The sequence below is a fragment of the Eleutherodactylus coqui genome, chromosome 1 (assembly GCF_035609145.1).
Source record: "Eleutherodactylus coqui strain aEleCoq1 chromosome 1, aEleCoq1.hap1, whole genome shotgun sequence".
Lineage (NCBI taxonomy): Eukaryota > Metazoa > Chordata > Amphibia > Anura > Eleutherodactylidae > Eleutherodactylus > Eleutherodactylus coqui.
This window is the reverse complement of record NC_089837.1, coordinates 11,463,629-11,607,807: the sequence shown is the minus strand read 5'-3', so window position 1 is coordinate 11,607,807 and position 144,179 is coordinate 11,463,629. Positions and strand designations below refer to the sequence as shown.

Below are 144,179 nucleotides of genomic sequence, written 5' to 3'. Positions count from 1 at the left end.
TGCTGGTGTTGTGGGGGGTTTGCCTGGCTTGGGAATGGTGACGATGGTGGCCTGAAGTATTTCTTCATGCATAGTGCCTTGTTCCATCATCTCGTTAAATAACGAATTTAGGTGGGGAGTCAACATGTGAGCAAAATTTTTGTAATATTCATTTGAAAGACCGTCAGGTCCAGGGGATTTGTAATTTTTCAGGTCTTGTATGGCTTTGTGGATTTCTGCATCCGAGATTGGCTTGCTCAAGATATCTTCTTGGGCGTCTAGTGTGGGGAGAGTTATTCCATCCAAGAATTTGTTTATTAACTCCGGAGTGGGCTGAGAGGTGTTAGAGCTATCCTTGAGGTTATAAAGATTATTGTAATAGTCTTTAAATTGTTCAGCTATCTGCTGGGGGTGGGAAATTTTTATTTGGGGGGTGTTGTTGTTGGTGATGTATGGAATTTTTGTTTTCATTTGTTTTTTCTTCACAAGGTTGGCCATCAGTTTTGAGGTCTTATCCATGTAAGAATAAAAGTTTGCTTTGGAGTACATTAGACCCCTGTTATAATTTTCTAGGAGCTTTTTTTTAAATTCTCTTCTCAAGGAAGACAGTTCCAGCAGGTATATGTTTTGTGAAGATTTTTGATGGAGTGATTCCAGCTTTTTTATTTTTTCTAGTAAAAGATTTATCTTTTCTCGCTTATTTTTATTCTGTTGTATTTTGAGTTTTATTAGTACTCCTCTTATAACTGCCTTGTGGGCATTCCAGAGTGTGGCGTTACTTATTTCAGGGGTGAAGAAATATTCCTCTAGAGCTTTGTTAATAATTTTTTGGTTCTCGGGAATATTGTATAAGTTTGTGTCATTGCGCCAAATTTTTGTTAGGGTGCATGGTGCGCCCATATTCAGTTCTAAATGTATCGGCGCATGGTCCGACCAGGTGGAGACTCCAATCGTGGAGTTGTTGATTGATATGAGAGTCTCTCTATTCACCAAGAACATGTCTATCCTCGAATATGTTTTGTGTCTTGGGGAGAAAAAAGTGTATTCCTTTGAGGAGGAATTGAGACATCTAAACGTGTCATATAGCCCCTCTTTATGCAACCAAGGATGGAGGACCGACACACTCCTGGTGGGCGCTGTGGAGTCCATTTCTTTGTCCACTATTATATTAAAATCTCCACATAATATCAGTTTTCCCAAGAGGGTTTTTTTTAATCTTCTTGATTACTTTGTTCAAGAAGGAGATTTAGGATTTGTTAGGTGTATAAATGTTTACCAGAGTAATCGGTAAATTATTAATAGTACCTTGTAATATCAGATATCTGTCTTTGTCATCTGACATTTGTTTATTGAGAGAGAAGTGAAGATTATCCCTTAGAGCGATCAATACTCCTGCATGTTTTTGTGGGCATTTGAAAAGAAAACATGGGGGTATTGTTTATTTGAAAATTTAGGAGCAAAATGCGTTTCTTGCAAACATAAAATGTCTATGTTGGACGCTTTAGCGTCTTTCCAGACCATTGAACGCTTAAATGGGGAGTTTAATCCCCTAACGTTTTGGGAGCAGATTTTTATATGCATTATAAAAGTAAGTTATAAATGTATGTGTTTGGAATACTTTGGCAGCATAGTAAACATAGAAACTTAAACCAGAAGTACAGGCGGAAACAGTAATATGCCTGTTAACATTTAAAGATATACGGGTTGCATTGTTTATGCTATTCAGGAAAGCAGATTTAGGATATTCGTTTTTTACGTAATATAGCATTAAGATGAGTCCACTATGCAAGAAGCAACGGACCTGTAAAACACAAAAAAAATAAAACTTTGGATAATAGCAGGTATAATAACCTGAATCCTGTTGTGGGGGGGGGGGGGGGGGGGGGGAGTTCGACTTGCAGACCATCAGCCTGGTTTTGAAGGTCGACAAAGAATGTAACCAGCGACATATGAAGAAGAATACTTGGGGGTATTTATGATGTTCTCACGGAGGGGTGGTGGGAAGTGTGCGACGGTGGTAGGATTTAAAGGATCTTCAAGGCTTGCTTGTTTGTGGTTTTTCTGGGAGTAAAATATTCCATTTTGAGAGGATGTTGGCGCCGTCTTCTGGAGAGTTTAGAGCACCCCATTTGTAGGGGATTTTTGCAGCTCTTAGGGAAGAGGTGATTAAAGAAAAAGCCTTTCTTGCTTGTATTGTATTCTGTGATAGGTCGTGGAAAAGGTTGATGTTTGCAAATGGAGGTGGTAAGGTACCCTGTTTTCTTATAGCTGTCATCAGGGCATCTTTTATATGGAAAAAATGGAATTTAGCGATTACGTCACTTGGGACAGAATCTGGAAGAAAGTTCGGCTTTAGCAATCTGTGCGCTCTATCAATTGTGCAGTCCAATTCTGAGACCTCTGGGAGGATGCTTTTGATTAGTTTGGTAAGAAAGCTTTTTAGATCATGCTGTGGGACACTCTCTGGAATGCCTCTGAACTTAATGTTGCATCTCCTACTTCTGTCCTCCAGATCTGTGAGTTTTTTCTTTATGTCTTCTACTTCCTCCTCCAGGGAGTAGTGTGCATCTATTAACTTATTGTGGGATGCAGTTACTTCTCCCATTTTGGTTTCAATATGATCAGTCCTCTCTTCTAGGTCTTGTATAGAGGTGTTTAGGGTAGTTGACAGAGACTTAATGTCCTTTTGCAAGGATCCTCTTAAAGCTAGGATCATTTGCTTTATAAAATCCTCTGTAGCAGGCATATTGGATGATGGGGCACTTGTGATGAGGTCAGGCTCAAGTGTGGGGTCTTCTTGGAGTTGGTTAGTATATGGGGATAGTCGTGGACGTTGTTTTTCAGGACTTGATAAAGGGGTGGAGGGGGCAGATGATGGCTGGGAGCCCGTCGGCGTCATTTTTCGGCCATTTGGAATGGTACTGTCACTCTCCCCTGGGGAAACACTTACCCCACGTCTGGATGTGCTCCTCAGTGTCTCCTCCCCCTGTAGATCTTGGTCGGTGTTTTGGCTTCTGGCGCCGAGTGATTGAGAAGGAGAAACCTCTGCTCTCTCTTTGGGGCTTGCAGGCGAGGGGGAGCCATTTTTGTTCACTGGTCCCTGTCTCTTCGGGCCATGAGTGATAAAGAAGTCCGAGACTTTATTTAGTGGCGTTCTGGTGCTTCTTCTTTTAGTCATTTTTCTATAGAGGGTCTTTGGTTTGCTTTTGGGAGTTTTAGAGGAGAGCAGGGTCACCTTTAATCCCTGTGTAGGTTGGGCGCAGTCAGATCTTTGTGTTATGCGACTGTGTCGGTCTGCATTCAGGCCACTCCCCCTTCAAAGAAGCTCCTCATTAAATTAAATTTTGGTGTGCTTATGGCTGTGCTTAATCCGGTATATGGCCGATTATAGTTCATTTACTGTTAGGGGAACTCAATTTTCAAGCCCCAGTGCAGGGCAGTCACGGTCCCTGGGGGCCTTATCGCCGGCGCTCAGGCACTGCAGAGCTATTCTCTCTGTTATCAGTTCGCTGTGTAACATGGGCAGCGAGTTTTCCTGTGCCCAGCCGTCTAGTGTGATTGAACAGCTACTTTGAGCTTTATTGTTTCGGGAGACTCGGGGGGACAGCGCGCTATCTGGTGCTGTCACTATCACTATACTCCGCACATCGCGCTCAGCCGCAGCCACCGGAGTCCAAGATGGCACCTCGTTCCCGCGCTTCACCAGGCTTCTTGCTACATCGACTCACCGGGTGGCTTTGTGATGATAGCGCTGGGGCTCGTTCTGTCTCCTCCGTTATGGAGAATGTTCCCAAGGACGGGAAAGATCTCTGATGTGTCTCCAGATGCTTTTACCTCTCTGGGTTTCACTGGAAGACGGAGATCTCTGTTCTTTTCAGCTCTACTTCTCGGCATCCAGATTGCTCCCTTTCCACTGGAGGGCTCTTCAGCAGTAGATTGAGCAGGTTTACTGCACTGGGAATGCTTTTTAAAGTTGCTTTAAGGCCAGGTACGAGCAGAGCTCAAGGAGACACCTCTGCATCTAGGCTACGCCCCCGTTTATATTATTTTTTGACCGTGACTTCAGTTGTAGGTTATGAATAAAGATTTCCAGCGTTTCCAATGGTATCTTTAGAGGGATATTATGTGAATTTTGAATGGCTTTTTGTGTTAGATCTTTCCACGCCTCAAGCGAAGCTTTCATTGGGGGTGACATGGGTATAGACTTCAGGAATTTCATTAGAGAAGGTAGATAAGCACAGATGGTAGTAGCAATTAAAAGAGTTTTTAATGTTTTTTGTTTGTTAAGTTCCAATTCTATTGATGGCCAATTAAGTTTTGAGTTGTGTCGTGTCCAGGGAAATAAGTGGCTTAATAGAGTGGATTTATAGTAAGATTCTAAGCTGGGAAGGCCTAGACCACCTTGGTATCTATTGAGGGTTAGAATAGATAGTGCTATTCTGGGTCTTTTAGTTTGCCATATAAATTTAAATAATTATTTCTGAAAGCTAGTTAAGGTATGTTTTGGAATTGGCACAGGGAGTGTACGGAAATAATGGAGGATTTTTGGTAATATTATCATCTTGTATAAGGTGACTCTGCCTAGCCGCGACAGACGGTGAGATTGGAAGTTGTCAAGGTCTTTTTTAATATCTGCGAGGAGTTGGGGAAAGTTGGCTAGTATTAAGTCAGACGTAGGTAAGGGGAGGTTTATTCCTAAATAGGGAATGATATTTTTTTGCCAGTGGAATGGGAATTCTCTTTGTATGTCTTCCTTTAGTCTTTCTTTAAGGTGTATTCCAAGGATTTGGGATTTATTTGAGTTCAGTTTATAGTAGGATGTTTCCGTGAATTTTGACAAGATATTTTGGGTGGCTCTCAGTGAATGGAGAGGTTTTGTCAAAATAAGAAGGACGTCATCGGCAAATAAGCTGATTTTGTGTTGTCTATGCGCTGCTGGGATGCCATACATGTCAGTTCTTATTTTTTCAGCTAGGGGCTCCATTATTATTGTGAATAGTAGTGGTGAGAGCGGGCATTCCTGCCTAGTGCCATTTGTTTTGGGGAAAGAATTGGAAAGCATACCATCAACTAAGACTTTTGCCGAAGGATTAGTGTAGAGGGCTTTGATTGCTCTAAAAATATTGCCAGAGAATCCGAATTTACGAAGAGTGGCAAATGCATATTCCCAGTGCAGTCGGTCGAATGCTTTTTCAGCATCAAGCGTGACTGTTAGGGAAAAACTCCCATTAGTATGTCATCCGGCGTCCAAATTGTAATGAGTACTCATCATTGTTTAAGTAATACCGATCGGCAGGAAGAGAGACCGTACATATGCATTGCTCATGTACAAATTCATCTACTTCGAGTTTATTGGCGTTACAAGAGGTCTTTTTATAAGCATATCATATAATTAAAGTGACGTTGATTCTGAGCCAAACATTACATAGGTGTTTACATCATTCAATAGTCTGCCACATGTTTGATCAAATTCCATTTCATAATACCTAATATTTTCCATTCTTCAGCGGTTTTGCTATATTCTTATGAGAGACTAAACATTTAACATTTAGCATTTCATAATGATTCAGCATAACTATTTATTAGTGTGTGTTTACTTTTTATGACTTTATTTTGAGGTAAGTCTATTGCTTATACCTATCAATTTCTGTTACTTTATCTGTTATCAATCTCTCTCTCTTATAAATCTTATGACTAACTATGGCTATGGTTTTATTACTTGTTAGTTATTGCAATGTCTAAGGGTCATATCTATTAGTTGTGTACGTGACAGGGAAAATGAATATCTGAGACAGTAGGATTTAAAGGTAATATCACACAATAATGGGGTCCTAGATAATTTCCCCCACAGTGACCAACACCGCTGGGTTTTTGTCCCGTTCAAGTTTATATAGAAGATTTAAAATTCTTCTGGTTGCATCAGATGCTTGCCTACCTCTCGTGAATCCCACCTGGTCGGAATGTATTATATGTGGTAAAATGTCTAGGAGTCTTTGTGCTAGGGTCTTGGAATAGATCTTAATGTCGCAATTTAATAGGGAGATGGGTCTAAATTTGGAGGGGGTGTTAGGAGCTTTTTTTTTTTTTTCAAATCAAATTTTTATTAAGATTTTAACATATTATACCAAGGTATCACGATACAAACAAATATCAAAAGCCTATTGGACCAGAGAGTACAAGCGCCCATACCACGGGGGTCAAAAACATATGAAACTGTCTCTGGTTAACATGGCCTACACCATCTATTGCAATACAGAAAGCACAAAATTGTGTAACCTCTTATCAACTTCTTCTCCGTAATCTTCTTTACATTACACTTACACAAGGCTGAGAGGAATCAACTATAATATCAACATAAACTTAAGGAAGGGGCGAGGGGGGGAAGGGAAGGAAAAGGGGGAAGCCAGGGCAGGGAAGAGGGGAGAGGAGAGAAGGTAAATATGGTGAACCGACCGTCACGGTCCAGGGGAATAGGGACTACGTCTCAATCGTCCCACACTGCCTGAAGTCTCACCTCACGCCAGGGAGCCCATGTCAGAATGAACTTATCATAGGTATTGTTCGACCAGCTGTGTAACTCTTCTAGAGAGTATAGATTATCAATTCTCTCCCTCCATTGAGCCATCGTTGGTGCGGTATTTTGTAGCCAAAGACGGGGAATTAATGATTTGGCGGCGTCCAGTAGTAGGGCAATCAGCTTATTTCTTATGGGATGGAAGTGCTTGAATGGTCTCCAAAGGAAAACCAGGTCTGGGGAGATGGAGATATTTGGCGCAATTTTCTGTATGACTTCCAACTCCCTTCCAAAAGGGGACCACAACCGGGCAGGTCCACCAGATATGCAGGTATGAACTGTGAGGGATTAGAGTTTAGGGTCAGTAGCAGCGTGGGCATCCGCGGCCAGAGATAGTGACACCGGGCAACAAAAGGTCCTTTAGTCCAGGCTTCGCCTGGGTTTATTGCAGCATACAACACAAATAAACCAGGCCTTGACTTCAGGCCAGCATAAAATAATCACCTGCTCGTCTGAGCGCTTACTACACAGAGTCCGGCCTTGACTACTCACTTCAAAATGTCACATAGCCAGTCCGGTCCTCAGACCTGTGGAGGTCTCACCACACCCTCCTGGGTGTTGAGGTTAGGGGCGTCACCCTGTCAACCTTGCCTTTGGCTCTCTCAGCCCACACACTGGGCTAGCTGGGCTCCTTGCTCCACAGAGCCCTCTCTCTGGCTCTCAGCCAGACATCTCTTTCTCTAGGCCCTGTAGGCCCAGGCTTTATAAGGCCTGGTACCAGCCTCACCTGGTACATGGGAGTGGCTATCCCACCCTTCGCTTTGACCACTCCAGGAAAAGCCGGCCCGAACTATGCGGCTTGGAGCCACTTACAAAACTACAGCGTGTCAGTAACATAGCGTTACTGACACAGAAATGCTGGCTTCCTCCACTGAGCCCAGGCCGCTCGGTGGCACGTATCCACCCTCCAGCACTTTGTCAGTCACTGTCTCACATACCCTCCCCCTCTGTTCGAGCCCATGGGTTCGGACACTTAGCTGTCCTGAAATGCGTCCTTGACGAGGCCTGGGTGTTGGGCTTCGGTCCCATGCTCAAAGTCTCTCTATCTACAGTGGGCTCCACGATAAACTTTTGCAAAGTCAGAAAGAGGAAGAGCTCCATGCGAGCCAAGCCTTCTCCCATACACACACATTTGCCTTTCCTTCTTGGCCCTCCAGGGTCAAAGCTCCAAGCTCGGGGGTCTCTTTCTAGTTTAGGTACAGTCTTTTCACAATCCTCCTTGGAGCTAACACAGTCCTCCATTTCAGTGCGGGACGGCCTGTGGAGACTTTCTAACTGAGCCTCCAATTTGAAGGTCTCTTGTAGTGCAAGAACCTTGTCTCAGTATTCTTCCACTTCCTCTTGTAGCTCATGCTCCAGCATGGCCTTGCTATGGATTACAGTCTCCACTTCATTTTGCAGTTCACTGATGAGTTGGTCCTTGGAGCCAGCATCCCTGTGATAGGCTTCTATCACTTGGACAAACTGTTTCTTCACTCTCGGGGTTTGCTTTTTTACATCATTATTCTTTTGCTGCAGTTCTTCCAGGACTTCTGCGTCCACTTGTGAGACCTTCTGAGCCTCAGTAGTCTCCTTTTGTAAACATAAGTTGGCATTCTTTGCTACTTGTAACTCTTTTAGATTCTTTAACAAGATCACCTTTTTCCGTTTCTGTCTGAACGAGGTCTTAGACATCTTAGGTCTCTGAACCTTTCTTTCAGCCGCTTGGCTATCTGATTTGCAGCATTTCATCTTCATGCACAACTTCTCTGAGAACTGCTGAAGCTCTGCTTTGCCTGACACTACTTTCAGGGGGCGCTTCAGGGTTAGCGCTTCAGTCTCTTTCTTAATATTCTCCAGCAGGATCTCCATTTCTGCTACCGGTCGTTGGAACACACCTTTGGGCTTTTCCTGTATCCGGGTTCTCTTCTTAGCATCTGTCTTAGCGCTAATCCAGCCTTGCATTTCAGTGTGCACAAGCTTGTTACGCCTTTCTTTTGCAACTTTAGGAAACACTGACTTCTCCTCAGTAAGCCACTGTTCACACCTCTTTTGTTTCTTCTTCCAGTTCGATGCCATCTGACATTGGTAACCAAGCTCCACACTAATGTCTTCTACTTCCTGCTGAAGACTCACTGTAAACTTCTCAAGTTCATCATAGACATCAGTTTGAAGACAAAACAGCTGATTTAGCGCTTCCACTTCTAGGATTTCACTGTCTTGCTCTTCAACCGTGACCCAGCATGCAGGGTTCTCATACAGTTTCTCTTCCCTCTCTGACATCATTTTCAGGGTGTGCGTTAAAGTTAACACTTCGGTCTCTTTCATACAGACCCTTTCTTCAGCACGCTCATATTCAGTGACATATCTTGCCGACCTGATTTTCTCCTCTGTAAGCTGCTGTTCACATAGTTGCTGCGTCTTTCTTAGTTTGGACACAAGCTCCTTTTGGAGACCAAGCTTCATGGAAGCACCTTCTATCTCTTGCTGAAGACGTACTTTAACCTTCTCGAGCTTATCACAGGCAGCTGTCTTCTCTTCACACTGCTGCCTTGTAGTTTCTAATTCTCCTTGTGTTTCTCTTTTCTGCCGTGTGATCCGTTTCAGTTTGACGTATAAGGGGCTCATTCCCTGTAGTCTTGAGTGACTCTGTCAGTGCAGCCAACTGCTTTATTAGGAGTTGCCTTTCCTCCTGCTGCACCCGCATAGCCTCTCCATGGGCTTTAAGCTGCTGAGCCATGGCCTCCTGTTGTGCTTTCCGCTGCTTTAGTCCAGGCTTCGCCTGGGTTTATTGCAGCATACAACACAAATAAACCAGTCCTTGACTTCAGGCCAACATAAAATAATCACCTGCTCGTCTGAGCGCTTACTACACAGGGTCTGGCCCTGACTACTCACTTCAAAATGTCACATAGCCAGTCCGGTCCTCAGACCTGTGGAGGTCTCACCACACCCTCCTGGGTGTTGAGGTTAGGGGCGTCACCCTGTCAACCTCGCCTTTGGCTCTCTCAGCCCACACACTGGGCTAGCTGGGCTCCTTGCTCCACAGAGCCCTCTCTCTGGCTCTCAGCCAGACACTCTCTCTCTCTAGGCCCTGTAGGCCCAGGCTTTATAAGGCCTGGTACCAGCCTCACCTGGTACGTGGGAGTGGCCATCCCACCCTTCGCTTTGACCACTCCAGGAAAAGCCGGACCGAACTATGCGGCTGGGAGCCACTTACAAAACTACAACGTGTCAGTAACATAGCGTTACTGACACAGAAATGCTGGCTTCCTCCACCGAGCCCAGGCCGCTCGGTGGCACGTATCCACCCTCCAGCACTTTGTCAGTCACTGTCTCACAGAACCTACATCCCTTTTGCATCTCCAGCAGACTTCCTGGGAGGAGAGCTTATGTTGATCTAGCCATTGAGGGGTCCGATACCACCTAACTAATAGTTTATAGTGTGCCTCCTGGGCTAACACACAAGGTGAAAGACCAAAGGAGGTGTTCAAAATCGATTTGGTCTCCTCGGCTGTAAGTCGGATACCCAGCTCGCCCTCCCAGGAAGAGAGGAATGCTGGTTTATAAGGTTGGTGGGAGGAGATGAAGTTTTTGCGTACGAAGGAGATTTTTTTTGGGAAGGTTTATTTTCTGACCAAGCCCTCTCAAAAGATGTGAGAGGTCTAGTGGATTTATGCAATTTGAAGAACTCTTTGAAGATGCCAGTTACCTGGGCTGACTCTAGAAAGGAGAACTGCTCCGAGGGAAGTAGTTTTTGGAGGATCGAGGGAGGTGTGAGGTGGGCTAGCGACTGTATATTGGCTATTGCGTCCACCAAACCCAGCTCCTGCAGCCGCTTGCCCAATTTTTTTAATTTGCTTTGGGAGATTTGAGACCGGCCTGATGAGGAGTCTAAAGTGGGGTTAAAGGTGGCATTGAAATCCCCAGCCAGGATTACCTGGCCCTCTTTAAAGTGTTTCAAAATTTCCAGTTGTTTAAGCAACCAGGGTATCTGCTCTGTATTGGGTGCATAAATATTAGCAAGGGTCAATTTTGTGTTATTCAAGCTCCCCTTTATGAAAAGGACTCTACCCTCGTCGTCCCTAAACTACGCCTCCTCAACAAAATTGATCGTTTTATGGAATAAAATGGATACCCCTTTCGAGGCCGACGAGGGGTGAGTGCAATGGAACGCTTTGGGAAAGACCTTTCCCGGTAGGGAAAAGAATTTGTTTCCCTTAAAATGGGTTTCCTGGAGGGAGATAATTTTAGATTCATACCTCTTCAGAAGCAGCTCAAGATTATGTCGTTTCGCAGGCGAGTTAAGTCCCTTGACGTTAAAGGACGTCAGACGCAGTCCCCTCATGGTGGGGTTCCTGTGCTAAGCATGAGAATGGATAAACGTGAGAGAAAAGCACGATGGAGCAGAAAAGTTAGAGAAGGTCGCAGCCACTGACTTTCTCTCAGGCGCCTTTTAGAATTGGCAAGGAAGGGGTAGGTAAAGGGGGGAAGGTAAGGTTAGAGAGGAAGGGAAGGCTGGAAGGGGGGGGGGGAATGACAAACACAAGTCTAATTAGCAATGAAAAGCTAAACTTTAAATCAGCAGAGGATTCTGCTGGTAGGAAAAGTACTTATTTGTGTGCACCCGAAGGGGTCCGAGGAATCCCCTCACGGGTTCACCTGGTGGGCGGTCTACTGAGTTCCCACAGAGCCACAGACTCTGTCGGGAGGTCAGAGTGTAAGTCACGGCCTGGACAGTACAGGCACCCACCGTGTCTCACATATAAAGAAACAGGGCTATAAGCCCAAACTATGCAATTTACTAATAACGGCAAACATTCAATGAAACGTACAGTGTGATTGGCAATATTAATTAAAGTTCGGCAATAGACACACGGTTGAAAATAACATGTCACCAGACGCGGGTGGTCGTGCCGGCGTATGGAACGAGATCGAATCTTCAGGCTCCCTTAAGGAGCTCTCAGGATTCTTGAAACTAACGTTCTCCAAAATCACACCTTTTCGAGCTGCAAAAGGAAAAGGTTAAGATGGGAAGAAAGGCAAAAATAGATGCGGATGAAGATGAAAAACAGGCCCCAAAACAGGGCGGCAGCGTACTTTTCGGAGGCATTCTTTGGCGCAGGATTCCGGAATGCCTTTAAAGCGCAGCTTATTGCGCCTATTCCTATTTTCAAGGTCCTCTTGAAGTAGGAGAGCTTTATTTAGGTGGATGTGCTGTTCCTTTAAGGCTTGTTCCAACTGCATAGAGTGTGAGGAAATAGCAGCAGATGTGGACTCTAAATCTTCTACTCTGTGCCCCAGCTGCTTGAATTCATCTTTTATCTCTGCCAGGTCAGAGCTGATAGGATGCAGAGCTTGCGAGATTAAGTTCTTCATGAATCCTTTGGAAACGGATTCACTATCCTCTCCCTCTGAGAGCAGCTCCTGCTCCTCCGCATGGTTGAGTGTAGGAGCAAGCTCTCGTGCCGGCGCCATCTTCGACAGGGGCCGCAGGAAACGAGCAGATCGTTCTTTGAAGAAGCGCTGGACGTCTACTTGCGTTTTAGCCGGTCGGGGGGGTGTCCTGCAGGTCCGTGCCCTTTTCTTTAGTTGTCTTCCCCATCTTTTCCGTTGTTTACCGCTGCTGTGAGGCTCGGCGGGTGCCCGTTAGGAGGAGCGGAGTACTCAGGCAGCCATACCGCTTGGCGTCCAGGCTCGGGAGTTAGGAGCTTTGCCTGGTTTAGGGATAGTTACGATTGTTGCTTCCAAAGTTTCTTTGGGGAAAAAACCATCTGCAATTCCTTGGTTGAAAGCTTGGGACAAATGAGGTGCCAGTATAATGGAGAATATTCTATAATAGTCATTAGAGAACCCGTCAGGTCCAGGGGCTTTTTGAGTCTTTAAAGTGCTAATAGTTTTTGTGATCTCAGAGGGGAGTATCAGAGTTTAGAGACTTTAAGTGAGTTTGAGAAAGAGTTGGAAGGTTGATTTCTTTTAAGAAATTTTCTATGGAGTGGGTAGAGGGTTGTGGGGTGTTATCATCCTTCAGGTTGTAGAACTCTTCGTAGTATTGACGAAAAGAGTCAACGATTTGGGAGGGATGGGATAATTTTACTGATGGCTTTCTTGGGTGAAGAACATAGGGAATTTTGGATTTTTGTATCTGTTTTTTGGCAATTTTGGCCATCATGCGTGAGGGTTTGTTGTTGGAGGCGTAGAATGTTGCTCGTGAAAATATCATCTCTCTATCGTAATTATCCATTAAGTTAGTCCTTAATTTTTGCCTCAAATTAAATAGATCTTTATGAAGGGTCTCGGAGGGGTCTTTTAAGATCCTGAATTCTGTGGAGGCAATTTGGTCAATCAAACTGTTGATATTTCGGGTTTTCTCTTTTTTATGTTGTGCATTTATTTTAATAAGTACTCCCCTGATGAATGCCTTATGGGCGTTCCAGATGGTCAGAGGAGAGGTTTCAGGGATTTTGTTATTTTTAAAATATTTTTCCAGAGCGGACGAGATGATATTAGTATATTTGGGTAATTTTAAAAGAAAAACATTGTTTCTCCAGTTTTTTGGTTTTTGTGTCGTCTCTGTCAGAGAAATAGAGATCTCAACTGGCGCATGGTCAGGCCACGTAGTTTTACCGATTTGGGCTGATGTAATTTGAGACAGAGAGGATCTATTTACTAGAATTAGGTCTATTCTCGAAAAGGACCTGTATCTGGGAGAGTAAAAGGAGAATTCTTTTGAGGAGGCATTCAGGCATCTAAAAGAATCATATAGTGCTTCTTTGTGTAGCCAGGGTGAAAGGAAACAAGTCGATCTCAGGGGCCCTCTTGTGGAGTCTAGTATTTTGTCAGGCACCGCATTAAAGTCACCGCATATAATGAGGTCACCCACCTCGCATCTCCTGATCTTTTTGATGGTTTTGTTTAAGAAGCGTAGTTGACCTTTATTTGGGGCATACAGATTTATAACTGTAAAGGGCTTTTGGTTTATGTAGCCTGTTAGAATCAGATATCTACCTTTTGGGTCTGTTTCTTGATATATAATATCGAATTGTATTGAATCTTTAATTGCTATTAAAACACCAGCTGGCTTTTTAGGCGAGGAGGCAAGAAAAAATTTTGGAAAGTTTTTGTGAGCAAACTTTGGGGTGGCAGAGGCTGCGAAGTGGGTTTCCTGCACACATAAGATATCCGCCTTAGATTTCAAGGCTTCCTTCCAAAGTGAAGACCTTTTGTATGGTAAATTTAGCCCGTTGGTATTCAGAGATAGTATTTTGAACGTCATTTTAGTATCTCACTTAAGGTATATGAATATGTGGAATATTGTAGATAAAAGGGGAAATAAATTGGTAGAGCTTCGATAAAGCTATACAACAGAACAGATATCAGAACAAAAGTTTTCGTACCCAGTAGGTTCCTAATAGTTGGATTTCAAGCCAGGTGCGGAAGTAGGCTTAAACACTTAAAGCAAAGAAAATTTGAGTAATCTATTAACAATAAGTAAGAGAAACTAGGGGATTGACGGATTGTCAGTCCTGTTTCTTCTAGAAAAGGGGGGACAAAAAAGTTTGCCTGGGATGGAGCTTCCAGAGTCACCTAGAATAGGTGTTTAATTGAGATCCAACCCCGGAGTCGGTGTTCACTTCTGAGACCACTCATGTGGTTGTTTTCTTGGGGTTTTGGGGGCCCGTTAAGGGCGAGGAGTATCCGGCAAGTCAATTCCCCACATTTTTAAGAGATGAGCAGCATCTTCTGGTTTAAATAGGACGTGAGTGGTGTCATCTTTTCGGATCAGGATTTTAATAGGAAATCCCCATCTATAGGGGATGTTAGTTTGTCTCAAGGCTGTTGTTATTTCTGTAAATGTTTTCCTTTCAGACATAGTGGCCTGGGAGAGATCTGCGTACAGGCGTATGTCTGAGTAGGGAGATGGAAGTTGGTTCAATTTCCTGTGGCCGTACGCTGTGCGTGAAGTTGACGGGACACACAGAGCGGAGTAAAAAATTATGCAATTATTAGCCTGCACTTGCATGTTCACAGCGGTTTTGTAACGCACACTGCAGGCCGAAAAAGTTATACGCTAGGCTGCAAAAAGGCAAAGCTGGCTAATAGTGAGCCACTACAACTCCCAGCGGCCACGTAGTAAAATGCACACGGTCACTGGTAGCCCTAAGAAGGAGCTTTTTTGGGGTACTTGTTGACAGGATTCTACACTAGCACTGTCCATGCCTCACCAGTACTGCCCCTATACTCTGTATAATTGACTGCAGACTGAGAAGGCTATAGTCTGCACAGCCCAAGATGCAAAAAAAAAAAAGTACAAAACTGCTCCCAGCAGCCACAACAGTAATGCACACGGTCAGATGTAACCCTAATGAGAACCGTTGGGGCTCTTGTAGACAGGATTCTACACTACCACTGTCCCTGCCTCACCAGTACTGCCCCTATACTCTGTATAATTGACTGCATACTGAGAACGTTATAGCTGTAATAGCCTGCAGAGCCCGAGATGCAAAAAAAAAAAAATTGGTGCAAAACTGCTCCCAGCAGCCACAACAGTAATGCACACGGTCAGATGTGGCCCTAAGAAGGACCGTTTGGGGTTCTTGAAGACGCAAACAGTAGCCTAACACTCTCCCTATAGCAGGAACAGCACTCTCCATAATCTCTGCCAGCATGTGTGTGAGGTGAGCCACAGGCGGGACCGCTTTAAATACTCGGCGGTCACTTGATCTCACCAGCCACTCACTGCAGGGGGGTGGGATAGGGCTGGAACGTCACAGGAGGAAGTTGTAATGCCTTACCTGCATGTCTATTGGCCAGAAAATGGTGCAAAACATGCAGGGAAGGAAATGGAATTGACTCGAGTACCGCGTGGTGCTCGTCTTGAGTAACGAGCATCTCAAGTACCCTAATACTTGAGCGAGTATCAAGCTCGGACGAACTTCAAACACTTCTCTGATTATAGGGAGGTGTCAATGGTGGACAGAAGAATAGGTGAATCTAGAGGTTTTACCTCTAACCCTAAGCATTTGACCGATTAATGATGGATTAAGTTGACACTAGCTCCACAATCTAGAAAAACTGTGACCGGATCACTATCACCCCCAAGAAGGATCTCAGTGGGAAGAACCAGCCAGGGCAACATACAAGCAATCTGTGGACCTCAAGGGAACTTATTTCCCACCTCCACCTAATTTCTCCAGCTGAGAACAATTCAGAACAAAATGTCCAGTATGATTGCATTAGAAGCACTGCCCTCTAAACTGAAACTACTCCTCTCTCCTCATGTTGGCAACTAATGAACCCAGTTGCATGAGTTCCTCCCTATTAGCAGGCATGAAAGGTGAAGTAGAGGACAGCTCATGGCTTTCTCTAATCTGTCGACCAACTCTGATGGCCAAGAACACAGCATCATCTGAAAGGCATAGGATAAGCAACCAATAATTTAATTTTGTTGGACAGACCACAGCAAAATTGGCTTTGTAGAGCATGGTCATTCCATTGAGTTTTTGATACCCAATGGCAGAATTCCACTCTGAAATCCTCAATAGAAGATTCTCCCTGATGTAAAACCCAGAGTATTCTGTCTCCCAGCAATGCCATATCGGATTCATCATAGATTAAACCTAGAGCTAGGAAAAACTTATCTGCAGAAGACAAAGCTTCAGAGGAGTGAGGCATGGAAATGATGATGCCCACCTTTTTTATAACATCCCACAAAGAAACAGGACCCAACCTGAGGTAAAGCCTGAAAGAAACACATTCTTGTTTACAGCTAGAGAATCAGTCAGGTAACTCAACCCTAGGCTCCTTACCTGGAGCAACCAAAATCAGATTTTTCTGTCCAATCTCTGCCACTTCCCTTACTTTTGTCCTTAGCTTGTCTGCCAAAAGCTACATTGGATCAATACTAAGATATAGGCAAAGTGAAAACAAAACAAAAAATGTTCAATAAAAAAGTCCTGCGTTCCTGGGATGTTTGATGGTCATGCCAAACACAGTGTCAGAAAGAGGTAAAAAAATGGCACTTACTTTAGAGAAGGGGGGTATGAATATCAAAAGCCCCCTCCTAGAAGGGTCATCTCCAAGGATTTTAATGAAGGTCTAATCCTTACAGTTGGGAGTTGGTGTGGTAACAGGTACAGTAGTGGCAACTGGTAACACGTTTCGGTGCTCAGCAGCACCTTTCTCAAGCCAATAAATATTGAAAAAATCCACAAAAATACATGTTTTTAAAGTTCAGAAAGCTTACAATCCAATCATTGGCTACCTCTGTGCTCCAAAGCTCATTTGAGGGGTGGGGCTATGGGTGCAACCTCTACTGATGTGATCACAGCCAGCATGTCGGCTGCCACGCATTCCAGGGTGGTGGAATGCATGTTGCATTCCACAGTCGGGTAATGGAATACATGGCAGATAGTGTCTTAAAATATTCCGGCTACGGGAGGGGGAAAGAGACAAGAAGATTTGTGATAGGAGGAGCTGTAATTACAGCTGATAGAAAACTTGTATAAATTACTATTGCAGTTTCTATCTGAAAGGAATGTACGTAAATATAAAAAAAATAGATATAAAATGCAAGTTATAATCTTAATTACAAATGAGTGAGCATCACTCTTCTCATTGAAACTGCATTCTTGTCTGAGCAGGCTCGGGGGGGCGGCGAGCGTAAGCGGGGAGTGGTGGGGGGTAGTAGGGGAGATCAATCACTCTCTTTCCCTGCTAAGCAACCATTATGTCCAAAATAGGAAAAGGAAAGGGGTCCCAACACGATTATTCAATTTTAAGCGCAAAAGAATTAGCGTCCAAATTTTACGAACGTAATCTAATTCTCCCACTTCCCGATGTCATAGAAACTTGAAATTTAGTACGAGAATTGATTGTCTCCTACATAGGATAAGCTATGGGTCTGAACTCAATTATTCAATTCAAAGCGCAAAAGATTTAGCGTCCAAATTTTACGTACGGAATCTGATTCTCTCACTTTCCGATGTCATAGACACTTGAAATTTTGCACGAGCATTGATCATGTCATAAATAGAAAAAGTTAATGGGACCCAACTCGATAATTCAATTCTAAGCGCAAAAGAATTAGCATCCAAATTTTACGTACGTTATCTAATTCTCTAACTTCTTAATGTTATAGAAATTTGAAATTTGGCACGAGCATTGATTATGTCATAAATAGGAAAAGGTAATGGGTCCCAACTCGATTATTCAATTCTAAGCGTGAAAGAATTAGCGTCCAAATTTTACGTATGGAATCTAATTCTTTCACTTCCTGATGTAATTTTATATAAAGGAAATGTCTCATGGTTACCTCTACATGATGTTTCCTGGGTAACACAAAGAACAATGCATAGTGAACATATTCTTTTCCTCAGTATCTCTAAAGTAACCATGACTTCATAAGATTTTTCCGTGTGAAGACCAGATAAACACCAGTACCAAATTACTTTGGGCGAAGCCCGGTATACCAGCTAGTGGTTCATAAAATCTTTGATTATATTATTCCATTGTTTATTGAGTCATGTACGGAGCTGTTGGTAGTGCGACCTACATAGCGTAGTCCACAGGGCAATTCAAGCAAATAGATAACATAACATGTTCCGCAATTTAGTAGAGATTTTATGGAATGTTTTTCCAAAAAATCAATGAAACCTCTGTTCCTCCATGTGCTATGTTACAACACTTGCATCTGGGCAGGCCACATTTGAACGCTCCTTGTATAAGGCTCATGCCTAGGAAAGTACTATTCATGATAGCCTTTCTTCTGCTGTTCTCAGTAGAATTTCTATTATTCTTATTTTTATTTTTGTGGGGAAGATGGGGTATCAAATGTTTTATAGTTTATTTCTGCGGAAGGTGATCGACGGCTTTTCTGGTAGAACTTTCTGTAGGAGTAGCTCCTCCTTCAGAATATTCCAATGCTGGTTGAGGATTTTCCGTATTTCCACATGTTGCACGTTGTATTCTTTGGCAAATCTCGATTCCCATCTTCCTCTTTCTGTCTGAGAGGCGTCCGTGTATTATTGGTTCAGCGCTCTGTTGTAGACTGCTTCTACAAAAATTGTGGGGTACCTTTTCTCTTTAAATTTCTCTTCAGAATCGAAGATTGAGATATGAAGTATCTAGAGATGAGTGAGCACCAAAATGCTCGGGTGCTCGTTACTCGAGTCAAACTTCCTGCGATGCTCGAGGGTTCATTTCGAGTAACGAACCCCATTGAAGTCAATGGGCGACCCGAGCATTTTTGTATGGGACCTATGCTCCGCTAAGGTTTTCATTTGTGAATATCTGGGAAATTCAAAAAAGTGATGGGAACGACACAGAAACGGATAGGGCAGGCTAGGGGCTACATGTTGGGCTGCATCTCAAGTTCCCAGGTCCCACTATTAAGCCACAATAGCGGCAGGAGTGCCCCCCCCCCCAACAATTTTTACTTCTGAAAAACCCTCATTAGCAAGGCATACCTTAGCCAAGCACCACACTACCTCCAACAAAGCACAATCACTGCCTGCATGACACTCTGCTGCCACTTCTCCTGGGTAACATGCTGCCTAGCCGCCCATTTCAGTAATAGTAGCAGTCAAGACAGGCCCCAGTAACAATTCCAAAGCAGCAGTATAGGGGGAGCACAGTATTAGTTCCATTTCAGTTGTAGTAGCAGTCTAGACAGGCCCCAGTAACATATCACTAGCAGCAGTATAGGGGGAGCACAGTATTAGTTCCATTTCAGTAATAGTAGCAGTCAAGACAGGCCCCAGTAACAATTCCAAAGCAGCGGTATAGGGGGAGCACAGTATTAGTTCCATTTCAGTAGTAGTAGCAGTCTAGACAGCCCCAGTAACAATTCTGAAGCAGCAGTATAGGGGGAGCACAGTATTAGTTCCATTTCAGTAGTAGTTGCAGTCTAGACAGGCCCCAGTAACATATCACTAGCAGCAGTATAGGGGGAGCACAGTATTAGTTCTATTTCAGTAATAGTAGCAGTCAAGACAGGCCCCAGTAACAATTCCAAAGCAGCGGTATAGGGGGAGCACAGTATTAGTTCCATTTCATTAGTAGTAGCAGTCTAGACAGCCCCAGTAACAATTCCGAAGCAGCAGTATAGGGGGAGCACAGTATTAGTTCTATTTCAGTAGTAGTTGCAGTCTAGACAGCCCCAGTAACAATTCCGAAGCAGCAGTATAGGGGGAGCACAGTATTAGTTTCATTTCAGTAGGAGTTGCAGTCTAGATAGGCCCCAGTAACATATCACTAGCAGCAGTATAGGGGGAGCACAGTATTAGTTCCATTTCAGTAGTAGTAGCAATCAAGACAGGCCCCAGTAACATATCACTAGCAGCAGTATAGGGGGAGCACAGTATTAGTTCCATTTCAGTAGTAGTTGCAGTCTAGAGAGGCCCCAGTAGCATATCACTAGCAGCAGTATAGGGGGAGCACAGTATTAGTTCCATTTCAGTAGTAGTAGCAGTCTAGACAGCCCCAGTAACAATTCCGAAGCAGCAGTTTAGGGGGAGCACAGTATTAGTTCAATTTCAGTAGTAGTTGCAGTCTAAACAGGCCCCAGTGACATATCACTAGCAGCAGTATAGGGGGAGCACAGTATTAGTTCCATTTCAGTAGTAGTAGCAGTCTAGAGAGGCCCCAGTAACATATCACTAGCAGCAGTATAGGGGGAGCACAGTATTAGTTCCATTTCAGTAGTAACAGTCAAGACAGGCCCCAGTAACAATTCCCGTTGCAGCAGTTTAGGGAGATAACAGTCTCTTTCACATTTCAGTAGTTGCAGTATAGACAAGGCCCCAGTTACATTTATGTAGCAAAAGTGTAGGCCAACCCCACACACCTTGCTGTACCATGAGTGCAGGCGAAGCCCATAAAAATTACTAGGATTACACTGTAGGCGAGGGCCCCAAAAAATTAGTGTACCAACAGTACTAATGTACCTCAGAAAAATTGCCCATGCCCAACCAAGAGGGCAGGTGAAACCCATTAATCGCTTTGGTTATTGTGGCTTAATTTGTAACTAGGCCTGGAGGCAGCCCAGTTAAAATAAAAATTGGTTCAGGTGCAAGTTTCAATGCTTTAATGAGAATTGAAACGTATAAACATTGTTTACAAAAGTAATATGACTGAGCCTTGTGGGCCTAAGAAAAATTGCCCGTTCGGCGTGATTACGTGAGGTATCAGGAGGAGGAGCAGGAGGAGGAGGATGAATATAATACACAGATTGATGAAGCTAAAAGGTCCCCGTTTTTTATGGTGATAGAGAACGATGCTTCCATCTGCGGGTGCAGCCTACGTATTGTTTAGGTACCGCTGCTGTCCACTGGTGGAGAAGAGAAGTTTGGGGAAATCCAGGCTTTGTTTATCTTTATGAGTGTAAGCCAGTCGGCACTGTCAGTTGACAGGCGGGTACGCTTATCCATGATGATTCCCCCAGCCACAGTAAGCACCCTCTCTGACAAGATGCTAGCCACAGGGCAAGCAAGCACCTCCAGGGCATACAGCGCGAGTTCAGGCCACGTGTCCAGCTTCGACACCCAGTAGTTGTACTGAGCAGAGGCGTCACGGAGGATGGTCGTGCGATCGGCTACGTACTCCCTCACCATCCTTTTACAGTGCTCCCGCCGACTCAGCCTTGACTGGGGAGCGATTACACAGTCTTGCTGGGGAGCCATACAGCTGTCAAAGGCCTTGGAGAGGGTTCCCCTGCCTGTGCTGTACATGCTGCCTGATCTCCGCGCCTCCCCTGCAACCTGGCCCTCAGAACTGCGCCTTCTGCCACTAGCACTGTCGGATGGGAATTTTACCATCAGTTTGTCCACCAGGGTCCTGTGGTATAGCATCACTCTCGAACCCCTTTCCTCTTTGGGAATGAGAGTGGAAAGGTTCTCCTTATACCATGGGTCGAGCAGTGTGTACACGCAGTAATCCGTAGTGGCCAGAATGCGTGTAACGCGAGGGTCATGAGAAAGGCATCCTAACATGAAGTCAGCCACTAGGAAGATCACTTTCAGGATCCTCCTCCTCCTCCTCCTCAGGCCATACACGCTGAAAGGATGACAGGCAAGCAGCATGGGAACCCTCAGCAGTGGGCCCGACTGTCTCTTCCCCCTCCTTCTCATGCTCCTCCCCCTCCTCCTCCAAAACGCGCTGAGATATAGACATGAGGGTGCTCTGACTATCCAGCGACATACTGTCTCCCCCCTCCTCCGTTTCTGAGCGCAAAGCGTCTGCCATTATGCTTTGCAGGGAACTTCTCAAGAGGCAGAGCAGAGGAATTGTGACGCTAATGATTGCAGCATCGCCGCTCACCATCTGGGTAGACTCCTCAAAGTTTCCAAGGACCTGGCAGATGTCTGCCAACCAGGCCCACTCTTCTGTAAAGAATTGAGTAGGCTGACTCCGCCCATGTTGGAGTTGGTATTTCACTATAGCTCTACGTTGCTCATAGAGCCTGGCCAACATGTGGAGCGTAGAGTTCCACCATGTGGGCACGTCGCACAGCAGTCGGAGCACTGGCAGATTAAACCGATGTTGCAGGGTCTGTAGGGGTGGCAGCATCCGTGTTGGACTTGCAGAAATGTGCGCTGACCCGGGGTACATTTCCGAGCAGGTCTGAAAAGCGTGGGTAGCTTTTTCAGAAACCGCTGAACCACCAAATTAAAGACGTGGGCCAGGCATGGCACGTGCGTGGGGCTGCCGAGCCGCCACCAGGCTACGGCCGTTGTCACACACGACCATGCCCGGTTGGAGGCTCAGCGGCGAAAGCTAGTGGTCGGTCTGCTCTGTTAGACCCTGCAGCAGTTCGTGGGCCGTGTGCCTCTTCTCTCCTAAGCTGAGTAGTTTCAGCACGGCCTGCTGACGCTTGCCCACCGCTGTGCTGACACGCCGCGTGACACCGACTGCTTGCGACATGCTACTGCTGACACATCTTGATTGCGAGACAGAGGCTGCGTAGGAGGAGGAGGAGGGTGGTTTAGTGGAGGAAGCATACACCGCCGCAGATACCAGCACCGAGCTGGGGCCCGCAATTCTGAGGGTGGGTAGGACGTGAGCGGTCCCAGGCTCTGACTCGGTCCCAGCCTCCACTAAATTCACCCAATGTGCCGTCAGGGAGATATTGTGGCCCTGCCTGCCTGCGCTTGTCCACGTGTCCGTTGTAAAGTGGACCTTGCCAGTAACCGCGTTGGTGAGGGCGCGTACAATGCTGCGGGAGTCGTGGTCGTGCAGGGCTGGGACGGCACATCGGGAAAAGTAGTGGCGACTGGGAACCGAGTAGCGCGGGGACGCTGCCACCATCATGTTTTTGAAAGCCTCTGTTTCCACAAACCTATACGGCAGCATCTCCAGGCTGATCAATTTGGCTATGTGCACGTTTAACGCTTGAGTGTGCGGGTGCGTGGCGGCGTACTTGCGCTTGCGCTCAAACAGTTGCGCTAGCGACGGCTGGACACTGCGCTGAGAGACATTGCTGGATGGGGCCGAGGACAGCGGAGGTAAGCGTGTGGGTGCAGGCCAGGAGACGGTCGTGCCTGTGCCCTGAGAGGAGGTTGGATCTCAGTGGCAGGTTGGGGCACAGGGGGAGAGGCAGTGGTGCAAACCGGAGGCGGTGAACGGCCTTCATCCCACCTTGTGGGGTGCTTGGCCATCATATGCCTGCGCATGCTGGTGGTGGTGGCTCCCCAGCTGATCTTGGCGCGACAAACCTTGCACACCACAGTTTGTCAGTCGTCTGCACTCTCAGTGAAAAACTGCCACACCTTTGAGCACCTTGGCCTCTGCAGGGTGGCATGGCGCGAGGGGGCGCTTTGGGAAACAGTTGGTGGATTATTCGGTCTGGCCCTGCCTCTACCCCTGGCCACCGCAGTGCCTTTTCCAACCTGCCCTGCTGCTGCCCTTGCCTCCCCCTCTGAAGACCTGTCCTCAGTAGGCGTAGCAAACCAGGTGGGGTCAGTCACCTCATCGTCCAGCTGCTCTTCCTCCGAATCCTATGTGTGCTCCTCCCTCAGACTTACTGAAATTACTACTACCTGAGTGATAGACAACTGTGTCTCATCGTCCTCCTCACCCACTGAAAGCTTTTGAGACAGTTACCGGAAGTTCCCAGCCTCATCCCCCGGACCCCGGGAACTTTTCAAAGGTTGGGCATCGGTCACGACAAACTCCTCTGGTGGGAGAGGAACGATTGCTGCCCAATCTGGGCAGGGGCCCGAGAACAGTTCCTGGTAGTCTGACTGCTCCTCACAATGTGTCATTTTCATGGAGTGAGGAGGCTGGGAGGAAGGAGGAGCAGCAGCCAGAGGATTCAGAGTTGCAGCTGTGGACGGTGTAAAAGACTGGGTGGTCGATAGATTGCTGGATGCACTTTCTGCCATCCACGACAGGACCTGCTCACACTGCTCAGTTTCTAATAAAGGTCTACCGCGTGGACCCATTAATTGTGAGATGAATCTGGGGACGCCAGAAACTAGCCTCTCTCCTAATCCCGCAGCAGTCGGCTGCGTTACACCTGGACCAGGAGCTCGGCCTGTGCCCACACCCTGACTTGGGCCTCTGCGTCCTCGCCCGCGTCCACATCCACGTTCTCTAGGCCTACCCCTTCCCCTCAGCATGGTGTATTACGAGTAGAGCAGAAACAGAACGCTGTAATTAAATGTGCCGCTTATTGGCCTGTGGTTGGAGGCTGACTTCGCTTACGGAACGCACAGTAGAGCCAGGAAACAATTATGCGCAGGGCTGGGTATTAATACTACTATTATGACTACTAGTACCCCCAGCAGACACGCAGTAAACTGAAGACGGTCACAGGCAGCCCAAATATAGTATTTTTTTCCAATTTTTGGGAAAAAGCCCACTGCCTATATAGCCTGTATATGGATTTCCCTGTTGGAGGATGACTGTGGTTATTGAAAGCACAGTGCAGCCAGAAAAAATTATGCGCAAGGCTGGGTATTATTGAGCGACTCCTAGTACCCCCAGCAGACACGCAGTAAACTGAAGACGGTCACAGACAGCCCAATATAGTATTTTTTCCCAATTTTTGGGAAAAAGCCCACTGCTTATATAGCCTGTATATGGATTTCCCTGTTGGAGGATGACTGTGGTTATTGAAAGCACAGTGCAGCCAGAAAAAATTATGCGCAAGGCTGGGTATTAATGAGCGACTACTAGTACCCCCAGCAGACACGCAGTAAACTGAAGACGGTCACAGGCAGCCCAAATATATTATTTTTTTCTAATTTTTGGGGAAAAGCCCACTGCCTATATAGCCTGTATATGGATTTCCCTGTTGGAGGATGACTGTGGTTATTGAAAGCACAGTGCAGCCAGAAAAAATCATGCGCAAGGCTGCAGTAACACCTAGCTGGGTAATAAGTGAGCGACTACTACCCCCAGCAGACACTCAGTAAACTGAACACGGTCACAGGCAGCCCAAAGATTTTTTTTCCAATTTTTTTGAAAAAGCCCACTGCCTATATAGCCAGTATATCTCTTTTCCTGTACCACTGTCCCTGCCTCACCAGTGCTGCCCATATACTCAGTAAAATGACTGCAGACTGAGGACGCTATGGTCTGCACGCCCGATATACAAAAAAAAAAAAAAAAATTGGCAAAACTGCTAAAAGAAGCCTCAGCAGTACTGCACACGGTCAGATGTGGCCCTAAGTAGGACCGTTGGGGTTCTTGAAGATGAAGATAACAGCCTAACACTCTCTCTATAGCAGCTACAGCAAGACGGCACTTTCCCTAATGTCTCTCAGCATGCATCTGTGGCGAACTGCGGGCGGCCCCAGTTTATATACTCGGGTGGCACCTGATCTCCCCAGCCATTCACTGGAGGGGGGTGGCATAGGGCTGGAACTTCACAGGAGAAAGTTGTAATGCCTTCCCTGTGTTACTATTGGCCAGAAAACGGCGCAAAATTTTCTGGGAAGAAAATGAAAGTGACTCGAACACCGCGTGGTGCTCGTCTCAAGTAACGAGCATCTCGAGTACCCTAATACTCGAACGAGTATCAAGCTCGGACGAGTACGCTCGCTCATCTCTAGAAGTATCCTATTTCTGAGCAGTTTCTTCATATTCCGACAAACTGGCCATAAGGAGTGTTATTTTTCCAAACTTTTGCATGGCCACTCACAGAAGTGAGGTAACTATTTGTGTCGGTTTGTTTAAAATGGGTTCTGGTACTAATGTTGTCTCTTTTCATAAAAACTTCTACGTCTAAAAAAGATAGCTAAAGACTGACTAAAACCCCATGCAAATTCTAACCCCCAAGTATTAAAATGAAGTCTCCTAATGAAGTCAGTAAGGCCCACGCTGTCACCTTCCCATATTAAAAAAATGTCATCAATAAAACAAAGATAAAATGTAATATTAGATTCCATAATTCCCTCTTCAAAAGCCCCCATAAATAGGTTAACACAGACTGGCACACATTTTGTGCCCATAGCAGTGCCTTTCTTCTGTAAAAAATATTGATTTTTGTAAGTAAAATAATTATTATTTAAAATAAATTTTATTGCCTGTAAAATAAAATCTTGATGTTGATCTGGTTTTCTTCTGTCTCTGCTCTGCTTCCAACTTGACTAACTCCTCTTTCCTGCTCTTGGACCATAACCTCCTCTCTTTCTCTGTCAAGCTTCCTAGTATCTCCCCAGACCTTCCTACCTCCCGTAGACGCAAGAACTTTCAGGCCGTTTACACCAAAAATTTTGCAGAGTCTCTACAGTCTCCTTTGTTCCCTATCTCTCTTCTGTCCTGCCCCAGCCTAGCTGCTGCACACTACAGCACCACTCTCAAACATGCCTTGGATGAAGTGGTGCCCCCCGTAACCCAAGCCATCCGATATAGACCACAGCAACCCTGGCTCACGCCTCAAATGCATTTCATCTGGCGGTGCTCTGTGTGCTGAATGGCTGTGGAGGAAGTCTCAAAAGTCTGCAGACTTCTTCTACTTTAAATTCATACTGAGAACATACAACCTCACCCTCCATTGTGCCAAACAAGTCTACTTCACCTCTTTCATCTCCTCACTATCCCATAACACCTAAAAGACTCTTTGACACTTTCCACACCCTTCTCAGCCCAAAACTGAAGCCCCCAGTGATGGATCTCAGTGTTGAAGAGCTGTCTGCTTACTTCAAAAAGAAAATTGACAACATCCGTCAGGAAATAACCTCCCAATCTTAGACTAGCCATGACAAAGGCCCTATATTGGACCGAAACGTCGCATATTCATCATGGGAGAATAAAGAGTTCTTTATTTTCTATTACACCATGATGCTGCCATCCTTTATTGATCATAGTCATGAGTCTAGTCTCGTGAGTACTGGATCTAGCTCCTGTTCACTCTCTGTGCTTAGAACAACAACAGAGGAAGAAGTCTCGAGATTGCTTTCCTCCGCTTGCCCCACCACCTGCACTAGTGACCCTCTTCCCTCACAGTTCCTCTGGTCCCTCTGCCTGGTGGTCATCCCCCACATCACCACTATATTCAATCTTTCTCTGACCTCTAACATTTTCCCCTCCTCATTCAAACACGCTATCAAAACCCGCTGCTAAAGAAACCAACTCTTTACTCGACTGATGCTGCCAACTATCGACCCATCTCCAACCTCCCCTTCATCTCCAAACTACTAGAACGCCTGCTTTACTCTCACCCTATAGGATATCTCTCAGAAAACTCTCTTCTGGAACCTCTAAAGTCCGTCTTTCAACCCTATACTTGACAGAAACCGTGCTGACTAAAGTGTGAAATAATCTGCTGACTGTCAAATCAAGGGGTGACTACTCCCTATTGATCTTCCGTGACCTCTCTACAGCATTTGACACTGTTGACCACAGTATGCTTCATCAGTATGTTTTACTCCATTAGACTAAAGGACACTGCTCTCTCCTGGACCTCCTCCTATCTATCCGACTGCTCCTACAGCATCTGCTTTGCTGGCTCTACCTCCCCTCCTCTTCCACTTGCTGTTGGGGTCACCCAGGGCTCGGTCTTTGCCCCCCCCCCCTCTTCTCCAGCTACACAGCCCCCATTGGACAGACCATCAAGAAATTTTGGGTTTCACTACCATCTTTATGCGGATGATATCCAGCTATACACCTCCTCCAGTGACATCACAGTAACATTCCTCCAGAACGCCACCGACAGTCTGTCTGCTGTTTCTAACACTGTGTCCTCTCTCTACCTAGAACCTCGAAAAAAAATAACCTTCTCCTCTTTCCACCCTCTGCTAACCGACCTCATCCTAACATCCCAATCTCAGTATGCGGCACCACCATAACTCCCAGACAGCATGCCCACTGTCACCGTGGACACGCTAAAAACACTCACTGTTGCCCTCATCCACTCTCGGCTTGATTATTGCAACTTGCTGCTGATAGGCCTCGCCTGCTCCAGACTCTAATCCATCCTGAATGTGGTAGCCAGGCTCATCTTCCTTTCCAGACGCTACTCGGACACCTCTGCCCTGTGCCGGTCACTGCACTGGCTGTCTTTCAAATACAGAATACAATTTAAACTCACTCTCCTCATCCACAAAGCGCTCCACAGCACCGCCCTGCTCTACATTGCTTCTCTCATCTCAATTCACCACCCAGCCTGTGCCCTCCGCTCTACTAGCAAAATCAGACTAAGTGCCCCTCTAATTCAAACCTCTTATTCCTGCCTCCAAGATTTCTCCAGAACAGCACCTGTCCTCTGGAACGTGCTACCAAAAAATATTCGGGCAATCACTGACGCACTAAACTTCAGGCATGCTCTAAAAATGTACCTCTTCAGGGAGGCAGACAATATTCCCTTAACCAAAGCTCTCTTTATGCCACCTGATAACACTCTCCCTGTCCTACTGACTGCAGTTGCTGCCAGCCGTAATCAACCGGCACCTGCAGTCATACTGATTCCGCCACTATACGGCCTGACCATTGTCTGTGTGTATGGCATCCCTCACTCTCCACCTCGCCATACTGCACACATCTCCAGCCCCTTTACCTTATGTATCCCACACTATTACTAGTATGTAAGCTTGTTGGAGCAGGACCCTCACCCCTATTGCTTCCATCAATTGAATACTTCATGTAACCGTGGTCTTGTTTTATTTTCCCTGTCTTGTAAGCGCTGCGGAATATGTTGGTGCTATATAAATAAAGATTATTATTATTATTGAGAAATCTCTTGAGAAAAAAGTCCACAGCTGTGATATCTTTTTCATGGCTTATATTTGAATATAAAGCAGTTACATCTAAAGTACATAAGATGTAATTTTGTTGCCATTGAACGCTTTTAAGTGCTTCCAGAAAGTCCCTGCATCTTTAGTGTAAGCTGGTAAGGAGGTGACAATCCTTTGATGATCTATGTATTCTGACAATGCACATGTGGCCAGCCCCATCCCTGCTATGATCAGCCCTCCTGGTGATTTTACTGTTTTTATGAATTTTTGGCAGGAAATAAAAATATGGTGTTTCCAGTTATTTGATAAGTATATAACTTCATCTCTAGTGAGGCAATTTCTTTCCAAAGTGTCATCAGTCAGCGATTGTAGCTCCATGACCGTTTTATTGGTTAGGTTATAATTTAGAGGTTAAGATATAAGCAAAGGTATCCCACCAAGTAAGAATAGCCTGTTTAATATGTCGTTTCTAGACCTTACTCATGTAAATGCACACCAAACAATGGTAAACAATGCAGACTACCACAACACTGTTCCTAAATAACCTAACCCAAGGAAGGGACTTGCCTATCTGCAGGTAACCCGTCCTCAGAATAGTGAAGCTGACCGCGTACCTTGGCCATTAGTTCACCCAATACCACTTCCACTAGAGCCAGAAGATAGAGAAACACATACAAAACCTGTACCAGAGTATTCAGAAATAGAGCACTCCCAAAACCGTTACAACAGTGCTCATAATACTTTTGCCAATCTCTGACTGTCCTACCTTGTATCACATTTGGCAGTTGCTATCCGCTACATATGGGAAACACCCCACAAACTAGTAGTTCTTAAGATGCCCATTGTACAAAAATAAAAATATTTTTTAAAGACTGTTTTTGGTAAAATATGGTAATATCTGTTTCTAGGTATTCTCTTCATCTCCTAAGACATCTCCTGGTATTTATCTTTGCCATAGAAGAAATAAACAGAAGAGCTGACATCTTGCCTAATGTCACTCTGGGATACACAATCTATGACTCCTGTATATTAGAACATAAAGCTGTACAGAGTGCACTAAGTATATTGTCAGGGAGAGAAGAGGCCATCCCCAACTACAGCTGTGAGGAGAAGAGCAAAGTGGTGGCTTTTATTGGACACTTGACATCTTCCTCCAGTCTGTCCATAGCAGAGATAACTGGGCTCTATGGATATCCACAGGTAATATTGAAGGACTTGCCTTATTAAAATGACTTTTTTTGTAAAAATGTGTGTATCAGTGTACTCTATATTTTGAACTTTATCCTCACCAGTTCTAATGGACCAAGTTAAAGTAGCTTATATGGCCTTGTATCAGAGTGCAGAAAGATGTATGGTGGATCGACTCCCAATAAAGTGTAAGAAAAACCCTCATTTTAAGGACCTGAGAATCCCACAACTCACGCCGCCAGCTCTACAGACCACCAGAGAAGAAGAGAAACAAGTGGAATGGCAGACCATATCACTGAGCGGCTGTGATGAGTAGCGTCCTGCTTGCTGCCTGAGACTGCGGGCTTCTCTATAGCCAGTCCTGGCATCTGCACACTCTTGGTCTTGGGGAGGAGAGCCAGTGGCACCCTACACTGCCAGAGTAAAATCTGCAATCCCTCTATGGGACCCTGACATCCATAGGAGCTGCGCAATCAGAGTGGAGAAGAGGCAAGACGCTGCAGGGACTGCCATCTTTCCGCACCAGGGGAAGAGCAGATAATATTCAGCAAGAACCCTGGCAGAGGCCTATCAAGCTGTAGAGACTGCTTGCATTCCAGTGACAACTGTAACAATAGCAAAGGATCCACCACCTCACTCCAGATGAACATGGGCTATGACAAGTTCAACCAGATGACCAACTGGGCTGAACTCCACTCCAGCTCAGACCTGAACGGACTTAGGCACGTGAACAAATAATCTTTGGGGAAGTGCCCTTATAGGGCAATGGAGCATGGACACATGTGGCACTGGTAGGACAGGACCCATGTTGGGTTTGTCCATAATGTTAGGGACCTAAGGTCCACTTGTGCTCAGTTGCAATGTTTTTGGCTCAATATGTTATGGCTAAATTTTGCACCCCCCCCCCCTCCTTTTTTTATAGGCCTTCTGCAGCTACTTCTATCCCTCTCAAAGGGATTTTTGGCTGCACCAAGAATGGCATGTGGAATGCACTCTAGAGTAAGATACATGTTTATTGGAGACAGGGGATATTAACCCCTTCCCCAGTTACTAAGCATAAAGCCCTGTAAATGTTTATATACCTTAAAAACCAGTGCAAGTCTTTTCATGTTGTTTCCAATATAGATGACTGTCGAACACCCGCTATTGGGGAACAATTTCAGTCGTTCCTGGTTGGATCTTAAGATCCAATTCCTTGTTTTACAGTTTCAGATTTCAACAAGTCTGAACTGTAAGTTACTATTCTATCTTTCTTTAACTAGGTCATCAAGTCAGTCCAACATTACATAATTCTCCAAATTGCTATCATAAACTCTGCTTTAAAGGATGTCAGCTGGATGTCTATATCCTGTCCTTATAGTCCATATCCTTTTACATAACGTATAAGGGTTTTAATTCCCTTAGAAGAGAATCATAGAACCATAGAATGGTAGAGTTGGAAGGAACTTCCCCCTGCTCAGTGCAGGTTTCACTAAATCATCCCAGGGAGATATTTGTCCAGCTTTTGTTTGATCACTTCCATTGAAGGGTAACTCACCACCTCCTGTGGCAACCTGTTCCACTCACTGATCACCCTCACTGTCAGAAAGTTTTTATCTCATATCTAATCTGTGTCTCTTCCCTTTCAGTTTCATCCCATTGCTTTTAGCCTTTCTTTGTGCAAATGAGAATAGGGCTGATCCCTCTGCACTGCGACAGCCCTTCAGATATTTGTAGACAGCTAATAAGTCTCCTCTCAGCCTTCTTTTTTGCAAGCTAAACATTCCCAGATCTTTAAACCATTCCTCATAGGACATGATTTGCAGACCGCTCACATCTTGGTAACTCTTGTCTAAACTTGCTCCAGTTTGTCTATGTCTTTTTTTAAAATGTGTTGCCCAGAACTGGACACAGTAGTCCAGATGAGGTCTGACTAAGAAAGAGTAGAGGAGGCTATACTTCACACGATCTAGACTTAATACATCAGAATTGTGTTTGCCTTTTTGGCTGCTGCATCACATTGTTGACTCATGCTCAGTCTATGATCTATTAGTATACCCAAGTCTTTTTCACATGTGCTGATGCTTAGCCTAATTCCACCCATTCTGTATGTGTTTCCTTCATGTTTACTCGCCAGATATAGGACTTTTTGAATACTCTCTCTCTCTTCCCCAGTGTTAGCTATCCATCCTAGCTTTGTGTCATCTGCAAATTTGATCAGTTTCCCATGAATTCCCTCTTTCAGATCATTTATAAAAATGTTGAACAACACTAGACCTAGGACAGAGCCTTGTGGTACCCCACTTGATACATTCTTCCACTTGGATGTGCAGCCATTTATGACCACTCTTTGAGTATGATCACTCAGCCAGTTGCGAATCCACCTAACAGTTGCCTTGTCAATCATCACCGAAGGGACAAAAGGTTTCAATAAAGACTTATGGAAAACCCTGTGAACCCTCCATGTAGCTGGCAAACCCAGTTCATAGGCGAGAGGGTTCAAGGACGAGACCCTTAATTTAACATTTTTAGAAGACAGGTATACCTTCTGTCCCACCCTTTAAGGTTCAGATACTGACTGACTCCTCCCACTATGCAACTGCATACGAGCCCCTATTGCTTCCAAGTTTTTCTGTACCATTTTCCTTACTCTCTGCAGCGTATCCGTGGTGACGTCAGCTGCAGGACAGACAGATGGAGTAGGGATCGCTGTAAGGAAGCGAGGATGCTGACCGTATACACAAAAGAAAGGAGATACCCCAGTGGAAGAACAAGTACGGTGGTTTAGCGCAAAATTCGCCAACGGCAAGAACTCTGCCCACTGATGAGCCTTTTCGCTTGCAAACGACCAAAAATATTGCACTAAAACTTGGTTCTTCCACTCAGTCTGACCATTGGTTTGCGGGTGGAATGCTAACGAGAAGGAAAGCAATGTTCCCAGGTTTCTGCAGAAGTCTTGCCAAAACTGTGCCGCAAACTGAACACCCCCATGTAGGCGAATAATTTCTTTTACAAAAATCTTGGCAAATTCTATAGCTGAAGGTAGCTTCTTTAGCAGCAAAAAAATGTGCCATCTTAGAGAACTGGTCGACTACCACTAAGATAGTGGTGAACTTCTGGGATTCCGGTAGATCGGTGATAAAATCTACCGATAACTGCGACTACGGACGAGAAGGTAAAGGTAACGGTCTCAGAGGACCCTCCTGAGCACGCCGACTTTTATTGCATGCACAGACAGAGCATCCCTTGACAAATTTGCGGATCTCCTGAGACATGCCTGGCCACCAGAAGTATCTAGAACAAAGAGCTAGGGTCCCCTGAAACCCCAGATGGCCTGCAAAAACCGATGAATGATATTTTTCAATGACTAAGCTCTCTGGCACAAACCATCTGCCCTCTGGCTCCTCCAAGGAGCGTCCTGCTGACAGTTTTGTAGTTGAGGGACGAAGTTAGATTCTACAGCTGCCACCACCACCCCAGCTGCCAAGATATTCTCGGGAGTCATTGCTTGACGAGCTGTGAGTCTTTTAGCATAGGTGAGATGTACCAGATTCTTGTGATCGGTATATACGATAATGGGGTGTCTATCTCCCTCAAGATGGTGTCGCCATTCTTCTATAGCCCATTTGATCGCCAGTAACTCACGGTTACCCACATCGTAGTTGCATTCTGCTGAACTAAACTTCCGCAAAAAGAACGCAAATGGACTATACCCGGATCTCCCACTGACTTCCTGATACAATACAGTTCCTGCCCCCACCTCAGACACATCTATCTCAATGAAAAAGGGTCGTCGCGCATCCGGCTGTACTAGCACCGCGGCAGTAGTAAACGCTCTTTACAGATGACTAAAAGCCTCTAGGGCCGCAGGCGACCATTTTACCAAGTCGGCCCCCTTCCTAGTCAGATTGGTCAAGAGTTGAGTAATAACTGAGTAATTCTTAATGAATTTACGGTAAAAGTTTGTGAAACCCCAAAACTGCTGGAGAGCCTTAAAGGGGTTGTCCCGCGCCGAAACGGTTTTTTTTTTTCAATAGCCCCCCCGTTTGGCGCGAGACAAACCCGATGCATGTGTTGAAAAAAAAAACGGATAGTACTTACCCGAATCCCCGCGCTCCGGTGACTTCTTACTTACCTTGCGAAGATGGCCGCCGGGATCTTCACCCTCGGTGGACCGCAGGTCTTCTGTGCGGTCCATTGCTGATTCTAGCCTCCTGATTGGCTGGAATCGGCACACGTGACGGGGCGGAGCTACGAGGAGCAGCTCTCCAGCACGAACAGCCCCATTCAACACGGAGAAGACCGGACTGCGCAAGCGCGTTTAATCGGGCGATTAGACGCTGAAAATTAGACGGCACCATGGAGACGGGGACGCCAGCAACGGAACAGGTAAGTGAATAACTTCTGTATGGCTCATAATTAATGCACAATGTACATTACAAAGTGCATTAATATGGCCATACAGAAGTGTATACCCCAACTTTGTTTCGCGGGACAACCCCTTTAAGGTCGTCTGGTCTGACCCATTGGGAGATTGCTGCTACTTTATCAGACTCCATCCAAATCTCTGTGGGTGAGACCACATAACCCAGGAAAGATACTTAAGTACCAAATGTACATTTCTCCAACTTGACAAAGAGTTGATACTCGCACAAATGGGTCAGAACCAACCTCAGGTGCCGCACATGTGAATCCCAGTCTGAAGAATACACCAGAATGTCACCAAGATATATGACCAGAAATCCCCCCAGGAAGTCGTGGAAAACTGCATTCCTAAAACCCTGGAGCATAGCGGGGGCGTTACAGAGTACGAAGGGCATGACCAGACATTCAAAATGTCCTAACAGGATTTTGAACGCGGTCTTTCATTCATCTCCCTCTTAAATCTATATATATAAAATTGAATGTATGCGTGTATGTCTGTCTGTGTGTCTGTGTGTGTGTGTGTTTGTCCTTTATGCACTACTACACTATTCATCCGATCGCCATGAAACTTTGGGAAGTTGTTGAGTACACTCCTGGGAAGATTATAGGCATAGTACAACTATCCTACGATAAATGACGCGCGTGCGAGCGTCGTCGACAGTTACGACCCCCCCACGTAGATCGTTCGATTTCCATCACTGCCACTAATTCTCTCACTTCCCAATGTCGTAGAAACATGAAATTTGGCACGAGCATTGATTATGTCATAAATAGGAAAAGCTAATGGGTCCCAACTCGATTATTCAATTGTAAGCGCCAAAGAATTAGCGTCCAAATTTTACGTACGGAATCGAATTCTCTCGCTTCCCAATGTAATAGAAACGTGAAATTTGGCACGAGCATTGATTATGTCATAAATAGGAAAAGCTAGTGGTCCCAACTCGATTATTCAATTCTATGCGCCAAAGAATTAGCGTCCAAATTTTACGTACGGAATGTAATTTTCTCACATAGAAACTTGAAATTTGGCACGAGCATTGAATATGTCATAAATTGGAAAAGCTAATCGGTCCCAACTCGATTATTCAATTCTATGCGCAAAAGAATTAGCGTCCAAATTTTACGTACGGAATCGAATTCTCTCGCTTCCCAATGTAATAGAAACTCGAAATTTGACACGAGCATTGATTATGTCATAAATAGGAAAAGTTAATGGGAAGTTGTTGAGTACATTCATGGGAAGATTACTGGCATAGTACATTTATCCTACGATAGGTGGCGCGCGGCGAGCGTCGTCGACAGTTATGCCCCCACAGACAAAGATCGCTTGATTTCCATCTCAAGCACAAAAGCAAAAGGCATTACGAGCAACGGGATGCGTGTTCAACTACAAAATGATGCATCCGCCGAACGTGTCGCAAGACAATTCCTGGATATTGAGAATGCTGAGGTAATATGAAAGCTGTGCTGTGATTGGTTGCTATATATTATACCGCTGAGGTAAAATGAATGCTGCGCTGTGATTCGTTGCTATTTTTTATATTGCTGAGGCAGAATAAAAGTTGCGCTGTGATTGGTTGTTATTTCTCTAACTGCTGACGTAACATGAAAGCTGCACTGTGATTGGTTGTTATATTTTATACTGCTGAGGTAACATATAAGCTGCCCTGTAATTGGGTGTTATATATTATAAAGCTGAGGTAACATGAAAGCTGCGCTGTGATTGGTTGTTATATATTATACCACTGAGGTAACCTAAAAAAGCTGCGCTGTGATTGGTTGTTATCTAGATATATAAAAACGATTGTATGTCTGTCTGTCTTCGCAGCAACTCGCGACGGGTAAGCTAGTATATATATAAAATTGAATGTATGCGTGTCTGTCTGTGTGTTTGTCCTTTATGCGCTACTACACCATTCATCCGATCGCCATGAAACTTTGGGAAGTTGTTGAGTACACTCCTGGGAAGATTATAGGCATAGTACAAATATTCTATGATAAATGGCGCGTGCGCGAGCGTCGCCGACAGTTACGACCCCCCCACGTAGATCGTTCGATTTCCATCACTGCCACTAATTCTCTCACTTCCCGATGTTGTAGAAGCATGAAATTTGGCACGAGCATTGATTATGTCATAAATAGCAAAAGGTAATGGGTCACAACTCCATTATTCAATTCTAAGCGCCAAAGAATTAGCGTCCAAATTTTACGTACGGAATGTAATTTTCTCACATAGAAACTTGAAATTTGGCACAAGCATTGATTATGTCATAAATAGGAAAAGCTAATGGGCCCCAACTCGATTATTCAATTGTAAGCGCCAAAGAATTAGCGTCCAAATTTTACGTACGGAATGTAATTTTCTCGCTTCCCAATGTCATAGAAACTTGAAATTTGGCACGAGCATTGATTATGTCAAAAATAGGAAAAGCTAATGGGCCCCAACTCGATTATTCAATTCTATGCGCCAAAGAATTAGCGTCCAAATTTTACGTACGGAATCTAATTTTCTCACATAGAAACTTGAAATTTGGCACGGGCATTGAATATGTCATAAATAGGAAAAGCTAATGGATCCCAACTCGATTATTCAATTCTATGTGCCAAATAATTAGCGTCCAAATTTTACGTACGCAATGTAATTTTCTCACATAGAAACTTGAAATTTGGCACGGGCATTCAATATGTCATAAATAGGAAAAGCTAATGGGTCCCAAGTCGATTATTCAATTCTAAGCGCAAAACAATTAGCGTCCAAATTTTACGTACGGAATCTAATTCTCTCACTTCCTGATATATATAAATGAATGTATATCTGTCTGTCTGTCCTTTATGCATTACTACACCATTCATCCAATTGCCATGAGATTTTGGAAAGTTGCTGAGTACACTCCAGGGAAGATTATAGGCATAGTACAACTATCCTACGATAGGTGCCGCGCATGCGAGCATCGTCAACAGTTATGCCCCCCAGACAAAGATCGTTTGATTTCCATCTCAAGCTCAAAAGCAAAAGGCATTACGAGCGACAGGATGAGTGTTCAACTACAAAATGATGCATCCGCAGAACGTTTCGCAAGACAATTGCTGGATATTGAGAATGCTGAGGTAACATGAAAGCTGTGCTGTGATTGGTTGCTATTTCTTATACTGCTGAGGTTGCATGAAAGCTGTGCTGCGATTCGTTGTTATATATTATACCACTGAGGTAACATGAAAGCTGCGCTGTGATTGGTTGCTATTAGAGATGAGCGAACGTACTCGTTACGAGTACTTACTTACCAGAGTACCGCCATTTTCGAGTACTTCAGTACTCGCGCGCAAATATTCGGGGGGCACCGGGGGGCGGGGAGAGGCGTGGCGGTGCGGGGGGTAGCAGCGGGGAACAGGGGGGAGCCCTCTCTCTCTCCCTCTCCCCCCCACTCCCCACTGCTACCCCCCGTGCCGCCACGGCGGCCCCCAAATTTTTTCACCCGAGTACGGAAGTACTCAGAATTCGCGGTTTTCGGGCGAAAAAGGGGCGTGGCCGAGCACGTTTGCTCATCTCTAGTTGCTATATATAATACCGCAGAGGTAACATGAAAGCAGCGCTGTGATTGGTTGCTATTTTTTATATTGCTGAGGCAGAATATAAGTTGCGCTGTGATTGGTTGTTATTTCTCTTACTGCTGAGGTAACATGAAAGCTGCGCTGTGATTGGTTGTTATATTTTATACTGCTAAGGTAACATGAAAGCTGCGCTGTGATTGGTTGTTATATTTTATACCACTGAGGTAACATGAAAGCTGCGCTGTGATTGGTTGTTATCTAGATATATAAAAACAAATGAATGTATGTCTGTCTGTCTTCGCAGCAACGCGCGACGGGTAGGCTAGTGCAAAATAAATTGTAAGCCCCCATAAGTGCAGTTTGAAAAACCAGTGGGCCCCTACCACCTGATTCAACAAGTCCGGAATCAGGGGGAGGAGCACTGGTTCTTCACTGTGATTTTATTTAAAGCCCGATAATCCACAAAAAGCCTCAATGTCCCATCCTTCTTCTCTACAAAGAAGAGACCTGCCCCGGCAGGGGACCTGAATGGCCGGATATGTCGCTTGGCCGGAGACTCTGAGATATAGGACTTAAGGGCTTTGTACTCAAGCCCCGACAAATTGAAAATGGCTCCCTTAGGGATGGGACTGTCGGGAATCAGATCACTACTACAGTCCCACTCCCTATGGGGAGGCAAAGTCTCAGACAGTTTTTTTGAGAATAAGTCCTGAAAATCAGACAAATACTCTGGGACCAGCACGGTATCTGCTGAGCACATGGCTATAGTAGTTAAGTGATTATGGCAGGACAACCCCCAATGTGTCAATTCCCAGGTGGACCAATCAAATTGGGGGTTGTGCAGTGCCAACCAGGGCATACCAAGTACCACATCAACAGACATGTTTTCCATAACCAGGAAAGACAGATTCTCAGAATGAAGAGAACCCACACTGAACTGTAGAATGGGAGTCCTCCATTGGACAACACCTGCAGAGAGGGGGGTTGAATCAATACTGATGAAGCATATGGGGGGCTTCAGCATGGAAAATTCGGTCCTCAGAGGTCGGACAAAATTTAAATTAATCAGATTGACGTCAGCACCCGAATCAATAAAGGCTTGACCGGACCAAATAAAATTCCGGAAGCCAACTTGACAAGGCACCAACAACAGGGAATACCTGTGATCCTAGGCGATCCTCCTGACAATCGCCTAGGATCTGTAGTTTTTCCGCCGCTTCAAACTGATGTTGCCGTTGCTTCTGTGGACAGGTTGCCACCCGATGTTCGTCTTCTTCACAGCAGAGGCAAAGATGGTGAGTCATCGCCGTTCCCCGGGACTTAGCTGGTCCACTTCCATAGGTTCGGCCCCAGGAGTAGGCATGGGAGAAGTGGGAGCGGGTCTGCAGGATTCCCTAGTTTTACAGGCCTGACGTTCCTTTTCTCTAGATCTCAGTCTCCTGTCAGCCTTTACTGCCGATTCCATCGCCTCATTAAGTGTTGCGGGAGCAGGATGGGAAATAATTAGATCCTTGACAGCATCAGAAAAACCCAACAAAAACACATCTTTGAGGGCACCTTTGTTCCAGCAGGTTTCCCTGTCATACTGTCTAAACTTAGAGCAATAGTCTTCAGCACACTGCTGCCCCTGACGCAGAGCCATGAGGTGAGACACTGCTAACCCCGCCTGGTCCAGCTCATCAAAAATACTTTCTAGTTCCCGAAAAAATGAATCAACAGGCTGCAGGCAAGCCAAACTCTTAAGTAAGGAGTATGCCCATGTCTGGGCCGGACCCTGCAGTAGGGACATAATCAATCCCACCTTCTGGGACTCTGGCAGCAGGAACCTGCGTCAACACCCACTGCTCCTGGGCCACCATACGACTGGTCAGGTCTTGGATCATGCCCACTAGACCCTACAACTGACTAGCAAGGGCATTCATAGTCTCCACTGGATAGCAAACAAAAACCCATAGGGTAATTTTAAGGGCCAGTTATTATGTTACGGTATCCTACCCGATGATACGCCAGCCTGGGTTGCACTAGAACTTACCCGCAACCCCTGTCCCTGCCTACTTGCCTCCACTCCTGGCTAACCCCAGGTGGGCAACTGGGCGGTGGTCCCTGCTCTCACTAGGGACCGAGAGGGGGGACTGGTGTACCAAGATGGAACAGGGTACAATATCAACAGGAAGGGCAGATGAAGAAAACCAAAAGCAAATACACACAGACCGAGGCAGATGGGATAACCTGAATTGGGGTGACTTACTACAAATTTGCTAACAAATCAGATCATCTACTAGCATTCAGTCTCCGAAAAAGGGCTAAAACTAACAATGTCCTCAAAATTAACACTCCTCATGCTATTTCGGCGTCTAAGCCTGACCGGTTTACGACACCTTAGTTGAATACTACAACACACTATATAAGGCCCAAGAGGGTAGTGCATCTTCCCCAGTAAGCACATTTCTGGGAGCAGTGAAACTCCTCTCCTTATTAAATGCCCAGAGATAGTCCCTGAACGCAAATATATCTGAAGAAGAAATATTGAACACCATTAAAAACCTTAAGCTATGCAAGGCCCGTGGACCTGACAGTTTCACAGTCCTTTATTACAAATATATCTTAGTCCAACCATTGATAAAACTATTCCAAGAGACTCCACTGAATGAATTTCTGGACTCCGAGCTCACAGCAATCCCTAAAGAAAATAAAATTCACCTGTCCCCAAAAAGTTACAGACCTTATGCATTGCTGAACCTGGATTACAAGATGTTTAAGGCCATTCAAGCTACATGACTGAATCGCCTTCTCCCAGCCATGGTCAATAGGGGATCATGTAGGGTTTATACCTGTAAGACAAGCCCCAGACAACCCTATGTAAAGTGTTAAACATTGTGGACCATGTCTCTAGTATAACTACGAGATAACCTTGTTAGCGTTGGACCATGAAAAACCTTTTGAAACATTATTGTGGACATATTTATTTGGGGTTTAAAAAGCCATTAGAATCCAGGGGCCCTTCCTTTCTACACTCTTCACTAGAGATGAGTGAATGTACTCGTCCGAGCTTGATGTTCGCTCGATTATTAGGGTGGTCGAGACCTATGCGGTACTCGAGTCAATTCCATTTCCTTCCTTGCATGTTTTGCGCCATTATCTAGTCAATAGACATGCAGGGAAGGCATTACAACTTCCTCATGTGATGTTCCAGCCCTATCCCACTCCCCTGCAGTGAGTGGCTGGTGAGATCAAGTGACCAAGTATTTAAAGCGGGGTCGCCTCAGACACACACTGGCAGAGATTAGGGAGAGTGCTGTTCCTGCTGTTTCTGCTATAGGGAGAGTGTTAGGCTACTGTTAGCGTCTTCAAAAACCCCAACGGTTCTTCTTAGGGCCACATCTGACCGTGTGCATTACTGTTGTGGCTGCTGGGAGCAGTTTTGCACAATTTTTTTTTTCATCTTGGGATGTGCAGGTTATAGCATTCTCAGTCTGCAGTCAATTATACAGAGTATAGGGGCAGTACTGGTGAGGCAGGGACAGTGGTAGTGTAGAATCCTGTGAACAAGTACCCCAACAGTAGTTATTTACTGCAGTGTGCGTTACATAACCGCTGTCAGCCTCCAACTGCAGGCCAATAATTGCCTAATTTTTTACACTGCTCTGTGCATCCCGTCAACTTCACGCACAGCGTGCGGCGACAGCCGCTGATAGAGGGAAAGACATATACACGCTATCTAGGCTGTTTGCTTTTTGAAAAAAAAAAACCTTCTTAGGGCTACCTGTGACCGTGTGCATTTTACTGCGTGGCCGCTGGGAGTTGTAGTGTCTCACTATTAGCCAGCTAGGCCTTTTTGCGGCCTAGCGTATCATTTTTCGCTGACTGCAGTGTGCGTTACATAACCACTGTCAGCCTCCAACTGCACGCCAATAATTGCATAATTATTCAGATTGCTCTGTGTCTGCTCTATTCGTAATTCACCATGCTGAGGGGTATGCGTAGGCCTAGAGGACGTGGACGTGGACGCGGGCGAGGATGCGGAGGTCCAAGTGAGGGTGTGGGCACAGGCCGATTTCCTGGTCCAGGGGAATCACAGCCGGCTGATGCGGGATTAGGAGAGAGGCAAGTTTCTGGGGTCCCCAGCTTCATATCACAATTTTTGGGTCCACATGGAAGACCTTTATTACAAAATGAGCAGTGTGAGCAGGTCCTGTCATGGATGACAGAAAATGCATCCAGCAATGTATCGACCACCCTGTCTTCTACGCCGTCCACTGCTGCAATTCTGAATCCTCTCGATGCTGTTCCTCCTTCTTCCCAGCCTCCTCACTCCATGAAAATGACACATTCTGATGAGCAGACAGACTCCCAGGAACTGTTCTCGGGCCCCTCCGTGGATTGGGAAAGCATGGTTCCTCTCTCACCTGAGGAGTTTGTCGTGACCGATGCCCAGCCTTTGGAAAGTACCTGGGGTCCGGGTGATGAGGCTGGGGACTTCCGGCAACTGTCTCAAGAGCTTTTAGTGGGTGAGGAGGTCGATGATGATGAGACACAGTTGTCTATCTGTGAGGTAGTAGTAAGGGCAGTAAGTCTGAGGGAGGAGCGCACAGAGGATTCGGAGGAAGAGCCGCTGGACGATGAGGTGACTGACCCCACCTGGTTCACTAAGCCAACTGAGGAGAGGTCTTCAGAGGGGGAGGCAAGTGCAGCAGAAGGACAGGTTGGAAGAGGTAGATGGGTGGGCAGGGGTAGAGGCAGGGCTAGAGCGAAGAATCCCCCAACTGTTTCCCAAAGCACCCCCCCCTGGTGGTCCACACCCCAAATGATATCCAGAACATACGCATGCAAGTGCAACCCAAGCACTTATCTCTAGCCTATTAGATCCGGCTACAATGTGCTCTTTCCATGCCTCCCCCCCATATTTCTTCCCAATGTTGTAATACCTTGAACCCGGCTACTCTTCTTTTAATCAGGTATTCCGGTTCAAACGGGGGAGGGGAGGCATAGGTGATCTGAGTATGGCAGATCAGCTATTTTTTAAAATTGTTTGTACACACTGTTAATGATGCATATTTTGAGTTTTTTTTTTTTGTAGATGGTATCAGGGTAAGGATTGATGACTCCGAACCAGATATGCAGAAGTCACACAACAAGATGTCCTAAACGCAGAAGCTCTGCCTCCGCATGACTCAGGGCAAGAAGCGGAACCGAAGGCCCTCACTGAGGCATGTGGAGTGGTAGAAGGTAAGACGGCAACTCTTTACACTGACTCCTGGAATGCATTTGGCATAGCTCATGATTATGGCCCAATATGGAGGGCCAGACAGCTTGTTATCTCAGTAGGACAGCCAATTAAGAATGGTGCAGCGGTGCAGAGTCTCATGGAAACCCTACTACTACTACCTGGCAATGGAGAATTCACACCAATTTCTACAACGGAGAAGCGAGAGATGACACCCTCGCCGACAACACAGCAAAAGCAGCGGCCCTCAAGCCATGGAAGAAAGAAGAATAGATACTGACAGCATGAGTCAGTGATAAAAACTTTGGACTTTGATAAAAACTTTGGACTTTGATAAAAACTTTGGACTTTGATAAAGACTTTGGACTTTGATATGTCAAGGACTTTACAGTTACAAGTCAACGAGGAAGGAAAGCAGATGGGCTAAAAGACGGGAGCGACTGAACAGGACGGCGTATGGCGAACAATCAACAGAACTTGCCTACAGAGGTCCCTGTCCCCCATGATGGCCCAACTGGTACACAGAATCAAAAGCAGCGATGACGTCGACACTGAACAAGAATGGGTGACACCTAGGTTCTCTGCAGCTGCTGCATCATTTGTCCAGTTAGCATGATCTTTGCCATATGCGAGTCCGGACAGAAGTAAGGTGGCCATATAACACTTGCCTTGACCACTCTACCCATTTCAGAGATTGCCAATTTGACCAAATTCAGCTCACACCTGTTGGGGAGTATGAATATGTGCTTGTTGTTGCTCGAGTCTTTTTCAGATTGGAGGCCCACCCTGATACTAAGGTAGATGAGCAGATAACCACACAGAAGCTCATGAATGAGGTAATCTACAGATACAGGGTACCGGAAGTGAATGAGGTAAACGAAGGTACACACTTCACAGGTAAAATAATGTGACATCATGTCTAGAAAGTAATTGGACAGGGGAGTGTGCCTTAGTAAAGCCCTTATGCTCCCCCACATCCTGTCAGACAGCATTGAAGATAATGAGGTTACCCCCCATAGTTACTCTATCTTGATCCAACTCTGCTGTGTTCTGTAGTTATCCTGTCATGTTGGTCTACCCTTGTTTCTGCATAGGTACGACAGCTCCTTCCAGTCTTGTCACTAGGTAGTGTAGGGTTAGGGTAGGCGGCCTGGACGTGTTCACCATCAGGACTATCTCCAGGAGGGACATTGGTGTGGGTGAAGATCAGGGAGTCCCACGCCGTGCGTATCTGTGCACACTACTAGTATTGTAACAACACATTAGAGTGAGAAGAGAGGCTCCTGGTGATAGTTTTGACCTACACGTGTACGTTGACGTCATAAGACAGCCAAGGGGGGTACCTGACGAGTTTTTAAAAATTTTCCTGATTATTATGGTAAATAAAATGTTGACTGGATTAATTATGTTTATTATAATTAGAAGCGATTTATAAGTTATACTAGAGATGCCTTATAGGGACTAGTCGACCAATAGGACTTACCTCGACTATGACTTTTCAAAATAGAATGGCACTAGGTACGATTTTAGCAAAAAAAAAAGGGAGTGTCTGTAAGATGATAGGGTTGACTTGTATCTACATTCCAGACCAAACGTGACCCGCAGGTAAAGACGCAGTTGCTATTAAGAAGCTGACCGCACTAACTAAAAAGAGCTAACCTTAGTCTGTTTTCCTCAGTTAGGTACCTAACAGGAGAAGGGAAAAATATAGAAAAAATAAGTTTCAAAACATTGTGTATTTAGAACACTGTGATAGGTTTTCGCTAAGATTTTGCTTTATTTTATCTGCAGTGCACTCTGCTCATGCCATGCAACATACCGGTGTTACAACGCCCCTGGTCCTGTTACCTTGCTGCCTCTGGAAAAGGGAAGTGGGAATAATCACTTTGTAGCTCTTTCCTTCCAGACTAATATATATGATAATGCACTTACTAATGAGACAAAGATTCAGTCATGTTGATCAGTCATTAGATAGTCCTGATTTTGCACTCTTGTCGATGAATCAAGGTAGCGTCTACACAAGTTATGCAGTGTTTACCGGAAATAGTAAAAGCCGCACCTCTCCTAACCTAATGCCTCGAGATCCCAGGTGATAGCCTAGACCTCCACATGTACCAAAGACCCGATTGCCATGAACCCACAACCTTTGAATTAGAACCCACACCTAGGTATCAGAGGGGCATTTGCAGCCTAGGCGACAGTTGTGAAAGACCGCCACTCTACTGAGTTTTCAAAACGTTCTACACAAGAGTTTATCCTGATAAGGAAGTTATTAATTATATTTGTCACCTTTATAGTCATCCTAATTTCTGTTTGTCGTTGCATACAGTGTATTCCGACCCTGATGACTGCCTGGTCCACCTGTCTCACTATGATGTCCAACAAAAAGCCCACTATCAGCGCAAACGTCGTCATCATGGATCCAGAATGTGATGATGTTGAACCATCCTATACCCCCATGGCAGTAATAGGCCCAGTCGTCTACAACACAATGCGAGTCTAGGGTCAGCGGTGGGGGATTGGGGTGGAACGAAGCAGGGCGAGTTTAGTGAAACAGATAGTTTCAAGGGGGGTTTGTAGTGGAAACCCATATATCTATATTTTGGACTGTGGGCCTTTGGTAGTGGACATTTGTGAATTTAACATTCTGTATAACCAAATGTCATGTTTGCCTTCTGTTCTTACATTTACGCAATATGCAATACTTGCTCTTATGAAACTTCTGTTCTCAAAACGCTGACAAGATAATATATAGTATAAACACGTTACATTTTCCATCTGTTTTGCAACTTTGGAAGACAGTATAACTCAGACATGGACAACCGCAGTCTGAAACAGCTACCGCAGAAATTACCCAAGCAATTTTACTGGAAACGTATGCAAATAACATGGGAGGTCTATGCTATTACTAACTCATGATGTAACAGCCAATTATATCGAAGGAACCACACGTGGGCCTAAGACAACCCAGTCATTTCATCCACCACCTGATGGCCAATCACAGATGACCGGAGGATGGAAGAATTGCAAGATGCTTATCCAATAATTAAACAATACGTTGTATCTATGTAATCTTTTGACCTGCCCAGATGTTAAGCTCTTAAAAGAGGCTACACGCCCAACATTAAAGTTAGAATTGAGGAAGCTATACATGCTGAACCTGCGTCAGTGTGAAAACTTCTTATGCGCATATAATCAATTCAGATTTAATATGGAAGGGTGTAAACATTCCAAATTGAGTAAGCCGTGGTTCCACAAAGGAATTCCACGACAAAACAGTTTTCTACCAAGAGTATAGGCAAACGCCTGATAGATTTATTGACCTAGAGCATAGGCAGACCCCTGAAACATTTGTGTACTAACATTTTAGACAAACCCCTAAAACATTTGTGTATCAAGAGTGTAGGTGAACCCCCTGAAACATTTTTCTACCAAGAGTATAGGTAAACGCCTGATAGATTTGTTGACCAAGAGCATAGGTGACCCCCTGAAAAATTTGTGTACCAAGAGCATAGGCGGACCCCCTGAAACATTTTTCTACCAAGAGTACAGGTAAACGCCTGATAGATTTGTTGACCAAGAGTACAGATGAACTCCAGAAACATTTGCAAAGCAAGAGTATAGCTGACCCCATGAAACATTTGTGTACCAAGATTATAGACAAACCCCTAAAACATTTGTGTACCAAGAGCATAGGAGAACCCCCTGAAACGTTTTTCTACCAAGAGTATAGGCAAACGCCCGATAGATTTATTGACCTAGAGTACAGGCAACCCCCTGAAACATTTGTGTACTAAGATTTTAGACAAACCCCTAAAACATTTGTGTACCAAGAGCATAGGCGAACTCCCTGAAACATTTTTCTACCAAGAGTATAGGTAAACGCCTGATAGATTTGTTGACCAAGAGCATAGGCGACCCCCTGAAACATTTGTGTACCAAGAGTATAGGCGAAATCCTGAAACATTGTTTATCCAGAATGCAGGTGAAACCCTGAAATATTTGTGTACCAAGAGTATAGGCGAATCCCTGAAACATTTGTATGCCATGAGTATAGATGACCCCCTAAAACATTTGTGTACCAAGAGTACAGGCTATCCCCTGAAACATTTGTGTACCAAGAGTAAAGGCGAACCCCTGAAGCATTTCTGTACCAAGAGTACAGGCGATCCCGTGATAAATTTGTGTACCAAGAGTATAAATGAGACCCTGAAACATTTGTGTACCAAGAGAATAGGCGAACCCCTAAAACGTTTGTGCACCAAAAGTATAGTTGATTCCCTGAAACATTTCTGTACATAAAAAACAGGCGTCCCCCGAAGCATTTGTGTACCAAAAGTATAGGCGAACCCCTGAAACATTTGTGTACCAAGAGTATAGGCGAAATCCTGAAACATTGTTTATCCAGAATGCAGGTGAAACCCTGAAATATTTGTGTACCAAGACTATAGGCGAATCCCTGAAGCATTTCTGTACCAAGAGCACAGGTGATCCCGTGATAAATTTGTGTACCAAGAACATAAGTGAGCCCCTGAAACATTTGTGTACCAACAGTATAGGCGAAGCCCTAAAACATTTGTGCACCAAAAGTATAGTTGATTCCCTGAAAATTGTCTGTACATAAAGAACAGGCGTCCCCGAAGCATTTGTGTACCAAGAGCATAGGCGAAATCCTGAAACATTTGTGTACCAAGAGTAAAGGCGAACCCCTGAAACATTTGTGTACCAAGAGAATAGGTAAACTCCCGAAACATTTCTGTCCGAAGAGTATAGGCGAACCCCCTGAAACATTTTTCTAACAAGAGTATAGGCGACCTCTGAAACATTTCTGTACCAAGAGCATAGGCGAAATCCTGAAACATTTGTGTACCAAGAGTATAGGCGAACCCCTGAAACATTTCTGTACCAAGAGCATAGTCGAAATCCTGAAACATTTGTGTACCAAGAGTATAGGCGAACCCCTGAAACATTTGTGTACAAAGAGTATAAGCGAACCCCTGAAACATTTGCGTAATAGGAGTATATTCGATGCCCTGAAACATTTGTGTACCAAGAGTATAGATGACCCCCTGAAAGATTTGCTTACCAAAAGTTTAGGCGAACCCCTGAAACATTTGTTTACCAAGAGTATTGGCGACCCCCTGAAACATTTGTGTACCAAGAGTATAGGCAAACCCCTGAAACATTTGTGTACCAAGAGTATAGGCAAACCCCTGAAACGTTTGTATACCAAGAGTATAGGTGACCCCATGAAACATTTGTGTACCAAGATTATAGATAAACCCCTAAAACATTTGTGTACCAAGATTATAGACAAACCCCTAAAACATTTGTGTACCAAGAGCATAGGCGAACCCCCTGAAACATTTTTCTACCAAGAGTATAGGCAAACGCCTGATAGATTTATTGACCTAGAGCATAGGCAGCCCCCTTAAACATTTGTGTACTAACATTTTAGACAAACCCCTAAAACATTTGTGTATCAAGAGTGTAGGTGAACACCCTGAAACATTTTTCTACCAAGAGTATAGGTAAACGCCTGATAGATTTGTTGACCAAGAGCATAGGTGACCCCCTGAAAAATTTGTGTACCAAGAGCATAGGCGAACCCCCTGAAACATTTTTCTACCAAGAGTATAGGTAAACGCCTGATAGATTTGTTGACCAAGAGTACAGATGAACCCCTGAAACATTTGCATAGCAAGAGTATAGCTGACCCCATGAAACATTTGTGTACCAAGATTATAGACAAACCCCTAAAACATTTGTGTACCAAGAGCATAGGAGAACCCCCTGAAACGTTTTTCTACCAAGAGTATAGGCAAACGCCTGATAGATTTATTGACCTAGAGCATAGGCAACCCCCTGAAACATTTGTGTACTAAGATTTTAGACAAACCCCTAAAACATTTGTGTACCAAGAGCATAGGCGATATCCCTGAAACATTTTTCTACCAAGAGTATAGGTAAACGCCTGATAGATTTGTTGACCAAGAGCATAGGCGACCCCCTGAAACATTTGTGTACCAAGAGTATAGGCGAAATCCTGAAACATTGTTTATCCAGAATGCAGGTGAAACCCTGAAATATTTGTGTACCAAGAGTATAGGCGAATCCCTGAAACATTTGTATGCCATGAGTATAGATGACCCCCTAAAACATTTGTGTACCAAGAGTACAGGCTATCCCCTGAAACATTTGTGTACCAAGAGTAAAGGCGAACCCCTGAAGCATTTCTGTACCAAGAGTACAGGCGATCCCGTGATAAATTTGTGTACCGAGTATAAGTGAGACCCTGAAACATTTGTGTACCAAGAGAATAGGCGAACCCCTAAAACGTTTGTGCACCAAAAGTATAGTTGATTCCCTGAAACATTTCTGTACATAAAAAACAGGCGTCCCCCGAAGCATTTGTGTACCAAAAGTATAGGCGAACCCCTGAAACATTTGTGTACCAAGAGTATAGGCGACCTCTGAAACATTTCTGTACCAAGAGCATAGGCGAAATCCTGAAACATTTGTGTACCAAGAGTATAGGCGTACCCCTGAAACATTTCGGTACAAAGAGTATAAGCGAACCCCTGAAACATTTGTGTACCAAGAAAATAGGTGACTCCCTGAAACATTTGTGTCCAAAGAGTATAGGCGAACCCCCTGAAACATTTTTCTATCAAGAGTATAGGCAAACACCTCATAGATTTGTTGACCAAGAGAGTAGGCAACCCACTGAACCATTTGTGTACCAAGAGTATAAGTGAAACCCAGATAGATTTGTTGACCAAGAATATATGCGAACCCTTGAAACATTTGTGTACCAAGAGCAGAGGCAACCCCCTGAAACAGTTGTGTACCAAGAATTTAGGCGAACCCCTGAAACATTTCTGGACCAAGAGTATATGCGACCCCCTAAAACATTTCTATATCCAGAGTATAGGCGACCCCCTGAAACATTTGTGTACCAAGAGTGTAGGCAAACCCCTGAAACATTTGTGTACCAAGAGTTTAGGTAAACCCCTGAAACATTTCTGTACAAGGAGTATAGGCGAACCCCCTGAAACATTTGTATACCAAGAGTATAGGCAAACGCCTGATAGATTTGTTGACCAAGAGCATAAGCAACCCCCGAAAACATTTGTTTACTCAGATTATAGACAAACGCCTAAAACATTTGTGTACCAAGAGCATAGGCGAACCCCCTGAAACATTTTTCTACCCGGATTATAGGTAAACACCTGATAGATTTCTTGACGAAGAACATAGGCGACCCCATGAAACATTTGTGTACCAAGAGTATAGGTGATCCCCTGAAACATTTGTGTACCAAGAGTATAGGCAAAATCCTGAAACATTGTTTATCCAGAATGCAGGTGAAACCCTGAAATATTTGTGTACCAAGAGTATAAGCGAATCCCTGAATTATTTGTATGCCATGAGTATAGATGACCCCCTGAAACATTTGGGTTCAAAGAGCTTAGGCGAACTCCCTGAAACATTTTTCTACCAAGAGTATAGGTAAACACCTGATAGATTTGTTGACCAAGAGCATAGGCGACCCCCTGAAACATTTGTGTACCAAGAGTATAGGTGATCCCCTGAAACATTTGTGTACCAAGAGTATAGGCGAACCCCCTGAAACATTGTTTATCCAGAAAGCAGGTGAAACCCTGAAATATTTGTGTACCAAGACTATAGGCGAATCCCTGAAGCATTTCTGTACCAAGAGTACAGGCGATCCCGTGATAAATTTGTGTACCAAGAGTATAAGTGAGCCCCTGAAACATTTGTGTACCAAGAGTATAGGCGAACCCCTAAAACGTTTGTGCACCAAAAGTATAGTTGATTCCCTGAAAGATTTCTGTACATAAAGAACAGGCGTCCCCTGAAGCATTTCTGTACCAAAAGTATAGGCGAACCCCTGAAACATTTGTGTACCAAGAGCATAGGCGAAATCCTGAAACATTTGTGTACCAAGAGTATAGGCGAACTCCTGAAACATTTCTGTACAAAGAGTATAAGCGAACCTCTGAAACATTTGTGTACCAAGAGAATAGGTGACCCCCTGAAACATTTCTGTCCGAAGAGTATAGGCGAACCCCCTGAAACATTTTTCTAACAAGAGTATAGGCGACCTCTGAAACATTTCTGTACCAAAAGCATAGGCGAAATCCTGATACATTTGTGTACCAAGAGTATAGGCGAACCCCTGGAACATTTCTGTACAAAGAGTATATGCAAACCCCTGAAACATTTGTGTACCCAGAGAATAGGTGACCCCCTGAAACATTTGTGTCCGAAGAGTATAGGCGAACCCCCTGAAACATTTTTCTATCAAGAGTATAGGCAAACACCTCATAGATTTGTTGACCTAGAGTGTAGGCAACCCCCTGAACCATTTGTGTACCAAGAGTATAGGTGAAACCCAGATAGATTTGTTGACCAAGAGTATATGCGAACCCCTGAAACATTTGTGTACAAAGAGTATATGCGAACTCCTGAAACATTTGTGTAGTAAGAGTATAGGCAAACCCCTGAAACATTTGTGTACCAAGAGTTTAGGTAAACCCCTGAAACATTTCTATACCAAGAGTATGGGTGAACCCCCTGAAACATTTGTATACCAAGAGTATAGGCAAACGCCTGATAGATTTGTTGACCGAGAGCATAGGCAACCCCCTGAAACATTTGTTTACTAAGATTATAGACAAACGCCTAAAACATTTGTGTACCAAGAGCATAGGCGAACCCCCTGAAACATTTTTCTACAAAGAGTATAGGTAAATGCCTGATAGATTTGTTGACCAAGAGTATAGGCGACCCCCTGAAACATTTGTGTACCAAGAGTATAGCCGAATCCCTGAAACATTTGTTTGCCATGAGTATAGATGACCCATTGAAACATTTGTGTACCAAAAGAAGAGGCAACCTCTTAAAACATTTGTGTACCAAGAGTAAAGACGAACCCCTGAAACATTTGCGTACCAAGAGTATAAGCGAACCCCTGAAACATTTGTGTACCAAGAGTATAGGCGAACTCCTGAAACATTTGTGTAATAGGAGCATAGGCGAACCCCTGAAACATTTTTCTACTAAGAATATAGGTAAACGCCTGATAGATTTGTTGACCAAGAGCATAGGTGACCCCCTGAAATTCTTGTGTACCAAGAGTATAGGTGATCCCCTGAAACATTTGTGTACCAAGAGTATAGGCGAAATCCTGAACCATTGTTTATCCAGAATGCAGGTGAAACCCTGAAATATTTGTGTACCAAGAGTATAGGCGAATCCCTGAAACATTTGTATGCCATGAGTATAGATGACCCCCCAAAACATTTGTGTACCAAGAGTATAGGCGATCCCCTGAAACATTTGTGTACCAAGAGTAAAGGCGAACCCCTGAAGCATTTCTGTACCAAGAGTACAGGCGATCCCGTGATAAATTTGAGTACCAAGAGTATAAGTGAGCCCCTAAAACATTTGTGTACCAAGAGTATAGGCGAACCCCTAAAACGTTTGTGCACCAAAAGTATAGTTGATTCCCTGAAAGATTTCTGTACATAAAGAACAGGCATCCCCCGAAGCATTTGTGTACCAAAAGTATAGGCGAACCCCTGAAACATTTGTGTACCAAGAGCATAGGTGAAATCCTGAAACATTTGTGTACCAAGAGTATAGGCAAACGCCTCATAGATTTGTTGACCAAGAGTGTAGGCAACCCCCTGAACCATTTGTGTACCAAGAGTATAGGTGAAACCCAGATAGATTTGTTGACCAAGAGTATATGCGAACCCCTGAAACATTTGTGTACCAAGAGTATATGCGAACCCCTGAAACATTTGTGTACCAAGAGCAGAGGCAACCCCCTGAAACAGTTGTGTACCAAGAATTTAGGCGAACTCCTGAAACATTTCTGGACCAAGAGTATATGCGACCCCCTAAAAAATTGTCCAGACTATAGACGACCCCCTGAAACATTTGTGTACCAAGAGTATAGGCGAACTCCTGAAACATTTGTGTAATAGGAGTATATGCAAACCCCTGAAACATTTCTGTACCCAGAGCAGAGGCTACCCCCTGAAACAGTTGTGTACCAAGAATTTAGGTGAACCCCTGAAACATTTCTGGACAAAAAGTATATGCGACCCCCTGAAACATTTCTATGCCAAGAGTATAGGCGACCCCCTGAAACATTTGTGTACCAAGAGCTTAGGTAAACCTCTGAAACATTTCTGTACCAAGAGTATAGGTGACCCCCTGAAACATTTGTGTACCAAGATTATAGACAAACCCCTAAAACATTTGTGTACCAAGAGCATAGGCGAACCCCCTGAAACATTTTTCTACCAAGAGTATAGGCAAAAGTCTGATAGATTTGTTGACCAAGAGCATAGGCGACCCCCTGAAATTCTTGTGTACCAAAAGTATAGGTGATCCCCTGAAACATTTGTGTACCAAAAGTATAGGCGATATCCTGAAACATTGTTTATCCAGAATGCAGGTGAAACCCTGAATATTTGTGTACCAAAAGTATAGGCGAACCCCTGAAACATTTGTGTACTAAGAGTATTGGCGAACCTCTGAAACATTTGTGTACAAAGAGTATAGGCGAACCCCTGGAACATTTGTGTAATAGGAGTATATGTGAACCCCTGAAACATCTCTGTATCCAGAGCATAGTCAACCCCCTGAAACATTTGTGTACCAAGAGTTTAGGTAAACCCCTGAAACATTTCTGTACCAAGAGTATAGGTGACCCCCTGGAACATTTGTGTACCAAGAATATAGACAAACCCCTAAAACATTTGTGTACCAAGAGCAAAGGCGAACCCCCTGAAACATTTTTCTACCAAGAGTATAGGCAAAAGCCTGATAGATTTGTTGACCAAGAGCATAGGCAACCCCCTGAAACATTTGTGTACTAAGATTTTAGACAAATCCCTAAAACATTTGTGTACCAAGAGCATAGGCGGACCCCCTGAAACATTTGTGTACCAAGAGTATAGGCGAAATCCTGAAACATTGTTTATCCAGAATGCAGGCGAATCCCTGAAACATTTGTGTACCAAGTGTATAGGCAAACCACTGAAACATTTGTGTACCAAGAGTATAGGCGAACCCCTGGAACATTTGTGTAATATGAGTATATGTGAACCCCTGAAACATTTCTGTGTCCAGAGCATAGGCAACCCCCTGAAACATTTGTGTACCAAAAGTTTAGGTGAACCCCTGAAACATTTCTGTACCAAGAGTATAGTCGACCCCATGAAACATTTGTGTACCAAAAGTATAGGCGACCCCCTGAAACATTTGTGTACCAAGAGTATAGGCGAACCTCTGAAACATTTGTGTACCAAAAGTACAGGCGACCCCCTGAAACATTTGTGTACCAAGAGTATAGGTGAACCTCTGAAACATTTGTGTACCAAGTGTATAAGCAAACCACTAAAACATTTGTGTACCAAGAGTATAGGCGAACCCCTGGAACATTTGTGTAATAGGAGTATATGTGAACCCCTGAAACATTTCTATATCCATAGCATTTGTGTACCAAAAGTTTAGGTGAACCCCTGAAACATTTCTGTACCAAGAGTATAGTCGACCCCATGAAACATTTGTGTACCAAAAGTATAGGCGACCCCCTGAAACATTTGTGTACCAAGAGTATAGGCGAACCTCTGAAACATTTGTGTACCAAAAGTACAGACGACCCCCTGAAACATTTCTATATCCATAGCATTTGTGTACCAAAAGTTTAGGTGAACCCCTGAAACATTTCTGTACCAAGAGTATAGTCGACCCCATGAAACATTTGTGTACCAAGAGTATAGGCGACCCCCTGAAACATTTGTGTACCAAGAGTGTAGGCATACTCCAGTACACAACATCGCTTTCCCCACTAGGAGGATGACTTTCAGTTTCCTCTTTCCCTTTAGCCCATACACGCTGAACGGATGTGAAGGAAGTAGCACAGGTACCCTCTGCAGCGTGGGCAGCAGTCTCATCCCCCTCTCCCTCCTCCACCCTCTCCTCCTCCTTCAATACGCGTTGAAAAACAGACGTGAGGGTGGTCTGGCTATCAAGCTATTAAGCAACGTATTATCTTCTGTTCTATCCGCAAAGCGTCGTCCTTAATGCTTAGCAGCGACCTAATCAGCAGGGAAAGCAGCGGGATGGTTACGCTGATAATGGCCACATCACCGCTCATCATTTGTGTAGACTCTTTAAAGTTTCCTAAGACATCCATGTCCACTCCTTAGTGAAGAACTGTGGAGGCTGACTACCAGCCCAACGGCCATGTTGCAGCTGGTATTCTACAATGGCTCTACGCTACTCGTAAAGCCTGGCCAGCATTTGCAACGTAGAATTCCAGCATGTGGGCACGTCACAACATTCGGTGCACTGGCAGCTGGGAGCCATGTTGCAGTGTCCTAAGGGTGGCAGCATCTGTGGTGGACTTTCTGAAATTTGCGCACATGCGACTCACCTTGCTGAGCAGTTCAGACAAATGGGGTAGTTTTTAAGAAAGCGCTGAACTACTAGATTGGACACGTGGGCCAGGCATGGCACTTGTGTTAGTCTGCCAAGCTGCAGAGCCGCCACCAGGTTACTTCCATTGTCACACACGACCATGCCTGGTTGGAGATTCAGCGGCCAAAGCCACAGATCTGTCTGCTCCGTCAAACCCTGTAAGAGCTCTTGAGTGGTGTGCCTCTAGTCACCTAAGCTCAGGAGTTTCAGCATGGCCTGCTGACGCTTCACCGCACCAGTGCTGAAGTGCCTCAAACTACTGACTGCAGGCAACGTGTAGGAGGGAGGGGTGTTTGGAGGAGGTGGCATAATAAGCCAGAGAAACTATCACTGAGGTATGACCCGCAATCCTCGGTGTGGGTAGTACGTTAGCAGACCCAGAGTCAGACTCGGTCCCAGCCTCCACCAAGTTCACCCAATGTGCTGTCAAGGAGATGTAGTGTCCCTGCCCACCAGCACTTGTCCATGTGTCGGTGCTTAAGTGGACCTTCCCAGTAACCACGTTGGTGAGGGCATGGTTAATGTTCCATGGGACGTGCTGGTGTAGGGCGGGGACGGCACACCGGTGAAAAATAGTGGCGGCTGAAGACTGAGTAGCGAGGGACTCCCACTGCCATCAGGTTGTGGAAGGCCTCCATTTCTACTAGCCTATATGGCAGCATCTCCAGGCTGAGTAGTTTTGAAATATGCACATTTAAAGATTGTGCATGCAGGTGGGTGGCCACGTATTTCCGTCGGCGTTCCAATGCTTGGGTTATCGACAGCTGAATTCTGCGCTGGGACAAATTGGTGGAGGCAGTGGAGGACTGTGGAGTTAAGGGTGTGGGTGCTGGCCGAGAGATGCTCTTGCCTGCGTCCTGGAAGGGGGATTGGATCTCCGTGACAGGATGTGACACAGGGGAAGAGGCAGTGGTGTGACCCGCAGGCGGTAAATAGCCTTCGTTCCATGTCGCTGGGTGCTTAGCCATCAAATGCCTGCGCATGCTGGTGGTGGTCAGGCTGGTAGTGGTGGCTCCCCTGCTGATCTTGGTGTGGCACAGGTTGCACATCACGTTTCGTTGGTCGTCCGCGCTCTCCTCAATATGCCTCCAGACCTTCAAACACCTAGCCCTCTGCTCGGAGCTTGCCGCGACAAGTTGCTGTGGGGAAACCTTGGGGGATAACTTGCTCTGGACCTGCTTTTCCCCCTGGCCACCCCACTGCCTCTTCCAACCTGTTCTGCCGCAGCACTTGCCCCCTACTCTGAAGTCATCTCTTCAGTTGGCTTAACAACCCAGGTGGGGTAAGTCACCTCATCATCCACCAGCTCTTCCTTTGACTCCTAAGTCTGTTCCTCCCTCAAACTTACTGCCTTAACAGCAACGTCACTGACAGACATCTGTGTCTCATCATAATCATCATCCACAAATAGCTCTTGAGACACTACTAGGAAGTCCCCACCCTCATCAACCTGAGTCTGTGAAAGGTCCAAATTTTGGGCATCAGTCACGACAAACTCCTCACGTGGCTGATGAACCATTTTTTCTGACTCAGGGCAAGGACCTGAGAACAGTTCTTGGAAGTATGCCTGTTCAGAATCTCTCCTTTTTCTGGAGTGACCGGTCTGGGAGGAAGAAGGAGCAGCCTGAGGATTCAGAGATCCAGTCCCTTTAAAAAAATAGCTGATCTGTAATATCTAGATCACCTATGCCTCCCCCTCCCCCATTTGAACCAGGATATTCGATTGGAGAAGAGTAGCTGGGTTCAAGGTAGTGCACCATTGAAAAGAAATATTAGGCAGGGCATGAGCAAGGCACATTGCAGCCTTATTTGATGAGCTAGAGACAGATGTTTAGGTTGTACTAGAGTGAGTATACTCTGGATGTAATGAGGTGTGAAAACCACTAGGGGGTAGTCCAGAACCAACTCAGAAGATTTGTCAACCATTACTTGTACTGCTGCCACCGCACATACACAGGAGGGGGCTCCTCGGGCCACCGGATCCATTTTCATAGAGTAATACCCAAGTGGTCGTGGACGTCCTCCATGTTTTTGCCTCAATACTGCCGTCGCATGATCAGCCAAGGACGGCAAGATGAGGCAAGTCCCAAAAAGGTGCTGAGTTTGGCAGCAGAAGAAGGTACAGAAATGGCTTGAACTGCAGTTTTGCGTTCTTCTGTGAGATGTTTGGTTCCTTGAGCTAGGCAACGGTCTAGAAACACAACCTTTTGTTTACAAAGCTGTAATTTTTCCTTTGAAGCCTTGCAGCCATTTTCTGCTAAAAATGTTAGAAGAGAAATGGATGGAGATTGACATGTTTTCAGATCCTCAGCACAAAGCAGAATGTCATCAACATATTGCAACAGCACAGTTCCATCAGGCGGAGTCTAGGCCTGCAAGACAGACTGCAGTGCCTGGGTGTACATGTTTGGAGAATTCTGCGCACTTTGTAGCAGGACAGTCCAAGTATCCTTTTTATCATTTAAGTTTAACTCAATTCCTTTTGTTGTCTGTAAAAGGGCTGGAGATTCAGACTGTCTCCACTCTGGCTTATTGTCTTTGAGTTTAGACTTTAAGGGTTCCCATTTCTTCTATGCCCCTATACCCTAGATCTGACCAACGTTGTTGAAAGCAGGCATAGAACTGTTCTCCACTTTCTTCCTTCTCTTTGTGTGATATTAGAAAGAGACAAGGAGGATTCTCTCATTTTTTCTTATGCCCAACATTCTAGACCAATTAAAAATATCTTACCACTTCTTCATTCTCTATGACTAATTTTATCCCAATCTGTGCCACAATAGTCTTTCACATAATTTAAGATTATCGTTCCCACTGCCTCCCCTGTTTTCAACACAATCAGAAGACCCAGATCAGCTGATGTCTAAAGAAAGGCATAGGTCTGGTCATGGGGTCTGGTAGCTGCTGTATGAGCGACATATGCTCTTGTGGCGTTCATGATCTATATTTTACTTTTTGTGATGCTGCATCATATTGGCTCCTTCTGCCTTCCCCCTGTTTTACATCTGCTCCTGTACCACCCTCTGCTCACTGCATCCCCTCCTTGTCCTTTTCCTCATGATTCCACTCACTAGCCTTGGATCTAGTGAGCATAGGCATAACCGGTTTGTGCTGAGCAGCTCCGCAAGCAGGGCAGCTCTCTCTCCAATCCAGGTTTTGTTGTCCACAATGCCAGCAGGTCCATCCCTCCACTCCAATTTTTGACCTTGGAGTGGATGGCTTGGCATAGGGTGGGGGAGGAGTAGACGGTTGGAATTGAGATGGAGGAGGGAGTGGAGGTGGAAGAGGGAACTGACCCAGCAATGGGGGAGCATAATATACCTGTGCTTTGAATTGTCTTAATTTTCAGCCATTGAACAGTATAGATTTCATATAATACAACATACGGGGCCCTTCCTGTGCAGCCAAATATAACCAATTCTCAATTCACATTTCTTTGCACAGACAAGTAGGCCCTCCACAGCACACTACCCCACCCTTTGGAATTTAACTTATCTCCTATAGAACACAGAAACGTCTTTTCCGACAAATAGCAGAACTGTATAACAGGTTCCACTGCCTATAACCATCTTCTATTATGTGCAAATAGCCTGGGCTCCTGTGTCTATTTAAAATTAAGCTAGAGTGTAATATACTAGCCCCACCGTACAAAACTGCAAATTCACACTCACTGGGGTTTTATTCATTCCTATACGGACTGATAAGTTTATCATGTGAAGTAGAAACTGGGGTTGTATTTACTGTACGTAGGACTGCCGACAGCGGACAAAGCACATATATAAGAAAAACTCTTATGTACCGCCATTTTTACATGCTTTGTCTATTATAGGTTATCCAATGACAAACACAATACAACTTATGCCCATTTCCACCCACATACTTATATTCATCGCTTTAGTTAGCGACTATTATCACTGTTAAACCTTCTTCTATATCTTTATGTGCCTTTTTCCAACTATTCAACATTTCCCGTAATCCATTATCTTTAACCCATCCAGCATGACATTCTGCAAACCTATCCCAATACTGGGTGTCTAATACACATGTCCCTTCATATTCTCTACTTACTGCATTCCTGCCTTCTCTTACTATCACTATTTTCCGTGCAGTCTTCCATACCTTATCCTCTCTAGCAGTATTCCCAATGGCTGGCGGCTTATGTACACCAAGAGGCCTATTATTTTTATTCTTTCACACACATAAAACAATCCCCTGACCATGGAAATATACAAACGGAACTGCAGGTAGCCCTGTCCAGAATCGTGGCCTTGTTAGGGACTCCCTTCATCGTCACTGATCGGGTTCCTCTTAACACGGGACACAGAGATTTATATTTGCACCCTGGAGGTCAGGTTCCGTAGATCAGGTCAGCTCATCTCAATCACTCACTCATGCATAAACAGGCACACATAAAGACAAAAACATTTGCATGTCAGTTACTTCTTTTAAGTGTCAGTACTTCCTCACTGTCTGTAAGTGTCAGTACTTCCCAACCCTGCTTATTTCCCCCCGTCTCTACTACTTCTCTTATACCTATAAGAGGCTCCCATGAGGGATTTTATCCCCTGAAAACTTTAGGCTTCCCTTATACTATGCCTTCCAGAGATCAGCAAGAGGGTTCCATATTCTGTAAACTGACAACGCAAAGTAACAAATAAAAACAATAACTGTTAAAGAACACCCGCACAGCATATTCAGCCCACCATATGGATTCTTAAAAAGCTTGAAGATTTATAAGAGGCGTGCACTTCTTACCCCTCGGACAGGAAAGGAGCAGCCAAGAAGTACGAATAGATTGTGGCAAGATAAAGCCCTACCTTACTGCGCAGTTTTGTCAATCCGTGGTTCCGAGTGGCTCCTTATCCCATCTGTGTCCGGGGGGTTTCGAGGTGTAGGTGGTCCTCTTCTTCCTTCAAGCCCCACATTTCTTGGGCGCCAATTAATGTTAGGGAAATTCAATGTTCCGTCAATATGCTGTGAGGCTCCAAATCAGAGGTGGTTATGGCGGCCGGCGTGAGAAAGCAATGGGCACAGACATTATGACTGTGTCTTAAAGCAATCTACCTTTATTACGAGACATCTTTCTTTTTATAGTATTTTAAAGGAGAATGGTCTATTGTCAATATGTGTACATTCTAGTCAATCATATGTTTTACATAGATAGCAGTTAGGCATTAAGGCCTTGTCTTTACTGGACACTATTGCACACTGACCTTTGAACAGTGTAACAGGAGATAATGAAGAATGTAAGCTATATATACTTTTGCTAAGCACTATTCTCTATTTCTAATTCCTATAACAATGCAATCTTGCTGTGCAAACAACATATGAATGTACAAGCGTATATCAAAGATGTTCATAGGAGACAGAATTAAATATATATGTATATGTTTTAGGCCCATAGCCTCCAGAAGCGTATATCAAAGACGTTCATAGGAGACAGGATGAATTATATAAGTTTTATGCTTATGGCCTTCACAGCAATAAAGGTTAAAATGGGAAAAGATTTAGGCCATATCAGCAAAGAAAAAACACCTGCTGTATTCCATTTGATTCAAATGATATCTCCGTCTGATATTAATTGTGCTTAGCTCATAGAGTATTCAGTTCATAGAGTTTATTTCACTTCATTAAAGTTGTTTAACAAGAGTATTATATTAAACATCGACTGTCTGAAATATTATATGGATGGTGCAGATGTAATGCATGTGGTCTGGGATTGTGTAGGATTGCACGAATTTTGGAATGGGGTACTGTTGGCATTATTGACTTTAAATTTTTGTCATAGTTCCTCATATATTTTCCCTTATAGATCAGCTATGGAGCGATGGATTCCATCTTCAGTAATAAGCTCCAGTTCCCTTCTTTCTACCGCACAGTCCCTGATGGGAAGGTTCAGTATGAGGCCATTGTTCTCCTTCTGAAGCATTTTGGTTGGAGCTGGGTGGGGATTGTTAGAGCAGATGATAAGAGTAGTGAATGGGCCGGCATGGAGCTCTACAGCCACATGATACGGAATGGAATATGTGTTGCTTTTCAGGATGTTTTTAATGATGATACACATGACTATAACTTCAATAAAGATTTATACAAGATGCATAAGATCAGCTGTGATGTTATCATAATTCTTGGCAGCTCTGATGGTCTACAGATTATCCAGCAGATGCCTATTGATGACTACAAGAGTAGGAAAGTATTTATCATTCCCTCATTATTCATTACCTGGAAAAATACACAAAATGATCTTTTGAGCCGCTCACTCCAGATTACTCAACATAGAAGGAACATTCCGGGACTGAAGGATTATCTCCTGGCTGTGGGTCCTTACAAATACCCAGGAATACTGACACATAATGTTTGGTACAAATACTTTGATTGCTGTATTATCCATTCTATGTATGCTTCCTGCAGACCATGTAATGAGTCAGAGAGCCTCAATAATGTGAATCCCTCCAAGTACGATGTGAATAATTTTCGCTATACCTTTAGTGTCTACTCTGCGGTTTATGCTGTGGCTTCTGCATTACAAGATTTATTTCTCAGTAAATGTCAGGGTCACTTTAAGTCTTGTATATCCAACCAGCTCTTCCACTTAGGTGAGGTAAGTGCTAAATCTGACCAATGTTGTGACTGCAGTGATGTAATAAGAAACATTAACAGTAGAATTATCTAATAGTGGAAGAGAAAATCCCATCAACCATCATCTTCATCATTATAATCCCCACCAATCATTCACCATCATCGGCCACCACTGATCTTGTTCTGTTCCACATTTTCTGCAGGTCAACCGATACCTGAAGAACATTAATTTCACCACTCCTGGTGGAGAGTCAGTTTACTTTGATCATGAAGGAAATTCTCCTGCAAGTTTCGATCTCTTAAACATGTTTGTTTTGAACCAAACCGACAAGATAAAACAAGTCGGATATTATCAAGATAAGGATGGACAATTTCATATAAATGACAGCGAGATTCACTGGGATCCAGGATTCAGCCAGGTAGTGCCATGAATTGGCCTCACCACTTTACACCGTAGCAGCCATTCTGGCCAATGCATTTAATAGTCGTTTGATCATGTATCCATCAGATCCTGTTGACCAATTTGGCCCTGCTGCTCTTTCTGCAATCCTGCCTCTACTATGTGACAGCATCTAGCAGTAGTTTAGTAGTAGTTAGCTCTTCTCTCTGGCTCTGCAGCAATTGCTCATTAAAGGGGTAGTCCAGTCGTAAACTATTAATGGCCTATTGCAGGATAAGCCATCAGTAACAGATTAGCAGAGGTCTGTCTCCACAGATCCTTGGTGATCAGTTGTTTGCTATGCAAAGTTAAGAACAGGTACAGAGGATCAGTCTCGGAGGGTTCCAGATGCAGGTCCTCCTGAGCTAGATTGGGCATCATTATAACCAAGGGCAGTTCACTGCAAGGTTAACAAAGAAGTGCTCTAGACTGGAATCCGGCTGCATGTGGTAGACCTGTACAGCATCCTACCTGGTACACAGATGAGTTGCAGCATATTTGCTGTATAAATCGCTTTATTGCACCCATTCATGGAGGGTATAAGGCATTCGGTACCAAAGTTTAGTATTCATAGACAGATCACTAGCATGAGAGGACTGGGGTTGTTTACTTTCTGGGAAAACATTGTCCTGTGGCCAGTTAGGAGCCTCCCTCCTGGGAGCGGGCTTTTCAATCATTGCCTGCTTAGACCTTTCATCCTGTTGTGTTATGTCATCTCAGCCAAATATCCACCTATGACTAAAGGAGCACAGCAGGGGTCAGTAATGCCAGAATCAGAGTCGGTACTGCTTCTGCCTATGCTGTTTCAGTAACAGGATTGTCCCTAGTTACTTCTAGGGGACTGATGTGGTTGATGACACCACATGCAAAGTTCAGAACAGGTACGGAGGATTGATCCCCAGTGGCTTTCAGATAGAGGGCCTCCTCAGCTAGATTGGGCATCACTACACCCAAGGTCGATTCACAGGGAGGGTTAAGAAAGAAGCACACTAGACTGGAATCCAGCAGGAAGGATGAGGTAGACCAGTAGAACATCCCATCTGGTACTCAGCAGAGTTGTAGCACCTGTGATTCCAAGGTCAAATCATTCATGGACCACAAGTTTGCTGTATAACTTATTGTTTACTCTTTAGGGCCAACGGGGAAACAGAGGATGTATAGCAACACAGTCTCTTTTATCAGAAGAGGTCTCAGCTTGTGATGTGCTTGCTGAATGCAATATCAGTACTTCTTGTTCAGACTCGAATTGCTTCCTGGGCTAATAAAAGTGAGAACTCATACTACTTCCTTAACCTGCAATATATATATATATATATATATATATATATATATATATATACCTTTTAGGAGGGGTTCGGCTTTGTTAAGTGTAAGTGGGAGAGCTAGATATATATATCTAACTCTCCTTCCTGCTGCATTCTCACCCCTTCACTACCACTTTCTGGAGCCTTAAACCTCCTCCTACAGCACATGGTGTTCTACAGCCTACACTCAACAAAGCCGAATCCCTCCTAAAAGGTATAGTATTTAACCCTATATAGATCACAGTGTTTCAGTCATAAAGGACTACACATTTTTTTAACGATTTTACTAGAGATGAGCGAGTATACTCGATAAAGGCAATTGCTCGAGCGAGCATTGCCTTTATCGAGTACCTGCCCGCTCGAGATGAAAATGTTTTGTTTTTTTTTATTTTTAACCTCCCCTGGCTGCCGTAATCCTGCTCACAGCTGGCTTGCTAGGACACAACGGGTGCTGCCCCGTGCCGTGTCCCCGTCACCATGATGACCAGGCGTGCGTTCTTGGTCTCCGTCTATCCAGAAAGGCTAGGGGCAGGTTCCCCAGTACCTCGGTGATTGAACTCTGCTGCTGTCAGGCGTTCCCCCCCAATCAGCTGCTGGTGAACTGGATTATGTTTTTCTCCAGCAGGTTTCAGGATATTCTGTAGCTTCCTAATTGTGTAATATAGTATGCGCACACTGGCCGAGTCAGACGCAAGATATTAGTCTCAAGTCTAAACTGGATCTGAGCGTACAATGCTCAGAGCCTCAGTTTTATTAAAACACATAATACCTGCCCTTTATAGGCGTATAATATATTACATATATGGTCCATGAGAATAATTATTGGGTCTCCAGCTAACCAAGTCCCCCTTCCTTCCCCTCCCAGTGTCTGTCTCTGTATGACCATGAGGTCCTTTGTTCTAGAAGTTGAGGAGGGGGGAAGGTAAGTGAGATGCTCAAGCTGTTATTCCAAGGTGAAGACCTATGCAATTTTAACCCTAGAGAGGCTGCACTGAAACTTTACATTAGGCTAAAATTATAGCACACATCTTTCACCATGCCTTTGTCCAGCAATTACCATAATGAGATTATGCAGCCATTAGCCTCTACAGAGTTAAATCACTACAGCTGCATAATACATGTAGTTTATATAAATCAATAGACATTTTATGCTAATTATCATGTCTACTACACTGGGGCGGGAGCTCTGACAGCATTTCAATGCCTCTGTTCCTTCCAGCATTGCCAGTGTTAGTTAGGTCTTCTGCTGCACCCGCGTTCTTTGGATTGCTTATTTGACTATTTGCTTGATCCTGACTTTGCCTTCGCCTGACACCTTCTACCGCGTACCTTTCTGTTGCCGACCCAGATTGCCTGACTTGCCTCTGTGTTTGTTTGTCTCAGTGTCAGTTTGTAGTCTGACCCCTTGTCCCGCTTCCCTAGAGAGTCTAGGGACCGTCGCCAAGTCGTCACCCTGGGGCTTAGCCCAGGGGGGCAAGTAGGTAAGGTCAGGGGTTGCGGGCAGCTTTTAGGGACCACCAGTACCGGGCCCCAGTTCCCTGACAGTAACACTGGCCCAAAGAAGGTCAGACTTTTTCAACCGACCATGTATTGACTACAAGATAACAAGATAACCGCCCAGTAGTTCTCTATGCTTGACTTGAGGAGAGCCTATAACCTAATCCACATACGAGAAAGAGGTGAGTGAAAACAGCCTTTAATACAGCTATTGGACACTTTGAATATCTTGCTTAGCATTTGGCTTATGCAATGCCCTCGTTGTTTTTCAAGGGTTCATGAACACCATTTTCCAGGATGTCATGTGTGTCTTCATGGTGGTTTACCTGGATGACATCCTGATCTTTTCCTCTGACTGGGAAACACACTGTGCCTGTTTACAAACTGTACTGACTTGTCTTAGAGCAAACAAGTTATTCGCTAAGTTTGAGAAATGTGTTTTTGTCGTCCAGAAAATATCCTTCTTGGAGTATATCATTACACCTTGTGATATTCAGATTGATACAATTAAGGTTAAAGCCATCACGGAATGGGCTCAGCCAGTCACTTTAAAGGCATTACGCTTCCTGGGATTCGCTAACTACTAGAATCATAGAATGGTAGAGTTGGAAGGGACCTCCAGGGTCATCAGGTCCAACACCATGCTCAGTGCAGGATTTACAAAATCATCCCAGACAGATATTTGTCCAGCCTTTGTTTGAAAATTTCCATTGAAGGAGAACTCACCACCTCCCAGGGTAACCTGTTTCACTCATTGATCCCCCTCACTGTCAGAAAGTTTTTTCTAATATCTAACTTGTTTCTACTCCCTTTCAGTTTCATCCCATTGCTTCTAGTCTTTCCTTGTGCAAAAGAGAAAATGGCTGATGCCTCTGCACTGTGACAGCCCTTCAGATATTTGTAGACTGCTATTAGGTCTCCCCTCAGCCTTCTTTTTTGCAAGCTAAACATTCCCAGATCCTTTAACCATTCTTCATAGGACATTATTTACTACTGTAAATTTATTAAGAACTTCTCCGTGGTGGCTAAGCCTTTAACGGATCTCACCAGAAAGGGGATTGATGTGAGTACCTGGTCTTCTGATGTGCTTGCCGCTTTCTCCACCCTGAAGACTGTCTTCTCCTCTACGCCTGTCTTCATTCAATCTGACCTAACCTGTCCATTTGTGGTGGAGGTAGATGCCTCCGAGTTAGGTGTTGGAGCGGTACTGTCGCAAGGTCCCTCAACACTCATAAATCTTAGACTATGTGCCAACTTTTCACGAAAATTCTCATCTACCAAACAAAATTACAACATAGGTAACTGGGAATTACTTGCTATTAAGTGGGCATTTGAGGAATGAAGGCATTTTCTGGGAGGAGCATGCCATGAGATCACAGTGCTCACTGACCAGAAAAATCTCATTTATTTAGACTCAGCTAAGAGGTGGAATGCTCGGCAAGCACATTGGGCCTTGTTCTTTTCATGCTTCAACTTTTTAGTTACTTACCAACCCAGCTCGAAAAACGTTAAGATGGATGTCTTGTTCAGGAGTTTTGGTACCTTGGAACCTACTGAATCTGAGCCTGAAACTATTCTCTCCCCTGGCGTGGTTCTTGCTGCTGTCTCCTCTGGCCTTTAAGGTTGAAGGTGTTAGAGGAGACGCATGCATCAGTCCTAGCTGGTCACCCTTGTGTCAAGGGAACTAAGGAACTACTCTCCAGAATTTTTAGTGGCCTCATATGGCTAGAGAGGTCCACTCATTTGTAATGGCATGTCCAGTTTGTGCCAGGGGGAAGAGTCTCAGGCGACATCCTGAAGGCCCTCTTCTCCCCGTCCCATTCCATCCAGGTCATGGTGCCTTTTGTCCATGGACTTTATAACTTATATGCCTCCCTCGCGTGGGAACACGGTTATTTGGGTTAGAGTTGATCGTTTCACCAAGATGTCACATTTCGTTCCTCTTTGCAAGTTGCCTAATGCCGAATATTTATCAGAAATATTTATCAACAAGGTTGTTTAGCTACATGGGATTCCAGGGGATATTGTCTCTGATAGAGGGGTACAGTTTGTCGACCGGTTCTGGTCGGCTTTCTGTAAAAACTTAAATGTTAATTTGTCTTTTTCTTCGGCTTTCCATCCTGAGTCTAATGGACAAATGGAACACATCAATCAAGAATTAATCCAGTAGCTACGACTTTTTGTTTCTGATAATCAGTTTCAGTGGGCAGACTATTTACCTCTCGCCGAATTCACCATCAATAACCATGTTAATTGACTTCCAGTTCCTGTGCCAGGCTGTAGAGACACACAGTTGAGCAGCTCCGGTAACCTGCTATCCCTGCACCAACAAACAAGCACATACAGCCTGCCTGCAAGTGGCTATGAACAGTGGAAGAAATAGGCAGTTTAACTGCCTCCAGAGGAGCTGCTCTCACTGAAGCCAGGAGACACAAATCAAGGAAAGGACAGAGGAGGTGGCGGGCCGACTGACTGGGCTAACACTGGAGAGGAGAAAGGACTCCAGCCAGCAGCCAGAGTGTGTGTAACTGTGTGCTTGCAGCCTGTCAGCAATTACAGCTGCAATAAGCGGCATCTGAGCTAAAGAAGTGACTTATAATTCATTAATTGCACTCAGGAGTGCCGACACAGGGCTGAGCAAGGGGAGTCATTTATTCCCTGCACTTAGGGTGTGCCTGTAACCAGCTGACCTAATTTATTCACTACACTCAGGGGGCGTGTCAGCACAGAGCAGACAGCTCCCTCCCCCCTACTCTGAGACACAAGTGAACAAAGGTGGATTAACCATTACATCCCCACTGCCCCAGAGAGAGACTTTGCTACAGTTCATCTCCCCACTAGTCAAGATAAAATCCTCTGGTGACCAAAGTGAAAAGCACACTGTGACAGCAAATTCTCATTTCTATTATATAGACTGCTCCTTCTCCTACTCTGCCTCAGCTTCAGCCTCAGAGGAGCAGAAGAAGTTGTTAACAGGAATTTGACCAGCCAGGAGGAGTTGCAGAGGGCCGTGCCACAATTGCCCAAACAAAACCTTTAAGAGAAACACAGTGGACTTACGCAGGAAAACACACAGAATCCTCCCCAAAACACTAACAATACTCCCTTAACTAATATCTAATATTACTCTGACAAGAGGAACTACTGAGGATTCAGATTAAGAGAAAGTCAGCGTAACTCCATGCCAGGACTCCCTACCATTGTTATAGAAAACATAAAAATGCCCCTGCCCTCCCAAAAGTAATATGTGGGAGAGCCTCATGACCAACATGGAGGAGGCATTTTATTAGCAACTTACCAGGCAAACCCCCCACTCCCACCCCCCTCCTCTATCAACTAGCAGCAGTATAGGGCTAACAGCGAATCCCAGTTCAACAAATTATGAAGAATTTAACTTTCGCCACTCAAGATGGTCAAAATTGATCCTAACAAAAATAGGGACGTGGGCGCTACCAGCAAATCTGGAACTATAGACAACTTCGTGAAAAAAACACAGCCACTTCTCTCAGCACCCTCAGCACATCAGATACCATCCTCTGTGAAAAAACGCCACGCTGATGACCTCCAACACCAGGGCAGACAAAGCTAGCAGTGAGGATGATGACCCTGCAAGTAACAGAGAGCTGCCCATCACTAGAGACTTCCTCACGCTGGAGCCCTTTCATGAGAGAAATACAGGACTTTAGACAGGAGATGAGACAGATAGGAGGTAGAGTGGAGCATCTGGAAACAACACAAGAGAAGCTGGTGACCTACACCACAGCCGCTACCTCATCTCTCACAACCTGTCAAGGCCATCTAAATCAAATTGTCGACTGGCTGGAAGATCAAGAGAATCGAGGGAGGAGAAACAATCTCCGAAATAAAGGTTTCCCTGAATCCATCCTACCGGAGTCCATCATTGGAGCAATAGGGGAGCTCTTTATCACACTGCTAGGTGACAACTACCCAGAGGAGATCATCATAGAAAGAGCACACAGGGCCCTGAGACCGAGACCCAGGCAAGATGAACCACCCAGAGATATAATCTGCAGGCTGCTTACTTCCAAAGTCAGAGACGGCATCCCGAGAAGAAGCAGAACCTATGGAGATCTATTACTGGAAGGAGCCGGCCACAAACACCAACATTGAGGTCGGCCCCAATCTTGATGACTACTACGTGATATGTTAAATTTCCCCTCAACAGGGCCTTTAAGGACTTACCCATTCCAGAACATAAGTGCCTAAGTATATTTTGCAACATACAAAACTATCCTTGACTACCTCACACTCTGCTATGACCCACTAATTGTATAATCCGATTTTATTTGGATTGAGGTTAACTCAATTGACGGAGAGGCTCTATTAGAATCTCAACGATTGTGCTTAAACTTAACTAACAGGAGGACTGTGGATCTCCCTATTACTCCCACAGGACACTACTTTTATAGTTGGTCTTAATTCACCCCTCCTCTCCCCTACCCTGCCCCCTCCTCTCCTCCCCTGATCCCCCCTCTTCTCTCCTTACCTGTTTTTTCCCGCCTAGTAACCAATTATATAATATCAAAGGGTCCTTGTTACCTTTGTTTCCTCCTTCGGTGTGGACATGACTCTGCTGAAGGAAACTTGTATTGATTGCATAAATCTGTTTCTCGTGTTTTTCTTACTGTGTTTTAGATTTTTGAAAATGTTATAAACGGTCTCCTTAAGAGGCCAAGTGGTTGCCACCTATGAGTCAGGATCAGGTAAGAAGAAAATCCCTTATGGGTGTTAATATTATGGCTATTGGTTCTGCCCCCAGGCCCATTGCCCTGGTCTCATACAATGTTAAAGGACTGAGGTCAGATACTATCTCTATTAAAGAAATCTAATTATGATATACTCCTGCTCCAATGATATCCAAGAAAGGCGGCAGCATCAGCGGTGTAAAAAAATAGTAGAAGATTTTTTTTTTATTGCTCCATAAATAAGCCATTTTTAATGGAGCAATAAAAGATTTTTTTTCTATTATTTCTACACAGCTGAGGCTGCCGCCTTTCTTGGATATCATTGTATATGCCTGGGGTTAGGTTCATGAATAGAGATGAGCGAGCGTACTCGTCCTAGCTTGATGCTCGTTCGAGTATTAGGGTGTTCGAGATGCTCGTTACTCGAGACGAGTACCACGCGATGTTCGAGTTACTTTCATTTTCTTCCCTGAGAAATTAGCGCGCTTTTCTGGCCAATAGAAAGACAGGGAAGGCATAACAACTTCCTCCTTTGACGTTCCAACCCTATATCACCCCCCTGCACTGAGTGGCTGGGGAGATCAGGTGACACCCGAGTATTAAAATCTGCCTCGCCCGCGGCTCGTCACAGATGCATGCTGACCGAGATCAGGGAAAGTGCTGCTGGTGCCGGAGCTGCTATAGGGAGAGTGTTAGGTGTTATTTTAGTCTTCAAGAACCCCAACGGTCCTTCTTAGGGCCACATCTGACCGTGTGCAGTACTGTTGAGGCTGCTTTTAGCAGTGTTGCACAATTTTTTTTTTGTATATCGGGCGTGCAGACCATAGCGTCCTGCAGTCTGCAGTCATTTTACAGAGTATAGGGGCAGTACTGGTGAGGCAGGGACAGTGGGAAAGGTGAAAGAGATATACTGGCTATATAGGCAGTGTGGTTGTTCCCAAAAACTTCCAAAAAATACAATATTTGGCCTGCCTGTCACTGCCTTCAGTTTACTGCGTCTCTGCTGGGGGTAGTAGTTGGTGAATTAATACCCAGCCTTGCACATAATTGTTTCCTGCCTCTGCAGTGCGTTACGTACGCGAAGTCAGCCTCCAACAGGGCAATCGAAATACAGTGTATATCACAGGCAGTGTGGTTGTTCCCAAAAAGTTTTAAAAAATACTATATTTGGCCTGCCTGTCACTGCCTTCAGTTTACTGCGTCTCTGCTGGGGGTAGTAGTTGGTGAATTAATAGCCAGCCTTGCGCATAATTGTTTCCTGCCTCTGCAGTGCGTTACGTACGCGAAGTCAGCCTCCAACCACAGGCCAATAAGCGACACATTTAATTACAGCGTTCTGTTTCTGCTAATCTCGTAATACACCATGCTGAGGGGTAGGGGTAGGCCTAGAGGATGTGGACAGGGGCGAGGACGCGGAGGCCCAAGTCAGGGTGTGGGCACTGGCCGAGCTCCTGGTCCAGGTGTATCACAGCCAACTGCTGCGGGATTAGGAGAGAGGCAAGTTTCTGGGGTCCCCAGATTCATCTCACAATTAATGGGTCCACGCGGTAGACCTTTATTAGAAAATGAGCAGGTCCTGTCGTGGATGGCAGAAAGTGCATCCAGCAATCTATCGAACACCCAGAGTTCTGCGCCGTCCACTGCTGCAACTCTGAATCCTCTGGCTGCTGCTCCTCCTTCCTCCCAGGCTCCTCGCTCCATGAAAATGACACATTCTGAGGAGCAGGCAGACTCTCAGGAACTGTTCTCGGGCCCCTGCCCAGATTGGGCAGCAATGGTTCCTCTCCCACCTGAGGAGTTTGTCGCGACCGATGCCCAACCTTTGGAAAGTTTCTGGGTCCGGGGTATGAGGCTGGGGACTTCCGGCAACTGTCTCAAGAGCTTTCAGTGGATGAGGAGGATGATGACGATGAGACACAGTTGTCTATCAGTGAGGTAGTAGTAAGGGCAGCAAGTCCGAGGGAGGAGCGCACAGAGGATTCGGAGGAAGAGCAGCTGGACGATGAGGTGACTGACCCCACCTGGTTTGCTAAGCCTACTGAGGACAGGTCTTCAGAGGGGGAGGCAAGTGCAGCAGCAGGGCAGGTTGGAAGAGGCAGTGCGGTGGCCAGGGGTAGAGGCAGGGCCAGACCGAATAATCCACCAACTGTTTCCCAAAGCGCCCCCTCACGCCATGCCACCCTGCAGAGGCCGAGGTGCTCAATGGTGTGGCAGTTTTTCACTGAGAGTGCATACGACCGACGAACTGTGGTGTGCAAGGTTTGTCGCGCCAAGATCAGCCGGGGAGCCACCACCACCAGCCTCACCACCACCAGCATGCGCAGGCATATGATGGCCAAGCACCCCTCAAGGTGGGATGAAGGCCGTTCACTGCCTCCGGTTTGCACCACTGCCTCTCCCCCTGTGCCCCAACCTGCCACTGAGATCCAACCCCCCTCTCAGGACACAGGCACGACCGTCTCCCGGCCTGCACCCACACGCTCACCTCCGCTGTCCTCGGCCCCATCCAGCAATGTCTCTCAGTGCAGCGTCCAGCCGTCGCTAGCGCAACTGTTTGAGCGCAAGTGCAAGTACGCCGCCACGCACCCGCACGCTCAATCGTTAAACGTGCACATAGCCAAATTGATCAGCCTGGAGATGCTGCCGTATAGGCTTGTGGAAACGGAGGCTTTCAAAAACATGATGGCGGCGGCGGCCCCGCGCTACTCAGTTCCCAGTTGCCACTACTTTTCCCGATGTGCCGTCCCAGCCCTGCACGACCACGTCTCCCGCAACATTGTACGCACCCTCACCAACGCGGTTACTGCCAAGGTCCACTTAACAACGGACACGTGGACTAGCACAGGCGGGCAGGGCCACTATATCTCCCTGACGGCACATTGGGTGAATTTAGTGGAGGCTGGGACAGAGTCAGAGCCTGGGACCGCTCACGTCCTACCCACCCCCAGAATTGCGGGCCCCAGCTCGATGCTAGTATCTGCAGCGGTGTAGGCTTCCTCCACTAAACCACCCTCCTCCTCCTACGCAACCTCTGTCTCGCAATCAAGATGTGTCAGCAGCAGCATGTCGCCACCAGTCTGTGTCGCGCGAGGTGGCAGCACAGCAGTGGGCAAGCACCAGGAGGCAGTGCTGAAACTACTCAGCTTAGGACAGAAGAGGCACATGGCCCACGAACTGCTGCAGGGTCTGACATGGCAGACCGACTGCTGGCTTGCGCCATTGAGCCTCCAACCGGACATGGTCGTGTGTGACAACGGCCGTAACCTGGTGGAGGCTCTGCAGCTCGGCAGCCTCACGCACGTGCCATGCCTGGCCCACGTCTTTAATTTGGTGGTTCAGCGCTTTCTGAAAAGCTACCCATGCTTGTCAGACCTGCTCGGAAAGGTGCGCCGGCTCAGCGCACATTTCCGCAAGTCCAACACGGACGCTGCCACCCTGCGGACCCTGCAACATCGGTTTAATCTGCCAGTGCACTGACTGCTGTGCGACGTGCCCACACGGTGGAACTCTCCGCTCCACATGTTGGCCAGGCTCTATGAGCAGCATAGAGCTATAGTGGAATACCAACTCCAACATGGGCGGCGTGGTGGGAGTCAGCCTCCTAAATTCTTTACAGAAGAGTGGGCCTGGTTGGCAGACATCTGCCTTGTCCTTGGAAACTTTGAGGAGTCTACCTAGATGGTGAGCGGCGATGCTGCAATTATTAGCGTCACCATTCCTCTGCTATGCCTCTTGAGAAGTTCCCTGCAAAGCATAAAGGCAGACGCTTTGTGCTCAGAAACGGAGGCGGGGGAAGACAGTATGTCGCTGGATAGTCAGAGCACCCTCATGTCTATATCTCAGTGCATTGAGGAGGAGGAGCATGAGGAGGAGGGGGAAGAGATAGCTTGTCCCACTGCTGAGGGTGCCCATGCTGCTTGCCTGTCTTCCTTTCAGCGTGTATGGCCTGAGGAGGAGGAGGAGGATCCGGAAAGTGATCTTCCTAGTGAGGACAGCCATGTGTTGCGTACAGGTACCCTGGCACACATGGCTAACTTCATGTTAGGATGCCTTTCTCGTGACCCTCGCGTTACACGCATTCTGGCCACTATGGATTACTGCGTGTACACACTGCTCGACCCACGGTATAAGGAGAACCTTTCCACTCTCATACCCGAAGAGGAAAGGGGTTCGAGAGTGATGCTATACCACAGGACCCTGGCGGACAAACTGATGGTAAAATTCCCATCCGACAGCGCTAGTGGCAGAAGGCGCAGTTCCAAGGGCCAGGTAGCAGGGGAGGCACAGAGATCAGGCAGCATGTACAGCGCATGCAGGGGAACACTCTCTAAGGCCTTTGCCAGCTTTATGGCTTCCCAGCAAGACTGTGTCACCGCTCCCCAGTCAAGGCTGCGTCGGCGGGAACACTGTAAAAGGATGGTGAGGGAGTACGTAGCCGATCGCACGACCGTCCTCCGTGACGCCTCTGCTCCCTACAACTACTGGGTGTCAAAGCTGGACACGTGCCCTGAACTCGCGCTGTATGCCCTGGAGGTGCTTGCTTGTCCTGCGGCTAGCGTCTTGTCAGAGAGGGTGTTTAGTGCAGCTGGGGGAATCATCACGGATAAGTGTACCCGCCTGTCAACTGACAGTGCCGACATGCTTACACTCATCAAGATGAACAAAGCCTGGATTTCCACAGACTTCTCTTCTCCACCAGCGGACAGCACTGGTACCTAAACAATATGTAGGCTGCACCCGCGGATGGAAGCATCGTTCTCTATCACCATCAAAAACGGGGACCTTTTAGCTTCATCAAGCTGTGTATTATATACATCCTCCTCCTCCTGCTCCTCCTCCTGAAACCTCACGTAATCACGCCAAACGGGCAATTTTTCTTAGGCCCACAAGGCTCAGTCATATTACTTTTGTAAACAATGTTTATACGTTTCAATGTTCATTAAAGCGTTGAAACTTTCACCTGAATCAATTTTTATTTTAACTGGGCTGCCTCCAGGCCTAGTTACAAATTAAGCCACATTAACCAAAGCGATTAATGGGTTTCACCTGCCCTCTTGGTTGGGCATGGGCAATTTTTCTGAGGTACATTAGTACTGTTGGTACACCAATTTTTTTGGGCCCTCGCCTACAGTGTAATCCTAGTAATTTTTATGGTCTTCGCCTGCACTCATGCTACAGCAAGGTGTGTGGGGTTGGCCTACACTTTTGCTACATAAATGTAACTGGGGCCTTGTCTATACTGCAACTACTGAAATGTGCAAGAGACTGTTATCTTCGAAACTGCTGCAACGGGAATGTTACTGTGGCCTGTCTTGACTGCTACTACTACTGAAATGGAACTAATACTGTGCTCCCCCTATACTGCTGCTTCGGAATTGTTACTGGGCCCTGTCTGGACTGCTACTACTACTGAAATGGAACTAATACTGTGCTCCCCCTATAATGCTGCTAGTGATATGTTACTGGGGGCTGTCGCTAATGCTACCGCTGAAATGTTACTAATTCTGGGCTCTGCCTATACAGCTGCTAATGCTATGTCACTGGGGTGTGGAAACGGAGGCTTCCCATAGACATGATGGTGGCGAGGCCATTTCCCACCAACGCGGTTACTGTTAAGGTGCATATAACCACGGACATGTGGAGAGGACACGTAGTGCCTCAAAAGCATCCCCCTCCTCCTCCAACAATGAAAACATTCTTGGCAAATACCTTTGCATTGGTCCATCTGGTGGCAGTCCAAGAATTTCACCTTTACCGACACAACAAGAGAGCCCCCCCACCATCCCCCCGCCACGGCCCACTTAATCCTGGCCACATTCCGAAAACCAACTAAATAAAACCGCGCTACTAGGTCAGCAGTCGCCACCACATTCCCACCAACGCGGTTACTGTTAAGGTACATATTACCAGTCTGACTGGGGCATGCACTGTGGGCCGAATCACACCTGTATTGTATGTGACATTAGTTTTGCTGAGAAGGGCACTGCAATGGGATACATTTATGTACCGCCGATGGGTTCCAGGGAGCCACCCATGCTGTGGGTCCACAGGGACTTCACATTAGGGATTTGTACCTGCCAGTGTGTATGTATTAAAAACCCCGGTCAGACTGGGGCATGCAGTGTGGGCCGAAGACAACCTGCATTTAATCGGACGTAACCTCACCTGTGCTGGGCACTGCAATGGGATATATTTATGTACCGCCGGTGGCTTCCTGGGACCCACCTATGCTGTGCGGTCCACACGGAGTTGTAACTGCATGTGTCTACTTATAAAGAATCCCAATCTGACTGGGGCATGCAGTGTGGGCCGAAGCCCACCTGCATTAAACCTGACATTACCTCAGCTGTGCTGGGCACTACAATGGGATTTATTTATGTACCGCCAGTGGGTTCCAGGGAGCCACCCATGCTGTGGGTCCACAGGGACTTCACATTAGGGATTTGTACCTGCCTGTGTCTATGTATTAAAAACCCCGGTCTGACTGGGGAATGCAGTGTGGGCTGAAGCCCACCTGCATTTAATCTGACGTAACCTCAGCTGTACTGGGCATTGCAATGGGATATATTTATGTACCGCCGGTGGCTTCCTGGGACCCTCCCATGTTGTCGGTCCACACGGACTTCACAATAGGGAGTTGTACTTGCCTGTGTCTACTTATAAAGAACCCCAGTCTGACTGGGGCATGCAGTTTGGGCCGAAGCCCACCTGCATTTAATCTAACATTAGCTCTGCTGTCCAGGGCACAGCAATGAGATACATTTATGTACAGCCAGGGGGTTCCAGGGAGCCACCCATGCTGTGGGTGCACAAGGAATTCCCATTGCGGAGTTGTACCTGCCTTTGACAATTTATAAAAAAACGCGTTCTGACTGACTCATGCAGACACTTTGACAGAATGAATAGTGTGTGGCACATAGGTTCCCCATTGCTATGCCCACGTGTGCAGCTCCTGATGGCGGTGGCACAGGATTATATTTCTCATTGCTACTGTACAGCATTGTGGGCTATCGCCCCGCCCCTTTTAAAGAGGGTCGCTGCCTAGCCGTGCCAACCCTCTGCAGTGTGTGCCTGCGGTTCCTCCTCATGGCAGACACACTTATAAATAGACATGAGTGTGGCGTGGCATAAGGGCAGCTGAAGGCTGCGCAGGGATAATTTGGTGTGCGCTGTGGACACTGGGTCGTGCGGGGGGGGGGGGGGGGGGTTGGGCAGCATGTAACCCAGGAGAAAGTGGCAGCGGAGTGTCATGCAGGCAGTGATTGCGCTTTGTTGGAGGTAGTGTGGTGCTTAGCTAAGGTATGCATTGCTAATGAGAGCTTTTCAGAAGTAAAAGTTGTTGGGAGGGGGTGGGGGGCCCAGTCTTGCCAGTATTGTGGCTTAATAGTGGGACCTGGGAATTTGAGATGCAGCCCCTCGCCTGCCCTATCCGTTGCTGTGTCGTTCCCATCACTTTCTTGAATTGCCCAGATTTTCACAAACAAAAATGCTCGGGTCGCCCATTGACTTCAATGGGGTTCGTTACTCGAAAGAACCCTCGAGCATCGCGATAATTTAGTCCCGAGTAACGAGCACCCAAGCATTTTGGTGCTCGCTCATCTCTATACACCACACAAAGTCCCATGGGCTTCCACGGACTGTTGGGTACCGATGCCGAAAAGGCATTTGACAGCTGGCCTTACATGGAAGCTACACTTACCAGTTTCGGTTTCCCATTCCTCTTTATCCAAGCCATAATCACACTATACAAATTCCCCTCTGCGCAACATAGAATTAATGGCACCCTCTCTCCCATTTTCCATATTTTTAATGGAACAAGACAGGGATGCCCGCTCTCCCCCTCCCTATTCATCCTTGTTATGGAAACATTAATACAAAAAATAAGACAGACCAAGGAGATAAGAGGTATAGATGCAGGTGGCTATATACATAAGACCGCAGCATTCGCTGATGACCTGTTACTAATAATCTCTAATCCAAAATTGGCTCTGCCCCAAATACTGGGAATATTCAACCAATTTGGTATTGCCTCAAATTTTAAAATAAACTATGCTAAATCTGAGATCCTGAACATTTCTGTCCCAAACTCAGAGTTGGTGGACCTTCCAAAAGTAGCCCCCTTGAAGTGGCCAGATAAATATTTAAAATATCTGGGCATTATGCTCCCAAGATCCTTGCAGAACCTGTACACTGCCAATCTCGAACCACTACTCATTAAGATCCGTGGCCAACTGGAGACAACCAAAATCCCCTTTGTATCATGGATGGCCAGAAATAATTACCTGAAGGCTTATGTGATGCCTAAAATATTATATGTATTACAGACAATCCCCATGAACATCCCACAAGCCTTCTTTACTAAAATCAAACAATGTTTTACACGTTTTCTATGGGAGAGAAGTAAACCATGACTGCCCCACAGATTACTGATTCAAAAACTGTGATACGTATGTGACGCGATTGAATTGAATGGTTGTGTCAAAGGCATAGGTAAATTAAAGTAATCACTGACTAGTTTTCGTATGGGTTACCATAAGCTCAATGAACTAGTTCAATTAACTAGTTCAGTGAACTAATGAACTTGTCTGAATGTTTTCCTAACATTTGCTAAAAAGCGGAATATTTTGGACATATATGGTATGGTCTAGTGAAAAACAGCAAGAATGACTCATAGTCATCAGATATTGTAAGTAATAAATGCAGATGTTGATAACTTCATGGAGAAAATATTTAGTATATATATATTGCCAAGAATCCATCGAGCATGCGTAGAACCTGATTAGTCATATAAGAAAGACGTACTGTATATACTCATAACTGTGCAGAAGCAGATATGCCACGTAATGTAAAAGTAGTATAAAAGGACACAATCCTTAGCAGAGCTTTGGGACTCGATGTGTGGCTTGACAGACGTGTCGGCATTCTCCCGGATTCCTCCTACCAATCGTACCTGGAGATCCCCCGATTGCGGAGTGATGCTACAATATCCGGTGACGTATTGATGCTTATCTTTGTTACTCATGTGATCTGTATGTCTATATGTTAATTAACTGTTTCACTTACATTTATATACTAAAGAGTAAATAAACTCATGTGTTTTATATTTGTCTTGCCTTAAAACTGTCTCAGACAGTATGCTTAGTTGGTAGGCTAATGAGGTTGGAGAATTGCCAAAATTTGAGCAGGTAAGACATAAATCCATACACGGTGGAATAGGCCTTCCGGACCTCTCACTTTATTATAGGGCGATACATCTGAACAGATGGCTACAGCTGGCTAGATTAAAAGATAACCCCTTACATATAGCACTAGAAAGAGACCTACTGGGACCTCGACTCCTGGGGAGCCTCTGGGGCCCGACCAGCAAATCTCTCCAACAACAGAATATAAGCCCCTTGACCAGAGGCACATTAAAAGTCTTTAATCAATACTTAACATCCCTGATGCCCAGCAGAAGTATTTCAGCCCTGGTGCCAATGAGTTTTCTACCATTGTACTTAAACTCTCAGCAGGCATATCTGGCTGATTGGAAATACTGGCTAGATATCACCACAGCTGAACACTTTGATGTTAGGCCCAGGGAATCAGCAGAGGTAGCCAAACAGGCAAATTTCTTGCAGGCACTCTCCCTTAGGAGAATGGAAAATTCCTTCCGGGCCTGATTTGGCCCATTTTATAAGCCATCTTGGCTCGAGACTTACCTGCTGCTTCCCTCTCTACCTCTGGGTTTGACCTCAAAGATATATGCTGGTCTGCTACATCACTCTCGTTCGAGTAAACCAAGTTTTGTTCTGGCGTGGGAAAGAGAACTGGAGACTACGTTCGCTGACAAAAATGTATCCCTAATTCTATCACATTCACATGGCTTTTCAAGATGTGTCAGAATACAAGAAAACTCGTACAAAACTTTAACAAGATGGTGCCGGACTCCAGACTTCCTACACAGAATAAAGCTGACCCCTTCAGATAAATGCTGGCGCTGTGACGCCCACACAGGAACACTTACACATATATGGGTAGACTGTCCTAAGATTGAGAATTTCTGGAAGAGTATTACAGATCTTATAAATCTATCACGGGCAAATCTGTTCCCCTTACAAAGGAGCTTATCCTTATTTGGGCACCTTCAGATTTCTTTTGCCCCAAACGTCACGATCTTATCACTCAGATGATAGTAGCAGCAAAACTAACTATCCCAGCACACTGGAGGGATCAGGAACCTCCCACTATAGGGGAATGGATGGAGAGGCTTGACAAAATCTGTAGGATGGAGGAAATAGCTGCTTGGGAGAGCAGACAACATGCAAAATACCTGCAGGTCTGGTCACCCTGGCTGTCTTACCAGAAGAATAGATTCCTCCCGACTGGCTCTCAGAGGAACACACCTCCTTAGTCTGAGGGAAATAGCAGAGGTAGCGCAGAGATAACCATCCTGCAGAATACAAGGCCTACCTGAAATTCAAGGGCGATGGACCTGGAATTTAATAACAAGCATGACACCTACTCAGGGGGGACACTCGGCTTGCCGGGGTCTTTCACTAACTTGGACCAGAGAACTTTTGCCTTTTAAAATCTGGGTGCGAGGTTTAGCGTCCCATCTGGGTTACAGTAACTCCAGGCGCAACGGTAGCAACCACACTATGCACATAGTTGTTGATAAACTATTGTTGATAATTTTTGATAAAGATACTCTGTTTTATAATTTCCATTCTTCCGAATGGATGGTAAGTTTGATAATATGCTCAGCTGGAAGAAGATACTAACTATTATGTTCTATAGAAAATGTACTGAAGCTGGCAAAAGCTCTTATTTCTTACTGTTTTATTAATTGACACTTTTTTATGCCATAATTGTTACAGTGAAATAATGTAACCATTTTCTCCCACTTTCCCTTTCCCCAGTTACAAATAAAGATTTGTTAAAAAAATAACCATGTTAATTCGTCTTCCCAAGACTCACCATTTTTCTTTAATTATGGTTTCCATCCCCGGTTTACATTTTCCACTCTGTCCGTATCGGACACTCCATTGGCTGATATATCTATGGAGGAACTGTGTACGGTTTTTGGTCAGGTTCATAAGAACCTTTAAGGTTCCCAGGAGAGACTGCTTAGGCAGTCAAACAAAAGATGCAGTATTTCTGCACCTTTTGTGGTTGGGGAGCAGGTCTTACTGTCTACTAAGAACTTAAAGCTTAAGGTTCCATCTTTAAAACTTGCCCCTTGATTCGTTGGTCCATACACCATCTCGCAAGTGGTTAAACTGGTGGCTTATAAATTGTCCCTTCCTCAATCGTAGAAGGTTTATGATGTCTTTCACAAGGGTTTGCTTAAGAAGTATGTGACCCCAGTTCTGCCCACCTGGAACCCGCCCTCTCCTACACTGGTACAAGGGGAAACTAGAGTACGAGGTGGAAAGACTGATTGATGTCCGTCGGGTTAGAGATGCATTACAGTACTTGGTGCATTGGAGGGGTTTTTCCCCAGAGGACCAAATGGGGATTCCTGCAGGGGACTTGCATGTGCCACGTTTGGCCTGACTGTTCCCCAGGGCCTTCCCCCTCAAGCCCGCTCAGGGCCATGGGGGTCTGGTGTCCCCCCTACAGAAGGGAGGGGACTGTCAGGACCAGAGGCTTGCGGGGCCTTCATGCCTACACCGCCAGCCCTATCACCCGGGCTGCAGCTGTGCGGTGCAGTGGAGCCCCTGTTCTGGTAACCTCCCCTGGCACCCGTAATCCTGCTTACCACTAGGTTGCTATGACATGGCGGGTGCCACCCAGTGCCACATCCCCGTCACCATGATGATCAGGTATGCGTCCTTGGTATTTGTCTATCCAGCAAGACTGCGGGCGGGTTCCCCAGAGCCTCGGTGATTGAACTGCTGTCAGGCTCCCCGCCCCAATCAGCTGCTAGGGCGGGATCTCTGACAGCATTTAAATGCCTCTATTCCTTCCAGCATTGCCAGTGTTAGTTAGGTCTTCTGCTGCACTCACATTCTTTGGATTGCCTGTCTCCCTGTTTGACTGTTTGCTTGACCCTGGCTTCGCCTTCGCCTGACTACTTGTACTGCGTACCTTCCTGTTGCCGACCCGTATTGCCTGACTTGCCTCTGTGTTTGCTTGTCTCAGTGTCAGTTTCTAGTCTGACCTCTTGCCCCGCTTCCCTACCATCGCCCCGGGGCTTATCCCAGGGGGGCAAGTAGGTAGGGACAGGGGTTACGGGCAGTTTCAGGGACTTCCAGTAACTGGACCCCAGTTCCCTGACAGAAACATAATAATGGTGGTCATCATCCACCCCCTCACCCCATACAGCTGGGCCAGTGTGTTCACATACTGAGCTTATTTCTGCAGAAAGCAGACAGCTCTGTTCCCACTGCAGTGGCTATGTTTGATATAACAGGTGAACTTATGTGGCTCGGTAACAAAAACAATTAAATTTTGGTCCATAGACAGAAAATCCCCTGATCTCAATCCCATTGAGAACATGTGGTCAATCCTCAAAAAGCGTGTGCGCAAACAAAAATCACTAAATTGTGATCAGCTCCAAGCACTGATTAGGCAGAATGGGTAAAAAGGCAAACACACTTCTATGATGTATTACGAGAAGCATATAGTCTAGATCACATAAGATAATTATCCCCTCTACGCCTCCTTAGTCAGACCTCATCTGGAATACTGTGTGCAGTACTGAGCACCTCAATATAAAAAAAAAGGCATTAACAAACTGGAGCAAGTTCACACAAGAGTTACCAGGATGGCGAGCGTTCTGCAAATCATGTCTTATAAGGAACGGTTAAAGGATCTGGGAATGTTTAGCTTGCAGAACACAAGGTTGAGAGGAGACTTAATAACTGTCTACAAATATCTGAAGGGCTGTCACAGTGCAGAGGGATCAGCCCTATTCTCATCTGCACAAGGAAAGACTAGAAGCAATGGGATGAAGCTGAAAGGGAGGAGACACAGATTAAATATTACAAAACACTTTCTGACAGTGCCGGTGATCAATGAGTGGAACAGATTGCCATGAGATGTCGTGAGTTCTTTAATGGAAGTCTTCTAACAAAGGCTAGACAGACATGTGTCTAGTGAATCCTGCAGGGAGTTGGACCCGATGACCCCGGAGATCCCTTCCAACTCTATCATTCTATGATGAGCTCCATCCTCATGCCCTGGTCACATGATGATGACATCATCACAGCTCCTCCACCGCACTTATCTTCCATACTGCTGAACTTTATGCTTTGGTCACATGGTGGTGAAATCATTGCAGATCCTTCACTCTCAGTTATACTTACAGAGCAGGAAACACGGGCCCATGTGGTATTTGCCATAACTGCTAGATGGGCAATCTAGCCCTGGTGGTTTCAGAGGTGATAACAAGCAAATTGTAGCATCAGACACTTTATCATTCCTCTTTGTGGACAAAGGATTCAAACATTTTTTTGCAGATCCCGCGCTCAGCTTGTAGTGAGAGTTGTCTCCCTGGATACAGGAAAGTCCCAATGGAAGGACAACAGCGATGCTGCTACTACTGCATTCCCTGTCCTGAGGGTGAGATCTCCAACCAGACCGGTGAGTGGAATAGACCTGCAGACATTTATCTTAATCTACTGTTATTTTGATTTCTTGGTAATAGTTGAAGTGACCCTCTGGCCACAGGAAGAAGTGGATGGGCCAACAGGTACTATAACTCCCCCTGCAGTCCCTGGACTGCTTTCTCAGGAGGGTTGCTACAACAAAGTTTCCATCAGATTTTATCCACTTACCTGGTATGAAAGCTGCTCCCTAGTGCTTGTTAACCAAGCTCTGTATATTCCCTAAGGATGCAGCAATTTATTCAAATTTTTTCAACTCTGTATTTCTAAAGCCAGAACTTTTTAATGTTTTTATTGGAGAAACCATATTAGTGCTTGGGTTTTGTGGAATGAGTTATATGTTTAATGGCGCTATTTTGCACTTATTATTGTTAGCCATTTAGTTGTTCACGATTCTTGGCGATCCTAAAGGCCCCCTCCCTCCATATTTTTCGGTTTTGCACTGCTTTTTTCAGTTGTGTGATATCCATGCCAGTATCAGCTTTGACATTATCGAGCCATCATGTCGTTTGGCGGCCAGGTCTTCTTTTTGCATAGTATATACAGATGAGCGAGCACACTCGTCCGAGCTTGATGCTCGTTCGAGCATTAGGGTAATCAAGATGCTCGTTACTTGAGACGAGCACCACGCGGTACTCGAGTCAATGCCATTTCCTTCCCTGAAAGTTTTGCGCAATTCCCTGGCCAATAGACATGCAGGGAAGGCATTACAACTTCCTCCTGTGACGTTCCAGCCCTATCCCACCCCCCTGCAGTGAGTGGCTGGCGAGATCAAGTGACCACTGAGTATATAAAGCAGTCCCGCCGGCTGCTCGCCTCAGACAAACGTTGGCAGAGATTAGGGAAGGTGCTGTTGCTCATTCAAGCATAGTGTTAGCGTCTTCAAGAACCCCAGCGGTCCTTCTTAGGGCCACATCTGACTGTGTGCATTACTGTTGTGGCAGCTAGGAGCAGTTTTGCACAAATTGTTTTGTTATATCGGGCTGTGCAGGCTATAGCGTTCTCAGGCTGCAGTCTGTACTACATAGTATAGGGAGAGTGGTGGTGAGGCAGGGACAGTGGTAGTGTGGAATCCTGTCTACAAGAACCCCAACGATCCTTCTTACGGCTACCTGTGACTGTGTGCATTTAACTCCGTGGCTGCTGGGAGTTGTAGTACCTTACTATTGCACAGCTAGGCCTGCTTGAAGCCTTCCATATAATTTATTTCTGGCTGCAGTTTGTGTAACATAAACGCTGTCTGCCTCCAACTGCGCGCCAATAAATCACACATTTTTTACACCGCTCAGTGTCTGCTCTATTCGTAATCCACCATGCTGAGGGGTAGGGGTAGGGCTAGAGGACGTGGCCGTGGACGCGGGCGAGGACGCAGAGGTCCAAGTGAGGGTGTGGGCACAGGCCGAGTTCCTGGTCCAGGTCAATCGCAGCCGGCTGCTGCGGGATTAGGAGAGAGGCAAGTGTCTGGGGTCCCCAGCTTCATATCACAATTTTTGGGTCCACATCGTAGACCTTTATTACAAAATGAGGTGTGTGAGCCGGTCCTGTTGTGAATAGCAGAAAATGTATCCAGCGATGTATCGACCACCCAGTCTTCTACGCCGTCCACTGCTGCAACTCTGAATCCTCTCGCTGCAGCTCCTCCTTCCTCCCAGCCTCCTCACTCCATGAAAATGACACATTCTGATGAGTAGGCAGAGTCTCAGGAACTGTTCTCGGGCCCCTGCCTTGATTGGGAAAAAATGGTTCCTCTCTCACCTGAGGAGTTTGTCGTGACCGATACCCAATCTTTGGAAAGTTCCCGGGGTCCGGGTGATGAGGCTGTGAGGCTGGGGACTTCCGGCCAAGTACTTAAATATGTGGGTGTCCTAGCAGTCTCTCCAGTTAGTTGTTGATCTAAGAACTGATTGTGTATTCAGGGATCTACAAGAACAATCAGTCTAACATGATTTTGTACTCAACATTATCCATTATAACAATAGTTCCACCTTTATCAGAGAGTTTAATGACTACTGATTTATCCTCTACAAGACTGACCTATAGCAGTCTTGCAGAGATTGAATTTTACCTACTGTATGTTAATGTGACTCTCTAGTTCCCAAGTTACAACCTTAGTAATAATATCACCCATCAAGGCTATTCTGATGAGCAGGCAGACTCCGCTGTCCTCGGCCCCATCCAGCAGTGTCTCTCAGCGCAGCGTCCAGCTGTAGCTAGCGCAAGAGTTGGAGCGCAAGCACAAATACGCCACCAAGCACCCGCACGCTCAAGCATTAAACGTGCACATTGCCAAATTGATCAGCCTGGAGATGCTGCCGTACAGGCTTGTGGAAACGGAGGCTCTCCAAAAACATGATGGCAGCGGCCCCACTCTACTCGGTCCGCAGTCGCCACTATTTTTCTCGGTGTGCCTTCCCAGCCCTACAGCAGCACATCTCCCACAACATCAATCATGCCCTCACCAACGTGGTTACTGGCAAAGTCCACTTAACCACGGACACGTGGACAAGTACTGCCGGGCAGGGCCACTATATCTCCCTGACTGAACATTGGGTGAATTTGGGGGAGGCTGAGACCGAGTCAGAGCCAGGGACCGCACACGTCCTACCCCCACCCAGAATTGTGGGTCCTTCCTCGGTTCTGGTATCTGCGGCGGTCTATGCCACCTACTCTAAACCCTCCCCCTCCTCCTCCTCCAACAATGAAAACATTCTTGGCAAATGCTTTTGCTGTGGTCTGTCTTGCGCCGGTCCAAGAATTTCACCTAAACCGGCACAATAGGAATGCCCCCCCCTCCCCCCCCGTCCCTCCTAATCCTGGCCACAGTTCCGAAAACCAACTAAATACAATCACGGTCGTATTCGATTATTCCTAGCTGAAGCATTCAGCCGACCGGTAGAGCAATAGTGGCTTCCATCTTGTTGATACTGATAATAATTACTAGAGATGAGCGAACGTACTCGTCCGAGCTTGATACTAGTTCGAGTATTAGCGTGTTTGAGATGCTCGTTACTCGTAACGAGTACCACGGGATGTTCAGGTTACTTTCACTTTCATCTCTGAGACGTTAGCGCGCTTTTCTGGCCAATTGAAAGACAGGGAAGGCATTACAACTTCCCCCTGCGACGTTCAAGCCCTATACCATCCCCCTGCAGTGAGTGGCTGGTGAGATCAGGTGTCACCCGAGTATAAAAATCGGCCCTCCCGTGGCTCGCCACAGATGCGTTCTGACATAGAGGAGGGAAAGTGGTATCTTGGTGGAGCTGCTATAGGGAAAGTGTTAGCAGTATTTTAGGCTTCAAGAACCCCAACGGTCCTTCTTAGGGCCACATCTAACCGTGTGCAGTACTGTGGAGGCTGCTTTCTGCAATGTTGCCCTTTTTTTTTTTGGTATATCGGCCGTGCAGAGCATTGCGCCCTGCAGTAATACTCCAGGGACAGAAGCGCTTAGGCAGGGACAGAAGACATATTTATTGAATATAGGCAGTGGGCCTTTGCAAAAAAATTTGGGGAAAAAAATCTATTTGGGCTGCCTGTGACTGTCCTCAGTGTTCTGGGTCTGTTCTGGGTGTAGTAGTTCTCCAAATTCATACGCAGCCAGCTAAGTGTTACAGCAAGCTTGCGCAAAATTATTTCCTGGCTCTGTCTGGGCTGTGAAATCACCGCTGTATTGCAGTTCACAGTGCAACACTCTGCAGTTCTTTGACATACTCCAGGGCCAGAAGTGCTCAGGCAGGGACAGAGGACATATTGATTGAATATAGGCAGTGGGACTTTGCAAAAAAATTTTGGGAAAAAAATCTATTTGGGCTGCCTGTGACTGTCGTCAGTGTTCTGGGTCTCTGCTGGGTGTAGTAGTTCTCCAAATTCATACGCAGCCAGCTAAGTGTTACAGCAGGCTTGCGCAAAATTATTTCCTGGCGTTCCGTAAGCGAAGTCAGCCTCCAACCACAGGCCAATAAGCGGCACATTTAATTACAGCGTTCTATTTCTGCATTACTGGTAATACAGCATGCTGAGGGGTAGGGGAAGGCCTAGAGGACGTGGACGCGGCCGAGGATGCAGAGGCCCAAGTCAGGGTGTGGGCACAGGCCGAGCTCCTGATCCAGGTGTATCGCAGCCGACTGCTGCGGGATTAAGAGAGAGGCACGTTTCTGGCATCCCCCCATTCATCGCACAATTAATGGGTCCACGCGGTAGACCTTTATTAGAAAATGAGCAGTGTGAGCAGGTCCTGTCATGGATGGCAGAAAGTGCATCCAGCAATCTATCATCCACCCAGAGTTCTGCGCCGTCCACTGCTGCAACTCAGAATCCTCTGGCTGCTGCTCCTCCTTCCTCCCAGGCTCCTCGCTCCATGAAAATGACACATTCTGAGGAGCGGGCAGACTCCCAGGAACTGTTCTCGGGCCCCTGCCCAGATTGGGCAGCAGTGGTTCCTCTCCCACCTGAGGAGTTTGTCGCGACCGATGCCCAACCTTTGGAAAGTTTCTGGGGTCCGGGGGATGAGGCTGGGGACTTCCGGCAACTGTCTCAAGAGCTTTCAGTGGGTGAGGAGGACGATGACGATGAGACACAGTTGTCTATCAGTGAGGTAGTAGTAAGGGCAGTAAGTCCGAGGGAGGAGCGCACAGAGGATTCAGAGGAAGAGCAGCAGGACAATGAGGTGACTGACCCCACCTGGTTTGCTACGCCTACTGAGGACAGGTCTTCAGAGGGGGAGGCAAGGGAAGCAGCAAGGCAGGTTGCAAGAGGCAGTGCGGTGTCCAGGGGTAGAGGCAGGGCCAGACCGAATAATCCACCAACTGTTTCCCAAAGCGCCCCCTTGCGCCATGCCACCCTGCAGAGGCCGAGGTGCTCAAAGGTCTGGCAGTTTTTCACTAAGAGTGCAGACGACCGACGAACAGTGGTGTGCAACCTTTGTTGCGCCAAGATCAGCCGGGGAGCCACCACCACCAGCCTCACCACCACCAGCATGCACAGACATATGATGGCCAAGCACCCCACAAGGTGGGACGAAGGCCGTTCACCGCCTCCGGTTTGCACCGCTGCCTCTCCCCCTGTGCCCCAACCTGCCACTGAGATCCAACCCCCCTCTCAGGGCACAGGCACTACCGTCTCCTGGCCTGCACCCACACCCTCACCTCCGCTGTCCTCGGCCCCATCCAGCAATGTCTCTCAGCGCACCGTCCAGCCGTCGCTAGCGCAAGTGTTGGAGTGCAAGTACGCCGCCACGCACCCGCACGCTCAAGCGTTAAACGTGCACATAGCCAAATTTATCAGCCTGGAGATGCTGCCGTATAGGGTTGTGGAAACGGAGTCTTTCAAAAGTATGATGGCAGCGGTGGCCCCGTGTACTCAGTTCCCAGTCGCCACTACTTTTCCCGATGTGCTGTCCCAGCCCTGCACGACCACGTCTCCCGCAACATTGTACGCGCCCTCACCAACGCGGTTACTGGCAAGGTCCACTTAACAACGGACACGTGGACAAGCACAGGCGGGCAGGGCCACTATATCTCCCTGACGGCACATTGGGTGAATTTAGTGGAGGCTGGGACCGAGTCAGAGCCTGGGACCGCTCACGTCCTACCCACCCCCAGAATTGCGGGCCCCAGCTCGGTGGTGGTATCTGCGGCAGTGTATGCTTCCTCCACTAAAGCACCCTCCTCCTCCTCCAACGCAACCTCTGTCTCGCAATCAAGATGTGTCAGCAGCAGCAGCACGTCGCCAGCAGTCGGTGTCGTGCGGCGTGGCAGCACAGCGGTGGGCAAGCGTCAGCAGGCCGTGCTGAAACTACTCAGCTTAGGAGAGAAGAGGCACACGGCCCACAAACTGCTGCAGGGTCTGACAGAGCAGACCGACCGCTGGCTTGCGCCGCTGAGCCTCCAACCGGGCATGGTCGTGTGTGACAACGGCCGTAACCTGGTGGAGGCTCTGCAGCTCGGCAGCCTCACGCACGTGCCATGCCTGGCCCACGCCTTTGATTTGGTGGTTCAGCGCTTTCTGAAAAGCTACCCACGCTTGTCAGACCTGCTCGGAAAGGTGCGCCGGCTCAGCGCACATTTCCGCAAGTCCAACACGGACGCTGCCACCCTGCGGACCCTGCAACATCGGTTTAATCTGCCAGTGCACTGACTGCTGTGCGACGTGCCCACACGGTGGAACTCTCCGCTCCACATGTTGGCCAGGCTGTATGAGCAGCGTAGAGCTATAGTGGAATACCAACTCCAACATGGGCGGCGTAGTTGGAGTCAGCCTCCTCAATTCTTTACAGAAGAGTGGGCCTGGTTGGCAGACATCTGCCTTGTCCTTGGAAACTTTGAGGAGTCTACCCAGATGGTGAGCGGCGATGCTGCAATTATTAGCGTCACCATTCCTCTGCTATGCCTCTTGAGAAGTTCCCTGCAAAGCATAAAGGCAGACGCTTTGCGCTCGGAAACGGAGGCGGGGGAAGATAGTATGTCGCTGGATAGTCAGAGCACCCTCCTGTCTATATCTCAGCGCGGTGAGGAGGAGGAGGAGGAGGATGAGGAGGAGGGGGAAGAGACAGCTTGGCCCACTGCTGAGGGTACACATGCTGTTTGCCTGTCATCCTTTCAGCTTGTATGGCCTGAGGAGAAGGAGGAGGAGGAGGAGGATCCTGAAAGTGATCTCCCTAGTGAGGACAGCCATGTGTTGCGTACAGGTACCCTGGCACACATGGCTGACTTTATGTTAGGATGCCTTTCTCGTGACCCTCGCGTTACACGCATTCTGGCCACTACGGATTACTGGGTGTACACACTGCTTGACCCACGGTATAAGTAGAACCTTTCCACTCTCATACCCGAAGAGGAAAGGGGTTCGAGAGTGATGCTATACCACAGGACCCTGGTGGACAAACTGATGGTAAAATTCCCATCCGACAGCGCTAGTGGCAGAAGGCGCAGTTCCGAGGGCTAGGTGGCAGGGGAGGCGCAGAGATCAGGCAGCATGTACAGCACAGGCAGGGGAACACTCTCTAAGACCCTTGACAGTTTTATGGCTCCCCAGCAAGACTGTGTCACCGGTCCCCAGTCAAGGCTGAGTCGGCGGGAGCACTGTAAAAGGATGGTGAGGGAGTACGTAGCCGATCGCACGACCGTCCTCCGTGACGCCCCTGCCCCCTACAACTACTGGGTGTCGAAGCTGGACATGTGGCCTGAACTCGCGCTGTATGCCCTGGAGGTGCTTGCTTGTCCTGCGGCTAGCGTCTTGTCAGAGAGGGTGTTTAGTGCGGCTGGGGGAATCATCACGGATAAGCGTACCTGCCTGTCAACCGACAGTGCCGACAGGCTTACACTCATCAAGATGAACAAAGCCTGGATTTCCCCAGACTTCTCTTCTCCACCAGCGAACAGCAGCGATACCTAAGCAATACGTAGGCTGCACCCGCGGATGGAAGCATCGTTCTCTATCCCCATCAAAAACAGGGGACCTTTTTGCCTCATCAATCTGTGTATAATATTCCTCCACCTCCTCCTGCTCCTCCTCCTGAAACCTCAGATAATCACGCCGAACGGGCAATTTTTCTTAGGCCCACAAGGCTCAGTCATATAATTTTTGTAAACAATTTTTATACGTTTCAATGCTCATTAAAGCGTTGAAACTTTCACCTCAACCAATTTTTATTTCAACTGGGCTGCCTCCAGGCCTAGTTACCAATTAAGCCACATTAACCAAAGTTGGGCATGGGCAATTTTTCTCAGGTACATTAGTACTGTTGGTATACCAATTTTTTGGGGCCCTCGCCTACAGTGTAATCCAATTAATTTTTTGCCCACCTGCATTAAAGCTGACGTTACATCAGCTGTGTTGGGCACTGCAATGGGATATATTTATGTACCCGTTCCAGGGAGCCACCCATGCTGTCGGTCCACACGGAGTTGTAAATGCATGTGTCCACTTCTAAAGAACCCCAGTGTGACTGGGGAATGTAGTGTGGGCTGAAGCCCACCTGCATTAAACATGACATTACTACCTCAGCTGTGATGGGCAATGCAAGGGGATATATTTATGTACCGCCGGTGGGTTCCAGGGAGCCACCCATGCTGTCGGTCCACACGGAGTTGTAACTGCATGTGTCCACTTCTAAAGAACCCCAGTCTGACTGGGGCATGCAGTGTGGGCCGAAGCCCACCTGCAATAAACATGACATTACCTCAGCTGTGATGGGCAATGCAATGGGATATATTTATGTACCGCCGGTGGGTTCCAGGGAGCCACCCATGCTGACGGTCCACACGGAGTTGTAACTACATGTGTCCACTTCTAAAGAACCCCAGTCTGACTGGGGCATGCAGTGTGGGCCGAAGCCCACCTGCATTAAACATGACATTACCTCAGCTGTGATGGGCAATGCAATGGGATATATTTATGTACCGCCGGTGGCTTCCTGGCACCCACCCATGCTGTCGGTCCACAGGGACTTCACAATAGGGAGTTGTACCTGCCTGTGTCTATTTATAAAAAAACGCGGTCTGACTGGGGCATGCAGACACCTTGACAGAATGAATAGTGTGTGGCACATAGGTTCCCCATTGCTCTGCCCACGTGTGCAGCTCCAGATGGAGGTGGCACAGGATTGGATTTCTCATTGCTTCTGTACAGCATTGTGGACTATCGCCCGCCCCTTTTAAAGAGGGTCGCTGCCTAGCCGTGCCAACCCTCTGCAGTGTGTGCCTGCTTTTCCTCTGGCAGACGCACTTATAAATAGACATGAGGGTGGCGTGGCATGAGGGCAGCTGAAGGCTGCGCAGGGACAGTTTGGTGTGCGCTGTGGACACTGGGTCATGCAGGGGGGGTTTGGCAGCATGTAACCCAGGAGAAGTGACAGCGGAGTGTCATGCAGGCAGTGATTGTGCTTTGTTGGAGGTAGTGTGGTGCTTAGCTAAGGTATGCATTGCTAATGAGGGCTTTTCAGAAGTAAAAGTTGTTGGGAGGGGGGGGGGCACTCTTGCCGCTATTGTGGCTTCACAGTGGGACCTGGGAACTTGAGATGCAGCCCAACATGTAGCCCCTCGCCTGCCCTATCCGTTGTTGTGTCGGTCCCATCACTTTCTTGAATTGCCCAGATTTTCACAAACGAAAACCTTAGCGAGCATCGGCGACATACAAAAATGCTCGGGTCGCCCATTGACTTCAATGGGGTTCGTTATTCAAAACAAACCCTCGAGCATCGCGAAAAGTTCGTCTCGAGTAACGAGCACCCGAGCATTTTGGTGCTCGCTCATCTCTAATAATTACATATTTTAGTGTACAGGTGAGGTAGGAATAGAGCCGACTATAGAACACAGCATCCCTGCAGGGCTGGAGACAAAGTAGCAGCAGGCACATATCCTTGGTGGAAGCAGGCCAGCTGAGATCAACATACTCCCGGACTGATTTTGGACTGATTGATGAAGCCTTTACTTGTGATCATCTTTGGTAATTCCTGACAAAGATGAGTGGTATAGCCAGAAACTTGCATTGCTAACACTTTGAAATGGTCAACAGAAAGCATATGAATGAAGCCTTTCCATATTTCTGATTGAGATGAGGAGGCGTTCATACTTTTAGTACCTAGAATATCCTTTTCATTGCTATCAAATGCCCCTCGTGGCTCAGAAAATACTAGCTTTTCCACATAGCTGTTGTTGCTTCCACTTTTGTTCTGTGGCTATACCTTTGTCCATTGGCTCTTATTTGTATCTACAGGTTTGATTTTGGGGTCAGGGGATCAGCAATGCGCATCATGTATTTTCTCTCGTGTTACCACAGTTATCGGAGAAACTTGTTTGGGCCAAAGGAGAGGAGCGTAACTGCAATAATGTTACAATGGTCTGCCTATACTTCAGCTGCAGAAATGTTACAGGGGTCTGCCAATACTGCTGCTACATAAATGTTTCTGGGGTCTGCGTATACTTCTGCAACTAAAATGTTACTGGGTCTGTCTATACTGTTACTACTGAAATGTACCTAATACTGGGCTTTGCCTATACTGCTGCAACTGAAATGTTACTGGGCTCTGCCTATACTGCTGCAACGGAAATGTTACTGGGGTCTGTCTATACTGTTACTACTAAAATGTTACTAATATTGGGCACTGCCTATACTGCTGCAACTCAAATGTCACTGGGGTATGTCTATACTGTTACCACTGAAATGTTACTTATACTGGGCTCTGCCTATTCTGCTACTTCTGAAATGTTACTAGGGTCTGTCTATACTGTTACTACTGAAATGTTACTGGGCTCTGCCTATACTGCTGCAACTGAAATGTTACTTGGGTCTGTCTATACTGTTACCACTGAAATGTTACTAATACTGGCTTCTGCCTATATTGCTGCTACTGAAATGTTACTGGGCTCTGCCTATACTGTAACTACAGAAATGTTACTGGGGTCTCCCTAGACTTCTGCCACATAACTGTTACTGGGTTCCGCTTATACCTTTGCTACAGGAATATTACAGGGGTCTGTGCATAGTATGGGTGCAGTAAGTTTTCCCATCGCGGACACTGCAATGGGATTTATTTATGTACCGTCAGTGGGTTCCAGGGAGCCACCTATGCTGTGGGTGCACACAGACTTCCCATTGCGGAGTTGTACCTGCCTGTGACTATGAAAAAAGGCCAGCCTGAGTAGGGCATGCAGTGCTGGACGAAGCCAACCTGTATTTGATCTCACGTTAGCTCAGCTATCTGAGGCACTGCAATGGGATTTATTTATGTACCGTCGGTGGGTTCCACGGAGCCACCCATGCTGTGGGTGCACACAGACTTCCCATAGCGGAGTTGTACCTGCCTGTTACTATGAAAAAAGGCAGACTGACTAGGGCATGCAGTGTGGGCCAAAGTCAACCTGTACTTTATCTCACGTTAGCTCAGCCATCCAGGGCACTGCATTGGGACAAACAAGAGGAGTGATACAGCACTAATTAGACGTTCACAGCTACGCTAGCATTGGAGTCCGCTGTAGGCCCGCGATTGCTGAGGGATTGTGCAGAGGACTATGTCCTGGGTGCAGTGAAAGTCCGCTTCCTGCCTAGGATTGCTGAAGCTGTTGGCCGAGGCCTATGTCCCGGGGAAACTGCAACTGTGCCAGGTTGGGGCTGTGCAACTTTTTCCTGGCTAATCCAGTCATTGTAGCAGAGAAAGAAAATGTAACTGATATACTGAGCCCGTCGCAGATGAACTAGCATTGAAGTCCGCTTCATGCTGGCGTTTGCGGAGGGTGGGGGCTGAGGCCTATCTCCCGGGGAAAGTGCAAGTACACCAGGTTGGGGCTGTGGAGATTTTCCTGCTAATCCAATCATTGGAGTGGTGAAAGGAAAGCTAACTGATTTAATGAGCCTGTCGCAGATGAACTAGCATCGAAGTCCGCTTCATGCCTACGATTGCTGAAGCTGTGGGCCGAGGCCTAAGTCGTCAGTGTGGTGCAAGTCTGCCATGTTTGGCCGCTCTGATTTATTTATTGTTCATGTCTTGGGTTGCCTAGAACCCACCTATGCTGTTGGTGCACACTTAGTTCCCATCGCGGTGTTTGACCTGTCTGGCACAAAGACACAGACTGACTTGGGTAGGGGACAGTGCAGAGTGCAGATGGCTTTCCCCTTGCATTGTCGATTGAGCTATGCGACACCTAGACAGAATGAATACTGTGTGGGCTTATGGATTCCCCATAGCTATGTAACTGATGCCCACATTTGCAGCTCCTGATGGATGTGGCACAGGATTGGAATGAAGATCAAATGTCAATTTCTCATTGATTCTCAACAGCATTGTGGGCTATCGCCCTGCCCCTTTTAAAGAGTGTCGCTACCTGGCTCTGCCAACCCTCTGCAGTGTGTGCCTCCAGTTCCTCCTCATGGCAGACACACTTATAAATAGACATGAGGGTGGTGTGTCTATGCAGCCAGCGTGTGGCATGAGGGCAGCTGAAGGCTGCGCAGGGACACTTGTGTGCGCTGTGGATCAGGTTTGTGTGTGTGTGTGTGTGTGTGGGGGGGGGGGGGGATATTGGACAGTATGTAACCCAGGAGAAGAGGCAGCGGTGTGTCCCGCAGGCGGTGCTTGTGCTTGGTTGGAGGTAGTGTGGTGCTTAGCTAAGGTGTGCCTTGCTAGTGAGGGTTTGACCAAAGTAAAAATTGTTAGGGGGGGGTCCACTCTTGCCGCTATTGTGGCTAAATAATGGGACCTGGGAGCCTGAGATGCAGCCCAGCATGTTGCCCCTCGTCTGCCCTATCCGTATCTGTGTCGTTTCCATCACTTTCGTAGATTTTGAAGATTTGCACAAATGAAAACTTTAGCGAGCATCGGCGATATACAAAAATGCTCGGGTCGCCCATTGACTTTAATGTGGGTTCGTTACTCGAAACGAACCCTCGAGCATCGCGGAAAGTTCGACTGGAGCAACAAGCACCCGAGCATTTTGGTGCTCGCTCATCTCTAGTGTTTATAGATATTTATTTGGTCGCCCCTGAACCATCTTTTTTCTAGGGTTAATAATCCTAATTTTGATACCCTCTCTGGATATTCTAGTCCCATCATTTTGTTTATTAATTTTTTTTGTCCTTTTTTAAACCCCCTCAAGCACTGCAACATATTTCCTGAGCACCGATGTCCAGAACTGTACACAGTATTCCATGTGGGGCCTAACAAGTGCCTTATATAGTGGGAGAATAAGGTTCTCCTCCCTCACCCCTATACCTCTTTTACTGCACCCCAAGACATTATTTGCTTTTGCAGCAGCTGACTGGCATTGATTGCTCTAGGTAAGTTTACAGTCGATTAGTACCCCAAGGTCCTTTTCCATTTCACTTTTCCCTAAATGTACCCCACTTAGTGTATATTGGTGAAATCTGTTTCTCCAGCGCATGTGCATAACCTTACATTTATCAATATTAAAACTTCATTTGCCATTTTTTCTACCCAAGCCCCCAGCTTCTCTAGGTCCATTTGCAGTCGTACATTGTCCTCCGTTGTATTATCTTGTATAATTTCATATCATCTGCAAATATCGATAGTTTACTGTTAGAGATGAGCGAACGCGTTCGTCCGAGCTTGATATTCGTGCGAATATTAGGGTGTTCGGGATGTTCGTTATTCGTAACGAACACCATGCGGTGTTCTGGTTACTTTCACTTCCTTCCCTAAGACGTTAGCGCGCTTTTCTGGCCAATTGAAAGACAGGGAAGGCATTACAACTTCCCCCTGCAACGTTTAAGCCCTATACCACCCCCCTGCTGTGAGTGGCTGGCGAGATCAGGTGTTCGCCTAATATAAAAGTCGGCCCCTCCCGCGGCTCGCCTCAGATGCCGTGTGAGTTAGATGAGGGACAGTGCTGTTTATACCGGAGCTGCTGTAGGGAAAGAATTGGTAGTTAGTGTAGGCTTCAAGACCCCCCAAAGGTCCTTATTAGGGCCACTCATAGCTGTGTGTTGGCTGCTGTTAGCAGTGGGATTTTTTTTTTTCTCAAAATCGCCTCTGCAGACCGTTGCACCTGGCATTAGGGACAGAAGTGCTGCATAGGCAGGGAGAGTGTTAGGAGTGAGTGTAGCCTTCAAGAACCTCAACGGTCCTTTCTAGGGCCATATTTATCCGTGTGCAGTACTGTCCAGGCTGCTGTTGGCTGTGCTGCATTTTTTTTGGGCTTCTCAAAATCGCCTCTGCAGAGCATTCCACCCTCCATTGATACTGCAGGGAAAGAATTGTATAGGCAGGGCCACAACACAGTTGTTATTCATTGAATATACGCAGTGCTGCCTTTTGGTGGGAAAAAACTGAAAACAAATCTATTTGTCCAGCCTCTGTCCGTCCTTACGGGCGGTGGAGACGTGTGAGTTGCGTGAACAACATTGCTAAATCATACGCACCCAGCTACGCTTTACTGCTGGCTTCGCCATTTGCTTTCCTTAATTGGGAAAAAAAATACCTGCTCTGCCAGAGTTATAATAACTCTGCTACCCTCACGTTCTGTGACACATAAGCAGGGACACAGCACAGTTATTAAACTTCTCATGTTCATAGAATATACGCAGTGCTGCCTTTTGGTGGGAAAAAACTGAAAACAAATCTATTTGTCCAGCCTCTGTCCGTCCTTACGGGCGGTGGAGACGTGTGAGCTGCGTGAAGAACAGTGCTAAATCATACGCACCCAGCTACGCTTTACTGCTGGCTTCGCCATTTGCTTTCCTTAATTGGGAAAAAAAATACCTGCTCTGCCAGAGTTATAATAACTCTGCTACCCTCACGTTCTGTGACACATAAGCAGGGACACAGCACAGTTATTAAACTTCTCATGTTCATAGAATATACGCAGTGCTGCCTTTTGGTGGGAAAAAACTGAAAACAAATCTATTTGTCCAGCCTCTGTCCGTCCTTACGGGCGGTGGAGACGTGTGAGCTGCGTGAAGAACAGTGCTAAATCATACGCACCCAGCTACGCTTTACTGCTGGCTTAGCCATTTGCTTTCCTTAATTGGAAAAAAAAATACCTGCTCTGCCAGAGTTATAATAACTCTGCTACCCTCACGTTCTGTGACACATAAGCAGGGACACAGCACAGTTATTAAACTTAGATAATTCATTCACTAGAGGCAGTGGGGCCTTTCGTTTTCCAAAAAGGGCAAAAATTATATTTGGCCTGCAGTCTTGCGCCAATTTATTTCCTGCCTGTGAAATCAAATCACTGGTAATACAGCATGCTGAGGGGTAGGGGTAGGCCTAGAGGACGTGGACGCGGCCGAGGACGCGGAGGGCCAAGTCAGGGTGTGGGCACAGGCCAAGCTCCTGATCCAGGTGTGTCGCAGCCGACTGCTGCGCGATTAGGAGAGAGGCACGTTTCTGGCGTCCCCACATTCATCGCCCAATTAATGGGTCCACGCGGGAGACGGTTATTAGAAAATGAGCAGTGTGAGCAGGTCCTGTCCTGGATGGCAGAAAGTGCTTCGAGCAACCTATCGTCTACCCGCAGTTCTGCGCCGTCCACTGCTGCCAATCCGAATCCTCTGTCTGCTGCTCCTCCTTCCTCTCAGCCTCCTCACTCCACTACAATAACACCTGCTCAGGAGCGGGAGCACTCCCAGGAACTGTTCTCGGGCCCCTGCTTAAATTGGGCAGCAGCGGTTCCTCTCCCACCAGAGGAGTTTATCGTCACTGATGCCCAACCATTCGAAAGTTCCCGGGGTCCGGGGGAAGAGGCTGGGGACTTCCGCCAACTGTCTCAACAACTTTCTGTGGGTGAGGAGGACGATGACGATCAGACACAGTTGTCTTGCAGTGAGGTAGTAGTAAGGGCAGTAAGTCCCAGGGAGCAGCGCACAGAGGATTCGGAGGAAGAGCAGCAGGACGATGAGGTGACTGACCCCACCTGGTGTGCAACGCTTACTCAGGAGGACAGGTCTTCAGAGGGGGAGTCAAGGGTATCAGCAGGGCAGGTTGCAAGAGGCAGTGCAGTGGCCAGGGGTAGAGGCAGGGCCAGACCGAATAATCCACCAAGTGTTTCCCAAAGCGCCCCCTCGCGCCATGCCACCCTGCGGAGGCCGAGGTGCTCTAAGGTCTGGCAGTTTTTCACAGAGACGCCTGACGACCGACGAACAGTGGTGTGCAACCTTTGTCGCGCAAAGCTCAGCCGGGGAGCCAACACCAACAGCCTCACCACCACCAACATGCACAGACATATGATGGCCAAGCACCCCGCAAGGTGGGACAAAGGCCGTTCACCGCCTCCGGTTTGCACCCCTGCCTCTCCCCCTGTGCCCCAACCTGCCACTGAGATGCAACCCCCCTCTCAGGACACAGGCACTACCGCCTCATGGCCTGCACCCACACCCTCATCTCCGCTGTCCTCGGCCCCATCCAGCAGTGTAGTTCAGCGCACCGTTCAGCCGTCGCTTGCGCAAGTGTTCGAGCGCAAGCGCAAGTACGCCGCCACGCACCCGCACGCTCAAACGTTAACCGTCCGCATCGCAAAATTCATCAGCCTTGAGATGCTGCCGTATAGGGTTGTGGAAACGGAGTCCTTCAAAAGTATCATGGAGGCGGCGGCCCCGCGCTACTCCGTTCCCAGTCGCCACTACTTTTCCCGATGTGCCGTCCCAGCCCTGCACGACCACGTCTCCCGCAACATTGTGCGCGCCCTCACCAACGCGGTTACTGCCACGGTCCACTTAACTACGGACACGTGGACAAGCACAGGCGGGCAGGGCCACTACATCTCCCTGACGGCACATTGGGTGAATTTAGTGGAGGCTGGGACAGAGTCAGAGCCTGGGACCGCTCACGTCCTACCCACCCCCAGAATTGCGGGCCCCAGCTCGGTGCTGGTATCTGCGGAGGTGTATGCTTCCTCCACTAAAGCACCCTCCTCCTCCTCCTCCTCCTCTGTCTCACAATCAAGATGTGTTAGCAGCAGCATGTCGCCAGCAGTCGGTGTCGCGCGGTGTGGCAGCACAGCGGTGGGCAAGCGTCAGCAGGCCGTGCTGAAACTACTCAGCTTAGGCGATAAGAGGCACACGGCCCACGAACTGCTGCAGGGTCTGACACAGCAGACCGACCGCTGGCTTGCGCCGCTGAGCCTCCAACCGGGCATGGTCGTGTGTGACAACGGCCGTAACCTGGTGGCGGCTCTGCAGCTCGGCAGCCTCACGCACGTGCCATGCCTGGCCCACGTCTTTAATTTGGTGGTTCAGCGCTTTCTGAAAAGCTACCCACGCTTGTCAGACCTGCTCGTAAAGGCGCGCCGGCTCTGCGCACATTTCCGCAAGTCCCACACGGACGCTGCCACCCTGCGCACCCTGCAACATCACTTTAAGCTGCCAGTGCACCGACTGCTGTGCGACGTGCCCACACGGTGGAACTCTACGCTCCACATGTTGGCCAGGCTCTATGAACAACGGAGAGCTATAGTCGAATACCAACTCCAACATGGGCGGCGCAGTGGGAGTCAGCCTCCTCAATTCCTTTCAGAAGAGTGGGCCTGGTTGGCAGACATCTGCCATGTCCTTGGTAATTTTGAGGAGTCTACCCAGGTGGTGAGCGGCGATGCTACAATCATTAGCGTCACCATTCCTCTGCTATGCATCTTGAGAAATTCCCTGCAAACCATAAAGGCAGCTGCTTTGCGCTCGGAAACGGGGGCGGGGGAAGACAGTATGCCGCTGGATAGTCAGGGCACCCTCCTGTCTATTTCTCAGCGCGTACAGGAGGAGGAGGAGGAGCATGAGGAGGATGAGGAGGAGGGGGAAGAGACAGCTTGGGCCGCTGCTGACGGTACACCGGCTGATTGCCTGTCATCCTTTCAGCGTGTATGGCCTGAGGAGGAGGAGGAGGAGGATCCTGAAAGTGATCTTCCTAGTGAGGACAGCCATGTGTTGCGTACTGGTACCCTGGCACACATGGCTGACTTCATGTTAGGATGCCTTTCTCGTGACCCTCGCGTTGCACGCATTCTGGCCACGACGGATTACTGGGTGTACACACTGCTCGATCCACGGTATAAGGAGAACCTGCCCACTCTGATTCCCGAAGAGGAAAGGGGTTCGAGAGTGTTGCTATACCACAGGACCCTTGCGGACAAGCTGATGGTAAAATTCCCAGCCGACAGCGCTAGTGGCAGAAGGCGCAGTACCGAGGGCAAGGTAGCAGGGGATGTGCGTAGATCGAGCAGCATGTACATCCCAGGCAGTGCAACAGTCTTTAAGGGCCTGGCCAGCTTTATGGCTCCCCACCAAGACTGTGTCACCGCTCCCCAGTCACGGCTGAGTCGGCGGGAGCACTGTAAAAGGATGGTGAGGGAGTACGTAGCGGATCGCACGACCATCCTTGGTGACGCCTCTGCCCCCTACAACTACTGGGTGTCGAAGCTGGACACGTGGCCTGAACTCGCGCTGTATGCCCTGGAGGTGCTTGCTTGTCCTGCGGCTAGCGTCTTGTCGGAAAGGGTGTTTAGTGCGGCTGGGGGAATCATCACAGATAAGCGTAGCCGCTTGTCAACCGACAGTGCCGACAGGCTAACACTCATCAAGATGAACAAAGGCTGGATTTCCCCAGACTTCTGTTCTCCACCAGCGGACAGCAGCGATACCTAAGCAATACGTAGGCTGCACCCGCGGATGGAAGCTACGTTCTCTCTCACCATCCAAAACGGGGACATTTCTGCTTCATCAATCTGTGTCTAATATTCCTCCTCCTCCTCCTCCTGCTCCTCCTCCTGAAACCTCACGTAATCACGCTGAACGGGCAATTTTTCTTAGGGCCACAAGGCTCACTCAAATAATTTTTCAGAACAATTTTTAAAAGTTTCAATGCGCTTAAAAGCATTGGAACTTTAACTTGAACCACTTTTTCGTTACACTGGGCTGCCTCCAGGCCTAGTTACCACTTAAGCCACATTAACCAAAGCGATTAATGTGTTTCACCTGCCCTCTTGGCTGGCCATGGCCAATTTTTGGGATGTACATTAGTACTGTTGATACAGCAATTTTTGTGGGCCCTCGCCTACAATGTAATCAAATTAATTTTTAGCCCACCTGCATTACAGCTGACGTAACCTCAGCTGTGTTGGGCAATGCAATGGGATATTTTTGTGTACCGCCGGTGGGTTCCAGGGAGCCACCCATGCTGTAGGTGCACACGGAGTTTTTAATACATCTGTACACTTCTAAAGAACCCCAGTCTGACTGGGGCATGCAGTGTGGGCCGAAGCCCACCTGTATTACGCACAACATTACTACCTCAGCTGTGTTGGGCAATGCAATGGGATATTTCTATGTACCGCCGGTGGCTTCCTGGCACCCACCCAGGCAGTGGGTCCACAGGGAATTATAAATGCATCTGTTTCCACTTATAAAGAAACCCAGTCTGACTGGGGCATGCAGTGTGGGCCGAAACCCACCTGCATTAACCCTTTCCAGTCCACTGTGTGACCTGTGAAGACATTAGGGTTTAAGGCTGTACAGCTCCGTTGTTGGTAGACGTCCGTCGGGGTTCTCTTACTGTATATTGCCAGCCTCTCTGCTGTCGGAGCCTATCCTACGTGTCAGCTCATGCAGTACTGGCTTTAGCCAGCATATAGCGCCGTTGTATAACGGCAGAAAAAGAGTAAGCCCCCTAGGAAAACCATATACAAATTGGATTGGAAAGGGTTAAGCACAACATTACTACCTCAGCTGTGTTGGGCAATGCAATGGGATATTTCTATGTACCGCCGGTGGCTTCCTGGCACCCACCCATGCTGTAGGTGCACACGGAGTTTTTACTACATCTGTACACTTATAAAGAACCCCAGTCAGACTGGGGCATGCAGTGTGGGCCGAAGCCCACCTGCATTAAGCACGACATTACTACCTCAGCTGTGTTGGGCAATGCAATGGGATATTTCTGTGTACCACCGGTGGGTTCCAGGGAGCCACCCATGCTGTGGGTCGACAGGGACTTCACAATAGGGAGTTGTACCTGCCTGTGTCTATGAATTAAAAAGCCCGGTCTGACTGGGGCATGCAGACACCTTGACAGAATGAATAGTGTGTGGCACATAGGTTCCCCATTGCTATGCCCACGTGTGCAGCTCCTGATGGTGGTGGCACAGGATTCTATTTCTCATTGCTTCTGTACAGCATTGTGGGCTATCGCTCCGCCACTTTTAAAGAGGGTCGCTGCCTAGCCGTGCCAACCTCTGCAGTGTGTGCCTGCGGTCCCTCGTCATGGCAGACGCAATTCTAAATAGACATGAGCGTGGTGTGGCATGAGGGCAGCTGAAGGCTGCCCAGGGACACTTTGGTGTGCGCTGTGGGGGGGAGGGGGGGCGGTTGGTCAGCATGTAACCCAGGAGAAGTGTCAGTGGAGTGTCATGCAGGCAGTGATTGTGCTTTGTTGGAGGTAGTGTGGTGCTTAGCAAAGGTATGCCATGCTAATGAGCGCTTTTCAGAAGTAAAAGTTGTTGGGAGGGGGGGGGGGCCCACTCTTGCCGCTATTGTGGCTTAATAGTGGGACCTGTGAACTTAGGATGCAGCCCAACATGTAGCCCCTCGCCTGCCCTATCCGTCACTGTGTCATTCCCATCACTTTCCTGAATTGCCCAGATTTTCACACATGAAAACCTTAGCGAGCATCGGCGAAATACAAAAATGTTCTGGTCGCCCATTGACTTCAATGGGGTTCGTTGTTCGAAACGAACCCTCGAGCATCACGGGAAGTTCGTTACGAATAACGAACACCCGAACATTTTGGTGTTCGCTCATCTCTATTTACTGTGCATTTCCTCTATCAGGTCATTGATAAATATACTGAAATCTGTGGAACCCCACTAGCAACGTTGGGGCAATCGGAGTACAAATCATTTAATACCACCCTTTGATTTCTAGCTCTGAGCCAGTTATTTACCCAGACCCAGTTGTCTCATTTTATATATCAACCTATTATTCGACATGGTGCCAAATGCTTTAGAAAAATCCAGATATATGAGATCAATAGACTCTCTCAGGTCCAGCCTAGAACTTACTTCATTGTAGAAGCTGATCAGATTGGTTTGACACGACCAACCTCTCTTGAACCCATGCTGATGAGGAGTTGCAAGGTATTCCAGGATGGCGTCTCTCTGAAAATCCTCAAATATTTTTCCAATTATTTAAATGAGACTTACCAGCCTCAACTTACCGGGCTCTTTTCTTGACCCCTTTTTGTATATCGGAACCTCATTGGCAATATTCCAATCCAGTGGTATAACCTGGGTCTCAATAGTGTTCCTAAACATAAGAAATAGCGGTCTAGCTATCATGTCACTTAGTTCCCTTAGAACCCTTGGGTGTATTATATCTGGGCGCAGCGATTTGTCGATTTAACCTTTTTTAACCGGTTCTTCACTTCCTCCTTAATTAGGCAGGTGATATTTTGCGGGGGGCTTCTTTTATTCCTCTCCATCTCATGTAACGTTTCTTTTTCCTTCATGAATACATTTCAGAAAGAAACTATTTAATAGATTTAGCTTCCGCCATCATCTTCTATGATTTCTCCTGCATCATTTGTTAAAGGGCCAGTGTCTTCAGTGCAAATACTTTTACTGTTTATATAATTGAAAAATAGCTTATTTTTGCTCTCTTTGACAATCAGTCTCTCTACCTCCTCCTTAGCATATTTAATATTTTCCTTGCATACTTTTTTCCCTGTATGTTTTCAGTGCAGTGAATGGTAGTTGCAGACAACTGAGCTCAAAGAAAAGCTGAAAAAGAAGAGAGCTGCTTGCAAGATATGGAGGGCTTCCTAGTTTATCTTGTAACCCAGTATGAGAGGCTGGTGTCCCAGCTACAGATAAGCTTAGATGAGGAAGCCAAAGAATATGAAGCTGAAATCTAAGAGCTTAAACAGAAGCGTGCTCTAGTTATGGGGGAAACCGCCCAAACGGCCAAAGCAAATTGAAAAGAAGAAAGAAACTTTGGAATAGGCCAAGTGGCATTGGAAAGTGAGTGTACAGAGCTGACCTAAAAGATGAAGGTGTTCGTGGAAGACAAGTGTGAGTCTGAACACAAGAGAAATGAAGTATAAATTCAGTTTCAAGAGCTACAAGTTAAAATCACTTAAAGTGACAGAGTGCAGACAGAGCAGTCTGAGAAAATGAACAGACTACAAGTGGAATTGGAAGTTCAGAGTGAAGAGTCTCAGATGTTGGTGCAAGAAGAGACGCAGCAGAGGCTTGGCCTTAGAAAACACCTGAAGAGAATGGGAACTGAGAGATGTGTTCATCAACCAGTTAGAGGAAGATGCAGAAACTCAGAGAAATCTGTCAGAGTAGATTTCAACACTTCAGGCTCAGGTGTCAGATATGGAAATGAAAAGGGATGAGAATCCTGCATGCTGTGTCTTTGTTCAAGAGCAAAATAGCGATGTCCTAGAAGAATTTAAGCTATATATCAGCTGCTTTTTCCTCATAGCTGACGTCTAGGATGAATTAGAGAAGTTTACTGTGAGTCTTCAGCAGGAAGTAGAAGATATTAGTGTGTAGCACGATTACCAATGTCAGATAGTGTCCAAAATCGAGAAGAAACAGAAGATGTGTGAACAGTGGCTTATGGAGGAGAAAACAATGTCTGCCAAAAAAGATGCAAAAGAATTAACAAGCAGGTGTGCACTGAAATACAAGATTGTGTTAGCACCAAGACGGATGCTGAAAAGAAAGTTCTAGTACGAAAAAAAGGTTAAAGGTGTGTTCCAGCCACGGGTACAAAGAATGAAGGACCAGTGAGAGATCAAAGAGCTAACCTTGCTACCCACCCTGAAAGTGCTGTGAGAAGAAAGAGCTGTGTTTCAAAAGTCCACTAAGACATTAAGTGTAAAAGTGCAACTCTGGTAATCAAATAGTTGTTTTGCTGGAAGTAAGGTTTAGAGACTAGAGAGATCTAGGACCCAGTTCAGACAGCAAGTAAATTAAAAATTCTTGTTGAAGAATTGTGCAAATGAGACATGAGCAGGGAAGTCTACCAAAGTATGAGAAGGTAACCCGGGTGCTACAGGGGAACAGTTTGTAAAAACTCGGAAAATCTTGAGGGAATAAATCACATGTGTAAACAAAAGAAAAGTCATTGAGAAAGTGAAAGCTGAGCAACAGATGAAGGCTGAGAAGACCTCTAAAGTGCAAGAGACTAAGGAGAAAGTAAAAGGTGAAGCTGCCGAAGGCTGAGAAGGTCACTGATGTAGAGACTGGATAAGAAGCCTCAGAAGTTACAGTTGGGAAATGTCCTGTAACAGAATTTGCAGAAAGTAGAAAAACTGAGCACATTGCACACAAAGACCTGAAGAGAGGCCACTTAGAGAAAGGGCCAGTTATAGAACAAAAAGAAAGGTGCAATTTTAGCCCCACACAGAATGATCCCCAAGCCTGGAGTTTTGACTTCAGAGGGACAAAAGCTGTGATGAAGTCCACAGCCTTCATCAGGAAGGGGGAGGAATATGTGGGAGTGCAGAATTAGAACGGCCTGCAGAGGGCTAGACACAGGCATTCTGGTACTGAGAGTTTTAACACTATTTGGGTGTGGCAGAAGCTAAGGTTAAAAGAACCAGTTCCTGTCAGACTTGGGGAAGAGTTACACAGCTCAGTGGAACTGAAGGGCTGCTTGCCTGCAGTCCAATTTGGACCAGTGAGGTCCTGTGTGGACCAGTTCTGGGTCTGTCGCTCGTCTGAAAGAGGAGGGCACTCTTAGATGCCCAATGGGGTTAGCAATGTTGCCGTAGTGGGTTGGTGTACCCTGGACTTCTGTATATACATAGTTTGTTGTGCAGCAAAATAAATGCTGGCAGGTGCCATATTTCAAAAGAATTCCAAGGGTCTGGAGTGATGTCTACTAGAGATGAGTGAGCACCAAAATGCTCGGGTGCTCGTTGCTCAAGTCAAGCTTTCCGCGATGCTCGAGAGTTCGTTTCGAGTAACGAACCCCATTGAAGTCAATGGGCGATTCGAGCATTTTTGTATATGACCCATGCTCGCTAAGGTTTTTATTTGTGCAAATCTTCAAAACCTACGAAAGTGATGGAAACGACACAGATACTGATAGGGGCATGATGCAAGGGGCAACATGCAGGGCTGTATCTCAGGTTCCCAGTTCTCACTATTAAGCCCCAATAATGGCAAGAGTGAGGCTCCACCCCACCACCACCAATTTTTATTTCGCACAAACCCTCATTAACAAGGCACACTTTAGCTAAGCACCACACTACATCCAACCAAGCACAATCGCTGCCTGTTGGACACACCGCTGCCTCTTCTCCTGGGTTACATGCTGCCCAACCCCCCTGCACGACCCTGTGTCCGCAGCGCACACGAAAGTGCCCCTGCGCAGCCTTCAGCTGCCCTCATGCCACATGCTAGCCTCATAGCCACACCACCCTCATGTCTATTTACAAGTTCGTCTGCCATGAGGAGGAACTGGAGGCACACACTGCAGAGGGTTGGCAGGGTCAGGGAGCGACCCTCTTCGAAAGGAGGGGGGGGGGCGATAGCTGCTGTTGAGAATTGATAATAGATTGACGTTCCATCTTCATTCCAATCCTTTGCCACCTCCGTCAGGAGCTGCAAACTTGGGCATAAAGGGGAGTCCGCTGCCAGCCCAGCACTTCTACACATCTCCACAATGCAGCAATGCTCGGTGTGGGAAGTATGTGAGCGGGCTCTGGGTCAGCCTCGGTCCCAGCAAACACCTTGTGTGGCCCAAGGTGCTGCGAGTGACATAGCAATGGGGACTCCATGTGTCCACACACTACTCATTCTGTTTGGGTGTCGGATACCTCATCGACAACACAAGGAGTAAACCATCTGCACTCTGCAGCCTACCCAAGTCTGTCAGTGTTTTGGGGACAGACAGGTATAACTTCGCTATGGCAAGTCTGTGTGCACCCACAGCATGGGTGGCTAGCAGGAACACACAGACGGTACATAAAGAAATCCCATTGCAGTGCTCCGGATAGCTGAGGTTATGTGAAAGGAAATACATGTTGGCCTCGGCCCACAATCCATGCCCTAGTCAGTCTGGGTTTTTTTTTGGGGGGGGGCAGATAGGTAAAACACCGCGATGGGTAGACTTAGTGCACCCATAGTATACACAGACCCCTGTAATATTCCTGTAGCAAAGGTATAAGTTGACCCCAATAACATTTATGTTGCAGAAGTCTAGGGAGACGCCATTAACATTTCTGTAGTAACAGTATAGACAGACCCCAGTAACATTTCATTAGCAGTAGCATATGCAGTCCCCTGTAACATTTATGTAGCTGCAGTATTGGCAGACCCCTGTAACATTTACGTGGCAGAATTATTGGCAGACCCCAGTAACATTCTTGTAGCAGAAGTATAGGCAAACCCCTGTAACAGTTATGTAGCAGCAGTATAAGCAGATCCCCGTAACATTTATGTAGCAGAAGCACAGGCAGACCCCTGTAACATGTCTGTAGTAGAAGTATAGGCAGACCCCAGTAACATTTCTGTTGCAGCAATATAAGCAGACCCCCGAAACATTTATGTAGCAGAAGCATAGGCAGACCCCAGTACCATTTTTGCAGCAGAAGAATACGCAGACCCCTTGTAACATTTACGTGGCAGAATTATAGGCAGACCCCAGTAAAATTCTTGTAGCAGAAGCATAGGCAGACCCCTTTAACATTTATGTGGCAGAAGTATAGGCAGACCCCAGTAATATTTATGTGGCAGAAGTATAGGCAGACCCCAGTAACATTTATGTAGCAGCAGTATAGGCAGACCCCAGTAACATTTATGTAGCAGCAGTATAGGCAGACCCCAGTATCAGTTCTGTAGCAGAAGTATAGGCAGACCCATGTAAAATTTACGTGGCATCACTATAGACAGGTCCCAGTGACATTTCTGTAGCAGAAGTATAGGCAGACCCCTGTAACATTAACGCGGCAGCAGTATTGGCAGACCCCAGTAACATCTTTGTTGCAGCAGTATAGGCAAACCCCAGTAAAATTAACGGGGCAGCAGTATAGGCAGACCCCAGTAACATCCTAGTGGCAGCAGTATAGGAAGACCCCTGTAAGATTTACGTGGCAGCAGTATAGGCAGACCCCTGTAACTTTCATGTAGCAGACGTATAGGCAGGCAGGCAGACCCCAGTAAAATTTCTGTAGTAATAGTATAGGCCAACCTCTGAAACACTGGGATACCATGAGCGAAGGCGAAGAGCGGAAAAATTAGTTGGATAAGAGTGTAGGTGTGGGCCCCAAAAATTAGTGTACCAAGAGTACAAGTTTACCTCTGAAAAAGTTATAAACCGAGAGGGCAGGTGAAACCCATAAACATTTTTTTTAAAGATACAGCTCACTGTTGCTTAATTTGGAACAGAGCCTGGAGGCAGCCCTGTTGAAAAAATTGGTTCATGTTACAGTCTCAATACTTTTGAAACTTAGAAAAATTGAAAAAAAATTGGTAGATGTAGATGAGCCTTTTGGGCCGCAGAAAAATTGGCCGTTCAGCGCATTATGTTGTTTCTGGAGAAGGAGTAGCAAGAGGAGGATTAATGTCAGAGACAGATTGACAAAGATAAATGCCCCATTTTTCCGGTGATAGAGAAGAGTGCTTTTATCTGCGGTTGCAGCGGAAAGAATCTTTAGGTTCCGCTGCTCTCCGCCGGTGGAGAAGAGAAGTCTGGGGAAATCCAGGCTTTGTTCACCTTTAGGCGTGTAAGCATGTCGGCACTGGCAGTTGACAGGCGGGTATGCTTGTCCGTGATGATTCCCCCAGCTGCACTAAACACCCTCTCTGACAAGACGCTAGCGGCAGGGCAAGCCAGTATCTCTAGGGCATAAAGCGCAAGTTCGTGCCACATGTCCAGCTTTGACACCCAATAGTTGCATGGAGCAGAGTCATCATGGAGGGAGGTGGTACGATCGGCTACGTACTCCCTCACTATCTTTTTACAGTGCTTCCTCCGACGCAGCCTTGACTGGGGAGTGGTGACGCAGTCTTGCTGCAGAGCCATAAAGCTGGCAAAGGCCTTGGAGAGTGTTCCCCTGCATGCGCTGAACATGCTACCTGATCTCCGCGCCTCCCCTGCTACTTGGCTCTCGGAACTGCGCCTTCTGCCGCTAGTGCTTTCAGATGGGAAGTTTACCATCAGTTTGTCCACCAGAGCCCTGTGGTATTGCATCACTCTCAAACCCCTTTTCCTCTTCGGGAATGAGAGTGGTAAGGTTCTCCTTATACCGGGGGTCGAGAAGGGTGTACACCCAGTAATCCGTGTTGGCCAGAATACTTCTAACGCGAGGGTCACGAGAAAGGCAGCCTAACATGAAGTCAGCCATGTGTGCCAGGGTACCAGTACGCAACACATCGCTGTCCTCACTAGGAAGATCCCTTTCAGGATCCTCCTCCTCCTCGTCCACAGGCCATATACGCTGAACAGATGGGAGGCAAGCAGCATGGGTACCCTCAGCAATAGGCCCAGCTGTCTCTTCCCCCTCATCCTCCTGCTCCTCCCCCTCCTCCTCCTCCTCCTTCTCCAAAACATGCTGAGATATAGACATGAGTGTGGTCTGACTATCAAGTGACATACTGTCTTCCCCAGTCTCCTGTTTCGAATGCAAAGCGTCAGCCTTTATGCCTTGCAGCGAACTTCTCAGCAGGCATAGCAGAAGAATACTGACGCTAATGATTGCAGCATCGCCGCTCACCATCTGGGTAGACTCCTCAAAGTTTCTGAGTACCTGGCAGATGTCTGCCATCCAGGCCCACTCCTCGGTAAAGTATTGGGGAGGCTGACTCCCACTACGCCACCCTTGTTGGAGTTGGTTTTCCACTATTGCTCTACGCTGCTCATACAACCTGACCAACATGTGCAGCGTAGAATTCCACCATGTTGGCACGTCGCACAGCAGTCGGTGCTCTGGCAGATTAAACCGATAGTGTAGGGTCCTCAGAGTGGCATCGTCCGTGGTGGACTTGTGGAAATGTGCGCAGACGCTGCGCACTTTGCAGAGCAGGTCTGATGAGTGCGGGTAGTTTTTCAGAAACCGCTGAACCACCAGATTGAAGAAGTGGGCCAGGCATGGAACATGTGTGAGGCTGCCGAGCTGCAGAGCCGTCACCAGGTTACGGTCGTTGTCATACATGACCATGCCCGGTTGCAGGCTCAGCGGCGAAAGCCAGATGTCGGTCTGCTCTGTCAGACCCTGCAACAGCTCGGGGGCCGTGTGCCTCTTGTCACCAAGGCTGAGCAGTTTCAGCACGGCCTGCTGACGCTTGCCCACCGATGTGCTGCCGCGCCACACCGACTGCTGTCGACGTGCTGCTCACACTTCTTAATTGAGAGGTAGAGGTTGCGTAGGAGGAGGAGGGGGAGGGTTTAGAGGAGGTGGCATAGACCGCCGCAGATACCAGAACCGAGGAAGGACCCGCTTTTCTGGGTGTGGGTAGGACGTGAGCGGTCCCAGGCTCTGACTCGGTCCCAGCCTCCACCAAATTCACTAAATGTGCCGTCAGGGAGATATAGTGGCCCTGCCCGCCAGTACTTGTCCACGTGTCTGTGGTTAAATGGACCTTTCCAGTAACCGCGTTGGTGAGGGCACGATTGATATTGCGGGAGACGTGCTGGTGTAGGGCTGGGACGGCACATCGGGAAAAATAATGGCGACTGGGGACCGAGTAGCATGTTTTTGAAAGCCGCTATCATGTTTTTGAAAGCCTCCGTTTCCATAAGCCTGTACGGCAGCATCTCCAGGCTGATCAATTTGGCAATGTGCACGCTTAATGCTTGAGTGTGCGGGTGCGTGGCGGCGTATTTGCGCTTGCACTCCAACTCTTGCACTAGCGAGAGCTGGATGCTGCGCTGAGAGACATTGCTGGATGGGGCCTAGGACAGCGGAGGTGAGGGTATGGGTGCAGGCCGGTAGACACATGCTGGTGATGGTGAGGCTGGTGCTGGTGGCTCCCTGGCTGATCTTGGCGCGACACAGGTTGCACACCACTGTTCGTCGATCGTCCGCGCTCTCATTGAAAAACATCCACACCTTTGAAGACCTAGGCCTCTGCAGGGTGGCTTGGCGCGAGGGGGTGCTTTGGGAAACAGTTAGGGGAGTCTTCACTCTGGCCATACCTCTACCCCTGGCCACCCCACTGCCTCTTCCAACCTGTCCTGCTGCTGCACTTGCCTCCCCCTCTGAAGACCTCTTCTCAGTTGGCTTAACCAACCAGGTGGTGTCAGTCACCTCATCGTCCAGTGGCTCTTCCTCCTCTGTGTGATCCTCCCTCGGACTTACTGCCCTTACTACTACCTCACAGATGGACAACTGTGTGTCATCATCATTGACCTCCTCACCCACTGAAAGCTCTTGAGACAGTTGCCGGAAGTCCCCAGCCTCATCACCCGGACCCCAGGTACTTTCCAAAGGTTGGGCATCGGTCACGACAAACTCCTCAGGTGGGAGATGAACCATTTTTTCCCTATCACGGCAGGGCCCGAGAACAGTTCCTGAGAGTCTGTCTGCTCATCAGAATGTGTAATTTTCATGGAGTGAGGAGGCTGGGAGGAAGGACGAGCAGCAGCGAGAGTATTCAAAGTTGCAGCAGTTGACGCCATAGAAGACTCGGTGGTTGATACATTGCTGGATGCATTTTCTGCTATCCACAACAGGAACTGCTCACACTGCTTATTTTGTAATAAAGGTCTTCCACATGGCCCCATAAATTGTGATATGAAGCTGGGGACCTCAGAAACTTGCCTCTCTCCTAATCCCACAGCAGCCGGCTGCGATTGACCTGGACCAGGAACTCGGCCTGTGCCCACACCCTGACTTGGACCTCCGCGTCCTCGCCGCGTCCACGGTCACATCCTCTAGGCCTACCCCTACCCCTCAGCATGGTGTATTTCGAATACAGCAGACACAGAGCGTTGTAAAAAAGGAGGCTGGCAGCGGTTATGTTACGCACACTGTAGGCCAAAAAAAATATTCGATAGGCTGCAGAAAGGCCTAGCTGGCTAATAGTGAGCCACTACAACTCCTAGCAGCCACGCAGTAAACTGCACATGCGCACAGGTAGCCCTAAGGAGGATTTTTTTTTCAGATGCTTTTGAAAAAAATAGCAGCCTAGATAGCGTGTATATGTCTTTCCCTCTATCAGCGGCTGTGGCCGTACGCTGTGCGTCAAGTAGACGGGACGCACAGAGTGGTGTAAAAAATTAGGCAATTATTGACCTGCACTTGGAGGCTGACAGCGGTTATATTACGCACACTGTAAGCCAAAAAAATTATACGCTAGGCCGCAGAAAGGCCTAGCTGGCTAATAGTGAGCCACTACAACTCCTAGCAGCCACGCAGTAAACTGCACACGCGCACAAGTAGCCCTAAGCAGGAGCTTTTTTGGGGTACTTGTTGACAGGATTCAACACTACCATGGCCCTGCCTGACCAGTATTGCCCCTATACTCTGTATAATTGGCTGCAGACTGAGAACACAATAGTCTGCAGAGCCCAAGATGAAAAAAAAAATTGTGCAAAACTGCTCTCAGCTGCCACAAAAGTAATGCACACAGTAAGATGTGGCCCTAAGAAGGACTGTTGGGGTTCTTAAAGACGCTCACAGTAGCCTAACACTCTCCCTATAGCAGGTACAGCAGGAACAGCACTCTCCCTAATCTCTGCCAGCGTGTGTCTGAGGCGAGCAGCGGGTGGGACTGCTTAATATACTCGGCGGTCACTTAATCTCACCAGCCACTCACTGCAGGGGGGTAGGATAGGGCTGGAACGTCACAGGAGGAAGTTGTAATGCCTTCCCTGCATGTCTATTGGCCAGAAAATGGCGCAAAAATGGCGCATACAGGGAAGGAAATGGAATTGACTCGAGTACCGCGTGGTGCTTGTCTCGAGTAACGAGCATCTTAAGTACCCTAATATTCTAGCGAGCATCAAGTTCGGATGAGTACATTCGCTCATCTCTATTTGTAACCAATTATTGAATTAGATACCACGCAGAGTGCCTGTCTCTGCATTATACATGTTTGTTTTGTGTTGTCTTTGTTTGAAAGCCGCTTCCCCTCAGTTTTTATAAATATCTAAATAAAGGTTACGTTTTAAAGAGTTTGCCAGTGATAGCTGTCCAGATTTTTCTACTCCCCTGCAACTGTGATTTCTTTAAATCCCACTTTCGTGTAAGAGTGTTAGATAGATTGTGAGGGTTCTATCTCTAGATATAATACTCATGGTATCCAAGTTGTTAGAAATTTAGAACTCAAACCAGATTCCCATGTAGCAATTTCCTCAAAACGGTAAATCTGAGATACCTTATCTCTCCAGTGGGACAGTGTAGGTATTGTTTTATTTTTCCAGAAAAGTGGTATGAGAGGTTTTGCTGCGGAAATCAGAATAGTAGGCAAATGTTTTTTTGAAGGCTTTGTCTTGGGGGCCTTCAGAGAAGTAGATGTCTGGCACCCTGCATAGACTTTACATTTGTCACTGTTCACACCAACATGCAGTGTAACACATACCCCATAGAAAAGGACTGTACACACCTCATGTCTGGTCACTTGCACAGACATACAACACAAGGCACTGTTCACACCAACATACAACAGGTCATGTATACAACACAGACCCCACCCAAAGCTCACATGCATACCAATGGTAAACCATAGCCAGTCCAAGTGTCCTCACTCCAGCGGAATAAGGAGAGGCAGCCACCGTTCTGACATAAGGAGCTGTCAGGCATCACCGATCTGACACACATAGGACAAGCTGTCACCCTCCACAGATGCGGGATTCCTTAGCTTGGAGTCAGTTATTGAGCATGCAACACATTGTGGATGAGGATAGGATAGATGAACAACTTAGAGAGATGTGTATCAAATTTGAAAAATGTGGATACCCAAAAAGGTTCATCTCACAATTACAGACAAGGACGCGTCTAATTGATTGGGATACGCTTTTGGCTCCCAAGATTAGAGAGAATACACGGATGTGCATTCCATTTATCTAAAATTTCTGCCCCATGAGTGGCCAGGTTGCACAAATCATACCCAAGCACTGGCCGATACTAGCACAATGTCACGCGGATGTTAAAGAGTTCAAGGAGCCCCCCATAATGGCTTATCGGAGGGGCGCAAATTTCAAAGATAGACTGGTTCATACAACGTTTACTGGTACAACACAAATGGCACAGAGGGCATTGGGACCACAAAAAATGTGTAATTTCTAGAGATGAGCGATCACGCTCGGATAAAGCATCGCTCTTCTCGAGTAACTGCTTACTGGTCCGAGCTCGGGAAGGGGGGGGGGGGGGGGGCTTGGGTGTACCAATCGATGTACCAATAGCGAGGCATTTTCTTGAAAAGTGACATTTAATTAGGCATCTGTGCTTCCAGATTATTGACTCTGTATCCCATTTTATTAGAGGTGGTGACAGAGAGATGAAATTAACATTTCTGGAATGCAAGTGGATTTTTGAACTCAATATGCTCCACCCATATGGTCTTAATTTAGATTACAATCCTTTACCTTTTGTATAAATCTAGCATTTTTATTGTTCAATTGTTTTTATTTGAATTTCGACATATACAAGCTTGTGTATACAACATCTTTCACATAGAGAAGGAAAGGACAATGTATGTATTGGGATTAACTTTCCCAGAAATGCACAATGTTACAATATCAATGCCTGTTAATAACATGTTGAATTTATAACTTTAATGAAGGAAAAGGGGGAGGGATAGGTTATGGATAGAGAAGGGAAAGTCTGGGGGAGGGTGGGATGGGGGTGTGAGGGTATAGGATATGCATTACATTTCACTGGTTTAGACTATAACTATTCCCCCATTTCTTTGTATTGCAATGTGCATACAACAAGGTTAGATTTGTTCTTTTTTTTTTTCAAGAATCTAGATTGATATTAGTATGATCTAGCTGGAAGTGAGTTAGCCAAGGGGCCCATTCTTCTTGAATTTGGTAACTTTATCTTGTCTAATGGCAAATATCCTCTCCATAGACATGTGGACAGATAGGAGCTGGGTAATATCTGTTAGGGATGGGTTGTATTGGGGTTTCCAGTTCCTTGTGATTAATAATTTTATGGCCAGGAGACCATGAGTGACAAACTTCCTATAGCACTGAGGGACTGTTTCTATTCCCAACAAAAGGACCGCTAGTTCTGGGGAAGGAGAAAACTTTATTCCGGTTATTTTTGTCATAAGGTTAAAGAATTCTCGCCAGGTTGAGCTGATGTTAGGGCAGCTCCAGAATAGATGTAATAGGGAGCCCCTTTCCCCACAACCCCTCCAGCATCTATCGGAAACCCCTGGGAAAAAGTCAGCTAGTCTTGTTGGCGGACTGTACCAGCAGGTCAATGTCTTATAATGAACCTCGACTAGGGAGACGCATAATGAGGCGACGTTTGCCCATCTATGCGCCTTAGTCCATTGAGATGATGGAAAGGATCTTCTGAGTTCTCTCTCCCAGTTGAGAATATGGGCTTTTTTGGGGAAGGCTTTGCGCGACTATTCCTGGGTCACAGAAAATGTCATAGATATCCTTCAGTGGGATTTTATAAGGGGAAGGGTTAAAGATGGCTTTAAATAAGATAGTGGTTAGGGAGGTCACGCCCGACGTGACGTCGGGCCAGCAGCTTCTAATTTGGGAATATAGAAGGAAGTCTCCGCTTTGAAGTCCGTATTCGTCTTGGAGACATTGGAATGATTTTATTTTGGCACCGTTAGCTAAGTTCGTGATCGTCGCGATGCCTCTCCGTTTCCATTTTTTTGTATTTGTGTTTGTTATGCAGAATTCTATGATTTCCAGTGGGAAGGGGATCTCTGTTCTGGGGTGTTGGTGCTTAGTAATGTGTAATAGTTGCTTCCATGTTTCAATGGTATTTTGTACTATTGGGTTTCTCGTGGGGGTTATTTCTATGTTCATGCTCATGCTTGTTTCAAAAGATTTGAGGCAGCTCTGAGTGAGTTTAAAGGGGAAGACATCATTAGTACAATGTCGTCTGCAAATAATCCTATTTAATGTTGTCTACTTGCTATGGGGATTCCTATAATTTCGCCAGGCATGCGAATTGCCTCCGCCAATGGCTCCATAATAAGAATGAATCGTGTAGGTAAGAGGGGACAGCCCTGTCTGGTGCCGTTGGAAATTTCAAATGAGTTAGAAATTACACCATTAGTAAGAACGCGCGCTGAAGGGGCCCCGTATAAAGCTTGAATGGTCTGCAAGATGTTGTCTTTAAAACCCAGTTTTTCTAGCACCGAGAAAGCGTATACCCAATGTATTCTGTCGAATGCTTTCTCAGCGTCCAAAGTGAGGAGCAGAGAAGGTATCCGAGAGACCTCCACTTCGCCTACAATGTTAAGGAGGCGCCTCGTCGCATCCGACGCTTGTCTCCCCTTTACAAAGCCAACTTGATCACTGTGAATGAGGTCCGGAATGACCTCTAGGAGCCTTTCTGAAAGGATTTTTGCATACATTTTTGTATCATTATTAAAAAGAGATATGGGTCTGAAGTTTGCAGGGGATGAGGACTCTTTACCTGGTTTGGGTATTGTTACGATATTTGCCTGAAGCATCTCTGGAGGTAATGAACCGCTTGACATTGCTTTATTGAATAGATTACTCATGTGGATTACTAGAAGGTCTTTGTATAGTTTAAAGTATTCATACGAGAAACCATCAGGGCCGAGGGCTTTGTATTTTTTTGCTTTGTTAATGGTTTGGAGTATCTCTTGGGTAGAAATAGGTGAATTCAATTTGCCTAATTGTGCGTCTGATAGTTTGGGCAACTGTACAGAGGTTAAAAAGTTATTTATGTTTGTTTTTGTAGGTTGGGCTACAGATGTATCCTTGTTAAGGTTATATAATGCTTCATAAAACTTTTTAAATTCTTCGGCTATAGCAATGGGGTTAGAGATTTTGTTTTTGGTGACTGGGTCGATTATGTAAAGGACCTTTGCCTTGTTCCTTTTCTGTTTAATTTTATTGGCCATCCATTTGGTATTTTTGTTGTTGGTGGTATAGTAAGTTGTTTTAATGGATTTAATTTTTTTTTCGTGTTCGTCTATAAGGATATTACAGATCTTAAGCCTGGCATCTCTTAGTTCATTAGATAGGGTTGGTGAGGGGTTGGTGTGAATAGTTTGTTTGAGATTTTTTAGGTCTTCTATGGTCTTTCTGAGAAGGTTGCTTTTCTCTCTTTTATATATGGATCCCTGTTGTATCATTACACCTCTTACTACTGGTTTGTGGGCATTCCAGAGTGTGAATCGACACGTTTCTGGGGTATCGTTTATTTGGAAATATTCTGTAATCGTTTCTTTCATTTTCTTTTGATATTTAGGAATCTTCATAGGAAAGGTGCTGTTTCTCCAATTATTAAAGAGGGGGGTGTTTGGGGCCCAATCTCAGTTTCAGTGTGATTGGAGCATGATCGGACCATGAAGTCACACCTATTTTTGCTTCTTGTATTTTATTAAGAATTTGAAAGTCCACCAGAAACATGTCGATTCTTGAGAATGATTTTTGCCTGAATGAATAGAAGGTGTATTCTCTGGAATTCACACTCAGGGCCCTGAAGGCATCAAACAGCCCGTTGCTATTTATCCAGGATGATAGGTTGACGTTCCTACCTCTTCCTGTGTGGGCCGAGTCTAATTTTTCATCTGCTATGGCATTAAAGTTGCCACATAAGATTAATGATCCCTGTTGTGCTATACTTATTTTTCTTGTCACCCAGCTCAAGAATCTTAGCTGTCTTGAGTTGGGGACGTAGATGTTGAACAGGGTGACAAGAAAACTGTTGACTTTTCATATTAATGTTAAGTATCTGCCATCAACATCCTTGATCCTCTCTATCAGGTGAAAGTTTACTGAGTCCTTGACTGCAAACAAAACACCTGATTTTCTCTTTGGGGTGTTTGCCATAAAAGTTCTGGAGAACTTGGGGTGAGAGATCTTTGGTGGATTGAGTTTAGAAATATGTTTCTCCTGGGCGCAGAAGATGTCTGCCTTAGACGAGAGAGCTTCTTTCCATAGAGCGGCTCTCTTGTAGGGGGAGTTCAGTACCTCGTTTAGCAAAATTAATTTTATGTCCATATGTGAGTCCGGGGTGTAGTAGTAGGATTGAACTGACCTTGTTTGTATGCTGATGCTGAAGGTTTTTCTCTATTCGGACGGAGTTGTGGAGGAGTTGGTCCAGCAGCTTGTGTAGGTATCCTATTTTGGGATAGAAGGAGAAGACAAAGAAGGGAGGAAGAAAGGGGAGGGGACAACGATGGTTTTCTTAATCAAATGATCAACAAAACTTGGGTTGCAACCTAGCAACTGAGAGGGACCTTTCCAGTTGTTGGGCTAAAAGTCCTTGGAAAAAGGTCTTAATTGGGGGTTTAACAAGTTCAGCCTGTGTACTGGACGCTATTCAAATTAGCGCAAGAGCAATAGTGTGAGGCGGTGGGGGTCTTGCGTAGGCAGCTCAGCAGTTTGTGTCTGTGCTTCTGCTTGGTCAGCTTGATTGTTTCCATGACCAATCATTTGTAATGTGGTTGGTGTTTTGAGCTTTGGGTTTTGGAAGATTCTATTACTGGAGTAGGGTTATGCCATCTTCAGGTGTTACTATGGTGGAGACGGCTCCTTCTCTATTAATATAGAGCTTGGTGGGGAAGCCCCATCTATAAGGGATGTTGTTTTCTCTTAAGGCCGCTGTTATAGGGGAGAGCTTTCTACATGCTGTCATCGTAGCCTGGGAGAAATCGGAGTAAAGCTTAATGTTTCCATAGGGGGAGGTAGGACTTTGAGATTCCTTGCCACTTTCATCAGGTTTTCTTTGATGTGATAAAAGTGTACTCTTGTTATTACGTCTCTGGGTGCACTTTCAGGGACGCTCTTTGGCTTAGGGAGCCTGTCAATTCTGTCCAAAATGCATTCTTCAGTGTTAGATTCTGGTAGGAGAGTTTTATTGAGATTTTGGACATACTAATTTCAGTCTTCTGTTTTTACGGATTCAGCTATTTCCCTAAACTTTATATTGTTTCGGCGGTTGCGTCTTCAAGATCCGCCATTTTATTTTTGAAGAATGTAACTTCTTCTACCTTATAGTGAGCGTCAATGAGCTCGTTATGAGAGCTGGTAATTTCTCCCCTTTTGTTCTCAAGGTGATCTACTCTATCACCTAATTCTTTGATAGTGTTATAGATTTTTGTGTTTATTTGAGCTAGGTCTTTCCTGATTGAGCCCTTTAGGGCGATTACCATGTCCCTGATAAAACATTCGGAGGCAGTTTGGTTGGAGCATTGGATACTGAAAAGCGGGTCTGAAGTTTCCTCTTCCTCCAACCAGCTTGAAATATCTGGATTTAGGGGGTTAGAAGAGTTATCTCTCCTAGGACACCATTTCTCTGGACTATCCTTAGGGGAGCAGAGGCTTCTTTTTTCTGGGTTAGAGCTTTGCAGTGGGAGAGAAGATGGCGGCATCCCCTCTACACTCCCCCCTCTCTCTGCTGCGTCCCAATCGGGAGCTGTCTTTTTCATCCCTATCTGCACTTCTGATGGGCTTTGTGGGCGAGAGGAGAGTGGTGAACAGCTGTTCAGGTGAGTAAGCAGCGGGGGTGAGGGGTCTGATGAAGTTAGCCTACTGCTGCTGCTTTCTGCGATGTCTTCTGTGCTCTCCGCTTCTTTCTCCTGCTCTCCCTCTGCGATGTATGAGGGCTCCTCCATTCTCTCCTCCTCCTCAGGGCCGCGCGCTGGGTAGAAGTCGGTGAAGCGCTTCAGACCCGGCTTCCCCGTTCTTCTCCGGGATATCGCTGAGTGCAGGTGAGCTTCGCCCTGCTTTCTGTATTTGTCCTGGTGACCTCAGCTTGCTTAGGGTTGCTTTTGGCTGATGAAGGTGACGGAGCTGTTCAAAGCACGTCCTCCATTAACCCCTTCCAGGCCACGCCCCCATAAGTCTAGCATTTTTTACCTTTTTTGATTTTAACTGTGTTTGTAATTTTTGGCAGGACCTCTACGGCGTGGATATGACACTGGGATGCAAGCATTGGTGTTTCCTTTGATTATTGTCAATAATGAAGATAATATTAGGAAATCACTGGTGCTATCTTGTATGAGGATTAGGGATGAGCGAGCACCAAAATGCTCGGGTACTCGTTGCTCGAGTCGAACTTTCTGTGTTGCTCGAGAGTTCGTTTTGAGTAACGAACCCCATTGAAGTCAATAAGCGACTTGAGCATTTTTGTATGGGACCGATGCTTCGCATAGGTCATGACTTGTTAAACTCTGGAAAACATCCGAAAGTCCTGGAAACACCACAGAAATGGATAAGGAAGAGCAGGGGCAGTATGCATGGCTGCATCTCAGGCTCCCAGGTCCCACTATTACGCCAAAATGGGGGCAAGAGTCTGCCCCCCCCCCCTAACAATTTTTACTTCGGACAAACCCTCATTAGCAAGGCACACTTTAGCTTAGCACCACACTACCTGCAACTAAGGGCAATCACTGCCTGCGGGTGACACTGCTGCCTCTTCTCCTGGGTTACATGCTGGCATTGCTGTCCAACCCACCCACACAATCCTGCATCCACAGCGCACACAAAAGTGTCCCTATGCAGCGTTCAGCTGCCCTCATGCCACATGCTCGCTTCATAGCCACACCACCCTCATGTCTATTTATAAACGTGTACTTGATGAGGAGGAACAGGAGGCACACACTGCAGAGGGTTGGCATGGCCAGGCAGTGACCCTCTTTAAAAGTATGGGCGATAGGCCACAATGCTGTTGAGAATTGATGATAAATTGACGTTCGATCATAATTCCAATCCCGTGCCACCTCCGTCGCAAAATTGTCAGGAGCTGCAAACCTGGGCATAAAGGGGACTCAGGTGCCAGAAGTTCTTCACATCTCGACAATGCAGCAATACTCTGTGTGGGAAGCATGTGAGTGGGCCCAGGGTCAGGCTCAGTCCCAGCCTCCACCTTTTGTGACACAAGGTGCCGCGAGTTGCATAGCAATGGGAAATCCATGTGTCCCCACACAATTCATTCTGTGTAGGTGTTAGATAGCTCAACACTGCAATGGAAAGTCTTTGAGTTCCTTGGGCTTGCCTATGCTGTCGGTGCACAAAGATGGTATCACACAAGAGGAAATCAAAGTGCCCAAACATGGCAAAGTTTAACCCCGCCAAGGACCTCGGCCCACATTTCTATCCTAGTCAGTCAGTGTATTTGTGTCAGACAGGTAAAACACCGCTATGGGAAGTCTTTGTGCACTCACAGCATAGGCGAACCAAAGGAAACCAAGGAAAGTATTAAACATGAAGCAATTACAGTGCCCAAACATGGCAGACTTTCACCCTGCTAAGGGCCTCGGCCAACATTTCTGCCCTAGTCAGTCAGTGTGTTTGTGTCAGACAGGTAAAACACCGCAATAGTAAGTCTTTGTGCACCCACAGCATAGGCGAGCCCCAGGAACTTAAAGATGGTATTACGCATAAAAAAATCACAGCGCCCAAACATGGCAAACTTTCACCCTGCCAAGGACCTCGGCCCACATTTCTAGCCTAGTCAGTCAGTGTATTTGTGCCAGACAGGTAAAACACCGCAATGGGAAGTCTTTGTGCACTTACAGCATAGGCGAGCCCAAAGACAATAATAAACAAGAAGAAATCACAGCGCCCAAACATGGCAGAGTTTCACTCGGCCAAGGACATAGGCCTCTGCACACCCCCTCAGCAATCATGGGCATAAAGCAGACTCTGATGCTAGTACAGCTGTGAACGTCTCATTAATGCAGTAACACTCGTCTTCTTTGGCCCAAACCAGTGTCTCAGATTACTGTGGTAACACTGGAGAAAATACATGATGAACCCCTGACATCAAGCAGGAGGAGGAGGTGGCATTACAAGGCAAAGAAACCATGACCAGGACCCGCTATAGTCTGTGTGGAAAGCACATGAGCAGGCCCAGGGTCAGGCTCAGTCCCAGCCTCCACCTTGTGTGACCCAAGGTGCGCTGAGTTACATAGCAATGGGGAATCCATGTGTCCCCACACGGATAGCTCAACACCGCAAAGGGGAAGTCTTTGGGTTCCTTGTGCTCGCCTATGCTGTCAGTGCACAAAGATGGTATTACACAGGAAGAAATCAGAGTGCCCAACCATGGGAGAGTTTCACCCCGCCAAGGACCTTGGCCTTGGCCCACATTTTAGCCCTAGTCAGTCACTGTATTATTTGTGCCAGATAGGTAAAACACTGCGATGGGTAGACTTAGTGCACCCATAGTATAGACAGACCCCTGTAACATTCCTGTAGCAAAGGTATAAACAGACCCCAGTAACATTTCTATAGCAGAAGTATAGGCAGACCCCTGTAACATTTCTGTAGCAAAGGTATAAACAGACCCCAGTAACATTTATGTAGTAAAAGTATAGGCAGACCCCAGTAACATTCCTGTAGCAGAAGTATAGGCAGACCCCAGTAACATTTCTGTAGTAAAAGTATAGGCAGACCCCTGTAACATTTCTGTAGCACAAGTATAGGCAGACCCCTGTAACATTTCAGCAGCAAAGGTATAGGCAGACCCCAGTAACATTCCTGTAGCAAAGGTATAAACAGACCCCAGTAACATTTCTATAGCACAAGTATAGGCAGGCCCCTGTAATATTGCAGCAGCAAAGGTATAGGCAGACCCCAGTAACATTTCTGTAGTAAAAGTATATCCAAAAGCAGAAAAGTTGTAAGCAGCAAAAAGTAAATACCATAAGGTTGAACAGGTATCCTGCACGCCCACCAGGCTTGGGATCCAGACCAAACCATTCCTTGGTAGAAATGTTGATGAAATAGTGAAGGCAGCAGATCAAGGTGCAAACCAATGAAGTTTCTTTATTTCCTCCCCAGACAGATAAATATGACGTTCCGACTACAAGAGTCTTTGTCAAGTATGGACAACAAGTGAACAACATACAAATATATAGTGTGTTTAACATCACATTAAACCAATCACTGTAGATCACATGATAAAATTCACCTGCATTCATTGATGTCATCATGGCACGCACATGTTGCGGGGTTGTAACTATGGTGGAGCATTGCGGTAACGGCTTCCTACTTCCTCATGCAGCTATGTTGTCATGGAGACCTATTATACAAAGCTCCCATTGGCCAGAGGTTGTATGAGTCTACTCGAGTTGACCGTGACATCATTACGTCACGTCTATACAGCGTGGTCACATGTCTAAAGCGCACCTCGTTATCGGGCACCTATTGTATTGAAGACCTGCCATGTAGAACTACTAATAGAAAGGAAATACCAGCATCTCCTAATGAACAACATGACGCAATCACGTCACGTCCGTGGAGCGTGATCACGTGTTTAGAGCGTGCCGCGTCATCGGGCGCGTCATAGCTGCGCGTCCCGGTCCCACTGTATGACATGTCTAAAACAGATCAACATCTACAATGGGCATAACAACACGTATGGTGTATGGGAGCACTAAACAAAGAGCACGACATATATACATCCACAAGAGATATATTAAATAATTGCTAAACCGCAACCACACATGTAGGCTCCTCCCCCAGGGGGTGTGGCCTTCATATGAAAAACGCCATAATCTGTTTTTTATAAATATTGATACTAAAGAATGGATACCTAAGGGGCATCATAAGATGGTATGAAGTGATAGAGCAAAAAAAAAACCATTAATATAGCATGACATACACATATAGTCATGCTAATAGACCAATGTCGGTGTTCATAATCAACATGAACATCCACATTGCTCATCACACATTAATCAATACTCAGATCATGCTATAACCTCCACAAAACTATCACCAATAGTCACAATTATTTTATTCTATATAATTGATACACCCAAGTTTGCAATTTGTGTGCATAGCAGTCCAATATAACGTAGATTCTTTCGTGCCATGACGACATCATGAATGTACTGGGAAAACATAAAAACACAGATACATAAGTGAGTTAAAATCCATAGAAATGGCATAATCAATGCAGACAAACACGAATAATTACAGGAACATATGGGTATCGTATTCATGATTTAAACCCTTTGGGGTCATTGTGTCAAGTGTAAAAATCCAATATAGTTCTTTCTTTAATAATGTTCGCACCCTATCACCTCCCCTAGATATTTCAGGTACCGAATCAATTATGCAGATTTTTAGTTGGCATACCGAGTGTCCACTGTCATAGAAATGACGTGGTACTGGCTGATCTAATTTTTTGGTGCGAATCGCACTCTTGTGACTCAAAATTCTACTCCTCACCTCCTGTGTTGTCTGGCCTACATATTGTAAGCCACACGGGCAGGTGAGTAGGTAGATGACATATGTCGATGAACATGTATGGCGACCCTTAATGTGGAAGCTTTTCCCGGTTTGTGAATGAGAGAACTGACTACCCTTGATCATGTTCGAGCAGCTGGAACAGCCCAAACATGGGTAACTGCCCGTCCTAGTAGGTAAAAAGGTTTTAGATGTCCGAAAAAAGCTTTTTTCATAAGTCGATCGTACCAATCTATCACGCAGACTAGTGCAGCGCTTATATGACATAATCGGTTGTTCACGGAATGCATTCGCCTGTGGAGCTAACTGCAATAATGGCCAGTGTCTACGTAGGATAGAAGATACCTGTCTACTTGTGGTAGTGAACGTAGAGGCAAAAGGAATACGCTCCTTTTTGTCTATTCTATTCTGAGAAGTTAATAATTCGTCTTGCTCGTTCCATTTTTTCAGTCACTAGATTTGTGGGATAACCCCGATCGAGGAATTTTTTACGCATCTCTATAAGGCGTGTCCCCACTTGTGCATCATTGGTGACTCACCTAACCCTTAAAAATTGACTCCATGGGAGTGAGTCAATTGTGGTTTTAGGGTGGAAACTTGTATACTCAAGAAGGTTGTTTCGGTCAGTTGGTTTGATATAGAGGTCAGTAGAAAAACCGATACTGGTCTTAGTAATTGCTACATCAAGGAATTCTATGCTGCTGTTAGAGTATTTCAAAGTAAATTGCAGCTCTGGCCTGATGCTGTTGAGTTCTTGATGGAACAACAGTAATTCCTCAACAGAACCAGACCAAACCATGAATATATCAGCGATGTATCGCAGCCAGGAGACCGCCAGGGGCCAATATGCCGATGTATAAAAAAACAGATCTTCAAAGATGCCCATATAAATATTTGCATAACTCGGGGCCATATTGGCCCCCATGGCGGTCCCCTGGCGCTGTCGATAGAACCTCCCACAAAAGGAAAAATAACTTCTGGTGAGTACAAATTCCAAGAGAGTCAGAATCACATGTTCACATTCAATAGATACCAATGCTGATGACATTTTTTGTCTAACTGCCTCCAAACCAAGTTTGTGAGAAATTGATGTATAGAGGGCAGTAACATCGAGTGTTGCAAATATGATGTTTTCCTGGTTAGGAATGGATTTCAATTTAATTAAGAAGTCACTGGTGTCCTTAACATAAGGGCAATTCCGTGTAGAGTACTCCCGCAGGATATGATCAAGGAAAATAGAGATGTGATTAAACAGAGTTTCGTCCCAACATAATTGGACGTCCCGGGGGCTCAGTGAGATGTTTGTGTATTTTAGGCAATACGTATATAGTAGGTATATTTGGATGTTGTATATACAAACACTTAGATAAAGCTAAATCAATATTGCCTTCACAAAGGGCCTCATTTAGAATACTTCTCAATTCCGTCTGATAGTTATCCGTAGGATTACATGTCAATGGTTCGTATACAATTGTATCATTTAACTGTCTATATATCTCCTGTTCATACTTGACAGAATCCATCACTACCACCGCAACGCCCTTGTCGGCCGGTTTGATAGTGATGGATCTGTCAAGTGAAAGCTCCTAGAGAGCCTGACGTTCCGCATAATTCAGGTTATTATTATGTCGTACCTTTGTACATGATGACCTTAATTTTTGTACATCTCGATTTACAAGGTCTATGTATGTCTCAATAGCATGTACACTATTCGGTGGCTGGAACGTGCTTTTATTATGTAGACCTGTGTCTTGTAATGTAAACGTTGCCCTGTCCATAACTGATACAATAGGTACATCAACATTAGGTAATAGAGTCACTTCTGAGAAATGCGCCCTCAATCTTAGTTTCCTATAGAACTTCCTTGGATCAAGGTCCAAGGAGAACCAATCTGTCATAGGGGTAGGGCAAAATGATAAACCTTTGCATAATACCTTCATCTCAAGGGTAGTCAGAGTCCTAGATGAGATATTCACAACCGTATTTATGTCATCCCTTGTGGTGATGGCTTCTTGTTGGTGGATCGCGTCATTATTGATTGTGGTCCTTTTGCGGGATCGGTGATGTTTGCGGCCCCCTCGCCGCTGGTGCCTTGGCTGTCTCGTCTTGATTTGGAGGGTCTCGTGTGGCGTGTTCCTAAAAAATTTGCGGATTTCATGGATGCTTGTGAAGCGTCGTTCATGGAATCTGATGTGGCAGACGTAAACCCAAATTTATTAGTGTCCATCTGGTAATTTTTTTTATTAGTTCTCCGTGTAAGTCTATTCATTGGGTTATCACGATTGCGGGACGTCTGCCAATTATAGACTCTCCCTTTCTCGTAATCCTCGAGGTCCCGGTGCCATTTCGTTCTCTTTGTTGCTTCGATATCACTTTTGAATTTCTGCAATAATATATCCGTTTTAGTTGATATATCAGTCCATTCATTAACAGGCACCTTCTCTGAAATCTGTGCCTCCAATTTAGTAATATTTGCTGTACATGTAGCAACTTCCAGTTGTAAAAATTCAATATTCAAAAGAAGGATATCTAGTGAGTAGCAATTAGAGATCTCCTCAAACTTTTTGCAAGACATTGCATTTCCTGGCATTAAGGTGGGACGTAAATGTGACCGTAGTCCACGAGGAATGCGATTAGACTTGAAATACTCAGAGAGTGTTGCCATATGGAGATTAAGTGAAATATATCTCTTTTTCTCACATTCCCACTTGCGGCGTAGAACATCAGTGGTTGGAGTATTAAGGATAGTACCGTCATACGTCATTCCTGCAAATATCCGTGCCTGGTCTGCATTGGAGTACCAAACTGTCGGGGAGGTTCCCAGAGCACCCCCTTCCGGGTTTTCACATTCCATAGCTGTTCGAAGAATTAGTGCACGCTGATCAGGATCAACAATATATCCAATAGCAGAAAGTTGTCAGCAGCACAAAGTAAATACCATAAGGTTGAACAGGTATCCTGCACGGCCACCAGGCTTGGGATCCAGACCAAACCATTCCTTGGTAGAAATGTTGATGAAATAGTGAAGGCAGCAGATCAAGGTGCAAACCAATGAAGTTTCTTTATTTCCTCCCCAGACAGATAAATATGACGTTCCGACTACAAGAGTCTTTGTCAAGTATGGACAACAAGTGAACAACATACAAATATATAGTGTGTCTAACATCACATTAAACCAATCACTGTAGATCACATGATAAAATTCACCTGCATTCATTGATGTCATCATGGCACGCACATGTTGCGGGGTTGTAACTATGGTGGAGCATTGCGGTAACGGCTTCCTACTTCCTCATGCAGCTATGTTGTCATGGAGACCTATTATACAAAGCTCCCATTGGCCAGAGGTTGTATGAGTCTACTCGCGTTGACCGTGACGTCATTACGTCACGTCTATACAGCGTGGTCACATGTCTAAAGCGCACCGGGTCATCGGGCACATATTGTTTTGAAGACCTGCCATGTAGAACTACTAATAGAAAGGAAATACCAGCATCTCCTAATGAACAACATGACGCAATCACGTCATGTCCGTGGAGCGTGATCACGTGTCTAGAGCATGCCGCCAGGGGACCACCATGGGGTCCAATATGGCCCCGAGTTATGCAAATATTTATATGGGCATCTTTGAAGATCTGTTTTTTTATACATCGGCGTATTGGCCCCTGGCAGTCTCCTGGCTGCGATACATCGATGATATATTCATGGTTTGGTCTGGTTCTGTTGAGGAATTACTGTTGTTCCATCAAGAACTCAACAGCATCAGGCCAGAGCTGCAATTTACTTTGAAATACTCTAACAGCAGCATAGAATTCCTTGATGTAGCAATTACTAAGACCAGTATCGGTTTTTCTACTGACCTCTATATCAAACCAACTGACCGAAACAACCTTCTTGAGTATACAAGTTTCCACCCTAAAACCACAATTGACTCACTCCCATGGAGTCAATTTTTAAGGGTTAGGTGAGTCACCAATGATGCACAAGTGGGGACACGCCTTATAGAGATGCGTAAAAAATTCCTCGATCGGGGTTATCCCACAAATCTAGTGACTGAAAAAATGGAACGAGCAAGACGAATTATTAACTTCTCAGAATAGAATAGACAAAAAGGAGCGTATTCCTTTTGCCTCTACGTTCACTACCACAAGTAGACAGGTATCTTCTATTCTACGTAGACACTGGCCATTATTGCAGTTAGCTCCACAGGCGAATGCATTCCGTGAACAACCGATTATGTCATATAAGCGCTGCACTAGTCTGCGTGATAGATTGGTACGATCGATCTATGAAAAAAGCTTTTTTCGGACATCTAAAACCTTTTTACCTACTAGGACGGGCAGTTACCCATGTTTGGGCTGTTCCAGCTGCTCGAACATGATCAAGGGTAGTCAGTTCTCTCATTCACAAACCGGTAAAAGCTTCACATTAAGGGTCGCCATACATGTTCATCGACATTAGAGATGAGCGAGCGTACTCGTCCGAGCTTGATACTCGTTCGAGTATTAGCGTGTTCGAGATGCTCGTTACTCGTGACGAGTACCACGCGATGTTCGAGTTACTTTCATTTTCATCTATGAGACGTTAGCGCGCTTTTCTGGCCAATAGAAAGACAGGGAAGGCATTACAACTTCCCCCTGCGATGTTCAAGCCCTGTACCACCCCCCTGCAGTGAGTGGCTGGCGAGATCAGGTGTCACCCGAGTATATAAATCGGCCCCTTCCGCGGCTCGCCACAGATGCATTCTGACAGAGATCAGGGACAGTGCTGCTGGTGCCGGAGCTGCTATAGGTAGAGTGTTAGGAGTTATTTTAGGCTTCAAGAACCCCAACGGTCCTTCTTAGGGCCACATCTAACCGTGTGCAGTAGTGTGGAGGCTGCTTTTTGCATTGTTGCACTTTTTTTTTTGTATATCGGCCGTGCAGAGCATTGCGTCCTGCAGTAATTTTACATTGTCCAGGGCCAGTAGTGGTGAGGCAGGGACAGAAGACATATTTAGTGTATATGGGCAGGGGGCCTTTCCAAAAACATTTGGGAAAAAAATCTATTTGGGCTGCCTGTGACCGTCCTCAGTGTACTGGGTCTCTGCTGGGGGTAGTTGTCCTAATTCATACGCAGCCAGCTAAGTGTTACAGCAGGCTTGCGCAACATTCTTTTCTGCCTCTGTGTTGCCTCTTACATCACCGCTGTATTCCTGTCCACAAGTGTACTGGGTCTCTGCTGGGGGTAGTTGTCCTAATTCATACGCAGCCAGCTAAGTGTTACAGCAGGCTTGCGCAAAATTCTTTTCTGCCTCTGTGTTGCCTCTTACATCACCGCTGTATTCCTGTCCACAAGTGTACTGGGTCTCTGCTGGGGGTAGTTGTCCTAATTCATACGCAGCCAGCTAAGTGTTACAGCAGGCTTGCGCAAAATTCTTTTCTGCCTCTGTGTTGCCTCTTACATCACCGCTGTATTCCTGTCCACAAGTGTACTGGGTCTCTGCTGGGGGTAGTTGTCCTAATTCATACGCAGCCAGCTAAGTGTTACAGCAGGCTTGCGCAAAATTCTTTCCTGCCTCTGCTGTGCGTTCCGTAAGCAAAGTCAGCCTCCAACCACAGGCCAATAAGCGGCACATTTAATTACAGCGTTCTGTTTCTGCACTACTGGTAATACACCATGCTGAGGGGTAGGGGTAGGCCTAGAGGACGTGGACGCGGCCGAGGACGCGGAGGCCCAAGTCAGGGTGTGGGCACAGGCCGAGCTCCTGATCCAGGTGTATCACAGCCGACTGCTGCGGGATTAGGAGAGAGGCACGTTTCTGGCGTCCCCACATTCATCTCACAATTAATGGGTCCACGCGGTAGACCTTTATTAAAAAATGAGCAGTGTGAGCAGGTCCTGTTGTGGATGGCAGAAAGTGCATCCAGCAATCTATCGACCTCCCAGAGTTCTGCGCCGTCCACTGCTGCAACTCTGAATCCTCTGGCTGCTGCTCCTCCTTCCTCCCAGCCTCCTCACTCCATTACAATGACACATTCTGAGGAGCAGGCAGACTCCCAGGAACTGTTCCCGGGCCCCTGCCCAGAATGGCTAGCAATGGTTCCTCTCCCACCGGAGGAGTTTGTCGTGACTGATGCCCAACCTTTGGAAAGTTCCCGGGGTCCGGGAGATGAGGCTGGGGACTTCCGGCAACTGTCTCAAGAGCTTTCAGTGGGTGAGGAGGACGATGACGATGAGACACAGTTGTCTATCACTCAGGTAGTAGTAAGGGCAGTAAGTCCGAGGGAGGAGCGCACAGAGGATTCGGAGCAGCAGGACGATGAGGTGACTGACCCCACCTGGTTTGCTACGCCTACTGAGGACAGGTCTTCAGAGCGGGAGGCAAGGGCAGCAGCAGGGCAGGTTGGAAAAGGCAGTGCGGTGGCCAGGGGTAGAGGCAGGGCCAGACCGAATAATCCACCAACTGTTTCCCAAAGCGCCCCCTCGCGCCATGCCACCCTGCAGAGGCCGAGGTGCTCAAAGGTCTGGCAGTTTTTCACTGAGAGTGCAGACGACCGACGAACAGTGCTGTCCAACCTGTGTCGCGCCAAGATCAGCCGGGGAGCCACCACCACCAGCCTCACCACCACCAGCATGCGCAGACATATGATGGCCAAGCACCCCACAAGGTAGGGCGAAGGCCGTTCACCGCCCCCGGTTTGCACCGCTGCCTCTCCCCCTGTGCCCCAACCTGCCACTGAGATCCAACCCCCCTCTCAGGACACAGGCACTACCGTCTCCTGGCCTGCACCCACACCCTCACCTCCGCTGTGCTCGGCCCCATCCACCAATGTCTCTCAGCGCACCGTCCAGCCGTCGCTAGCGCAAGTGTTGGAGTGCAAGCGCAAGTACGCCGCCACGCACCCGCACGCTCAAGCGTTAAACGTGCACATAGCCAAATTTATCAGCCTGGAGATGCTGCCGTATAGGGTTTTGGGAAACGGAGGCTTTCAAAGGTATGATGGCGGCGGCGGCTCCGCGCTACTCAGTTCCCAGTCGCCACTACTTTTCCCGATGTGCCGTCCCAGCCCTGCACGACCACGTCTCCCGCAACATTGTACGCGCCCTCACCAACGCGGTTACTGCCAAGGTTGACTTAACAACGCACACGTGGACAAGCACAGGCAGGCAGGGCCACTATATCTCCCTGACGGCACATTGGGTGAATTTAGTGGAGGCTGGGACAGAGTCAGAGCCTGGGACCGCTCACGTCCTACCCACCCCCAGAATTGCGGGCCCCAGCTCGGTGGTGGTATCTGCGGCGGTGTATGCTTCCTCCACTCAACCACCCTCCTCCTACGCCTCCTACACAACCTCTGTCTCGCAATCAAGATGTGTCAGCATGGCGTGGCAGCACAGTGGTGGGCAAGCGCCAGCAGGCCGTGCTGAAACTACTCAGCTTAGGAGAGAAGAGGCACACGGCCCACGAACTGCTGCAGGGTCTGACAGAGCAGACCGACTGCTGGCTTGCGCTGCTGAGCCTCCAACTGGGCATGGTCGTGTGTGACAACGGCCGTAAAATGGTGGCGGCTCTGCAGCTCGGCAGCCTCACGCACGTGCCATGCCTGGCCCACGTCTTTAATTTGGTGGTTCAGGGCTTTCTGAAAAGCTACCCACGCTTGTCAGACCTGCTCGGAAAGTTGCGCCGGCTCTGCGCACATTTCCGCAAGTCCCACACGGACAAAGCCACCCTGCGCCACATCGGTTTCATCTGCCAGTGCACCGACTGCTGTGCGGCGTGCCCACACGGTGGAACTCTACGCTCCACATGTTGGCCAGCCTCTATGAGCAGCGTAGAGCTATAGTGGAATACCAACTCCAACATGGGCGGCGCAGTGGGAGTCAGCCTCCTCAATTCTTTACAGAAGAGTGGGCCTGGTTTGCAGACATCTGCCAGGTCCTTGGAAACTTTGAGGAGTCTACCCAGATGGTGAGCGGCGATGCTGCAATCATTAGCGTCACCATTCCTTTGCTATGCCTCTTGAGAAGTTCCCTGCAAAGCATAAAGGCAGACGCTTTGCGCTCGGAAACAGAGGCGGGGGAAGACAGTATGTCGCTGGATAGTCAGAGCACCCTCCTGTCTATATCTCAGCACGTTAAGGAGGAGGAGGAGCATGAGGAGGATGAGGAGGAGGGGGAAGAGACAGCTTGGCCCACTGCTGAGGGTACCCATGCTGCTTGCCTGTCATCTTTTCAGCGTGTATGGCCTGAGGCGCAGGAGGAGGATCCTGAAAGTGATCTTCCTAGTGAGGACAGCCATGTGTTGCGTACAGGTTCTCTGGCACACATGGCTAACTTCATGTTAGGATGCCTTTCTCGTGACCCTCGCGTTACACGCATTCTGGCCACTATGGATTACTGGGTGTACACACTGCTCGACCCACGGTATAAGGAGAACCTTTCCACTCTCATACCCGAAGAGGAAAGGGGTTCGAGAGTGATGCTATACCACAGGACCCTGGCAGACAAACTGATGGTAAAATTCCCATCCGACAGCGCTAGTGGCCGAAGGCGCAGTTCCGAGGGCCAGGTAGCAGGGGAGGCGCAGAGATCAGGCAGCATGTACAGCACAGGCAGGGGAACACTCTCTAAGGCCTTTGACAGCTTTCTGTCTCCCAGCAAGACTGTGTCACCGCTCCCCAGTCAAGGCTGAGTCGGCGGGAGCACTGTAAAAGGATGGTGAGGGAGTACGCAGCCGATCGCACGACCGTCCTCCGTGACGCCTCTACCCCCTACAACTACTGGGTGTCGAAGCTGGACACGTGGCCTGAACTCGCGCTGTATGCCCTGGAGGTGCTTGCTTGTCCTGCGGCTAGCGTCTTGTCAGAGAGGGTGTTTAGTGCGGCTGGGGGAATCATCACGGATAAGCGTACCCGCCTGTCAACCGACAGTGCCGTAGGCTTACACTCATCAAGATGAACAAAGCCTGGATTTCCCCAGACTTCTCTTCTCCACCAGTGGACAGCAGCGATACCTAAACAATACGTAGGCTGCACCCGCGGATGGAAGCATTGTTCTCTTTCACCATCAACAACGTGGACCTTTTAGCTTCATCAATCTGTGTATACTATTCATCCTCCTCCTCCTGCTCCTCCTCCTGAAACCTGACGTAATCACGCCGAACGGGCAATTTTTCTTAGGCCCACAAGGCTCAGTCATATAATTTTTGTAAACAATTTTTATACGTTTCAATGCTCATTAAAGCGTTGAAACTTGCACCTGAACCAATTTTTATTTTAACTGGGCTGCCTCGAGGCCCAGTCACAAATTAAGCCACATTAACCAAAGCGATTAAGGGGTTTCACCTGCCCTCTTGGTTGGGCATGGGCAATTTTTCTGACGTACATTAGTACTGTTGGTACACCAATTTTTTGGGGCCCTCGCCTACAGTGTAATCCAATTAATTTTTTGCCCACCTGCATTAAAGCTGACGTTACATCAGCTGTGTTGGGCACTGCAATGGGATATATTTATGTACCGCCGGTGGGTTCCTGGCACTCACCCATGCTGTCGGTCCACACGGAGTTGTAACTGCATGTATCCACTTCTAAAGAGCCCCAGTCTGACTGGGGCATGCAGTGTGGGCCGAAGCCCACCTGCATTAAACATGACATTACCTCAGCTGTGATGGGCACTGCAATGGGATATATTTATGTACCGCCGGTGGGTTCCAGGGAGCCACCCTTGCTGTGGGTCCACAGGGACTTCACAATAGGGAGTTGTACCTGCCTGTGTCTATGAATAAAAAACCCCGGTCAGGTTGGGGCATGCAGTGTGGGCCGAAGACCACCTGCATTTAATCTGACGTTAGCTCTGCTGTCCAGCGCACTTCAATGGGATACATTTATGTACAGCCGGTGTGTTGCAGGGAGCCGCCCATGCTGTGGGTGCACACGGAATTCCCATTGCGGAGTTGTACCTGCCTGTGACTATTTATAAAAAAACGCGGTCTGACTGGGGCATGCAGACACCTTGACAGAATGAATAGTGTGTGGCACATAGGTTCCCCATTGCTATGCCCACGTGTGCAGCTCCTGATGGCGGTGGCACAGGATTATATTTCTCATTGCTTCTGTACAGCATTGTGGGCTATCGCCCCACCCCTTTTAAAGAGGGTCGCTGCCTAGCCGTGCCAACCCTCTGCAGAGTATGCCTGTGGTTCTTCCTCATGGCAGAATCACTTATAAATAGACATGAGGGTGGTGTGGCATGAGTGCAGCTGAAGGCTGCGCAGGGACACTTTGGTGTGCGCTGTGGACACTGGGTCATGCGGGGGGGTTGGGCAGCATGTAACCCAGGAGAAGTGGCAGCGGAGTGTCATGCAGGCAGTGATTGTGCTTTGTTGGAGGTAGTGTGGTGCTTAGCTATGGTATGCATTGCTAATGAGGGCTTTTCAGAAGTAAAAGTTGTTGGGAGGGGGGGGGGGGCACTCTTACCGCTATTGTGGCTTAATAGTGGGACCTGGGAACTTGAGATGCAGCCCAATATGTAGCCCCTCGCCTGCCCTATCCGTTGCTGTGTCGTTCCCATCACTTTCTTAAATTGCCCAGATTTTCACAAATGAAAACCTTAGCGAGCATCGGCGATATACAAAAATGCTCGGGTCGCCCATTGACTTCAATGGGGTTCGTTACTCGAAACGAACCCTCGAGCATCGCGATAATTTCGTCCCGAGTAACGAGCACCCGAGCATTTTGGTGCTCGCTCATCTCTAATCGACATATGTCATCTACCTACTCACCTGCCCGTGTGGCTTACAATATGTAGGCCAGACAACACAGGAGGTGAGGAGTAGAATTTTGAGTCACAAGAGTGCGATTCGCACCAAAAAATTAGATCAGCCAGTACCACGTCATTTCTATGACAGTGGACACTCGGTATGCCAACTAAAATTCTGCATCATTGATTCGGTACCTGAAACATCAAGGGGAGGTGATAGGGTGCGAACATTATTAAAGAAAGAACTATATTGGATTTTTACACTTGACACAATGACCCCAAAGGGTTTAAATCATGAATACGATACCCATATGTTCCTGTAATTATTCGTGTTTGTCTGCATTGATTATGCCATTTCTATGGATTTTAACTCACTTATGTATCTGTGTTTTTATGTTTTCCCAGTACATTCATGATGTCGTCATGGCACGAAACAATCTACGTTATATTGGACTGCTATGCACACAAATTGCAAACTTGGGTGTATCAATTATATAGAATAAAATAATTGTGACTATTGGTGATAGTTTTGTGGAGGTTATAGCATGATCTGAGTATTGATTAATGTGTGATGAGCAATGTGGATGTTCATGTTGATTATGAACACCGACATTGGTCTATTAGCATGACTATATGTGTATGTCATGCTATATTAATGGTTTTTTTGCTCTATCACTTCATACCATCTTATGATGCCCCTTAGGTATCCATTCTTTAGTATCAATATTTATAAAAAAACAGATTATGGCGTTTTCCATATGGAGGCCACACCCCCTGGGGGAGGAGCCTACATGTGTGGTTGCGGTTTAGCAATTATTTAATATATCTCTTGTGGATGTATATATATCGTGCTCTTTGTTTAGTGCTCCCATACACCATACGTGTTGTTATGCCCATTGTAGATGTTGATCTGTTTTAGACATGTCATACAGTGGGACCAGGATGCGCAGCTATGACGCGCCCGATGACGCGGCACGCTCTAGACACGTGATCACGCTCCACGGACGTGACGTGATTGCGTCATGTTGCTCATTAGGAGATGCTGGTATTTCCTTTCTATTAGTAGTTCTACATGGCAGGTCTTCAATACAATATGTGCCCGATGACGCGGTGCGCTTTAGACACGTGACCACGCTGTATAGACGTGACGTAATGACGTCACGGTCAACGCGAGTAGACTCATACAACCTCTGGCCAATGGGAGCTTTGTATAATAGGTCTCCATGTCAACATAGCTGCATGAGGAAGTAGGAAGCCGTTACCGCAATGCTCCACCATAGTTAGAACCCCGCAACATGTGCGTGCCATGATGACATCAATGAATGCAGGTGAATTTTATCATGTGATCTACAGTGATTGGTTTAATGTGATGTTAGACACACTATATATTTGTATGGTGTTCACTTGTTGTCCATACTTGACAAAGACTCTTGTAGTCGAAACGTCATGCTTATCTGTCTGGGGAGGAAATAAAGAAACTTCATTGGTTTGCACCTTGATCTGCTGCCTTCACTATTTCATCAACATCTAGTAAAAGTATAGGCAGACCCATGCAAAATTCATGTAGCACAAGTATAGGCAGGCCCCAGTAACATTTCTGTAGCAGAAATATAGGCAGACCGCAGTAACATGTCTGTAGCAGAAGTATAGACAGACCCCTGTAACATTTCTGTAGCAGAAGTATAGGCAGACCCCTGTAACATTTCTGTAGCAGACCCCGGTTTCATTTCTGTAGCTGAAGTATAGGCCAGGCTAAATAATCCTGACAAATTATCCACAGGTGAGGCCAAGCATGTCTCACCTAATACCACTCCCACTAGAGCCAGACAATAAAGAAATACATACAAAACCTGTACCAGGTTCTTTAGAAAGGAAACGATCCCAGAACTGCAGCAACACTTTTCTTATATGCTGCATCCTGAAATTAATGTGTTAAGGTTTGCTGCTGGGATCTGTTATATTACATAGATTTCAAGCAACATAGCTTCACGGGTGGTGTTGATTGAGCTGGCTGGGTGTGGATTGCTCCAGCCAGCCAATACTCAAGATCTGTTGCTCATATATGCCAGCTCCTCTGCTAGAGGCTGCTGGCCTTTTCTATGTTTGTTCAAGATGTTCAGTGTGATTATGCAGAATATGTTGGTGCTATACAAATAAAGATTATTATTATTATTCCAGTTTGGGATCATCCCTGCATTGTAGGCAGGTTACCTGTGGTTAGTTGTTTTGTTAGTGTAGGGACCCACAAGACAACGGGGACCCTTGAAGTAGGCTTGCGGGCTTAAGTATCTTGGCCAAAAATACAAACTAATACCTTGTATTGTATTTATTCCATCTGTTTATACATGCAGGTATGTTTGGTGCATGTTTTGAGTGTTTATCATCTGTTGGTTTGTGTCTGTCCACAAGTATCAAGTCTGTTACCCAGTTCTGCTGTTCAGTTTGGTTTCACAAGTTCGTAAGTGTGAGTGGCATAATGTTTATGTCTGTTTGCCGGTCACGTCAGTGAGTTTTGTGTCCAGTCTGCAGTTCTGCAGTTCAGTATGAGTTTATCTCCTGGCAAGTTTCATGTCCAGTTTGCAGTTTCACAGTTCCCATGCTAGTAAAACTCTGCAGAGTGTTCATGTCCCAGTTTGATGTTTCATAATGACACTTAAAGTGACAACTTACTATTGTTCATTTTTAATCTGGTCCTTCTAACATCTGTTACATCATGCTACTTCTTGTAACATGTTCACCTTCACAGATATGGAAAGATGCTTGAAGTGTCCGGAGGATCAGTGGTCGAATGACAGAAGAGATGCCTGCATTCTGAGACCCATTGAATTCCTGTCTTATGGAGACACTCTGGGGATTTCTCTTCTTGCTGTTGCTGGACTGTTTTGTATCTCCACTGCTGTGATATTAGGAATATTTATCACATACAAAGACACAGCTATCGTAAAAGCCAATAACCGGAACCTCAGCTTTATACTTCTGCTCTCTCTCATCTTTTCCTTCCTCTGTCTTCTGTTCTTCATTGGACGTCCCACAAGGATCTCATGTCTCCTCCGACAAGTGGCTTTTGGAATCATTTTTACAATTGCTGTTTCTGCAGTTTTGGCCAAAACAGTCACCGTCGTCTTGGCCTTTAGCGCCACCAAACCAGACAGGACACAAAGGAGATGGCTCTGGAGACATGTTTCTTCATTTCTTCTGATTATCTGTTCTTCCATTGAGGTTGTGATCTGTGTCTTCTGGTTGTCTTTATCTCCACCATTCCCAGATTATAACACTGAGGTAGAGGTTGGGAAGATAATCTTACAATGTAATGAGGGATCTGTCATTGCTTTCTACATGGTCCTCGGCTACATGGGATTCCTGGCTGTGTTGAGCTTTATTATAGCATTTCTAGCCAGGAAGCTTCCAGATGTCTTCAATGAGGCTCAGTACATCACCTTCAGCATGCTCGTCTTCTGTAGTGTCTGGATCTCCTTCATCCCGGCCTATCTCAGCACCAAGGGGAAATACATGGTGGCTGTAGAAGTTTTCACCATCTCAGCTTCTAGTGCTGGACTTCTGGGCTGTATCTTCATACCCAAATGTTACATTATCCTACTGCGACCAGAGCTGAATATGAAAGGAAATTTAGTTATGCAGAGGAAAACCAAGAACCTGAATTGATAAATCTGGAAAAATGCTATGGAGATAAATAGATCCTCCTATATGTAACTTATTAGAAATGTTTTGTACTTTTAGATTTATATTTAAAATCAGTGGAGAAACAAAAATAAAGAAACAAATCCATGTGTAATTTGGTGTATGGTATATTATAGGTCATCAACATCAGATTGCCCATCAATTTCAGACCACTCCAAGCACCTCCACCAAGGAACCATGGCACACAGGTCAAAACTGCAGCCTCTTCATGTGAATCAGGCATATGGACAATCTGTAGATGTAGTAACTGGTATAACAGTTTGGTTACATTCATTTAAATGAGACAGAGCTGCAAAATTAATACATCACCAATATTATAGGTCCAAAGAAGAGGCAGAAGACCTATGGCACATTCAAGCAACTGATTGGTAGGGATTCTGGGAGTGAGAAGCCAACCAATATGATATTGATGACTTAGCCTGAGAATAGCTTCTGCGGATAACAGCACAGGCTTCCAGGAAATGATTGAAGAGTAGATAGATCACTTAATTTCCATTATTTATTCATGGAGAAGTGCTCAGCATGAACAATAGCATGGTATTGTTAGCATGGTATGGTATGAATAAATAATGGAAATTAAGTGATCTATCTACACTTCAATCATTTCCTGGAAGCCTGTGCTGTTATCCGCAGAAGCTATTTATCGTCCATTATCTTGGGATCTTTGTGTGTCCAGGATCCAGGTGGCGCACACGGCGAGTATAATAGGTTCCTGCACACTTATATAGTGCTGCTTATTTGGTGCTGCTGATTGACTATAATTAGCCTAAGAATAGGTCACACCTGGAAACACCGAAGTACGTGTTTTATGTGTTGCTTTTTCAAGGGTAATGGTAACACTGATTTCTCTCTGACTTCATTACGTTCATGTCTACCTCCTTACTACCACTCCCACGTGTGTGTCCATATGTATCATGGCCCGGAATAATAACACTGCATTCTAGGAACTCCCCAAGATGCGTCAAAAAGAGTATGTGGTGCCACAAACCTAAGGGTTTATGTCTCGTAACACGGAGCCCAGTGTCCATTTCCAGTGTCAAACACTTCTTGCAAGATGGGTCCTACATGCCCCAAGAGTTATTGCGAGCCGGAGTCACTCACATACTAGATACAGGCATCCCTAGCTCTCGTATTAGAGTTTATAGGATTTTTGTAAAGGGAAAAAACTGACTAATTAAGGTTAACGTGGACAAGGAGGAAAGAAGAGAGGGGTAGTGCAAAACCTGTACGGTCATGTTTATGGTGAAGGGTGAAACTACATATGTGGGGAAGAGAGTACAATGGTATCTTCAATGGTGGAGGTGCTGCCTAACCAGATGATGCACCACCTGGGTGGGCATGATTGAGCAAGAGAATAGGACTAAATACTGGCAGTGGAGAAGGCATATTACTTTAGATTAAAGCATGTAGGAAGTGACCAAAGGTGTGGAAAACTTCTTCTATATATATAAAATTGAATGTATGTGTGTCTGTTTGTCCTTTATGCGCTACTACACCATTCATCCGATCGCCATAAAACTTTGGGAAGTTGTTGAGTACACTCCTGGGAAGATTATAGGCATAGTACATTTATGCTACGATAAATGGCGCGCGTGCGTGCGTCGTCGACAGTTACGACCCCCCCCCCCCACGTAGATCGTTCGATTTCCAGCATTGCCACTAATTCTCTCACTTCCCGATGTCGTAGAAACATGAAATTTGGCACGAGCATTGGTTATGTCATAAATAGGAAAAGCTAATGGGTCCCAAATCGATTATTCAATTCTAAGCGTAAAAGAATTAGCGTCCAAATTTTATGTACGGAATCTAATTCTCTCACTTCCCGATGTAATTTGGCACGAGCACTGATCTATATATATAAAGCTGAAAGCCCTCACTCACTCACTCACTGACTGACTTGCCAAAAGTTCTCCAACTTCCCGATGTCGTACAAACATGAATTTTGGCACGAGCATAGATTATCTCCAAAATAGGAAAAGTAATTGGGTCCCAATTCGATTATTCAATTCTAGCACAAAAGAATTGGCGTCGAAATTTAACGTACATAATCTAAATCTCTCACTTCCCGGTGTCATAGAAACTTAAAACTTGGCACGGGCATTGATTATGTCATAAATAGCAAAAGCTAATGGGTCCCAACTCGATTATTCAATTCTATGCGCAAAAGAATTAGCGTCCAAATTTTACATACGGAATCTAATTCTTTCACTTCCCGGTGTCATAGAAACTCGAAATTTGGCACGGGTATTGAATATGTCATAAATAGGAAAAACTAACAGGTCCCAACTCGATTATTCAATTCTATGCGCAAAAGAATTAGCGTCAAAATTTTACGTACGGAATGTATTTTTCTCACTTTCCAGTGTCATAGAAACGTGAAATTTGGCACGAGCATTGATTATGTCATAAATAGGAAAACCTAATGGGTTCCAACTCGATTACTCAATTCTATGTGCAAAAGAATTAGCGTCCAAATTTTACGTACGGAATGTATTTTTCTCACTTTCCAGTGTCATAGAAACGTGAAATTTGGCACGATCATTGATTATGTCAAAAATAGGAAAAGCTAATGGGTCCCAACTCGATTATTCAATTCTATGCGCAAAAGAATTAGCGTCCAAATTTTACGTGCGGAATGTAATTTTCTCACTTTCCGGTGTCATAGAAACGTGAAATTTGGCACGAGCATTGATTATGTCATAAATAGGAAAAGCTAATTGGTCCTAACTCGAATATTCAATTCTAGCGCAAAAGAATTATCGTCCAAATTTTACGTACAGAATGTAATTTTCTCACTTTCCGGTGTCACAGAAATGTGAAATTTGGCACGAGCATTGATTATGTCATAAATAGGAAAAGCTAATTGGTCCCACCTCGATTATTCAATTCTAAGTGCAAAAGAATTAGCGTCCAAATTTTACGTATGGAATCTAATTCTCTCACTTCCTGATGTCATTTTATATAAAGGAAACATCGCATGGTTACGTCCCTTGGTGTTTCCTGGGTAACACAGAGAACTACGCAAAATGGTGAACATATGTTTTCCCGGTATCTCTAAAGTAATCACGACTTCATAAGATTTCCATGTGAACACCAGATAAACACCAGCACCAAATTAACTCGGGCGAAGCCGGGTATATGAGCTAGTTATATCATAAATAGGAAAAGTTAATGGGTCCCAACTCGATTATTCAATTCTAAGCGCAAAAGAATTAGCGTCCAAATTTTACGTGCGGAATCTTATTCTCTCACTTCCTGATGTCATCTATATATAAAAATGTCTGTTTTTTTGTCTGTCCATTATGCATTACTACCCCATTCATCCAATCGCCATGAAACTTTTGGAAGTTGTTGAGTACACTCCTGGGAAGATTACTGGCATAGTACATCTATCCTATGATAAATGACACGTGCGAGTGTCATCGACAGTTACGCCCCCCCCCCCCCACGTAGATCGTTCAATTTCCATCATTGCCACTAATTCTCTCACTTCCCGATGTGGTAGAAACATGAAATTTGGCACGAGCATTGATTATGTCATAAATAGGAAAAGCTAATGGGTCCCAACTCGATTATTCAATTCTAAGCGCAAAAGAATTAGCGTCCAAATTTTATGTACGGAGTCTAATTCTCTCACTTCCCTATGTCATAGAAACTTGAAATTTGGCATGAGCATTGATTATGTCATAAATAGGAAAAGTTAATAGTTCCCACCTCGATTATTCAATTCTAAGTGCAAAAGAATTAGCATCCAAATTTTACGTACGGAATCTTATTCTCTCACTTCCTCATGTCATCTATATATAAAAATGTCTGTTTTTCTGTCTGTCCATTATGCATTACTACCCTATTCATTCAATCGCCATGAAACTTTTGGAAGTTGTTGAGTACACTCCTGGGAAGATTACTGGCATAGTACATCTATCCTATGATAAATGACACAGGCGAGTGTCATCGACAGTTACGCCCCCCCCCCCCCCACGTAGATCGTTCAATTTCCATCATTGCCACTAATTCTCTCACTTCCCGATGTGGTAGAAACATGAAATTTGGCACGAGCATTGATTATGTCATAAATAGGAAAAGCTAATGGGTCCCAACTCGATTATTCAATTCTAAGCGCAAAAGAATTAGCGTCCAAATTTTATGTACGGAGTCTAATTCTCTCACTTCCCTATGTCATAGGAACTTGAAATTTGGCATGAGCATTGATTATGTCATAAATAGGAAAAGTTAATAGTTCCCACCTCGATTATT

The 144,179-nt window shown here is 46.3% G+C and overlaps 1 protein-coding gene across 1 annotated transcript; it reads left to right on the top strand.

The window, feature by feature from the left end:
- Positions 1-26,846: 26,846 nt before the first annotated feature.
- LOC136608862 (vomeronasal type-2 receptor 26-like) lies at positions 26,847-139,886 on the top strand. Its single transcript, XM_066589157.1, has 5 exons — positions 26,847-26,860; positions 29,619-29,910; positions 62,380-62,598; positions 83,568-83,691; positions 138,970-139,886. Exons 1-5 carry the CDS (start codon positions 26,847-26,849, stop codon positions 139,884-139,886), a joined length of 1,566 nt encoding a protein of 521 aa, XP_066445254.1.
- Positions 139,887-144,179: the final 4,293 nt, after the last annotated feature.

Coding starts and splice junctions, on each gene's coding strand:
- LOC136608862 (XM_066589157.1), top strand. Junction 29,911..62,379: donor GGCTCTATGGATATCCACAG/GTAATATTGAAG, acceptor CATTTTCTGCAG/GTCAACCGATACCTGAAGAA. Junction 83,692..138,969: donor TGAGATCTCCAACCAGACCG/GTGAGTGGAATA, acceptor TCACCTTCACAG/ATATGGAAAGATGCTTGAAG.